Raw genomic sequence first — 144,179 nt, forward strand, 5'->3', positions numbered from 1 at the left:
GATCTGCTGTAGCTGTTATGGGCTTCAGGGAACCCATAAACCCAGGGAACTTTCAAAAAAAGTTCCTTTTTTTGACCTTGTTGATTTCAATATTCTCTATCTTTGGAATCCCCTGCCTTTCATCTTACTTTCCTCAAGGATTGATTATTCAGTGGTGTTTGTTTTTCCCTTGGAACTTCAGGAGTATTTGAAATATTTATTTTAAAATGTCATAGGTGTTCTTATGGGGAATACATTAAGTCTGTGCAATTCTTTGAATAATATTGCCATTTGACAATGTTGATTTTGCTGATCCATCCATGAGCAATGAATATTTCCATTTCCTCCCCGTCCTCTTTTTTTCTCTGAATAGTGTTTTGTTATTTTGTTGGCATATGTCTTTTCTTTTTTAAAAGCTGATTCCTAGGTACTTGATTTTCTGAGGAGCAATTGTGGTTTTTTAGTGTTTTTTTTTTCTTTTTGCAATGGGGGCACACAGTCGTGCTCAGGGCTTTCTCCTGGCTCTGAACTTAGGGATCACTTCTTATGGGGGGGACTATATGGGGTGCCAGACATTAAGTCCTCCTTGGCATGTGCAATGCAATCATCTTCCCCTCTGTATTTTTGCTCTGGCCCCGTGAGGCACAATTGTGAACTGCTGGGAATTAGATAGATAAAGAAAATGGACAGGAAGGACAGTTTATGGGACTGTTGATCCAGAATGCTGGGTCTGGAGGTGGCATGCTGCCCTGGTATGCTGCCCAGGCGGGGGACTTATTTATGTTCTCTGTCTTCTTCCTTGGAAGAATTTATGAAAATTCTTTACAAAGACAGTGTTACCATAACTTATAGCCCTCAGATATGTAAAAATCTAGGTAGGCATTTGAGCAAAGAATGTTGTTTCTTACGTTTTTGTGGTTACAAGCTCTAAGCAAGAAATACTGTACTTAGAAAACAGGCTCTCGGTCCACAAGATTGTTAGATTCCCTGAGCCCATGCTTTTTTCTCTTATTTCTAACTCTTTTCTTAGTTCACATGGTTTCTCTGCTTCAGGTCTGTTCACCTAGGGCTAAGCCATAGCAGTGAATGGGGATTAAAAAAATCTCTTCTAATTAATTATTTACATATAGAAAAACCATGGAACTTTGCATGTTGATTTTGTAGTCTACATCTTTACTATATAAATCTATTATTTCTTTATTTTATTTTATTTTTTTGCTTTTTGGGTCACACCCGGCAATGCACAGGGTTTATTCCTGGCTCTTCACTCAGAAATTACTCCTGGTGGTGCTCAGGGGACCATATGGGATGCTGGGAATCGAACCCGGGTCGGCCATGTGCAAGACAAACACCTTACCCTCTGTGCTATCACTCCAGCCCCAAATCTATTATCTGAAAGATTCTTTGTAGACTGTCTAGTTTTCAAATGTAGTAACGCGTCATCCACAGAGCGCTTGATTTCCTTTCCTATCCTTTCCCTTAATATGTCTTTATTGTCGAATGTTATGAAAGGGGACTTCTAATGTTATATTGAATAGTAGTGGTGAGGTGGGAAGGTTTTTCCAGTACTTGATCTTAGAGGAAATGCTTTCACCTTTTCACCATTATGTATTAATGTTTTTTGGGGGGTTTGTGATAAATGACTTTAACTATGTTGAGGAAAGATCCCTCAACTCCCATTTTATTGAGAGTTTTTACCATTTTGTCAAATTGATGCCTGTGGGCCCCAGGTGACTTATGTGAAGCAGAGAGGAAAGTGCAGGTCACTTTCTCCAGATTCACCTCTGCCTGGATCCAGCTTGGAAATCTAGGACTGATAAAGTCTGCAATGCCACCCTGCATGACATGAACCTCACGTTCTGCCAGTTCCATTGGGCAGTCATCAAGTAACACCTGATGCCCACTTGTTCTGCACGGCACAAGAGATAATCCCCACCACCCAATTTCTTCGGGAGTCAGGGACTCAAACTGGAGTGAGAGATTTCCTTTCTCTGCAGGAAAGTCAGTCCTAGTCCTTACCCTGATCTTTTGGATTCTTTGCCTTTCAACAGAAAAGATCTTCAGGAGGAGACAGGCAGTGAAGTAAAAGCAGATTTTATTTGGAATTTTTTGAGGAGGGAGAGAGAGAAAGAGACAGAGAGGGAGAAAGATAAAGAGAGAAAGCGGCCCTTTCCAAAGGCAGGGGGAGCCCCTGCACACACCCCAGCATTAGATATTAAAGTACACATTTCAAGAGGGGGAAATGTGGGAACATGTGTTTGGGAACCACATGTGCTTGGCCACAACACATGGACACATGTAGCACATGGGCTTGAGTAGCATAATGTGTGTTTCCTTTGTTCAGTTGGCTTTTATAGGGTTTCTCCTAAACTGTCCCATGTGGGGCTTTTTACCTAGAGTCCATTGCTAAGGTGATTGCCTTGACCTGGAATGAGAGTTGATCAGCTACTGTCATAAAAGGAAGGAATTTGAACCTTTCAGAGAATTTCCTTCAGGTCCTTATCTCAGTCTGTCTCTGCTGGTTTGTCCTCTCTGTAAAGAGGGGTCCAGCCTCCTCAGGGTCTGCTGCTGGTGCCAGGTGAGGGTCTTATCAGGCCTTAATTCTTGTGCTTACAAGGTGGGCTTTTTGCAGTCTTGGGTTATTGGTTTTATTACTTCCAAGAATTCCATTGTCATGGAATTCCCTAACTACTGCCTGTCTCAAAATGCTTTTTTAAATAAAAATCCACTGACATAAAATAATTATATAATTTTAATTTTTCATATATGTTCTAGTATAGGAGTTCTGGGATTTTCAACACTGTGATTTGCTCCTTATTACTGAGTCGCAATGTTTTTTTTAATTATCTAGTAAAACTAACATATAGCATCTAATGTTATACTGGTTTCTGCATACAACATTATATATTTTATGAAATAAGCATCATGAATGTCTTGCATAGATCATACATCTAATTGCATAGTTCTTTTATATTCAAAATTTTTAACAACTTTCAAATATACAATATTTGTGTATTATTAGCTTTAGTTACTGTACAATACTAAAGCAAGCTCCCAGAAGAGAGCAATGCAGAGTCTCTTGCCCGCATGCCTGGTTGTCTTCTCCGGGGCTCCTCGGAGGGGATGGGCTCCAGCTTCCCTCCCTGCCCTGAGCAGAGCTCCTGGAGGCCGAAGACCACCGGAACCTAGCCACAGCCATGCTCAAGGCCCCTCTCCACATGTTCGGACAGGCCTCACGCATGAAGGTACCAGCAGAGGAACCCAGGTGTGTGTAATCCCATCAATGACCAACATCCAGAGACTTAAAAGCAAACTCCCAGAAGCGATATCTTATAACCTATTTTTCCCTCTGGGAGAAACTCACAAGCTACTGAGAGCTTCCTGCCCACATGGGACAGCCTCGCAAGCTTCCCATGGTGTATCCATATGCCAAAGCCAGTAACCAGCTGAATCTCATTACCCTGACCCTGAAGGAGCCTCCAATGCGGCAACGTTGGGATGGCCGAGAAGAGAGAGGCTGCTAAGATCTCAGGGATAGGACGAATGTAGAGGTTACTGAGACCGCTCGAGCCACTCGATGATCAATGGGATTTCGTGATCGTGATGTGATCGTGACTGTGCAGTACATTAAATTCATATAACTTGTCTTCTGACTAAAGTTAGTAACTTTTAATGCACTTTGGCCATTTTGCTCATCCTAACATTGCTCACCCTTTGCCTCTGGTAACGACAAATCTGACCTTGGTATTGATGAACTTCACTGTGTGTTTTAAATTCTGAAAATTATGAAATTACCTGTCATTTGTCTTTATCTGTTTGATTTATTTGACTTAGTCTAATACCCTCTTTATATCTCTACGGTGATCTATATACGAAGTCGGTGAGCCACACCCACCCCACGGAGGTATTATGTGAGGCATAGAGGAAAGAGATGGTCACTTTCTCCAAAAAAAGAAAGAGATAGTCACTATATCCAAGACCAGGGAAACAGGGGCTAGGTGGGCCGGAGGGTAGGTAAGATAGAGAAGGGAACATTGTGACAATATTAGCTGGAAATGATCACTTTGGACAAGAACTGAGGCTAAACGTAGGTGAAAGGATAGTCCGGAAAACCTTTCAATACCTTTATTGCAAACCACAATGGCCAAATCGTAAAAGAGATAGATAGATAGATAGATAGATAGATAGATAGATAGATAGATAGATAGATAGATAGAGAGAGAGAGAGAATGTACACTGGTGGACGAATGGGTGTTGGAATGCTGTATCACTGAAACCTACTAGTGAACAGCTTTGTAAGGGTCTATCTCACCGTGATAAAAAAAATTAGTAAAATTAAAAAGTGATTTTTTAATGAGGTCATGACGTTTGCATATAAGTGGATCTACATGGAAAGTATCATGCTAAGTGAAATGAGTCAGAAAGAGAGAGACAGACATAGAAAGATTGCACTCATCTGTGGAATATAGAATAATAGACTATAAGACGAACACCCAAGAATAGTAGAAATAAGTACCAGGAGGTTGTCACCATGGCTTGGAGGCTGTTCTCTCATCCTGGGCAACTCAGAGAAGGGAACAGCAAGTAAAATGTGGTTGTTGGTCATGTGGGGGAAAGATGATGCGGGCCAAATATAGACTAGAGACTGAACGCAATGGCCACTCAACACCTTTATTGCAAACCACAACACCTAATCAGAGAGAAAGAACAAAAGGGAATACCCTGCCATAGTGGCAGTGTGGGGTGGGGGGAGACGGGACTGGGAAGGGGGGGTGGGATGTTGGGTTTACTGGTGGTGGAGAATGGGCACTGGTGAAGGGATGGGTTATCAAACTTTGTAAGGGAGAAACATGAGCACAAAAATGTATAAATCTGTAACTGTACCCTCACGTTGACTCACTAATTAAAAATAAACTATAATAAAAAAAAAAAAAAAAGTGATTTTTTCAGTAACTTTTTTAAAATTGATACTCTATTTTATTTGTGAATCACCATGAGGGTCTAGTTACAGATTTACATATTTTCGTGCTCGTGTTTCAGTCTTACAATGCTCAAGTACCCATCCCTCCACCAGTGCCCATATTCTACCACTGATGATCCCAGTATCCCTCCCACCCCCCCATTTCATCCCTCTTACCCCACCCCGCTTCTGTGGTAGGGAATTCCCTTCTGTTCTCTGTCCTTTTGAGTGTTGTGGTTTGCATTAGAGGTATTGAGTGGCCATTGTGTTCAATCTATAGTCTATTCTCAGCACACAAGAACAGGAATAGTTATTTTTCAAATAAAAATGAGGTAAATGCAAGTTTATCATTGTGAACAGTCTTTAAAAAAGCCTTCCTTGGGGCTGGAGCAATAACATGGCGGGTAGGGCGTTTGCCTTGCAGGAGGCCGACCTGGGTTCGATTCCCAGCATCCCATATGGTCCCTTGAGCACCGCCAGGGATAATTCCTGAGTGCAGAGCCAAGAGTAACCCCTGAGCATCACTGGGTGTGACCAAAAAAGCAAAAATAAATAAATAAATAAATAAATACTTCCTTTGTTGAACAAATGGAATGTTTATAAAAAACCTAGAGCCGCAAAATTCTATTTTCTGAATTCTCTAAACAAAGAATTGACAGTCTCTGTTTCAAAATACTGTTTTCTGTTTCAACTTACGCTCAGAGTTCCAAGGAAGTGTTGATAATGATGTACTCATTTAACAATTCACATTGGTGAAAGTGAAACTCTTTCAGAAAGTCAAAATTTTTTTCTGTCTCCTTTGGGGCGACAACTGGCAGTGCTTAAGGCGTTTCCCTGGCTCTGTGCTCAGGGATATTATTGGTGGTGCTTCTGGGATAATATATCATGCCAGGGATCAAACTTGGGCCATCTGTGTGCAAGACTTAACTGGTGTGCTATCTCTCTGACCAAAATAATCACATATTCTTAAGGAAAAATAGGCTCTAAAATTAAAAACAGCATATCAGTGGGATTAATTTATAAATACAAAGGTGCCAAAAATTATAAAACAAATAGCAAGGACTAGATTTTCTCTCTAAATATTATAAAAGACAACTTTATGTAGGTCAATTGTGAGCATGTACAGCAGATATGTCTCAAAAATGTCGCGTTTGAAAAATGCCTGTTACAGAAAACTAATTAGAAACTAAAATACTGCAAGTAACATCCTCAGCATTTAATAAATCTCTACAGATAATACTGATCACTATTTATTCAATGTTTTTCAGAATCTGTTACACAGCTATTTGTATTCTATGAAGTTAGTTTTGTCAATTTTGAACAAAATAGTTCACTACTTTATTCAGAAAAAAACAGCAAAATTCAGAGCCTGAAAGGAAACTTCAAAATTAGAATTAAGTAGTTTTCATTGTTATTGCTTTCTTTTTAATTCTTTACCACATCCTAAAAAAATGCATTACTCATCAAAACTTATTATTTTATAATTCAGAAACTTCAGGAACACAAGAATTATGCTTCTACAAGTAATGAGTTTATTTTAAGCATCCATCAAGTTTCATTCTCATTAAAGTCATGTCTTCATTTTATGTTGATTTTGGCAAATAGAATAAGCTTGATTATATCTAATGATACAAGGAAAGCACAGCAAAATTGTTTAAAAAATATGTGGCTGACCTGGATTTGAGATCTGCTTTTAGTACTAGAGTAGAAAAAGCATAATTTTGTGCATCTTATGGATAAGCAATTTAAGTCACAATGCTTCTTGGCTTCTTGAAAGTCTTCGGCAATACATTTTTTAAAAAAAGTGTTCCTTTTATCTGAAACTTGTGATATTCATGGGGAAAAACATTCTTCTTTTTAAAATGGTCTCACAAAATACATGCCTAAACTGAAACAAAAATATAAAATATCTGAGATAGTACCTGACATGATTGAAAGTTGTTTTAAAAGAAGCAAGGCACTAAACTTTTGTTTTATTTGTTTTTTAGTGACACCCGACAGTGTTCAAGGATTATTCCTGGCACTGCACTAAGGGATCATTTTTGGAGGGGTTCAAGTGACCACATGGGGTGCAGTCTCAAATTCAGGTCAGCCACATGAAAAGCAAGCACCCTACTTACTGTAATATGTTTCCAGCCCAAAAGTTTTGGTGGGTTTGTGTGTGTGTGTTTTAGACAAAAAGAGAAGATAAATCAGTCTTTGTAAATGAGTGACATGCTCTGAAATTAAATAAAAGACTGAGCTTTTTATAAAATGAGGACATTAAAAATTTTCATTCCACTTCCAAAACATAAAAATACATATTTCCATGCAGAAACCAACTTAGAAACATGATTACAGCAAAGCTGGTGGTTATTCAAGTAAACTACTACTATATGTCTATATTTGTATGTGTTAAGAAGCTCTTATCACTGAAGTGTGCAATGAAAGGCTATATTAAGAAGCCTAGGCAAACTGTGGCATGGTAAATTAAAATTTTAACTAAAAAAGTATGGAAATGTTATAATGAACTCAAAAATTACTCTCTCTTAAATATAAGCATAACTTTGGCTTCTTTTTAAGTTCTATAACACCACATCCAAAAGGTATATACATGCTTGTTTACTAAAATTATTGTGTCAATATTGGGACAAGAGATATTCATTTTCTCTCATAATGTAAAACTACAAATAAACATAAGCTTTAGTGATAATACCTAAAAAGAGGACAGGCATTTGACTTTATTTTGCTGTTTTTGAGACACACCCAGCAGTGGTCAGGCTTGATCCAGACCCTACATCATTCCTAGCATTGCTTTGGGGACCATAGGTGGTGAGTACTGAACACAGGTTGGCTGCATGCAAGGCAAGAGCACACACCTGTTGTACTATCAAGCTCTGGTGTTTGCTATTGAAAATCACTGAAATATATAAATGAATTGGCTTTCCAAAACACAATAGTGTCCCATGACATCTACTTAACTTTTCTGCTTATCTCACATTGTCCTCACCATAATATTCAAATTTTATTTATGCATTTATTTGGAATGGAAAAACAACCATCTAATCAATTATTGCAACATTAAACTTATTTCCTTTACATTAAACCTATTTTCTTTGATGCTAATATAATATTTTTTATTTTATAAAAACAATGGGTACTTCTTTTTCAGGATGCTCAAGATGAAATGATTAAGGCTCATGCTTGCTGCTTTGCCTGGGTTTCTGCTTCCTGGAATAAAAAAACAAACAAAAATGATAGTTTAAATACCACAAATCATCCATGTACGGTTTGGTTAAACTATACTTCCTCAAATTATTAAGATTATTCAAAAGCATAAATGGATACCAGAGAAAAAACTGCTTAGGTAAACAATCTACAACATATAGGTACATGATTAGAAATAGATATAATAAAGAAATGCCTATTAATAATTACATAATAGTATGTGATTTATTATTATATTTGTAAAAAAGTAAATCAGCTCATTTATCTTAAATGAGCCCATTTATTGTAAATGGTAGTTGATAAACAGAGAATTAGCTCATTTATTTTAATAAATTTTAAAATAAATTTACTTTAAATTTATTTTTAAATGAGCTCATTTCCTGTTGCTCTATAATTGAAATCTTCAGTCATCTACAGATACTTTTCTTGTTTCTATAATTTTAGTTATTATTGGCAACACTGCAGTAAACAGGGTAGATATATTTCTGAGTTCACATCTTTTGTTACTAATTCTTGTTTTGGGGTTCAGAGACCACACTTGGCATTCTTCTGAAACTATTCCTTACTTTGTACTATCTACACGTGGGAATAATAATGGGCCAGGGATAGAATTAGGGTTTGTTGAATGGAGCACAAGGACCTTAATCTACAGACAATCTCTCCAGCTCTTGTTTTCATATTATTTGGACACTCAAAAGTGGGATTGCTGAATAGCATACTAGCTTTTTTTACAGTTTCTTAAGGAAGCGACATAGCATTTTGCAGAATTGGACACGCGAAAGTGGGGTTTCTGAATAGCATACTAGCTCTGTTTACAGTTTCTTAAGGAAGCGACATAGCATTTTGCAGAACTGGACACTCAAAAGTGGGATTGCTTGCTCCACTTCACATTTATTGCTCCCTTATCAAAGATTAGATGATCATATATTTGGGGTGGTGTGTCAGAATATTCAACCCTGTTCCATTGGTCTGCAGCTCTGCCTTTGTTCCAGTACCATGCTGTTTTAATTTCTACCGCTTTGTAGTAGAGTTTGAAGTTGGGGAGGTTGATTCCTCCCATTTTCTTTTTCCCAAGCATTGATTTAGCTATTCGTGGGGGCTTATTGTTCCATATGAATTTCAGGAGTGCTTGCTCCATTTCTTTGAAGAATGTCAAGGGTATCCATATAGGGATCACATTGAATTTGTACAATGCTTTGGGAAGTATTGCCATTCTGATAATATTGATTCTTCCAATCCATGAGCAGGGGATATGTTTCCATTTCCTCGTGTCCTCTTTTATTTCCTGAAGTAGCGTTTTGTAGGAAAGCATGTTTAACAAATTGTGCTAGAAAAAGTGGACAGCTATATGCAAAAAATGGACTCAGATCTCAACCTATCACCATGTACAAAAGTCAGATCAAAATGGATTAAAGAACTCAACATCAGACCACAATCCATAAGGTACATTGAAGACAAGGTCGGCAATACCCTCCACAACATTGTAGCCAATGGTATTTTCAAAGCTGACATGCCACTGGCCAAGCAAGTGAAGACAGAGATAAATAAACGGGACTACCTTAAACTAAAAAGCTTCTGCACCTCAAAAGATACAATGACCAAAGTACAAAGACAGCATACAGAATGGGAAAGGATATTTACCCAATACCCATCCGATAAGGGGTTGATATCAAGGATACACAAGGCACTGATTGAACTCCACAAGAAGAAAACTGCCGACCTGATCAAAAAATAGGGTGATGAAATGAACAGAAACCTCCCCAGAGAAGAAATCCGAATAGCTGAGAGGCACATGAGAAAATGCTTGACATCACTAATCATCAGGGAGATGCAGATCAAAACAACAATGAGATATCATCTCACACCACAGAGACTGGCCCACATCCAAAAAAATAAAAGCAACCGGTGTTGGCGCGGGTGTGGGGAGAAAGGGACTCTTCTTCACTGCTGGTGGGAATGCCGACTTGTTCAGCCCTTTTGGAAAACAATATGGATGATTCTCAAAAAATTAGAAATTGAGCTCCCATTTGACCCAGCAATACCACTCCTGGGAATATATCCCGGAGCGGCAAAAAGGTATAGTAGAAATGACATTTGCATTTCTATGTTCATTGCAGCACTGTTTACAATAGGCACAATCTGGAAAAATATGGAGTGCCCAAAAACAGATGACTGGTTAAAGAAACTTTGGTAGATCTACACAATGGAATACTATGCAGCTGTTAGAAAAGATGAAGTCATGAAATTTGCATATAAGTGGATCAACAGGGAAAGTATCATATTAAGTGAAATGAGTCAGAAAGAAAGAGACATACATAGAAAGATTGCACTCATATGTGGAATATAAAGTAGCAGAGAGGTACAAGCCAGCAATGCTGCAACTTCTGGCAGAAATTCCTCTGGACTTAAGTTACTGAAATACTAAAATACTGAAATCCAAAACATCGCGGCCACTATTGTGGCCACACGACCTCATATCTCTTCATACTCAGCAATGGAAAACAAATTATCAAATGCTTCCTTTCCAGCTGGTCCGACTTTTTTTGGGGGGGAAACTCCAAACAATAATAGTGAGTTTTTTGTTGAAGTATTGAATGTAATCAAAGTAAAGAGAAAGTAAAGTGAAATTTATCAGCTACACAGGCAGAGTACGGGGCTGGGGGTGGGGGCGAGGTTTACTCTGGTTCTTGGTGGTGGAATATGTGCACTGGTGAAAGGATGGGTGTTCGAGCATTGTGTAACTGAGCCTTAAGCCTGAAAGCTTTGTAACTTTCCACATGGTGATTCAATAAAAAAAGAAAAAAAATAGAAAAAAAAGTGAGATTGCTGAATAACATACTACCTTTGTTTACAGTTTCTTAAGGAAGCGACATAGCATTTTGCAGAATTGTTGAATCAGTTTTATGGCAATCAATAGTGTCTAAGAGTTCCTTTTTGTATATATCCTCAAATCACTGAATTTTCTAATGTAAGCTATTACCATAGGCATGGGACTCCATTTCCGTATGACTTCTTAGAATGTAATAACTTTTTAAAAGTTATGCAAATATATATTTAAACATATATAAACAACTGCATATGTGTATATATATAAGCACTGAAACTATAAGAATAGATGAAGTCTTACAGTTCACAGTAATGTGGATAAATTGGAGGGTATCATGTTATGTGAAGAAGAAAACAATGATTTCAAACATCTGTGTTATACAAAGCAACAAACCAAGGGAGTAGACAGTACTGAATGGTGACAAACACTTAGCCTTGAAATATAATATCCTACCCAAGCAAGGAATGGTAGTGGGGAGCCTTCTACATGGACTAGAACATAAGGTCAGTGATAGAGGGTCATGGGCACTTTGGTGGTGTTGAGGTGCAGTAACTGTCTATATCAAAACCATAACCATTAAAACCATTGTAAACGTGTTCAAACTTTTAAAAAATAGAATATACTTGTTTTTTCTTATCTTTTTATAAGCCTACCTAAAGTTTTATCAATTTTATTTGTTCATATTTTGGGGGGGCATGGGGAGATTTTCTAATTTCAGTGATATTTTGTACATTTTTTTGTTATTTTATTGTTGTTTGGGGGCCATACCCAGCAGTGCTCAAGGCTTACTACTGGGCCTACACTCAGGTATCACTTCTGGGAACCACATAGGTGCTTGGTATCAAACAAGGTTGTCTGCACGCAAAACCAGTACGCTACCCTCTGCAGTATCTCTCCAGCCCCATTCTGGTTTTGTTTATTTCAGTTCTAACCTTTAGTATTTTCTCCTCTCTACTACTGTTTGTATTTGTTATGATTTTCCCTGTTTCTTTTATTATAAGGTAAATTGTTTATCCATGGCTTTCTTGTTTATTATGATTTGTATTAACTTTGCTCTCATTATTTACTTTTCTGGTCCCCAAAAGCAATTATAATACACATTTTCACTGACGTCTGTACCCAGGTTTTATTCTGTTAATATTTTTTATTAAAAATTAAGTTAGTGCTACTATAAAAGACTGTGTATGTTTTAAGAGTACAATTTCATACCTCTTAAAAATATATGTTACCACACTGGAATCACTACCATCATTCCTTTACCACAATCCATTTGACACCATCCCTCTTAATAACCATCCTCTCTCCTTTTCTGTTAACTTCTTAAGTCAGAGTACAAAGATCTGTCTTAGCTTGTTTTTTACCCTTTTCTGCTTTGTTTTCTCTATATGCCACTTACTGATGAAATCTGGGTTTTCTTTCTCCTGACTTACTATTTTTTTGTTTTTTGGGTCACACCCAGCGATGCTCAGGGGTTACTCCTGGCTTTGCACTCAGGAATTACTCCTGGCAGTGCTTGGGGGACCATATGGGATGCCGGGGATCAAACCCGGGTCAGCCACGTGCAAGGCAAATGCCCTACTCGCTGTGCTATCGCTCCGACCCCTCTCCTAACTTACTTTTTTTTAAAAAACCATGACCAACTCGAGTCCCATATACAACATTTTTTTATTTACTCATCTGTCACTGGCAATTTACATTATTTCCCTTACTATTTATTGTACATACTGCACCAATAAAATAGTTGTTGCACATATTTGTGATTTCTAATTCCTGTTTTTTATTAGTGTTATTGAATTCTATAGTATAAAAGTAGGAGTGGCATTGATGGATCATATGGTGAATCACTTTTAATAATTTGTATAAACCCTATACTGTTTTCCACTACAAGTTGTTCACTCAAGTCATCCTGAATAGAATAGGCTGAACACTAGATGAAAGACAGCCATGCGAGCAAGCCAGGTTCTGAAAAGTATTCAGCACAATCGACCATATCCACACAGTGGCCAAGCTCATTGAAGTTTCATGACAGTTCAAGATGCTGCTCTGTCTAACGTTCATCAATTTAAAGAAGGCCTTTGATTCTGTTAAGACTGAAGCGGTCATTGAAATCCTAGCCAAACAGGACATTCAAACTCAGTACATCAAGAAACTCTGCAAGCTGTATTACGGATTCACCACAAGGATCTCACCATTCTACAAGCTAGTGATCATTGACTTAAAGAGAGGGGTTCGGCATTTCAGCGAAAATCTTCAGTGCCACCATCGAGAACGTCATGCAATGATTGGAATGGGAAGGAATGGGAGTGAAGGTAGACGGTCAGCAACTACACCACCTCCGCTTCGCTGATGACATCGTTCTAATAACACCAAACTTTAGCCAAGCGGCACAAATGCTGACCAACTTCGACCATGAGTGTGGAAACGTCGGACTGCAGCTGAATCTCACCAAGACAATGTTCATGAAAAATGAACTAGTGCCTGATGTTCCATTTGTTCTCAATGGAACGAACATCTCCGAATGCAGCAGCTTTGTGTACCTGGGTTGAGAACTCAACATGAGGAATAACTTGGCACCAGAATTGCGCAGGAGGAAGAGAGCAGCATGGAACACCTCCAAGAGCATCGAAGAAGTGGTTAAGAGGACAAAGAACCTCCGGCTCTGGGCACATCTTTTCTACTCCACTGTTCTTCCTGTACTAACATATGCCTCAGAGACCTTAGCCCTACGAAAACAGGATGAGAACAGTATTCGGGCATCCCAAAGATGAATGGAAAGAGCTATGCTTGGAGTATCACATTTCACTCAAGTGAGAGAAGGAATCCAGAGTTCTGACCTCCATCGATGGTCAAGAATCAGAGATGCTCTCTCATTTGCAAGGCATCAAAAATCAGATGGGCCAGACATGTAATGCAATTCAGAGACGACCTCTGGACTACAGCTGTACTGACTGGATTCCACAGGACGTCAAAAGACCACGTGGCCGATCACCAACGAGATAGTCAGACTTCTTCGTCAAAACCCTGAATGAACGGTTTGAGGCTCTTCCTGTTGCTGGAGCGGGCAGATATCATTGTGCTACACTAGCATGCAACAGGGACGAATGGAGATGTTACTGGCACATGCTCGAGCAATTGAAAATCAACGGGATGACAAGTGATACAAGTGATACTGTTTTCCACAGAGGCTGAACCAGATAGCATCTTTAGCAACAGTGTAAGAAAATTCATTTCTCTACATACACATCCAGCACTTGTTGTTTCTGAACTTTTTGATACAGGCAAACATATGAAGTGATATCTCTTTGTTATTTTGATTTTTATTTTGTTGTAATAGGTAATAATGAGTACCTTAAAATGTAGCTAGACCTGTATATACTTTCAGCATACATCTCCCATTCTGAGAGATCCCTCCAACCATCATTGATGGCCTCTCACTATCTACATTGCAAACCATAATACCCATAATTAGAGAGAGAGTAAGAGGGAAATTGTCTGCCATAGTGCCAGGGGGAGGGATAATGGGGATATTGGTGGTGGAAAAAGTGCATTGGTGGAGGGATGGATGTTTGATCATTGTATGACTGAAACTCAAATATGAAAGTTTTGTAACTGTAGCTCATGGTGATTCAATAAAAATTAATTTTAAAAACACAGATAAGATGCTGCTAGACATTTGTATGTCATGAGGTGTTTGTTTAGATGTACTCCCTATTGTTGATGGTGTTATTAGCTTATTTGTTGAGTTTTGAGCATTCTCTATGTATCCAAATATTAGCTCTTTGTCAGATATGCTTCATGAATATTTTCTCCCATTTAATGGGATATCTTTTTGGTTTAATGATATTGCCCTGGTTGTGAAGCACTTTAGTTTTATATTTTTGCTTATATTTTTCCCTTCAGTCTAATACTCTCCCAACTGAGCTATTTCGGCTACACTTTTATTTCCTTGGACTGGAGCGATAGCACAGCGGGTAGGGCGTTTGCCTTGCATGCAGCCAACCCGGGTTCGGTTCCTCTGTCCCTCTCGGAGAGCCCAGCAAGCTACTGAGAGTATCCCGCCTGCATGGTAGAGCCTGGCAAGCTACCCATGGTGTATTTGTTAAGCAAAATCAGTAACAAGAAGTCTCACAATGGAGAGGTTACTGGTGCCCACTCAAGCAAATTGATGAACAACAGGACAATCGTGCTACAGTGCTAGTATCTTAAAATAATATTTCGGGGCCGGAGCGATAGCACAGCTGGTAGGGCGTTTGCCTTGCACGCGGCCGACCCGGGTTCGATCCCCGGCATCCCATATGGTCCCCCAAGCACCGCCAGGAGTAGTTCCTGAGTGCAAAGCCAGGAGCAACCCCTGAGCATCGCTGGGTGTGACCCAAAAAGCAAAAAATAAATAAATAAATAAAACTAAAATAAAATAATATTTCACTTGTAGCCTATTTTTATCTAAGTATGGCTTCCCCTTTCTTCATTTTTTTGCAAACCCTGTGGTGATCGTAGTGATTCCAGGTGGTGCTTGGGTGCCATGTGGTGCTAGAGCTCAAACCTGGTTTCCTGTACACAAAGCATGAGCTCCAGCCCTTTGAACCATCTCCGTGCATTTGCCACTGCCTTGTTATAAGGGTGGAATTTACCTTATGATTTTTCTCAACACTTTCTTTTGAGCCTATTTTTATTACTGAGCTCAAATAAATAAATCTCTTGTAGGTAGCACAGGTGAGGTTGGTTTCAATTTTCTGTTCCACCCTTTCACTCTGGGACATTAGACTGGTAACTTCAGGCTATGTAAATTTTGCCTGTTTACTTGTGGGGCTTTTTACGGGACAAGGTGACACACCTGCTAGTGACAATTCCAAGGATCAAACCCTGGGCTTCTATATACAAAGCATGTGCTCCAGTCCTTTTTCCCCTCTTCATGGCCCAGACTACTATTGTTCAATAAAATTACTGAAAATAAAGAATTTACTGGGGATGGAGCAATAGCAGTGTGTAGGGCGTTTGCCTTGCACGTGGCCGACCTGCATTCGATTCCCAGACATCCCATATGATCCCCTGAGCACTGCCAGGGGTAATTCCTGAGTGCAAAGCCAGGAGTAACCCCTGTGCATTGCCAGGCATGACCTATAAAAAGCAAAAAAAAAAGAATTTACTGCAATTTTGTCTATGTGGATTCTGGGTGCTATTGTAGCATGTCTTTGTTGTGTGTCTTCCTTTCTACTTTGGTATTTGTCTATTATGTAGTGATCAGGCTCCATTTAGCTTCTCTGGTTTGTTTTCTTCTAAGTATTTTTGTTTTGAGATTATCATGTGGTTTATGTATCTGTTTTAAGGTTATAGCCCATGTGATTTAAGGTTATAGCCCATTTTAAATTGATGAATTTTAAGATCATTTTAAGTGTCTCCATTATTGTTCTTCTTTTCTTCCACATTTTGTACTAGTGGCGATTGTTGTTATTTGATATCTTACTACACAATTCCATGTGGTTTATTTTTGTTGGTTTGGGGCCACACTGGACTATGAAAAGCACTTCTTTCAAACTCTGTGCTTAAGGATCACTCCTAGTGGTGCTTTGGGCACCCTATGCGGCGATGGTAATTGAATCTGGGATGACAGCATGTTAAGGCAGGTTGCTTAACCTCTATAGTACCTCATGTGGAGTTTCTTTTACAGAAGTGACTTAAGTTTCATGGAAAGCTACTTAAGTGACAATAAATTCCTTTCAGTTTTGTTTGCCTAGAAAGCTTTCTATTCAACCATTAAATCTGAATAATAACCCCACTAAGTATTAATGACTGGAGGTTTATTCTATTCAGTACATTTTTTACATCATGTTTCTTCCTTTTGGTTCAGTTCTACAACAATACTTTTCAGAAATCTATGATAATCTTATGGGTTTCCCCTTATATGCACCTTTTTCTCTTGCTGCTTTTTTAAATGTAGGAGTACTGCTGTTTATTCAGCCATTGATTATGCTGTTTGAATTGGGCATGGACTTCACATCACTTTTTTTTTTTAATTGAATAACCGTGAGATACAGTTACAAAGCTTTCATGCTCGAGATTCAGCCTTACAATGATTGAACACCCATCCATCAACCAGTGCACACTTTGCACCACTACGTCCCCAGAATATCCCATACCCCCCATTTTAGTCCTCACCTTGCCTCCATGGCAGGCAATTTCCCCAGTACACTCTCTCTCTCTCTACTTTTGGGCATTATATTTTGCTCGAATTTTCCCAGCACCATTCAAACCTGCCTGCCAGGGGCAGATATTAGATCATTTATTGTCCATTGATCATACTGAATATCTTGGGTGACACAGCCACGTGCTTCTGGAATTCTAGATTGTAAATGGTTGGGTTCCAGAGACATTTCTGTAGGGCACTAATCCATTTTGGGATTCAATTGGGTGTCCCTGGACAAGGGCAATTGGTGCACTAAGATGGCACCCGAAGGCACACTGTGAGGGTGACAACCAGGCCGAAGAGTGGGCAGGGATCTGGGGAGGGACAGCCCTGCACCTCTGCCACCATGCGGCATGGAGATTTAGTCCTGGAACCCGCATACCTGGACCTTGTTTGTGGAAGCTCCTGGTTGGTGCGATTCCACCTGGTGTAGCTGGGGACACTGCACCTGCTCCATTTGGGTTGCCCCGGTGAAATTGGCTTGGTATGGGGCCCAGAGAGATCTCCGGATCTCTAGGGTTCTCTAGTGTCTTCCAGGACTCGCTGCTGTGTCTCTAGCTTTTGATCTCTTTCGAGATTTATTTATAGGTCTCTAAAGCAAGGCTAGTAATAGAGTTTACAGGGTGGTGCTGGCGTTGGTTTGTGGGGGTGACTGCAGTGCTTCTATGTGTATTGGGAAGTGGAGGGAGGTAGCCCATACCAACTCCGTGAAAGCCTGGAGATTTCAGTCACAAAACCCACATACCTGATTTTTCAGCAGATTATATCTTGATGAGATCTGTCCTGAGATGGGGGAGACAGGCTAGGGGTATGGCGGCAATTTTGGATTCTGAAAGCAAGCGGCTGCTGGGGGCTTTGCTTGGGCAGGCACTGGCTGACCTGCCCCCCTCCAATTTACCCCAGTCTGTTCATCCATGCGTAGGTCTGAGATTAACTGTGGCTTTTGGTCTCTTTCAAGATTTATCTATGGGTATCTGAGATAAGGCCAATAAATGAGCTTATATAGCTGAGTTGGAGGTGGTTTGTGGGCATGGCTTCCACATACCTAACTTTTGCCCATTTAATTTCTTGGCAAACTTGGTCCCAAGTTGTTGGGGTCTGGCCAAAGGCATAACACCAATTTGGGAGTGTAAGGAAGCCTGAAGTCACCATCAGGCTGCTGATTCACTCGCCCCACAGGTATAGGTTGATCTGTTGGCAGCATCCATACCCTCTTCTTGCTGCTTTTAGAATTCTCCTTAGATCTTATTTTTCCGTTTCAATTATAATATGTCTCAGCATGTGTCTGGATTAACTTTCTGTGTAACTTTTTTGTGTATCCTGGATTTGAATGTCTAAACTTTTCTCATGCTGGGAGATTTTTCAGCTATTATACCATCAAATAAGAAAGTTGCCCTTTTCTCTCTCTTTACTTTCTGCAGCCCCTATATATGTGAATATTGTTCGTGTAAATATGGTTCATGTAATTTAATATGTACATTTATTTTCTTTCTTTTCTTTATATGACATCCTTTAGAAATAATGTAACTTAAAATTGTATCATTTGTAGGAGTAGTATACCAGATTGGATGAGATACAATGTAGAAAGCAATCAGTTTCGATTAACAAAATATAACACAGACGGCTTAATCTATCACAACATTTTAGTAATCTCTCATACAAGGCCTTAAAGGCTCCATGGTGCTATACAGCAATATTCACTAACTTTCTTCTAAGGAAACATTTTTTATCATCTTTTTAGCAATATATTTATAACAAGCAATGTAAAATAAATTATTGAGGGCCTGCTATGGCAGCAGGCTAAGTGGGTGATTGGGAAATTTGGCAACAATAGTGTGGGAAAGTGCAATGGTGGTAGGATTGGTGATGGAATATTGAATATCTATAACTAAACAAATGACTTAAAAAGTTATTTAAAAAATAAATAAAAATAAAAATGTATGGTTGGAAAGTGTAAAGCCCCAATTTTAAGCCGAAATTTAGTGACAAGTTTTAAAACTCAAATGAACTTTAGTAGATAGCTCTGGCATTTGCTTTTGCGAAAAAACAAAAACAATAGTTGGTGTCAAGAAGACTATCAAGAATAAGATTTTTTCTGTCATTTTAGAACAATAAATGAATGCTGGAAAAGTGTAGTTATTAAAATTGCTAATATGTCATTTTAATTCATCAATGATAAATTGCTTCCTTTATCATTTTGACTAGGAATGCACATCATCTACCATATACTCACATATTTTATATATTTGATCATGCACATGAACATACATATTACTGTGTCTTACTAAGATTAAGAACACAAAAAACTGATGAATTTCCTTTTATCTATGTTGCCCTACCTCTGCTTGAGAACTTAATAAAGATAGAAATTTTATCATTTTTAAAAGGAAGTAATAAAATATCATATAAGGGAGGAAAATTTTAATCATACCTTTGAACCAGGTGGGGCTGTAAGCCCTAAAAAGGCATACACTGCATTATTTTCTCTGGCTTCAAAGAAGGCATCATAGTCCTTTGTGAAAAGAAGGCAAGAAGAATTAACAATATGTATTCAACAAAAGAAAGAAAAGAGAGAATTTATTCAGAATTATATAACTGATTAAACTAATTTAGAGAAAACATGCCAATTCCTATAATGCTAGAATTCTAAAAAGACTAATAGGCTTGCTAGGCTCTGACGTGCGGGATACCAATGGTAAAACCATTACTAATAGTTCTATAAAACTGTCATGTGTTTTCACAAAATTTCATAGAATCATAAACTTCTGAAAGCTTTAACAGTATAAAAATCCATGAGCAAAGTATATTTGCATACTCGCAAGTAAAACAATAAATTCGAATCTTTATCTTACACCATATACAAAAATTACTTGAAAATGGACTAAAGACTTAAATATAAGGCCAGAAACTCTAAAACTCCTTGGAAGAAATCATAAGATAAAACAGGCGGGGTGAGGGGCTGGGGAGGTTGGGGGTGGTATACTATGATTCTTGGTGGTGGAATATGTGCACTGGTGAAGGGATGGGTGTTCGAGCATTGTATGATTGAGACTTAAACTGAAAGCTTTGTAACTTTCCACATGGTGATTCAATAAAAGAATAAATTAATTAAAATTAACAATAGTAAATAATAAAATAAAATTAACTTTCTGAATTAAAAAAGACTAATAGGTAAGACTTATTGAATCCAATTTAATATCATTAGAAAATATGCTTTATTGTGGGTCAGAGATGGCAAATCGGCTTCTTCTGTATCATCTTCCTTAGGGCAAGCACCTTTGTCCACAGCTCAAAGTAGCCTGCTCTTTGCCACTAAGAGGTGTATTAGTTTTAATAATGAAGTAGAAGTTACCGCTATTTTTAACCCATTATTTATGAAAGTGGAGGTTTCCATAGATCCATTAGTAGAACAGCTATATAACTTAATATGTATGAAAATAAGACTAGTGAATGTTTACAAAGCAGTTTCAATACAGGGATTCAAGATAGGCCTCACCTGACTAAATTTGGCTGCTATCCTCTATGTTACCAAGCAGTCTACAAGATAAATATTAATATCTAAATTCGACGATGAAATATAACCAATATGAACGTTCTTAGAAGGTACACTCGGACCCTCTGTGCCTAAAGACTTTGATTTCAGAGGCCTAACCATTTTGGCATACAGAGCAGCTTCTTACAGCAATGCACTGGGACTGCGAGCTGGGCTACAACTCTGCGCTGCCCAGGGATGGATCTTTCCTCTCCACACTGTTTTTCTGCATGGAAAATGGCGGCGGCAGCAATGTCCACATGGCAGGAGCCACCTTCTAAGACTCCTAACCCAGAGGTATACGGTTTTTACACTTTGGGGATCCTAGGCAATCATGGGAAGTGGGTGTTACTGGCACACCCTCGGCCCAGATAAATCCGGAGCTGCTGAGAGCAAAACGAACCCTCTGCGCCTAAAGACTTTGATTCCAGAGGCCTAACCCATTTTGGCATCCAGAGCAGCTTCTTACAGCAATGCACTGGGACTGTGAGCTGGGCTCTGCAATTTCTGGCAGAAATTTCCCTGGACTTTATACAGAAATCCAAACCCTTAACATCTCTTACTTGTCAGCAATATGAAATGGTTCCTTTTTAGCAGGTCTGACTTTGGGGGGAAACTCCAAACAATAACAGTGAGTTTTTTGTTGAAATATTGAAGGTAATCAAAGTAGCAGCCATTTCTCTGGACTGTGAACTAAGCAATAGCCCCACGCCGGCCGAGAAGAGGAAATATCCCTCTTTCCCGGTTGTTTCCCATTTTACGGGAGAAACACGGTGTGGCGTCCACCATACTCCGAGGCGCGGGAAGGGGGATGAGGGAAAAAAAAGGAAAAGGGAAAAGAAAAAAAAAGAGTTATGTACTTGGAGCAGTGGGGCTACATATCTCTTCATTCTAAGCAATGGAAAACTAATTATAAAATGCTTCCTTGGTAGTAGGGCTGTCTTTCTTGGGGGGAAACTCCAACAACAATAGTGAGTTTTGTGTTGAAATATGGAATGTAATCAAGGTAAAGAGAAAATGACATGAAAATCATCAGTTATGCAGTTGGGGCGGGGGGGCAGGGGCGGGAGTTATACTGGGGTTTTTGGTGGTGGAATATGGGCACTGGTGAAGGGATGAGTGTTTGAATATTGTATAACTGAGACATAAGCCTGAGAACTTTGTAACTTTCCACATGGTGATTCAATAATAAATAAATAAATAAATAATTTAAAATTTTTTAAAAAAGAAGGTACACTTATTGTTTAAACTAGTCTTAGTCTGGTTCACTTAAAACACATGGATGCCAACATTTATATGGTATTTAAATAAATGTAATTTAAAAATATTTTTGAAAAAACACTTATAGATAAATTTGTTCAACTGATTTGTTCAAAGTTAAGATAAGTCATAATTTCAGAATTATTTTGATGTTATTGCACCAACAGATCACTAATTGCATGTTGTTATTGCTGTTTTAATTTAGCACCTATAATCCCTGGTATTTGGAATATATGAAAATATAAAATTTATAAAATTATATAAATTTATGGACCTAGAAGTTTGGAACTTTTCCCCTAAAGATACACCAGCATGTATTTCTTATTTAAAGATTCTTTCAACATCAAATTGTTATGAGCTACCATTATCTCTTCAGGATTCATTTAAATAATATTTTAGTTAATCATATTCACAAATGAACACCAATATTAAGCATATATGCAGTTCTATACAGAGATATAGAACTAATAAACTACTCAAGGTAAACAAACATAAATAACATTTTTTTTTTAAATTGGGGGACAAAACTGACAATGCTCAGGCTTACTTCTAGCTCTGCAGTCAGGGATCATTCCGGGTGAGGCTTGCCAGATCAGATGGAGTGCCGGGAATGAAATCAAGGTCAGCCGAGTGCAAGGCAATGCCCTACCCTCTGTCCTATCACTTCAGCCCCTAAATATCTTAAAATATCAGTTAGAAAATCTAAGAATTATTGAAAAGGTAATACTAAAATGAAATAAACAAATATATCTTATATAATTCCATAAATTATCATGAAAGAAAGTAAATCTTCAAATATATTGAAATCTGATAGTGTACTTTAACTGTTTTACACGTGTAAGCCAGCACCTGTCCTGCATATTGATTGAGAGACCAGCACTTATTACAAAAGTGGTATACAAATGATTTTTACTCTTTCTAGACCTTCAGACAGGCACCAGTCTGTGGACTGGTGGTTGAAGACCACTGATACAGAGGATTCTAGTTTTTTTTTATTGAATCACTGTGAGATAGTTACAAGCTTTCATGTTTGTGTTACAATCACACAATGATAAAACACCCATCCCTCCACCAGTGCACATTCCCCACCACCAATATCCCCAATATATGCCCCCCTTTCCCACCCTCCCCCTGCTTTCATGGCAGACAATATTCCCTATACTGTCTCTACTTTTGGGCATTATGGCTTGCAACACAGACACTGAGAGGTCATCATGTCTGTTCCACTATCTACTTTTGGCACGCATCTCCCATCCCAACTGATTCGAGAGATGAAGTCATAAAATTTGCTTATCAGTGGATAGACATGAAGAGTATCATGCTAAGTGAAATGAGTCAGAAAGAGAGGGACAGACATAGAAGGACTGTACTCATTTGTGGAGTATAGAATAACATCACATGTGGCTGACACCCAAGGACAGTAGACACAAGGTCTAGTTGTTTTCCTTCAATTGCTTTGGGATAAAATTCTGTTATGGTTTGTTGACTCTGAAGTCAACCAAATGCAAGTAGCTGTCCATTTCAGTTGAAAAAATCATCAGAGGTGGTTTCTGAATGTCTACGAAAGTGGGTGCCTTCTCCACACAAACTACTCTGAGGAAAGAAACTTTCCTACTGCAGACAGCGAGTAGAAATCCTCCCTACGCAAAGGCCCTGTGGGAAAGAATTTTGCTGCAAGCAAGCCAGAGGCAGAATTCAGTCACAGAGTGCCAAAGCCTGAACATGGCTAATTCATGGCTCCTAACACAGGTAAGACTAGCAGTGAGCGTGATTTTCTCAAGCAGCTACTAGTTGGAGCTCTTTCTCCACACTAAGGACCCTGTGGAAGAAACTTCTTACTGCAACCATAAGCTGATCCCCCCTCAATATTTCATAAGATACACATCTAGACCTCTTTTACCAAACTTTCATCAGGACAGCCTGGCTATATCAAGCATATTAGCCCAATAGTCCATTAACTTCTATTCCAATCAACATTACCTCAAGACCCACAAAATTAGTGGAGAGCCCAAGAAACAATAATACAATGCTAATCAAAAAGTAACAGTAAGTTTAGACCAAAGAAAGCATTCCTGTAATCAGTACAAGTGGTTCCACACAATTATAAAGTAGCACCAAATTGGAAGGGAATGTCCTTGATGAGGAAAGCAGTGACCACCACTGGCCAAGTTCCCCAGTGATCCTCCCTGGGAGTGAGGAGGGTATACTGAGAGTCTACAGGAAAGAATAACTTTCAGACTACCACAGGCACCATGAAAACAACACAGAATCCCACCATGAGCAGTTGATGAAGATAAGCGCTCTAAAGCCCCAACCCGGAATACCCACCAACATAAATTCTTTGATAAAAAGTTCAGATTTAAAATGATGCAAATATTTAGTGAAGTTCAAAGAAACAGTGGAGCAGACATTGAATAAAATACAGTAGGGTAAGAGAGCAGATATAATAAAACAACAAGCAGAAAAGTCAAAAAAATTGGTAAGTGAAATGAAAAACTCAATGAATTCCCACAACTGCAGAGCAAAATCAACTGAGCAAAGAATCAGTGAGCTTGAAGATGAGATGCAGAAAACTACCAGGCAATAGCAGAAGATGAAAAAAGACTTAAAAGTAATCCAATGACAGACAAGAAAACTGAGATGAATTCAAGAGTAACAGCATAAAAATCACCGGAGTCACAGAGCGACAGGAAGGAAACCCCCAAAGAGGAAGTAGCAGTCAAAACCATCATTGGTGAAAAGTTCCCAGAGCTGGAAAATGCAGGTACTGAGATCCAGGAAGCCCAAGCGGTACCAGCTAAAAGAGACCCAAATAAAAATACTTGAAGACTTAATCAGATGAGGAAAACTATAGATAGGTATACAATACTGAAGGTAGCAAGATAAAAGAAGGAAATTACACACCAAGGAGAATCCCTTAGATTTACATCAGACCTATTGAATGAGATGCTTTGGGCCCTAGGTCAATGTTGGGATTTAGTTAAAAATTACTTAATGAAATGAAGGCTCACCAAGAAAACTTTACCCAGCCTGATTCTCGTTCAGATTTCAAGGAATGTTACACAACTTCATTGATAGAAAAACAGCTCAGAAACATAGTTGACTCAAAACCAATTCTGAAAGAATAGAAGGGTCTACTTTAAGACAAGACAAACCCCCAAAACAAAACAAACTTCTAAAGAAGGATAGCCCAAAACCCCATGACAATACTATCTCTCAACATCATTGATCTAAATGATCCAATTAAGAGATACAGTAGCAAAATGGTTTGAAAAGGTGAATTGAACTTTCTGCTGCCTGCAAGAAGCACATTGAATAGGTAGAGCAAACATAGACTCAAAGTCAAGAGCTGGGAAAAAATTCTTCAAGCAAAAAACTTCAAAACGCAAGAGTGACTATACTAGTATACTGTCACTGTTACTGCCATCCGGTTGCTCATTCATTTGCTCGAGTGGGTACCAGTAACGTCTCCATTGTGAGAGTTGTTATTACTGTTTTTGGCATATCAAATACGCCACGGGTAGCTTGCCAGGCTCTGCCATGCGGGTGAAATACTCTCGGTAGCTTGCCGGGCTCTCCAAAGGGGTGGAGGAATCGAGCCCGGGTCGGCTGCATGCAAGGCAAATGCCTTACCTGCTAGGCTCCAGCCAAAGCGAAAAGAGTTAGAAGAGACAGCAAGAGTCATTACTTAATAATCAGAGAATATGTACATGAGGAATAAATTACACTTCTAAATACATATGCATCCAATGACGAACCAGAAAATACATAACAAAAGTGTGAACAGACTTCAAGGAGAACACTGAAAGCAAAAAATGCTAATCGGTAACTTCAATACCACTTTGCCACCTCTTTATCACTTTATCAAACAGACTAAAACTGATCAAGGAAATACTGACATGGAAGGAAGAAATGGAAGAGAGGAGGTTAGTAGAAATATACTGGGCTTTTCATTCCCAAAAATCAAATACAAATTCTTCTCCAGTGCACATGGGAGATTGTCAAAGACAGACTATATGCTGGGCCAAAAAACTTTGCTCCATGAAATCAAGAAGAGAGAAATTCTATTAGCTTTCTTTTCGGACCTTATATACAGAAAATAGAAGTTAATAACACAAAGAATGAATAATCAAATCAAATCACCTGGAAAATAAACAGTACACTACTGCACAACTAGTGAGTCAGAAAGGAATTCAAAAGTTTTCTGGAAACAAATGAGAATGCGGATACGAACTCCCAGAACTTGTATAACACAGCAAAAGCAGGGTTAAGAGGAAAGTTTATAGCTCTGCAAGCATACATCAGGAAGGAAGAAAGGAGCTGCATGAATAACTTAACTTCACAGCTCAAGATCTTGAAAAATGACCAACAAGAGGAACTAAAACAGGCAGGAGGAAGGAATTTTTTTAAAATAGAACAGAAGTTAAACAGGTAGAGTCCCCCACCAAAAATATTCAGAAGATCAATGAAACCAAGAAGTGGTGCTTTGAAAAACAAACAAGATTAATGAACAACTAGTAAGACTCACAGAGGAAGAGAGACCATAATAAATGTGCCACAAGTGAGGTTTGGAAAGGAGAGCAATTATGACGGAGAAGGAATAACTATGACGATGATGGCTGGAAATGATCACTCTGGACTAGAACTGAGTTCTGAAAGGAGGTATAAGACAACCTTTCGGTACCTATAGTCGAAATTCTAATGGCCAAACGCAGGGAGAGGGAGAAAGTGACAGACAGACAGATAGACACACATACAGACAGACAGACAGAGACAGAGACAGAGAGACAGATAGAGGGAAAGAGTGCAAAAAAAAGTGTCTGCCACAGAAGCATAGAGCGAAGTCTAGGATATCTGGCGGGAAGGAAACTGGACATTGGTGGTCAGAAATGTACACTCATGAGTGAATGAGTATTGGACCACCATATCACTGAAAACCAATTTTGAACAACTTTGTAACTATGTATCTCATGGTAGTTCAATAAAAATGAAAGAAATAGAATTTCTTTTTTTAATTTTTAAAATTTTATTGAATGACCATGAGATAGATACAAGCTTTCATGTTTGGGTTACAATATCACAATAATCAAACACACATCCCTCCACCAGTGCACATTCCCCACCACCAATATCCCGGGTATAACTCCCCCTTTCCCACCCTCCCCCTGCCTCCATGGCAGACAATATTCCCCATACTCTCTCTCTACTTTTGGACACTATAGCTTGCAACACAGACACTGAGAGGTCATCATGTTTGGTCCATTATTTATTTTTGGCATGCATCTCCCATCCCAACTGGTTCCTCCAGCCATCATAAGAAGTGGAATTTTTAAAAAATCATCAGTGCTAAATTAAAATAGAATAGCTATTTTATTTTTCTATTATGTATTGAGCAACTAATCTGTACAGAACTCTGATTTCAGTGCTAATGATGAAAGAGTAAAGAGAAACAATAGAAAGTTTCAGTTTGCTTATTCTCTAAGAATGAGCTATAATTCTCTGAAGATCTTCCAGGAATGCTTAAATGTAGCCCTTAAAGACACAAGGTAGTATATAAGTACAACTAGAAGCAGAGAAATTTCACTCGGCCATGGTATCACAGACCTATCAAATACTTAAAGCATCACAGTGTGGGTCTGCTCAGGTCCCACTCAGGTCTGCTCGCTGATCAACTGCAGTCATGTGCTATCAAACATAAATTTCCCCCTTAACTGCAAAGATCAACTCACTGTACAGCCAACATTATATTATATTCATAAAGCCATACTTTCTCAGTTACTTTTTAGTCAAACTGGGCTTTAACTCATTATCTGTTGCCAGACACCAGCAACTACGAACCCTAGGCCAGAGCATAAGCTAGTTTTACCTCAGGCTGCTACAGGGCACTTATATTCATAAATTCTTGCATCCATCCAAGCGTAAACAAATGCAGTCACAGGAACCAGCTCAATTTTAAAACCTAAGTATCTAATAATTACACAGCGCACCTTTTCCATGAAACTCCACTGTTCATGTCGTACCAAAGATAATTACAAATGTAAGTATTCAGCCACAATGATGGATTAAGAGAAAGTGAAAGTGTATAGTCATATTAAAGCTTTCAAAGTGCCTTAGGAATATTTCAAATCAGTAAGCTGATGTTTAGTGAAATGAAGAAATCAGTTTAAAAGACCATTAATAAGCTCGAACAATTATTTTAGACAAAAAATTTCTAACATAAACGAAGGAGTTACAGAGTATATTGGTTAAATAAAAATTAATAAGAACAGGTCTCAGCAACAGAAAAGAAGCCAAAGTATGAAATGGTGACCTAGGGCAGTGTTTCTCAAACTTTCTGTCTGTTGTCCACTTCTAACCTTTTTGTAATCACCATCCTCCTAGTAGGTACCCATATTTCACACCGTGGTCAACCACTAATGCAATTTTCACCTGTAAGACTTTATTTTCTGGGCCATACCTGATGGTGCTCATGGCTTATTAATGGCTCTGAACTCAAAGATCACTCCTGCCAGTGCTCAAGGGGCTATATAGAGTGCTGGACACTGAACCCAGGTAAGCTTCATGCAAGGCAAGAGCTCTATCTGCTACACTGTTGCTCCAGTCACACCTGTAGCCCTTTAGGAATATCTTTGGGGGTCCATAGGTGAAAGTATGGCCACTGGTTGAGCAACACTGACCTAGAAGATAAAGTACATAAAATCATCAAGAAAGATGAAGAAAGAGGTTTGAGTAATAATAATACATGCTGGCACCACATATGGCTCCCCCAAGCACCACCAGGAATCGTCCCAGAGCACAGAGCTGGAAGTAAGCCTTGGACACTGCCAAGCATGCCCCCAATAAAACTATAAAATGGACTTCTATAAAACGCAACGGACACTCAAAATAAAAAACTTATGTAAAAAACAAAATGGAAGAAATGCAGTAATAAATATCACTAGACTGAACTCCAGACAAATTTACATTAAACTTAAAAGAGTATGAAATAAACATAAAATTCCATGTGTATACTACACAGTAACATTATGTCAAGAATATGTAGAACTAAGAAAAGGCAAATTGAAGCATACTATACATTTAAAAAAAAAAAAAAACAGTATCGAAATCTCCAAGCTCACTGGGAGCAGGAATGAGCCTCCTCCCCCATCTCCCAAATTCACCAGTAGCATGGCAGTCAAACTCACAAACTGACTCTGGCACCATATAATCTTATCAATGGCCATGATCTATTGATTCAGAGACTCAGAAGTAAAGTCCCCAGGAGAGCGACAAAGGCCTCACCCATGAGTGAATCTGTTGTATAATCATATTCTAAATTTTAGAACTCCTGGATCTCTCATATTCTGTACCACTGATGTACGAAGGACTGGAGCGATAGCACAGCAGGTAGGGCGTTTGCCTTGCATGCGGCTGACCCAGGTTTGATTCCTCCGTCCCTTTTGGAGAGCCCAGCAAGCTACCGAGAGTATCCCACCCGCACTGAAGAGCCTGGCAAACTACCCGTGGCATATTTAATATGCCAAAAACAGTAACAACAAGTCTCAGAATTGAGACATTACTGGTACCCACTCAAGCAAATTGATGAACAACGGAACGACAGTGCTATAGTGCTACAGATGTACCAAGATTAGTACACAACATTTGATTGGGTTTAACAAACATGTGTGTAATCTCTTATATAAGGGCTTAATGGCTCCCAGATGAAATACAAAAACCTTCACACATTTTTGTCTGAGGAAGCTTTATTGGATCATTTTTAGCATATTATTCATTACAAGTACTACAAAATTAATTGTTTTGGATATGCTTTGGGGGGGCCGGCTTTGGGACTTGGGGCGGAAACATTTGATATATGGTGGTGAGAAGGTGCAATAGTTGTGAGATTGGTGTTTGAATATTAAATGTAATGAATTATTGTGAACAAAGTCATAAAAATAAAATAAAAATTTAAAAATAAATAAACAAATAATAAAAATAAAAACAGAATTAAAATATAAACAAAGGAAACAAAGAAAAGTCAAAGAAACAAAATCAAACAATAAAAACATTGGAAATCTTCATTGAAAAATGTCAACGCTTTCTTTGTGTCAACAATTTATCTAAATGTCAGTGGATTTAAGTCCATTTAAAATAAGCAGACTGGATGATTAGATTAGAAAAACCTACTATGTATAATAAGCAAGTTTGAACTTTCACCATTAACATATGTTTAGAGTAAAAGGTATAATAATACAGCAAATGATATACTGAGAATTCATGGAGGGTCATATTGTATCAGACCAAGTAGCTCTCACACTGAAAATGGTAACACGAGATAGGTATGGGTATTATATATTATCAACAGGGCTAAAGTTCAGTGCAAGGGCTGGAAGATGTGATGTCTTTCAGTCCCTACAGTGTTAGGGATACCCAGGCCGCCTCAGCAGTGCTAGGGACTGCCTTCCAGGACTTGGGGGACTATTGGGCATAGGAAATAGAAACCAGGTTTGGTGTACTTTAGGTTTGAATGCTGTTTTACTATCTCACAACCTACCTTAATTTTATTTTAAGTTTTTTTTAACAACTACTAACAAATCTGGGAAGAATAGTCAATAGCAACAATGTAGTAGTAGACTTTCACACTCCATTCTCATCATTGGACATTCCAGAAAAATTGGTGAGTAAATAATGAGAATGAGAAATTAGGTAACTGGGATTAACAGACAAATATAAGGCTCTTCATACCTCAAGAGTGTATACTCAAGAAGTTTTATATTTAAAAAGTTCAATATACACTGTTCTCCAGTAAACATGGAATATTCTTCAGGATAAACATGCCAGGGAATAATTCAACTGCATATATAACGTCATGAAAACAGATATCACTTAAGGTCTTTTATTAAGACTATCATGGCTATGAATTTAAAATTTTACATAAAAAAGAAAGTCAGAAAGGTGCCAGAGCAATAGTACAGAAAGTAGAGTGCTTGTCTTGCAAGTGGCCAAGCTGGGTTCAATATGTTGAACACTAGGGAGTGATCCTGAGTGAAAAGCCAGGAGTAAGTGCTGAGCACTGCCAGGTTGCCCCAACAAAAAATATAACACACACAATCAATTAAACTAAATTAAACAAAAATAAACAGAAACAAACAAAAACAAAAAGTCATGAAAAACTTGGAAGATAAACACACTGCTGCATATTGGAATAAGATTATCTATCCAAGATGGAGTCTGTGTCAAATCTATGCAGGATAGAGTCGTCTGAGTTAAATCTATACATTCTGCCACAAGGACACAGGAAAACGATTCTTACAATTTAAGTATAAACAAAAAACTCTCTTTGTGAAGGGACTCTTACAGTTCAATTTTAAACAAAAATCTCTCTTTGTGATAGTAAATCAAAAGACTCTCCAGTTCAGATAACACAATGTGCTGCTTCAGAATGGCCTTATAAATTAGCAACTTATTCTGGATAAAAAAGCTTTGCCAGTAGTGTCTAAGTTTATTTTCCTTTGCATAAGCTCACGTGCTTCTTTGTCTAAAGACCATCATTTTTACATATTTAATATACCCTTTTTCCTATTCATAGGTTCAGAGTTTTCTAAGATCTTCTGCCTTCTTCTCCTCAAAGAGGAAATTTTTATGTCATCATTCTAACTCTCCATGCCATTGTATTACTTAACTGCCATGGCCTCACTTCTGACCTATCATTTTCATGGTGCTAAAAATCTAAAATAATAGAATCCACCCAATATCTTACCAGCATTACTTCATAGCTTCTTTCCTAATCTGTGGAAGTTGACAGGGTTGGGAATTCATTTCACAGTTTTAATCAAGTTCCAGGTCCCCAAACTTTTTTTAACTGTATGGATGATAGAAGCATCTAATTTATCTGCTCAGTCCTGGGATTAATTATTTCGGGGAAAGCATCATACTTAACCGGGCTCAGAGCTTACTCCTGGCTCTGTGCTCAGAGATCACTCCCTGTGGGTTTCAGGGAACCATATGTGGAGCTAGGGTTATAATCCAGGCCAGATTTATACAAGATAAATGTCCTACCCATTATACTAACTTCCACATCCCATCCCTGGATTATTTATAAAATTAGATATATTTGTAGGAATGCCCCTTAGGTATTTCAAGCCTGATGGCTATTAGGACAGACCTGCAGGGATGCCCCATACATATTTCTAGCCTTCTGCTTTATCAGCCAACTCTGTAGACATTTTGTTAATTTTGTAGTCGTTTTAATGTGTATTAACTGAACTCACTGCTATAATCTTAGATTTTCCCTGGAAGAAATTTAAATCAGGTCACGTCTGCCCTTTTGTGGCTCTCTCAACTATAATACTCTCCCCAAATTCTTATTATTTTGTAAACAAAAGGGTAATCAAAGTTTTTTATGCTCGAGACCTCTTTGATATGAAACCTATTGCAGTCCTATCTCATATCCAGAATATCCTTTTCTATAACCTCCCTTCCTTCTGTGACTCACCCTCATCATTGTTTTCTCTTAAGCTCAGAAGACCCTATTTCCTCTCCAGTTCCTCACCAAGACCCCACCACCTCTCTCTCTCTCTCTCACACACACACACACACCAGCAATATTCTAACCTCTTCACAGGTTATTCTCTTGTGAGAAGGGGCTAGTCCATTTCCCCAAGCCTGGGCTCATAAGGGAACTCTGAACAAGTAACTGCCATCTCCTATAACTGTGGATTACAGATCTTACCACTAGTCAACTGACTAGTTGGTTTGCTAGCCAAACTAGCCTGGTTTGCTCAGGCTCCACTGATTGACTTCTCATATGCTAAACAGAGGGTAACTCAGATAACAAACAGACACGTTTTATTTATTTGATATATCGGGTGACCTAGTCAGCTTAACCTAAAATGAGGGACCTCTTTTTTACTTCCTCATCCTCTGTTATTTGTGTTCAGAACACTAGTACAGATCCATTACAACCCCTTCCCTTATACTGCATTCTCTTTCTGTATTCACTCACCCATTCGTTTTTAATTATTCCACCATCCTGAGATTTCTTTTGAAAGAAATTTCATGCTTAAACTCAAGTTTACTTTTGCTCTTTCCCCATCTACCCTCCAGGCCAATCTCAGTGGAACCAATAGAAGGATGTTCCTTTAGCTTCAATCCTCCATTTCCTCGGTCATCTCTTTACTTGATCATAATCAAGGCGTCTTTCACTAATATTCCCCTCACAATCTAAGATCAGATTTCTCCTCAGGTATAGGACACTTTTACTTCCAGAAATTTCTTCTCATAATTCCTCAATCAAAATTCTGTCACTGTCACTGTCACCCCGTTGCTCATCGATTTGTTTGAGCAGGCACCAGTAACGTCTCTCACTGTGAGACTTATTTGTTACTGTTTTGGGCATATCTAATATGCCACGGGTAGCTTGCCAGGCTCTGTCATGCGGGCGAGATACTCTCGGTAGCTTGCCAGGCTCTCTGAGAGGCGTGGAGGAATCGAACACGGGTCGGTCGTGTGAAAGACGAATGCCCTACCACTGTATTATCGCTCCAGCCCCAAAATTATTCTCCAAAATCCACCCCAATATGCCAAATAAATCTCAATGTCTTATTCATGCTAATTCCAGCTGGGACTCAAGCCCCTAATTACTAAATTTCTCGTAACCAGTCTGTTCTACACCCCATTTCCTCCCTATTTCAACTGACTTGTCTGCCTGTTAAAAACCCCAATGTGTCTTTTCAGCTTGACCAGAACTTTTATCTATTAATGAAACCATTATCACTTAGTCCTTATTCCTAGTAGTCTCCAACTTTTGTATCTCCCCCTGCTGCACACTATCACTCTATTACCGACCTCAAAGATGTTTTCTTCACTATCCTCCATGGACCTAGCCTTACAATCTAACTGTCTTCAACTGGACCAACCCTAATATCCACATTACTCAACATCCTACCTGCATAGTCCCAGTTACCCCAACTCACCCCCAGCCAAGGATTTTTAAATAGCCTCCATCGTTTTGGTTAAACACATATGTCTGGTTTTTCTCAACTAACTTTCAAAGAGTCATCTATTCTGATATGTAACTGACATTCTATTATGCTCATTTTCTCTATCCCTATCACAGTACGAGTATTGTTTTCTCTTTTGTCATTTTATTACTCCTATAACTATACTGCTGTAAATGGTTCAATAGTTTGAACTGAGAAACAGGCTCATCCCTTATCAAATTCAAATGCTATACCTCGTATACTTTCTCTTCTCAATCCCCCAAATTCAAATCCTTACTCTTATTTCTCACCCAAAGCTATTTATTTCTATTATCTTATTCTTAAAAGCAAGTATGTTAAAACCAAACATATTTGTGCTGCTTTAGGCACATCAGTGGGCTAGACTATAACATACTTAATATACTTGCTTGTATTCTCTGATATACATTCTACATCCCTCTCGGAGAGCCCAGAAAGCTACTGAGAGTATCCCGCCTGCACGGAAGAGCCTGGCAAGCTCCTCATGGCATACTCGATATGCCAAATACAGTAAAAATAATTTGACCTTGACCCTGAAAGAGCCTCCAATCATTGGGAAAGATGAATAAGGAGATGCTGCTAAAATATCAGGACTGGGATGAAAGGAGACGTTACTGGTGTCTGCTCGAGCAAATAATAAAAAATGGGATAACACTGATACAGAGATACAATGATCTTATTGTCCCTTGTATCACTTGTCATTCCGTTGATTTTCTATTTGCTCGAGCGGACACCAGTAATGTCTCCAATTCTTCCCTGTTGCGTGCTAGTATAGCCCAATGGAATCTACTCACTCCAGGAACACAAAGAGCCTCAAACCATTCATTCAGGTTTTGATGAAGACGTCTGACAATCTCATAGGTAAGCAGCCATGCGGTCTTTTGACTTCCCACGAAATCCAGTCGGTAACAGTTTTAGTCCAGCAGTCATCTCTAAATCGCATTTTGTGTCCAGCCCATCTGATTTTTGATGCCTTGGCAAACGAGAAAGCAACCCTGATTCTTGATTGTTGACAGAAGTCGCAACTCTGGATTCAATCTCTCACGAGTGAAATGTGCTATTCCAAGCATAGCTCTTTCGATTCCTCTTTGGGATACCCGAATAGCGTTCTCGTCCTGTTTCCATAGGGCCCATGTCTCTGAGGCTTATGTTAGTGCAGGAAAAACGGTGGAGTCGAAAGATGTGCCCAGAGCCAGAGGTTCTTTGTCCTTTTAACAACTTCTTTCACGCTCTTGAAGGTGGTGATTCACGCTGCTCTCTTCCTCCTGCACAGTTCTGGCGCCAAGTTGTTCCTCATGTTGAGTTCTCCTAGGACACATAGCTGCTTCATTCGGAGATATTCGTTCCGTTGAGAGCAAATGGAATGTCAGGGACTAGTTCATTTTTCATGAACATTGTCTTGGTGAGTTTTAGCTGCAGTCCGACCTTTCCACGCTCGAGGTCGAAGTCGGCCAGCATTTGTGCTGCTTGGCTAATATTTAGTGTTATTAGAATGATGTCATCAGCGAAGCAGAGGTCGTGTAGTTGCTGACCATCTATCTTCACTCCCATTCCTTCTCATTCCAGTCACTGCAGGACGTTCTCGAGGATGGCATTGAAGAGTTTAGGTGAAATGGTATCACCACGCCAAACCTCTCTCTACATCAATGATCACTAGCTTGTAGAATGGTGAGATCCTTGTGGTGAATCCATAATACATACAGCTTGTGGAGGATCTTGACATAGTGAGTTTGAATGCCCTGTTTGCCTAGGGTTTTGATGACTGCTTCAGTCTCAACAGAATCAAAGGCCTTCTTTAAATCAATGAATGTTAGACAGAGCGGCATCTTGAACTCTCGTGAAACTTTATTTTTTTTAAATAAAAATTTTATTTTATTAAATCACCATGTGGAATATTACAATGCTTTCAGGCTTAGGTCTCAGTTATACAATGCTGAAACAACCATCCCTTCATCAGCACCCATATACCACCACCAAAAAAAAAAAAAAACCACACACACACCTCCCATCCCGCCCCCCCACTCCCCGCCTTGTAACTGATAAGTTTCATTTTACTTTCTGTTTATTTTGGTTAAATTCAATATTTCAACACAAACCTCACTATTGTTGTTAGGAGTACCCCACTAGATTCAGACCTACTGTGAAGACAAATGAGGTCTAACGGCCGCGCGGTTTTGAATTTCCGTACTTTAACAACTAAGTCCAGGGAGATTTCTTCCAGATATTGGATCATTGCAGGCTTGAAAATCCAATCTGTGGTCATCATAATATGGCGGACACCGCGCCCTTCATCCCCGGAGAGAAAGAGAAATACCTTTCACCTCCTGGGCGGGCAGGGGGCCGAGGCTTAGTTCTCAGGCTGGAGACATTCTGCGAGGAGTTGCCCATGCCGAAAGAGGTTTTGCTGGGTCTGGATTCACACTCGTGCAGCTGCGGAGAGGCCGCACATGCGTGCGGCCCTCGGGATCACATCTCGGCGGTGGTCTCTCGTGAAACTTTAATGAGCTTGGTCACTGCGTGGATGTGGTCAATCGTGCTGAATACTTTTCGGAACCTGGCAAACTCACATGGTTGTCCTTCATCTAGTGTTCTGCCTATTCTATTCAGGATGACTCGAGTGAAGAACTTATAGACGATGGACAACAGGCAGATTGGGCGATAGATATCGATGAGTACTGGCGGCAGATTATTCAGGTATTTGTGTCTGACCTTGTCTGGACTGGGTGCTGTTATGCATTTTTACTGACGAAATGGTGTGTCGGATTTCAGAAGGGAGGACGTTGGAAACAACATATCCATCCTTCGAAATTTGGTATGTGGGCAGGTGGACGTGACTGTCAAAGAGATTCGAGTAGAAGTCGTGAATAATATTCTCCATTGCCCTTCTGGAAGATGTGATAGATCCATCAGAAGGTTGAGCGTTGCGGATACTTTACCCAGCTTCTGACGCATGGGCCAATAGTGCTACTCTTCTCTCTGAGATCTTTATCACTTCTCTGCACAGCTTTGTGAGCTTGCATATTAGCTTGTGATTGCCTGAGGCTCATGCCAAACCACAAGATTTTTTATAAACTCTTTTCATTGCTCCCTCACCTTTAACTATACAAAATCAATGGATTTATCTATTCCACAGAAAGATAATAAATCTCCAAATCCTTTCCAGCTTAGATTATATAAACCTAAAACCATCACTATTTCATGGAATATGACATCACAAGCTACTTCTGTTATTCTCTCTGACAAAGTTAACTCCTTTCTGCTTAAAACCCGTCAACTGCTCATATACTGGTCACAACCTTTGTTTTCAATCCGATAACACACAAGCTTACGGATACTGAAATGTCTCCAGTAATCCCCTAATCAATGAGTTGGCCCTTTCATATCTCTCTTACTTAATTGACTCTTAAAATAATATCTATAGTCATTTTGGGAGGTGCACGCCTGGCCATGCTCAGAGCTTATTCCTGCCTCTTTTCTGAGAATTCTCTTCTGTTGGGGCCTCAGGGACCAGATGGAATGCCAGGAATTGAACCTGGGTTGACTGTGTGCAAGGCAAGCACCCTACCTACTGTACTGTTGTTCTGGTTTCTTATCCATAGTCTAAGACAGCCTGTCTGACATCTGTTGCAACAATCTTGATATCCATCTTGCTGGAAGGATATTGGCAACTTATTAATATCTCTTTGTATACAACCTAACACAGGACTCTAAAATCGGTGTGGTACTCAACCTTTCCAATGTCTTAGCTGACAAAGAACCTACACCACTATTTACTTGGTTACTGGCTGGTCTTTCCAAATTCTCCAGTTCCAATTCTGGAATTAAATTTGTAAGGTGGGAATCTGTCTTTGGCCCTGCTCATAGTCAAACAAAAAGTGCTAAGCCAGTCTCCATCCTTCGTTTAAATGAAATGCTGCTGCCAAGAATAGGAGCCAGAACAACCAGTACAACATGCCCATCCAGGCCGATGATTAGCCTTAACATTTTCAGGGGAAATAAAAGTCTTAAGAATTTTCATGAAAATCATGCAAATACAGCTAACCTCATTAATGCCTGCAGTATTGCAGAACAGAAGGGCTTAGAGTGCCTCATAGCCAACAAAGGAAGAATTTGTGCATATTTGGTGAATAGTTTCATTATAATGCTAATGAACTGGTAATGGTCCTCAATACCCTGGGACAAATTAAAAATAGAATCCACCTCTTAATTAATTCACACCAACAGTGGAGTTCCAAATGGTTCAATGGGAACTTGACATCTGGTCTTGGTTCAAAGGACTGAAACCTTTCCTCATACCCTTAATCACTGTCCTACTTACTGCTAAAATATTAGCCATTGGATCCCTATATGCTAGGACATTGTGTTTCTTTTTATCTGAAAGGCCCACATCATGTAGCTCAACCACAGATAATTTTGAAATTCCATACTGGATATTCCCCATCTCCCTACCTCCAATTTAGAGACATCTTATTTATTTTTGTTCCTGATGGGGAGCCATACTCAGCAGTTCTCTGGGGTTACTCCTGGATCTGTGCTCAGGGATTACTGCTGGCAGGGCTCAAAGGACAATACATAGGGACCAGGAATTGAAGTTGGGTTGGTTGCATGCAAGGCAATTGCCTTACCCAATGTACTATATCTATGGTCCTTAATTTAGGGGCAACTTTATGATCCTTATTCCCTCACCAAGAAGCAGTTGCAGAAGACAGCATACCACCCAAAATAAATTATAAGCTTATTTACAAAAATAAAGAGTAGAGAGTGAGAGGATCCATTCAGAATGGATACATTAAAACACATAGGTCTTGTGGGGTAAATTCATAAATTATTTTTGAGGCCTAAAAGAGCAAGAAGACCCCTCCAAAAAAAGAACAAGAAGACTCTCACAGTAAAATTTAAAACAAAATATTATCTGAGAAAGTAAAGGCTCCATGTACTTATAAACATATCATGCTCCTTCACAACTGAAAATTGTATCTGAAAATTGTTCCTGAGATGGTATATAACCACCTCAAGTAAAAAATCAAACAAATAGGAAGTAAATAATAAAAGTTAGAGTACATGTAAATGATAAATTAATCAAGAAAACATTATAAAGGATAAATGAAACCAGAAGCATTTTTAAGAATAAAGAATATTGATAATACCTTAGGTAGACTTTTAAGAAAATAAATAATACTCTATCAGATGAAAAATGCAAGTGGAAAAGTCACAGCAGATACATCATAAATATAAAGATCCTAACAGGTTACTATTAATGACTTTATGCCACTATGCTGAAGAATCAAGAGTAAATGAACAAATTCTGAGAATCATGCAATCTCCCAAGACTGAATCTTGAGGAAATAAAAAACCTAAATTGACAAATTAATAGTAAGGAAATTGAAGCAGTATCAAAAGCCACCCCAAAAATATAAAGTCATGTCCAGATGTGTTTACTAGTCAATTCTAATAAATCTTCAAAGAAGCCTAATTTTCTCAAGTTCTTCCAGAAAATAAAAGAAACAAGAAAACTTCCTAAAAGTTTATATATGCCATACTATATACACTAATATATAGGATGGAGAGATTGCTACAAAAAGAACAAAACACACCAATATCCTGATAATACAAAGAAATTCAGAAAAGAAAAATGGGAGATCCCATGGCTGCTTCTCCCAGAAGGGAGCATAAAATGAGGCCCCCATAACTATGCCACCGGACTCCATGCCAGTCTGTCTTCACTCCAGGTGCCTCAGAGGGGGGCGGGTGAGAGCCCTCCCTGACCAAAGGGACCAAAACCCAGCAACCGAAATCCACAACCCAACCGTCTCCACGCTTCAGGCCACTCCCCACTCGCTTGGGCTGAGCCTCACGCATGAGAGAAGGCCCAGGAACCCAGGTAATGTGGAACTTTGTGACCTTAGACTCTGCACTCAACAGGACCTGTAAGCAGAGATCTTCTGCCCATTTCCCCCAGTGTCCGGCGACCCAGGGGTCACTCCCATAAGCCTCACATATGAGTGAACATATTCGTGGCCATGCAACACATCATAATACACTCCCTACCCATTCTCCATAATTGCCACATCATATTTGATGGGGTTTAGAAGTAGGCAACAAATCATAGAGGGAAATATATATGCATATATACATATTTTCAGATATATATACTAAAGCTCACACCACCCAAACTTTAACAACATGTTTCTATTATCCTATAGAATGTCTTAATGGCTCCTGCCAAAATAGAACAATCTTCACAATGTTTCCTATATGAACACTTTTCTGTAAGCATGCTCAGCAGTTCTTCATAACAGGCAATACCAAATATATTCCTTCGGTTGTGTTTTGGGACAGGGATTGTGGTTTGGGATGGAAACATCCTGAATTTGATGGTGGGAAGGTGTAATGGTGATGGGATTGGTGTTTGAATATTTAATGTGATCAAATATTGTGAACTAACTTATAAAATTTAAAAAATATTAAAAAACATCATCATCATCGTCATCATCATCATCATCATCATCATCATCATCATCGTCATCATCATCATCCCGTTAATTGTTGAATTTCTCAAGCAGTCTCAGCAACATCTCCATTCGTCTTAGCCCTGAGATTTTAGAAGCCTCTCTTTATTCGTCCTTCCCAACAATGCTGCATTGGAGGCTCTTTCAGGGTCAGAGGAATGAGACCCATCATTGTTACTGGTTTTGGCATAAAAATACACCATGGGGAGTTTGCCAGGCTCTCCTATGTGGGCAGGAAACTCTCGGTAGCTTGCCAGATTCTCTCAGAGAGAGAACTAGACTAAAAGATGCTTCTGGGGGCTTGGTTTTAAGTCTCTGGATGTTGGCCGTTGGTGGGATTACACGGCGCCAGGGGCAGTCCTTGGGTGTGACCGCCTAGCTACTGGAAAATGGGAAGTCTGGGCGGAAGAGGACCAGTCCCGATCTGAGCAGGCTTGGAGGTCTCAGCCCTGGGTCCCACACACCTGGGTTCCACTGCCGGTTCCTTCATGTGTGAGGCTCGTCCGAATGTGTGGAGAGGGGCCTTGAGCATGGCTCAATAAAAAAAGATAAGAAAAATGGGAGGCATTTTATTTCCTGAGTTTAAACATTTAGTTCCTAGATTTAAACTATATTAAGCGGAGGTATGGGTCCAGGATGGCTGAAAGGAACAGTGAGTGCTCCTACAAAATCAAGACAAAGATTGCATAAAAATAGAACTGGGAGGTCCTGGCAGCATCCATACCTGACCTTTGCCATATTAACAGTCTAAGTGCTACAATTCCTGATCCTTTGCTTGCTCTACATCCTTCCAAATGAGACTATTTTCCAACATGACATCTCTGGGCACTTGTTAGTACCAAAAGCAGATTTTCCTCCCTTCTGACTAAGTCCCGGCAGTTTCAAAACCAATCATTACTATATCAACAAGATAAACAATGGACATAGCTCCACAGGACCGCCAAATAGCTCTATTCATTAAATTGCAAACTGCTCACACTTATCCATCCTATCACTTGGTGAAGATGAACAGGGAAGAAAAAGAGTTTAGGGTCTTCCAGGGTGACAAAATGTCACCCTTAGCTCAGCAAGAATATTGAAAATCCAATAGGATGCATAGAAACTCAGCAAGTTCAGTGACTGAAAAAAACAGGGAAAGTCAACAAACACCAACCAGCTCTGTAAATCCTCAGAGAACGACTTTAGCGACACTATGTTGAGGGTATTTAACAAACTCAAATACATTATGGCACAGGTAGTCATGGGGAAAAAAGAACTATGAGATCCAAATGAGAATACAACAATCAGAAATGAGAGAAAACAAAAGCATAATAGCTGATGTTAAAATTAAATTTCATTAGGTTTGAGCAAGAGAATAATAGCAATTGAGGAAAATATAATGGAGATCCAAAGATGAGAAGGAATAAATCTCTAACAAAGCAACAGAAGAGAGAAAATAGCCACACCAAAGAACTATGATATGAGCTCCAAGAAGAAACACATAAGAATCTTCAGCATCCCTGAGGACCAGAAAGATGAATCCAATGAAGAACCAATAGCTAGAGAAATCATAGGTAACAATTTAACATAAAACAAAGATGGAGACAGAATATTTAAAGCAGTATGATAAAAAAGAATATAAAGTAACAGAATAGGAGACTAACACCCAAGAATAGTAGAGATAAGGACCAGGAAGTTGAATGTATGACTTGGAAGCTGGCCTCAAATGTTAGGGGAAAAGGCAGCTCAGATAGAGAAGGGAACACCAAGTAAAGGGTATTTGTAGGACCAGCTCGGTTTGGGAGATGCGAACTGAATGTAGACTATAGATCAAACACAATGGCCACTCAATGCCACTAGTACAAACTACAACACCCTAAAGGAAAGAAAGAACAAAAGGAATGCCCTGCCACGGGGGGGGGGGGCTGCTGGGAGGGATAGTGGGATAATTGGTGGTGGAGAATGGGCACTGGTGGAGGGATGGGTACTTGATCATTGCATGACTGAAATACAAGCACGAAAATTTGTAAATCTGTAACTGTACCCCACGGTGATTCACTAATAAAAAAATTAAAAATAAAATAAAATAAAATCAAGGATGAACCTAAGCTGGCATATTATAACAAAAAAGGGGCTTACACACAAAGGAAAGCCCTCGGATTCACAGCAGTTCTATCAAGTAAGAACTGATAGTTCTATGTGCCAGAAGAGAATAGAGATGTAGCACCAAAACCCAAGAGTACCTCACTTTATACATTATCATTATACATTATATACATTATACATATTATACATTGTATATATACATTATCATTCAGATTTGAGTAATATGGAGATTCTTGAAGGGGGTAAAGTAGTACAGCGGGAAGGGCATGTACCTTGAATGTGGCTGACCTGGGTTCGATCCCCAGCATCCCATATGGTCCCTCTAGTACCACAAGGTGGAATTCCTCAGGGCAGAGCCTGGAGTAAGCACTGAGCACCTCCAGGTATGGCCCCCAAGTCTAAATATTTTTGAAAGAGTTTTATAAACAGACACCAAATTAGAGACTTCATAGCCTAGAAATCAATTATACAAGAAGTGCTAAATTAGGAGCTTGTGTAAAAGTCAGAAAAATCGCCCAATACTTAGCATTAAATATGGCATTCATTCATGGTACTTACACTTGCCTCCTGCTAGGTTAAGAAGGTTATGATTACTCATAGTTTGCTAATAGTGAGGATATTCTCATTCATAGATTTTACACCTTTTTAATAATGAATTAATGCTTCATTTATACTGAATGTTCTATTCTGATCAGTTTTATTACATTCATAGAAATTTTTATTATTATTTTTACAACTTGTTCAGATATTTAAGCAGTATCTATAATTTATTTTCTAATATAAAGCCAATATTCCATTTCTTAGGATAAAAACAAAGTTTTATGCTTTAAAGGCCTATTTATATTTTCCGTTAAATTTTTCTAAATTCTCCTCACCCTTAGTTAATTTTCATTTGTCGGGTTTAACTGTAGCACTGTAGCACTGTCTTCCCGTTGTTCATCGATTTGCTCAAGAGGGCACCAGTAATGTCTTCATTGTGAGACTTGTTGTTACTGTTTTTGGCATACCGAATACGAGACGGGTAGCTTGCCAGGCTCTGCCGTGGGGGCGGGATACTCTCCATAGCTTGCTGGGCTCTCCGAGAAAGATGAAGGAATTGAACCCGGATTGGCCACGTGCAAGACAAACACCCTACCTGCTGTGCTATAACTCCAGTGCAAAATAAATAAGGGACGGTAGCACCATAGCACTGTAGCACTGTAGTCCCATTGCACATTGATTTGCTGGAGTGGGCACCAGTAATGTCTCCGTTGTGAGACTTATTGTTATTCTTTATGGTATATTGAATGCGCCATCGGTAGCTTGCCAGGCTCTGCTGAGGGGGCAAGATACTCTCGGTAGCTTGCGAGGTTCTCTGAGAGGAATGGAGGATTCGAATCCGGGTTGGCCGCATGCAAGGCAAATGCCCTACCCGCTGTGCTCTCGCTCAAGTCCAGGGTTAGGGTTTAACTACTTCATCTAAATTTAAAAGTCCATTAGCACAGGATTAATCATATTATGTTTAAAATTTATATACCTCAAAAAGCTAAATATACACACTTTAAAAAAATTACTTTATCAACTTATGATTGATTTACAGTTTTGAGGAATTTCAGATTAACTTTATTAATCTCTATATGTATATGTGTCCAGAAAGCGGTGGCTGGGTAGTAGAGGTAGTAGAGGTCTGCCGGTGAGGTCTTTATCTGGCTCCAGCAGGATGGGGAATCTGGGTTTGATTCCTGGAGTGCAGGAGATTAGAGGAGGTAGACAGAGGATCTTGTTTCCCAGTCTCGTTGAGCCTGGAGTCCAAGGTCACAAAGTTCTACTTTACCTTCTTCTGTGGGGCTTCACTCATGTGTGAGGTTCGGCTCAAGTGTCCAGAAAGTGGCCTGGAGCGTGGCGGTGGCTGGGTAGTGGATGTAGTGGAGGTCTGCCGGTAAGGTCTTTATCTGTATCTGGTAGGGTGGGGCGTCTGGGTTTGATCCCTGGAGCACCAGAGATTGTAGGAGGCAGACAGAGGGTCAGAGGGTCTTGTTTCCGGGTCCGAGAACCTCGGGCCTAACCTCATGCATGAGTGAAGCCCCACAGAACCAGGTAATGCAGAACTTTGCGACCTTTGACTCCAGGCTCAATGAGACCTGGAAACAAGATTCTCTGCCTTCCTCCTCCAATCTCCTGTGCTCCAGGGATCAAACCCCAACACCCCACCCTTTTTCCGTCCCAAAGGAAAACCAGCAGGACCATTCTGTTGTACAAGAAGGGAGACATCCACGACATCAGCAATTATCGCGCAATCTGCCTGTTATCTGTCATCTATAAGTTGTTCACTGGAGTCATCCTGAATAGAATAGGCAGACCACCAGACGAAGGACAACCATGTGAGCTTGCCGGATTTTGAAAAGGATTCAGCACAATTGATTATATTCACACAGTGACCAAGCTCATTGAAGTTTCTCGAGAGTTCAAAATACCGCTCTGTCTAAGGTTCATTGATTTAAAGAAGGCCTTTGATTCTGTTGAGACTGAAGCGGTCATCGAAGCCCTAGGCAAACAAGGCATTCAAACTCAGTACATAAAGATCCTCCGTGAGTTCTATTAAAGATTCACCAGGATCTCACCATCCTACAAGAAAGTGATCATTGATGTAAAGAGAGAGAGGTTCAGCAGGGTGATACCATTTCACCAAAACTCTTCAGTGCCACACTTGAGAACATTATGCGACAACTGGAATGGGAAAGAATGAGACTGAAGATAGACGGTTAGCAACTATACCACCTCTGCTTCACTGTTGACATTGTTCTAATTACACCAAACATTAGCCAAGCAGCACAAATGCTGGCAGACTTCAACTGCGAATGTAGAAAGGTCAGACTACAGCTGAATCTCACCAAAACAATATTTATGAAAAATGAACTAGTCCCTGACGTTCCATTTGCTCTCAACAGAGCAAGCATATGTGAATGCAGCAGCTATGTGTACCTGGGTCAAGAACTCAACATGAGGAATGACTTGGTGCAAGAACTGCGCAGGAGGAAGAGAGCAGCGTGAAACACCTTCAGGAGCATTGAAGAAGTGGTTAGAGGACAAAGAACCTCAGGCTCCGTGCACATCTTTTCAACTCCACCGTTCTTCCTGCACCAACATATGCCTCAGAGACCTGGGCCCTATAAAAACATGATGAGAACACTATTCGGGTATCCCAAAGAGGAATCAAAAGAGCTATGCTTGGAGTATCACGTTTCTCTCAAGTGAGAGAAGGAATCCGGAGTTCCATCCTCTGTTGATGATCAAGAATCAGGGACGCTGTCTCATTTGCCAAGGTGTCAAAAATCAGATGGGCCAGACACGTAATGCGATTCAGAGACAAGCGCTGGACTAGAGCTGTTACCGACTGGATTCCACGGGACGGCAAAAGATCGCGTGACCGCCCACCTACGAGATGGTCAGACTTCTTCATCAAAACCCTGTATGAAAGGCTTGAGGTTCCTCCTGTTCCTGGAGCGAGCAGATACTATTGGACTACACTAGCATGCAACAAGGACGAATGGAGACATGACTGGTGCCTGCTCAAGCAAATTGAAGATCAACGGGATGACAAGTGACAAGTGATATGTATAGGTGTTACCACCTCCACAACAAAGTTAAGATATCTCTCATATGTGGGATAAAAAAGTAAACACGTTTTGGGGACAACAAATGGTCAAAGATATCAAAACCGTAGATTTTGTCAAAAGAATATGAGTTTACATTGTGCGGGTGGGAGGCATGTTGGGAGGAGTCTTTAAGACACCGGTAGAGGAAAGATGGATCTCTGTTGATGGGCTTGGTATTGGAATTACATATGCATGAAAAGTATAATTAATAGTATTATAAATTCCAGTACACTAATACAATTTTTAATAAAAAAAACTGATCACAGCATTCTGTGAGTAGCCTTAGTGAGAAAATTCACTGAGGAATACAACAATCATATTACTTGAGATCTGACACTATAGAACAAAGATCTGCCTATAAGTTCATACTTAAGGGATTTTTCCCTTGGTTTGTCAGAGAGGAAATGGAGAACCAGCAAACTGGTACCAAACAATTAAATGCCTACCTAAGATGAGAGCGCTCAATGCAAAGTTTTTATTTTATTTTTATTTTTATTTTGCTTTTGGGGTTACACCTGGCGATGCACAGGGGTTACTCCTGGCTCTGCACTCAGGAATTACTCCTGGCGGTGCTCAGGGTACCATATGGGATGCTGGGAATCGAACACGGGTCAGCCGTGTGCAAGGCAAATGCCCTACCCGCTGTGCTATCACTCCAGCCCCAAAATGCAAAGCTTTTAAAGAACTTCAGCTGTATATTAACACTGGTTGCCTTGAAAGCAGATTTTGTACTTGAGTGCAACATTCCTGCTGCAAGCTGGGAATAGCTATTTGTGAGGTGAATCACAAGTAACAGAAGGTTCCAGTCTTGGCTTCATCCCAACAAATTCATTAACTGACAAGTTAGTCCCAGGGTGTTGAGTACAAAGGCTTTTTAAAAAATAGAACTCAGCCCTGTGCTTGAACTCAGAAACAAACATTTTTGAGATGTGTTAAACCTAAAAACTATGAAGCCACACCTGACTCAGACTCAGGACAGCCAATACTTGAGTTAAGGCTGCAGTCTCAATTCCATCCAACCTAATAAAATTAGTCCCTTAAAAGGGGAGAAATTGCAAAAAATACTGTGAAAAACAAAAGGTTATAAGTGGTTACATGAACATCTTTATGCCACAAACCTGAAGAGCCTAGAAAAGGATGAACATTTTTTTTTTTGCTTTTTGGGTCAGACCTGGCAATGCACAAGAGTTACTCCTAGCTCTGCATTCAGGAATCACCCCTAGCAGTGCTCAGAGGACCATATGGGATGCTGGCAATCGAATCCGGGTCGGCTGTGTGCAAGGCACACACCCTACCTGCTGTACTATTGCTCCAGCCCCAAGGATGAACAATATTTAAGGTCCTACAAGCTCCTCGACGGAATCAGTAAGAAGTATAAAGCATGAGAAGACTAATCACAAGTATGGAGATTAAAACAGTATTTTTTTTAATTTAGAAAGAACAAAATCCACATCCAGATGGGTTCACAGTGAGTACTCATAAACTTATACAATAGCCAAAATCTGGAAAAAAACAGAGTGCTCAAAACAGATGATTGGTTAAAGAAACTTTGGTACATCTACACAATGGAATACTATGCAGCTGTTAGAAAAGATGAAGTAATGAAATTTGCATATAAGTAGATCAACATGGAAAGTATCATGTTACGTTAAATGAGTCAGAAAGAGAGAGACAGACATAGAAAGATTGCAACAATCTGTGGAATATAAAATAACAGTGTGGGAGACTAACACCCAAGAGTTGTAGAGATAAGAACCAGGAGGTCTGCCCCACAGCTTGGAAACTGGCCTCACATGCTGGGGGAAAATGCAGCTCTAATAGAGAAGGGAACACCAAATAGAGGATGTTGGGAGGACCCATTCGGGTTGGAAGATGCGAACTTAAAGCAGACTATAAACCGAACATGAAGGCCACTCAATACCTCTATTGCAAACTACAACACCCAAAGGAGGGAGAACAAAATGAGGCAGGGCGAGGTGGTGGGGAATGGGGTGGGGGTGGTGAGAGGGATACCGGGATCATTGGTGGAGGTGAATGGGCACTGGTGTAGGGATGGGTAAACGATCACTGTATGAATGAAATGCAAACACAAAAGTTCATAGGTTTGTAACTGTACATCACAGTGAATCTCGAATAAAAAACTTTTTTAAATCTTTTAAAGCACACTTATTACATATAAGGCTCAAGGCTCTCCAAAATATAAAAAGAAACCATAATTCTTCCTACCAATTTTTTTGAACCAAGCATTATTCTAACACAAAGAAATCTCACTAAAAAGAAAATTAAAGACCAATATTCATGATGAAAACTGATGTAAAGATCATAAACGAATGAAATACAATTTATCAAAAGTATTATATACCATGAAATGTTGCCTTCATTGCAAAAATATATGATGGCTCAATACTGCAAAATAAGTTAATGTAACATTCTATAACAATTAAAAGAGAAATCTGTGATTATTTTAGTGGGTGCAGAAAAATATTTTTTTTGTTTGGGGCCACACCTGGCTATGATCAGGGGTTACTCTAAGCTCTGTATTCAGAGATCACTCATAGCACTGCTCAGGGGAACATGTGGGATCCCAGAGATCATAAATCTGGGTCATCCATATGTAACGCAGGCTTCCTGACTGCTGGTCTCTCTCTGGCCCTAGAAAAAAAAATCTGCAAGATTAAATAATGATCCATGTTTTTTTTAAAAAAGTCAAAGAAACAGTGATAGAATGTAGCTCAAGATATTAATGATTATATACATCAAAATCACAGCCATTGTCATAATCAAAGTCATTATCTATAAGTCTTCTTTCTGAGGTCTATCACAAGGCAAGGATTTCCATATTCTCTACTATTATTCAATATATTTTGGAAGTATTCATCACTGTAGTCAGGTAATGGAAAAAATCAAACATATTCAAATTGAAAACTTAAAAAAATGTTAGACTACCACTTTTTACAGAGGACATGATAATACATGATAATATGTATAAAACCCCTAGAAACTCGAATTATACACTATTTAAAGAAACAGGACTCAAGGAATTGAAATATATATTTCATGTTCATAAACAAAAGGTCTGAACATTGTCAAAAAAAGCATCCCACTGAAGCACTGAATAGATTCAATTCAATGGATACCAAAATGTTAACATTATTCAAAAACATAGAATAAACTCTACTAAAAATTTCATGGAATCATAAAACTTCTTGAAAAACCAAAGCAGTTCTGAAAAAAAATGATCAGCCATACTATATTTCCTTACTTTACATTACACGACAAATCTATTGCACTCAAACTGTGTGGTATTTGAATAAATGAAGGTTATCAAATCAATGATACAGAACAGAGATTCAACACCCTGATGTCAATAGTTAATCACTGACAGAGACGCTGGGCACATGAAATTGAGAAGGAAAATAATGGTGTTGGCAAACTGAGTAATCACATCTTAAAAAATAAAACTGATCACTGTCTTACACCACATCAAAATTAAATCAAAGTAGATTAAAGGCCTAAAACTGAGACTTGCATCCATAAATCATGGTGAAGAAAATATAGGCAGAAATCTCTAGGGTAGTGGGTATGATGCTACCAACAGGTCAACCTGTACCAGCGTTGCAAGTGAATCAGCAGCCTGATGGTGTATTCAGGCTTCCTGACACCCCCAAATTGGCGCTGTGCCTTTGGCCGGACCTCAACAACTTGGGACCAAGTTTGCCAAGAAATTAAATAGCCAAAAGTTAGGTATGTGGGAGCCATGCCCACAAACCACTTCCAGCTGAGCTATACAAGCTCATTTACTGGCCTTATTTCAGAGACCCATAGGTAAATCTCGAAAGAGACTAAAAGCCACAGTTAATCTCAGACCCGTGCGTGGATGAACAAACTGGGGTAAATCAGAGGGGGACAGGTTGGCCTGTGCCTTCCCAAGCAGAGATCCAGCAGCCACTTGCTTCCACAATCCAAAATCACCACCATACCCAGGGCCTGCTATTCACTAGAGTCATCCTGAATAGGATTGGCAGAACACTAGACAAAGTACAACCATGTGAGCAAGCCAGATTCCGAAAAGGATTCAGCACGATCGACTATATCCACATGATGACCAAGCTCATTAAGGTTTTGCAAGAGTCCAAGATGCCACTATGTCTAACCTTCATTGATTTAAAGGCTTTTGATTCTGTTAAGACTGAAGCAGGCATCGAAACCCTAACCAAACAGGGCATTCAAACTCAGTACATCAGGATCCTTAATGAGCTGTACTACGGATTCACCACCAGGATCTCACCATTCTACAAGGAAGTGATCATTGAGGTTCTACAAGGAAGTGATCAAGAGAGGGGTTCGACAGGACAATACCATTTCACTGAAACTCTTGAGTGCCACACTCGAGAACATCATGCAACGACTGGAATGGGAAGGAATAGGAGTGAAGATAGACGGTTGGCAACTACACCACCTCCACTTCACTGATGACATCGTTCTAATAACACCAAATATCAGCCAAGCTGCACGAATGCTGGCTGACTTTGACCACGAATGTGGAAAGGTTGGACTGCAGCTGAATCGCAAGAAGACAATGTTCATGAGAAACAAACTCTGATTTTCCATTTGCCCTCAACGGAATGATCATCTCCGAATGCAGCAGTTATGTGTACCTAGGTCAAGAACTCAAAATGACAACGGACCTGGCACCTGAACTGAGCAGGAGGAAGAGAGTAGTGTGGAATGCCTTCAATAGCGTCGAAGAAGTTAAGAGGACGAATAACCTCCAGCTCTGTACATATCTTTTCGACTCCACCATTCTCCCTGCACTAACAAATGCCTCAGAGACCTGGGCCCTACGAAAACAGGATGAGAAGGCTATTTGGATATCCCAAGGAGGAATCAAGAGAGCTATGCTTGGAATATAACGTTTCACTCAAGTGAGAGAAGGAATACTGAGTTCTGACCTCCATCGACGATCAAGAATCAGGGACGTTGTCTCATTTGCCAAGGCGTCGAAAATCAGATGGGCCGGACACATAATGTGATTTAAAGACAACTGCTGGACTAGAGCTGTTACTGACTGGATTCCACGGGACGTCAAAAGAACGCATGGCTGCCCACCTATGAGATGGTCAGACTTCTTCGTCAAAACCCTGAATGAATGGTTTGACGCTCTTCGTGTTCCTGGAGCAAGCAGACACCATTAGGCTACAGTAGCACGTGAAAAGGACGAATGGAGATGTTACTGGCACCCGCTCAAGCAAATCGATGAACAACGGGGTGATAAGTGATACAAGTGATACCCATGGCCTGTCTCCAGTGTCTCAGGACAGACCTCACCAAGATGAAATCTGTTGAAAATTCAGGTATGCGAGTTTTGTAACTGAAATCTCCAGGCTTTCACGGATTTGGGGTGGGCTACCTTCCCCACTTCCCAATACGCATAGAAGCACTGACAGTCACTCCTACAAAACAACTCCAGTGCCACCCTGTAAACTTTATTACTAGCCTTGCTTCAGAGACCTACAAGAGCCAGAGGCACAGCAGCAAGTCCCAGAAGAAAGATACCAGAAAACCCGAGATCTCTCTGGGCCCCATACCGAGTCAATTTTACCGGGGCACCCCAGATGGAGCAGGTGCAGTCTCCCTGCCTACTCCAGGTGGAATCCCGGAGACTAAGAGCTTCCATAAGCAAGGCTGAGGTATGCGGGTTCCAGGATTAAATCTCCATGATGCATGGCAGCAGAGGCGCTCGGCTGTCCGTTCCTGGCTCCTTGCCCACTTGTTGGCCTAGCTGTCAGTCCACAATGTGCCTCCAGGCAGGACTTTAGTGTACCAACAACCCTGGTCCAGAGACACAGCAACGAGTCCCGCAAGACACCACAAAGCCAGAGATCGCCCTGGGCCACATACCAAGCCAATTTCACCTGGGCACCCCACATGGAGAAGGTGCAGTCTCCCCACCTACTCCTGATGGAATCCCAGTGACCAAGAGTTTCCACAAGCAAGGTCCAGATATGTGGGTTCCAGGATTAAATCTCCATGCCAAAATGCAGCAGAAGCACCGGGCTGTCCCTTCCCGGCTCCCCATTCCTCCTGGGTCCCTCCCAGGGTTATCCCTGAGTGCAGAGTCAGGAGTAAGTTGTGAGCACTGCCAATTGTGACCCCAAAACAAAAAAACAATTAAAAGGAAAAGCCCGAGGCTGGAGTGATAACATAGCGGGTAGGACGTTTGCCTTGCATGCGGCTGACCCTTGTTTGATTCTAAGCATCCCATATGGTCCCCTGAGCACCTCTAGGAGTAATTTCTGAGTGCATGAACCAGGAGTAGTAACCCCTGTGCATTCCCAGTGTGAACCAAAAAGCAAATAAATAGATAAATAAATAAATAAATAAATGGAAAACACCTCAAAAGTGCCTTAAATGTTTTGGCTCTTATCAAATACAGCAAAACAAAAATAAACTAGGGAGACTAAACGTTTCTACATTGCAAAGGAAGAAATGATGTTTAAATTTTAAAGTTTAAAAAGACACCCTAATGAACGGGAGAAAATATGTGTGTACCGTATATCTAATATACAAGATATATCAAGCACTCACAGAGCTCAACAACCAAACAACACACAATGCTATAAAAATGAGCAGAAATGAACAAACACTTCCTCAAAAGAAGACATGCAGATAGTCATATAAAAAGGATGTTCTAACTAACACCCAAGAATAGTAGAGATAAGTAACAGAAAGATCACTCCACAGCTTAGAAGCCAGCCTCCATGCTGGGGGAAAAGGCAGCTCAAATAGAGAAGGGACCACCAAGTAAAGGGTGCTAGGAGGACCCGCTCGGAATGGAGATGCGGGCTGAAAGTAGACCACAGATCAAACATGATGGCCACTTAATAGCTCTATTGCAAACCACAACACCCAAAAAGAGAGAGAGAGGAAAAGGCAATGCCCTGCCACAGAGGCGGGATGGAGTGGAGGGGATGGGGTGGGAGTGATGGGAGGGATGCGGGGATCATTAGTGGTGTAGAATGAGCACTGGTGGAGGGAAAATTGTATGACTGAAAGGCAAGCACGAAAGTTTGTAAGCCTGTAACTGTACCTCACGATGATTCACTAATAAAAAAGACACATGTGCACTGGTGAAGGGATGGGTGTTCGAGCATTGTATAATTGAGACTTAAACCTGAAAGTTTGTAACTTTCCACATGGTGATTCAATAAAAGAATAAATTTTAAAAAATAGAATAAATTAAAAAAAGGCAGCAGCATGAAGGGCAATTTCTCAATCAGCCAGAAAATTTCAACCAACATAGGGAGAAAAAATATTCTGCAATTATCTTTTACAGAAAAGTAATAAAATTAAGAAAAATAAATTATATAATCAAGTGATATTAAATTTAATGACACAAATATAAGAGGAAAGAGAGAACGCTAAGAATCTTTGAACTACATATTAAGTTTAACCACCCTTTTATCATTAGCAGTATCCGAAATAAATGTTAAGCTTAAATATATAAATGACTCTAAATTTAGGGTCACAATATTAAATCTCCATATGTTTCAGTACATTTATAATGCTAATCAACACATGTCCTACAATAATCTGTAAATTATTATCACTCATAAAAATTATACATCCAATCAATAACACTATTATGTAAAAAAAACCACACACACATTCGCTTAATTTAAAAAAAAGAATGTTCTATATAAAAAAAGATGGGGAAATAGCCAACGATGGCAGTTTCAATGAAAAAGGGGCCCTCATTCCTTGTTGGTTGGAGTATTATCTGGTTCATCTATAAATAAAAAAACTTGAGACTTATAATCATATTAAAAATAATCAATTAAATATTAAATATTACTATAATGTATCATGAATATAACATAATATTAATATCAAATATTAAAATATTACCTAGAAATTAAATTCCATGGCATTTATCCCAAGAACCTTAGGTCATTATCATGAAAAGGTATAGACATGCCCATGTTCGCTACAGTGTTATTCACAGTAGCTCACATCTGGAACCACCCAAATGCTATTCCATATGAATGAAAAAAGTACCTGTAGTTTATATACACAAAGGAATACTACTCCGCTATAAAAAAAGATGAAAAATTGCTTTTTTCGTTGCAACAGGGTTGTAAATAGGGATGTCATGTTAAACAAAATAATTCAGAGAATAAAGGATTACTTCTGGGTGATCTCATTCATATGTACTGTACTAAGGCTCAAATCAAGGGAATAAATAGTATTCAATAAAACCAAATTCTTGTACTTTTATTAAATAACTGAGGTTTCCAACTTAGGGAAAAAGTTGAGAGAGGAAAGAGGATGATTAGAAGTGACAGAGGAATAATGAGGAGTCTTTGGCATTTGGCAGTTGTGAATGCAGGCATCATTATAGGTTGAAAGCACAAACAATAATATTGTTACAATATTATCCTCCAAATAATAAGAATACAATTCTCTTTCAGAAAAGCAAAGATAATCTTGTTTACATGTCTGGTTCTAAAATGATATACATAAAATTCACAATGTATATTTAAAATTTATTTCATGGAAATGTACTTTAGGTCTTCATATACATTGGATGAAATATTCTGGGGACAAAGATTACCTAATACATTTTGTTTCTACTAAAGACCTCACCTAGGTAAATAAGGTAATTGATTCACATTCCAGACTTGAAATAACTCTAAATCATATATCATGGATTCTCACCATGACGTAATTTCCTCTCCAGGACCATCTGGGAAAGTCTGGGTACATATTATGTTTTTACAACTGGAGAGTATTATTTAGATCTTATAAATAGGAACCATTGATAATGTGAAATTTACCGCACAATTCAAGGCTGTGTGCTGCAAAGAAGAATTTTCCAATTTAAGGTGGCAATACTGTCAAGTATGTCAAGTACAAGGAGTGCTAATATAGTTTAATTAAGTAATTTAATATGATGAACACTTATTCAGGTGTAAAAAGCTGCAAAGCAAACAGAAGATGTTAACACAAAGAGCAGCAACACTGGGGACCTGTTATCATAGCTAAGATTATTGGAACAGTAAGGAAGGCGATATTATAAAGAAAGGCAACCATTGTTATGGAAAAATAAGAGGAGAATACCTTATATTTTCTTCTCCTTCTGTCCCCCAATCATCCAAACAGTTTCTTCTACTATTGACCAAAACTTATAAGGAGGCAATTGGCAACAAATTTTGGAAAATATAATTTTCTGGGATTTTTACCCCACATACACAACATAGGAAATTCAAGGAAAGAATGAATAATGATATTTGACTAAAGAGAACAATGAACAACGCAGTCAGCGATTTAATAGAAGAATAAGAGTGAAGGTTATATCCAAGTTGAAAATCTTATTATTTGTGTGACTTGGGAAATAATTTAGCCACGTTTAGATCTTGATTTCTTCCTCTATAAAAAAGAAATTTCAAGACCTACCTAACTGGGATAAGTGTAAGAACTGACTGATATGTTCACTTCCCTGACTCTGTGAGAAAGGCAAATCTAAATTCTTATTGTTACTTAACTATTCAGTGTCTAGCAAAAAGGATATTCTCAAAAGAAGTTGGATTCCTTTCAATTAACAAATATATGCTTGTTTCCTTGAGTCTTACTATTTTTCCATATATCAGTGATAGATTCCTTATACCTGTAACATATTCTATTCTCTCACACTGTGACTCTTGAGGAGATTTGAAGTAGTTTCTGAAACATATCGGAATAGCACAATACATATTTTTGCAAGTCAAGAAAACTGACATTTCTGTTTTAAAAAGGAGAGAACAGGGCAATGCATGTTAATTTAAATTTATTTTCCTCTATGTGAGGTAATTCTGGATTAATACTCAAACCGTGGCCACCAATAAAGTGCCAATGTACTCCATTAAATTATGTTGGAACTGATCCATTCTTCATGCCCTCCCTCTATAGCAATCTAATCTGGGAATTCAGAATCCAAGAGCTTGGTTTGGATTGGCTTTGAACATTACATTGTTTTGATGATTTAGATATCATATATATGATAGATGTGTGAAATTATCAATTATTTCTGACTTTTCTTCTTTATTTTACTTAGCATGTCCCCTCCTATTCCATCTGTATCATCACAAGTACAAGATAGTGTCTTTTCCCCGAGCGGCCGCACAAGTGCGACCCCCTCCGTTGCTGAACGCCCATGATCCCGGAGGCCCACTACTTTCGGCACCAGCAGCTTCTTTCAGAAGTGTCTATAGATTGTGAACTAAGCTACAGCATCATGCTGCCACGGGAGGGAAAAGGTTTTTCTCTCTTGGCTTTTTCTTTCCCTGGTGGCAGCGTGGCGACTGCCAGCTTATAAGGACCACTAAACAATGGTACGAGCTTGCAATGATGCCATTTCTGGCAGAAATTTCTCAGGACTTTGTTACTAAAATACCAGAAATCCAAAACCGCGCAGCCGCAGTGGTCGCACGACGTCATATGCTCTTCATTCTCAGCAACAGAAAACTAATTATCAAATGCTGCCTTTTTGGCAGGTCTGATTGTTGGGGGGAAATTCCAAATAATGAGTTTCCTGTTGAAATATTGAATGTAATCAAAGTAAAGAGAAAGTAAAGAGAAAATCATCAGCCACACAGGCAGGGGTGTGGCGGGGGGGCGGTGGGATGGGAGGTATACTGGGATTCTAGGTGGTGGAACATGTGCACTGGTGAAAGGGATGGGTGTTCGATCACTGTATGACTGAGACTTAGGCCTGAAAGTTTTGTAACTTTTCACATGGTGATTCAATAAAAAAAATTTTTTTAATTAAAAAAATAAGAGAGTGTCTTTTCTTAAATATGGATGGTATTTCGTTGTGGATATACAGTACAGCTTCATTATCCACTGATCTGTACTTCATCTTGGACACTTTGATTGTTTCCTTATCTCAGCTATTATAAATAGCACGTCAATAAATATAGGAATGCATGCCTTTCAAACTAAATTTCTTCTCTTCTTGGATAGATGCAAAAGAAAAATAGCAAAATTATATGTATTTCTACTTTTGGTATTTAGAGAAATCTCTACACTGTTTTCACAGAGGCTGTTTAGTTTGTATTCTCATCAACAGCACATGAGCATTCTTATTTCTAATGTTAAGATATTTACCTGCATTTGCTGTTTCTGATATTTACTATATCGGCTTTTCCCTAATTCACTGAGTGCAAGAAATTTTCTAGAAAATTCAATATCATAAATTTATAGACATGTACTCTATCCTCAAGAATGCTCCATGTGAATACGAGAAGAGTATATCTATATGCATTCACAATTATTTGAGGAGGGTTGGTAATGGCCTGTAAAACTCTTAAATTCGTATTGTCTGATTCCTTAATCTTTTGTTCTCTAATTTTAACCCTATTTACAAAGCAATTGTTTCGATACAGATTGCAATTCTGCTGTAACTGTGGAGAAGAGACAACTCTAGGTTCCTACTATTCTACTATCTTTCCCTGCCCCCAATCATGCATGCTGTTTTAGTTAAGCTGAGGTATCTTCCAAATCCTGAGATTCAATAATAAGCAAAAATATATAATATAGAGACATTGCTACTTAACTATATAAATGAATATTCTGAATAATTGTTAGTATTTATAAAGTAGGCTTTTACACATCAACCCTGCTTACAACGAAAGATGAAATATTTACGCTTGTCAGAACTGAGAAATACAATTCAAGGAAAAAACTATTTTGTGAAAATGAACTAATCTCCTTTTTAAAAAACCTTTTTATTGAATCACTGTGAGATAGACCCTAACGAAGCTGTTCATGATTGGATTTTAGTCATACAGTGTTTCAACACCCATCCCTCCACCAGTGTACATTTCCCAGTACCAGGCTGCCGCTATGGCAGGCACTTTTCTTTCTTTTTTTCTTTCTTTCTTTCTTTCTTTCTTTCTTTCTTTCTTTCTTTCTTTCTTTCTTTCTTTCTTTCTTTCTTTCTTTCTTTCTTTCTTTCTTTCTTTCTTTCTTTCTTCCTTCCTTCCTCCCTCCCTCCCTCCCTCCCTTCCTCCCTCCCTCCCTCCCTCCCTCCCTTCCTCCCTCCCTCCCTCCCTCCCTCCCTCCCTCCTTCCTTCCTTCCTTCCTTCCTTCCTTCCTTCCTCCCTCCCTCCCTCCTTCCTCCTTTCTTTCTTTCTTTCTTTCTTTCTTTCTTTCTTTCTTTCTTTCTTTCTTTCTTTCTTTCTTTCTTTCTTTCTCTCTTTCTTTCTTTTATCTTTCTTTCTTTCTCTCTCTTCTTTTGGGCATTGTGGTTTACAATATTGATATGGAAAAATTATCAAGAATATCCATTTACCTACTTTTAACCCTCAGATATTGTCCAGCATGATGATTCCCAGCTATTATTATTATTGTCATACTGGTCTCTTCTCTATTTTACCTACCCTAAGCCACACACACACTTGTGGTTAGTTCAACTACTGACTAACCCTCCTCCTAACCCCTGTTTTCCCTAGCCATGGATATTAGTCTTCACACATATATATATATATGTATATTGAATTGATACTTGAAAGGATTCCCACAAAATGTCATTTCACTTCCATATATACCTAGATACTAGATTATTGATCCTAAAATATATTTTTTATTCATGTCAATACTGAAGACATAGAAATATAAACAGATCTTGATTGTAAATTCCTATAACCCTTATAATTGTATACTGTCTCTTCATCTGGCTGTCACATTATAACCAATCTCTAAATTTCAGGTGTATGTGACTCATTCTACATACCCATATGTACTTTACTGTATTTTCTATGTTTGAATGGCCATAGGTTAGAGATGTGACTTAATATACAGTGAATAAAGAATGAGTGATACTGGTCCATGGTTTAAATGAAGATTAAGCAAGGGATTATATTTGAAAACAAAAACAAAAGTTATTTTTCTTCTTTGTTATACAAATTAATAAAATATGTTAATTTTTTGTTGTTTGGGGGTTACAATAAGAAATTCTCTGGGCTTACTCCTTGTTCTGTGTTCAGGGATCACTCTTGGCAGTGCTCAAAGGACCATATGGTGCTAGGGACCAAACCTAGGTTGGCCACTTGCAAGGCAAATATCTTGCCTGCTGTGGTATCTCCCTGGGCCCAGCTATCCTAAATTATATGTGAACTCACTAATAATATCAAAATAAAGGATTACATGCTTCAAGAAGAAAATAAAATTCTCCTTTTAAAAAATTAATTTTAATTTGAAGTAATTGGTTGAGTTCTTATAAGAGTCTTTGTAAGAGTAATACGAGAAACAATACAATTAATTGCTGCCTAGAATTGAAGTGATAAATATGAAGTCAGTTATATTCTCAAGTTATTCATATTCAGATATATTTACAGTATATTCAGATATTTTTACAGGTAAATATTTGGTGGATGACTCATTCACCTGCTTTGAAGTAGAAGACAAAATACTCCGGCTAGAGTAAATGCAGAAAATAAATAGAAGAAAATAAAAGCATACAGATTTGGGGTGAAGTGCAAGGGACATGGATTTGAGACCATTTATTTCAAAAATAAGAAACTAGGGCAGGAAAGAGTACAGAAGCAGGAGAGGTAGTTTAACGAGTACAGGGTGTGCCTTGTAAGCGGCTGACTTGGACTTAATCCAAAGCACCGCATACAGTTTTCTGAACACAGCCAGGAATGATTCTTGAGCAGAAGCAGGAGTAAGTGCTGAACACTGCAGGCATCACCCAAAAACAAAAACAAACAAGGAGAGATAGTACAGGAGATATAGCACTTGTCTTGAATGCTGCTAAACCTTGTTCGAATTCCTAATATTGCAAATAGTTTCCTATGTACGTCCAGAGATTACTTGAAAAGAGTAAGAAATAGTCCCTGATCATTGCCAGTTGTAGCCCAAACACCAAAAACACTTGAAAATAAGAATATAATAATATAAATTGATTACTTACTCCACGGTACTGATTTTCATTGAAAATCTGGGGTGGCAGGGGGTAGCCTGTGGCAGGTCGGCTATTTTCTGGTACATTTTCTCTCATCCACTTCCGATTCTCTTCATTTACTACAATATCTTTTTCTTCAAATCCAATTTTGTTAGCTTCTAAGAAACCAAGAATATCTTGCTGCTTCTTCTTAATCTAGTAGAGAAAGCACAAAAATCATATTTTTAACCAAACAGCTTTTGTTTTAATCTTTCAAATGTAGTGAAAATTGTGTACAACCAAAATGAATTAAGAAATAAATTAATATTTGTTGTTTTATAAAAGATAGCAGATTTACTTCTCAAAATGTGTCACTAAAAAACAAGATTTTCAAAATACCAATATTTTTTGTCAACTTGACTTGTACTTTTTTCATTTGAAAATATCCACATCTAATGATGCAGAAACATAGGTGGTGGATTTTTAAAGTTCAGCAGACCAAAAACAAATATAGTAGAAAGCTGCATTTTCAGATTCACTATAAGCCTTGCTTCATTTTATCCACTATTGAAAGTCTCTCAAACAAGACTATTTCCCTCTTAACAAACATCATAGAGTGGAAATTAATCTGTCCTTGAAAATACTAAAAGCTCAGGGGGATGGAGTGATAGCACAACAGGTAGGGTGTTTGCCTTGCACGCGGCCAACACAGGTTTGAATCCCAGAATCCCATACGGTTCCCTGAGCACCGCCAGGGGTGGTTCCTGAGTGCACAGCCAGGAGTAACCCCTGTGCGTCTCCAGGTGCTACTCAAAAAGCATATATATATATATATATATATATATATATATATATATATATACTAAAATCTCAGAATACTATACATTTAAACTTCCACTGTTAAGTATAAAAACTGAATAACTGAATAAGATATAAGTACTAAGTCTTCTATATACAATGTTTGGAGTATACCTTCACCATCTATTAGACTTTAAAACAAATGCTGCTAAGTTATGCTACTTCTTCAATAATTTTATATTGAAGGACAGAAAGTGCACTTATTTCTCCCCCAATTACATTTTTTTAAATTCTTTTATTGATTCACCATGTGGAAAGTTACAAAGCTTTCAGGTTAAAGTCTCAGTTATACAATGCTCAAACACCCATCCCTTCACCAGTGCACACATTCCACCACCAAGAATCACGATATACCTCCTTCCTTCCCCCCACCTCCCCAGCCACCCACCCCGCATGTGTAACTGGTAAATTTCATTTTACTTTCACTTTACTTTGATTACATTCAATATTTAAACAAAAAAATTCACTATTATTGATTTGGAGTTTCTCCCCCCTAAAGTCGATCTGCTGAAAAGAACGCATTTGGTAATTTGTTTTCCATTGCTGAAAATGAAGAGATATGAGGTCAGGAGGCCGCACCACCAGCAGCATAGTTTTGGATTTCTGTATTTTAGTATTTTAGTAACTAAGTCCAGAAAAATGTCTGCCAGGAATAGCAACATTGTAAGCTTGTACCTCTCAGCTGCTTTATATTCCACATATGAGTGCGATCTTTCTATGTCTGTCTCTTTCTTTCTGACTCATTTCACTCAGCATGATACTTTCCATGTTGATCCACTTATATGCAAATTTCATAACTTCATGTTTTCTGACAGCTACGTAGTATTCCATTGTGTAAATATACCAGAGTTTCTTTAGCCAATCATCTGTTCTCGGGCACTCTGTTTTTTTCGATATTGTGGCTATTGTAAACGGAGCGGCAATGAACATGGAAATGCAGATGTCATCTCTATTATACCTTTTTGCCTCTCCGGGATATATTCCCAGGAGTGGTTTTGCTGGGTCAAATGGGAGCTCAATTTCTAACTTTTTGAGAATCGTCCATATTGTTTTCCAAAAGGGCTGAACGAGTCGGCATTCCCACCAGCAGTGAAGGAGAGTCCCTTTCTTCCCACATCCACGCCAACACCGGTTGCTTTTGTTTTTTGGGATGTGGGCCAGTCTCTGTGGTGTGAGATGATATCTCATTGTTCTTTTGATCTGCATCTCCCTGATAATTAGTGATGTTGAACATTTTTTCATGTGCCTCTCAGCCATTCGGATTTCTTCTTTGGAAAAGTTTCTGTTCATTTCATCACCCCATTTTTTGATTGGGTTGGCAGTTTTCTTCTTGTGGAGTTCAACCAGTGCATTGTATATCCTTGTTATCAACCCTTTATCGGATGGGTACTGCATAAATATCCTTTCCCATTCTGTAGATTGTCTTTGTATTTTGGTCACTGTTTCTTTTGAGTTGCAGAAGCTTCTTAGTTTGAGATATTCCCATTTATTTATTTTTATTTTCACTTGCTTGGCCAGTGGCGTGTTCAAAGAGGACCTTTTGCCAGTCCTTCTCAAGCTTTTCCAGGAAATTGAAGAAACAGAAACCCTCCCAAACAGTTTCTATGAGGCTCATATCTCCCTAATACCAAAAGCAAACAAAGACACCACACAAACAAAAATACAGGCCAATATCCCTGATGAACACAGATGCGAAGATCCTCAACAAAATATTAGCAAATAGAATTCAACAACTCATCAAAAAGATCATACACCACGACCAAGTGGGATTCATCCCGGGGATGCAAGGATGGTTTAACATCCGGAAATCAATCAACATAATCCATCATATCAACAAAAGGAAACATAAAAATCATATAATCATATCAATAGATGCAGAGAAAGCATTTGACAAGATCCAGCATCCGCTTATAATAAAAACACTCGCCAAAATGGGTATAAAAGGGACCTTCCTCAATATAGTCAAAGCCATTTATCACAAGCCTATGGCAAGCATTGTCCTCAATGGGGAAAAACTAAGAGCCTTCCCTCTGAGAACAGGGATGAGACAAGGATGCCCACTCTCTCCACTTCTGTTCAATATAGTACTGTAAGTACTTACAATAGCGATTAGGCAAGAAAAAGATATTAAGGGCATTCAGGTAGGAAAGGAAGAAATCAAGCTCTCACTATTCACAGATGATATGATACTATACCTAGAGAACCCTAAAACCTCTACCAAGAAACTCCTAGAAACAATAGTCTCGTATAGTAAAGTTGCAGGCTATAGAATCAATACCCAAAAGTCCATGGCTTTCCTATATGCAAATAATGAGAAAGAAGAAAGTGACCTGAGAAAAGCAATCCCGTTCACAATTGCGCCTGAAAAAATCAAGTACCTCGGAATCAGCTTAACAAAGGAGGTAAAGGACTTGTATAATGAAAACTATAAAACACTACTTCAGGAAATAAAAGAGGACACGAGGAAATGGAAAGACATCCCCTGCTCATGGATTGGAAGAATTAATATTGTCAAAACGGCAATTCTCCCCAAAGCATTGTACAAATTCAATGCGATCCCTATAGGGATACCCTTGACATTCTTCAAAGAAATGGAGGAAGCGCTCCTGAAATTCATATGGAACAATAAGCCCCCACGAATAGCTAAAACAATCCTTGGGAAAAAGAAAATGGGAGGAATCAACCTCCCCAACTTCCAACTCTACTACAAAGTGGTAGTCATTAAAACAACATGGTATTGGAACAAAGGCAGAGCTGCAGACCAATGGAATAGGGTTGAATACTCTGACATACACCCCCAAATATATGATCATCTAATCTTTGATAAGGGAGCAAGAAATCTGAAGTGGAGCAAGGAAAGCATGTTTCACAAATTGTGCTGGCAAAACTGGATGGCTACATGCAAAAAAATGGGCTTAGACCTCCATCTATCACCATGTACAAAAATCAGATCAAAATGGATTAAAGACCTCAACATCAGACCAGAATCCATAAGGTACATTGAAGATAAGGTCGGCAAAACCCTCCACGACATGAAGCCAAAGGTATCTTCCCCCAATTACACTTAGGAGAGGGCTTTAAAATAGTAAAAGTGAACACTCTCCCACCGGCTCGCAGGCGATGGGGGCTCCCCTGGAACCCACCAATCCCCTGCACTGCATGGACATGCCTCTCTGCTTGTCCTTAACACCGAAACTCTCAATCAGGTACTCACTCGGACCATCCTGACACCGCCTACCCACGCCCAGTGTCCCAAGAGATTACTGGGGGCGTGGCCTGTATATCAGGGGGTGTGGCCTCAGAAGGGGCGTGGCCTCCTGCGGGGGACCACAGTTGTAATTTTTCTTACATGATACTCTGTAAAACCTATTTCTTTGAAAAACACCCTGGCCCTCACAATCACTCTATGCCAAAAAGTCCTTTAGCTTATTCTAACTTCACAAGAACTGTCAGTGAAAAATAGAAGCTGCACAAACTCCTCATAAAAGAGAGTATAGCCTTAAGTCATCAGTAGAGGCCCCACATAAACGAGGAGGAGTGCCTGAGAGTAAGGAAGTATTCTAGAATAAGAACAAGGCTACCAGTATCAACTTAGCACAGAATCCCCCCTGCAGCAAGAGGGAAGAAGGATAGATAACTAGAAGGTTCCAACTTTATACTTCCATGACAATATGAAGAAACAGCGAAAATCCCCTCCACCAAAAGAGGATAAAGAAAAGATTCCAGAAATCTCCACAGGGGTTAGCCACATCCAAGACCGCTCAGAAAGAATTCAGAGAGGAAATCTTGAAGAAGGTCGATGTATTCAAAGCAACCATGTAACAGACATCCAATAAATTAAGAGAGGATATGAATGAAGCATTGGAATGGTCAACCAAGAAAATGCAGGAAGAAATGAGAGCAGAAATTTCAAAGCTATGAACAGATGTCACAAAGCTACGAACAGAAGTCACACAAATAAAGGAATTGGTAGATGAATTAAAAATCTCAGTAGGTGCCCTCAACAGTAGAATGACTACAGCCGAAGACAGAATCAGTGGCTTGAAGATGAGCTGCAGAAAGCTTACAGGCAACAACAAATAATGGCAAAAGATCTCAAAATGGCTCTAGAGCGAATCAGAGTTCTAGGAGATGACATCAAGAGAAACAACATAAGAATCATTGGAGTACCAGAAGCACAGGAAAGTAACCCCAATGGGAAAAAAACAGTTAAAGATATCAGTGCTAAGAAATTCCCAGAGCAGGAGAAGGCAGGCTTCCAGAATCAAGGAGCCCAAAGAGTACAAGCAAAAAGAGACTCAAATAAAAAGACTCCAAAACATCATAGTCAGAATGACGGATGCTGTGGATAGAGAAGCAATACTGCAAGCAGCAAGGTCAAAGAAGGAAATCACATACAAAGGAGTACCCCTTAGATTTACAACAGACCTATTAGAGGAAACCCTCCAAGCCCGAAGACAATGGTGGGACAGAGTGAAAAAACTCAACGAAATGAATGCCTCACCAAGAACACTCTATCCGGCTGAACACTCACTCAAAATCGAAGGAACCATAAACAACAGCTCAGGAACTTCATAGACTCAAAAATCAAACTTAAAAGAAGGACTAAAGGGGCTATTGTAAGTCAAGGAAGAACCCCAAAAGAAAAACAAACCCCACAGAAAGATGACACAAAACCTCATGACAATAATGTCTCTCAATGTCAATGGCCTAAATGCACCAATTAAGAAACACATAGTGGCAAAATGGATCCAGAAACTAAACCCAACATTCTGCTGCCTGCAAGAAACACACCTCAACAGTCAGAGGAAACACAGACTCAAAGTTGAAGGGTGGAAAACAATCCTGCAAGCAAACAGCTCCCTCAAAAATGCTGGGGTGGCCATACTAGTATCCGGCAACATAGATTTCAGGTTGAAAAAAATTAGAAGGGACAGCGAACGTCACTTTCTATTTATCAAGGGATATGTGCAACAGGAAGAAATCACACTCATAAATGTATATGCACCCAAGGAGAGACCAGCTAAATACTTAAAACAACTGCAAACAGATTTTAAGGAGGGCATCGCTAACAGCACAATCTGCCTTATCACCTCTGGATAGATAGACCAAGAACAAAACTCAGCAAGGAAACAGTGACTCTGAAGGAAGAAAAAGAAGAGAGAGACCTAATAGACGTATACAGGGCTTTACACACTAAAAAGAAATAATATTCATTTTTTTCTAATAAACATTGAACATTTTCCAAAATAGACCCTGTTCTTGGCCACAAAACATGTGTCAATACAATCAGAAAAATAAAAATTGTGTCAACTATCTTCTCAGACCACGATATGCTGAAGATAGAAGCTAATCACACACAGACGCAGAGAATCAAAGCAAACACCTGGAAATTAAACAGCTCAGTGTTGAACAATGAGTGGGTCAGGTAGGAAATCAAGGAAGAAATCAAGAGATACCTCGAAACAAATGAGAAAGAAGACACAAGCTACCAAAGCATATGGGACGCAGCTAAAGCTGTGTTAAGGGGGGAAATTATAGCTCTCCAAGCATTCCTCAGGAAGGAAGAAAGGGCCCACAAAGATAGCTTGACTTCACGGCTCAAGACCTTAGAAAAGGACCAGGAAAAGGAACCCAAACCAGACCGAAGGAAAGAAATAATAAAAATTAGAGCAGAAATTAACGACATGGAAACCCAGAAAACAATCCGAAAGGTCAGTGAAACCAAGAGCTGGTTCTTTAAGAAAATAAACAAGATTGATAAACTGCTAACAAGACTCACAAAGAAAGAGAGAGAGAGAAAACCCTAACAAACCAAATCAGTAATGAAAAGGGGGACATCACAACAGAAACCAATGAAATTCAAAAGATCGTCAGAGACTACTTTGAAAGTCTGTATGCCACGAAACAAGAAAACATAGAAGAAATGGATGAATTCCTTGACTCCTACAATCTCCCAAGACTGAACCAAGAAGACTTGGAATACCTGAATATACCTATTAATATCAAGGAAATTGAAACTGTAATCAAAAGTCTCCCCAAAAACAAAAGCCTACGTCCAGGTGGATTCATTGGCGAATTCTTACAAACATTTAAAGAAGACATGTTGCCAGTTCTCCTCAAGCTTTTCCAGGAAATTGAAAAAACAGGAAATCTCCCCAAACAGTTTCTACGAGGCACATATCTTCCCTAATACCAAAAGCAAACAAAGACATCACTAACAAAACAATTATAGACCAATATTCCTGATAAACACTGATGCGAAGATCCTCAACAAAATATTAGCAAATAGGATCCAACAACTCATCAAAAAGATCATACACCATGACCAAGTGGGATTCATCCCGGGGATGCAAGGTTGGTTTAACATTCGTAAATCAATCAGCATAATCCATCATTTCAAAAAAAGTAAAGATAAAAACCATGTGATCATATAAATAGATGCAGAGAAAGCATATTTCAAGATCCAATATCAGTTTATGATGAAAACCCTCACCAAAATGTGTTTGGGAGGAACTTTCCTCAAGATAGTCAAACCCATCTACCATAAGTCTATGGCAAGCATTATCTTCAATGGGGAAAAACTAAGGGCCTTTCCTCTAAGATAAGGGACAAGACAAGGATGCCCACAATGACCACTTCTGTTCAATATAGTACTGGAAGTACTTGTGATTAGCTGTTAGGCAAGAAAAAGAAATTAAAGGCATTCAGATAGGAAAGGAAGAAATCAAACTATCACTATTCACAGATATATGATACTATATCTAGAGAAGCCTAAAGCCCCTAAGAAACCCTTAGAAACAATAGACTTGTACAGTAAAGGTGCAGACTATAATATCAATAGGCAAAAATCCATGGCCTTCCTATATGCAAACAATGAGACAGAGGAAAGGGAAATGAAAAAAGCAATCCAGTTCACAATCGTGCCCCAGAAAATCAAGTACTTCAGAATCAGCTTAACCAAGGAAGTAAAAGGTCTCTACAAAGAAAACTATATAACCCTACTCCATGAAATAAAAGAGAACATGAGGAAATGGAAACAAATCCTCTGCTCATGGATAGGGAGAATCAACATTGTCAAAATGGCAATACTCCCCATAGCATTATACAGATTCAACGCGATCCCTATAAGGATACCCATGACATTCTTCAAAGAAATGGATCAAACAATCCTGAAATTCATACGGAACAACTAACGCACACAGATAGCTAAAACAAGTTTTGGAAAAAAGAGAATGGGAGGCATCACCCTCCCCAACCTTAAACTATACTACAAAGCAGTAACAATTAAAACAGCATGGTACTGGAACAAAGGCAGAGCTGCAGACCAATGGAATAGGGTGGAAAATCCCTACACACAACTCCAAATGTATGATCATCTAATCTTTGATAATGGAGCAGCAAACGTGAAGTGGAGCAAGGAAAGCCTCTTTAATAAGTGGTGCTGGCACAACTCAACTGGACAACCACATGCAAAAGAATGGGCTTAGACCTCAACCTGACATCATGCACAAAAGTCAGATCAAAATGGATTAAAGACCTCAACATCAGACCACAAATCATAAGGTATATTGAAGGCAAGGTCGGCAAAACCCTCCACGATATTGAAGCGAAAGGTATCTTCAAAGATGACACACAACTGATGAACCAAGTGGAAACAGAGATAAACAAATGGGACTACATAAAACTAAGAAGCTTCTGCACCGCAAAAGATACAGTGACCAGAATACAAAGACTATCTGCAGAATTGGAAAGGATATTTACACAATACCCATCAGATAAGGGGTTGATATCAAGGGTATATAAGGCACTAGTTGAACTCTACAAGAAGAAAACATCGAACCCCATCGGAAAACGGGGCAAAGAAATGAAGAGAAACTTTCTCAAGGAAGAGATACGAATGGCCAAAAAGCACATGAAAAAGTGCTCTACATCACAATCATCAAAGCAACCATAAGATACCACCTCACACCACAGAGACTAGCACATATCCAAAAGAACCAAAGCAACTGCTGTTAGAGAGGATGTGGGGAGAAAGGGACCCTTCTACATTGCTGGTGGGAATGCCAATTGGTTCAGCCCTTTTGTAAAACAATATGGATGCTTCTCAAAAAATTAGAAATTGAGTTCCCATTTGACCCAGCAGTACCACTGCTTGGAATATATGCCGGAGAAGTAAAAATGTATAGTCGAAATGATATCTGCACTTACATGTTCATCACAGCACTGTTTACAATAGCCAGAATCTGGAAAAAACCTGAGTGCCCGAGAACAGATGACTGGTTGAAGAAACTTTGGTACATCTATACAATGGAATACTATGCAGCTGTTAGAAAATATGAAGTCATGAACTTTGCATATAAGTGGATCAACATGAAAAGTATCATGCTAAGTGAAATGAGTCAGAAAAAGAGAGACAGACATAGAAAAATTTCAGTCATCTGTGGAATATAAAATCACAGTTTGGGAGACTACCACTCAAGAGTTGTAGAAATAAGAACCACGAGGTCTCCCCACAGCTGGGAAACTGGCCTCACATACTGGGGGAAAATGCAGCTCAGATAGAGAAGGGAACACCAAATAGAGGATGTCGGGAGGGCCCCCTGTCAGGTTGGAAAATGCGATCTGATAGTAGACTATAGACTGAACATGATGGCCACTCAATACCCCTATTGCAAACTACAATACCCAAAAGGAGAGAGAACAAAAGGGAATGGTCTGCCACAGAGGCATGGTGGAGTGGTGGGGAATTGGGTGGGCGTGGTGAGAGGGATACTGGGATCATTGGTGGAGGTGAATGGGCACTGGTGGAGGGATGGGTAAATGATCACTGTATGAATAAAATGTAAACACAAAAGTTCATAAGTTTGTAACTGTACATCACAGTTATTCTCTAATAAAATTTTTTTTAATTATAAAAAATAAATAAAAAGGTATATGCTAAAAAAAAGAAAAGAAAGAGAGGGACAGACATAGAAAGATTGCACTCATCTGTGGAATATAAAATAACAGAGAAGGAGACTAACACTCAAGAATAGTAGAAATAAGTACCAGGAGGTTGGCTCCATGGCTTGGAAGCTGGCCTCACATGCTGGGGAAAAGACAGCTCAGATAGAGAAGGGAACACCAAGCAAAATGTGGTTGGAGACCACGCACAGGAAGGGAGATGCATGCTGAAAGTAGACTAGAGACTGAATACAATGGCCACTCAATACCCCTATAGCGAACCACAACACCAAATTGAAGAGAGAGAACAAATGGGAATGCCCTGCCACAGAGGTGGGGTGGGGTGGGGGGGATGCTACTGGGGGGTGGGAGGGATACTGGGTTCATTAGTGGTGGAGAATTGGCACTGGTGGAGGGATGGGTTCTCGAACATTGTATGAGGGAAACACAAGCACGAAAATGTGTAAATCTGTAACTGTACCCTCACGGTGATTCACTAATTAAAAAAATAAATTAATTAAAAATTTAAAAATAGTAAAATTAATGCTTCTTAGGTTTCTTCTATGATATATATTATTTTAGATTCTTTAACACACCTGTGGTAATTTATCAGAATTTAAAACCATCATCATTCCTAAGCTATAGAGCACAATCAATAAATGTTTATTCATAGAGTCATACTAAAGACACAGAGGAGAATAATAAGTTTCGATCCAGGAAGCCAAGATAACTGAATAGTATCTCTCTGCTCAGCCAATAGAAAAATGAATAGAGAGATCCCGTGTTGACTTCCTCTGCATCAACAGCAAAATCTATTCTAAAACGTAGCTGAAGAAATGTATTTGAAATTGTAAGTATGCAGTGAAGAAGGAGAACTCCTGAGTGGAATCCAGAGAGCACTCCCTAGCCACAGTAGAAGTCTGAAACTGGGAGCAGATTGTAGGCATTGTGAACCATATGAAATTAGGAAAGCATGGCTGGCCTCATATGCAACCAGAGGGTTCACTCAAAGTGGGAGGTCCTGCAGGATTCACAAGGGTGAATGTGCCTACCATTCTGGGAAACAAAAAGAAGAGGGAGTAACCCAGTGGGAATTCAGAGACAGCTAGGAATGTTATTCCCAGGAAAGAGGATCCAGGACACAAAATGATAGGCAGCAAACAGGAGAGGAAGTTACAATCCCAACTGCATATAGCACTGTCGTCCCGTTGCTCATCGATTTGCTTGAGCGGGCACCATTAATGTCTCCATTGTGAGACTTGTTGTTACTGTTTATGGCATATCGATAGCAGTATGCCACGGGTAGCTTGCCAGGCTCTGGAGTGCAGGAGGGATACTCTCGGTAGCTTGCCAGGCTCTCAGAGAGGGATGGTGGAATTGAACCTGGATCAGCCACATGCAAGGCAAAAGCCCTACCCGCTGTGCTATCGCTCCAGTCCCCCAACTATGTAAAGATTGAACAAATTCAATCCAGGGAATCCCACAGTGATTTTCACAAGGTTAAGTGTAGCCGAAACCCCCAGGAGCAATGGTCTCACTGAATTGGAAAAAGAAATACACCATTGCCCCAATGCTGAATTCCAGAACACAAATCTGAGGAGGGAAAACAAGACCAAGGCAATACAGTAGGGCTGTAGCTTCAGACGTAGTGGCCAGTACCTAGATAAATGCATGGAGTCTTACAGCAATTAGTACCAGAGTAAGCACAACTGAAAACCTTAAGGGTAAAGGGGTGGAAAGAGATCTCCTTAGTGAATTAGAGAGAGGGATGCCTTCATCAAGAGAAAAAAAACACCAATTGCATATCATCAAGCTGCAATCAGGAACACATCTATAACCCACCTTAACATCAGACACAATAAAGAGAGAAGACATAAGAAGAGGAATAGATTTGGGATGAATGAAGACTGCCTGGGAAGGAATTCAAATTCATCAGAAATTTCCTAATTCCCTGAAGACTTCAAAATCAACAATTCTACACCAAAATCATAAATGTCAATGCCATTATAAAATTCCTGACTATAATAAATGTTATTATAATAGTAAATATTTTAACTACATTTATTTATAATCACAGTAAACCCAACCCTAAGAACCCACACTTAAATGAATATATCAGTAAAGAACATCAACAAGACAAAGGAAGTATGAGAAAAAAATACAAAAGTAAATCAGTGACTAATGAATAGAGTGGTTCAATTAGACAGTAAAATAAGGGGCTCATCTGTATAATGATAGAACCTTAAGGTTAAATCTCTGACACTACAATAAGGTAAAGAAAATCCACTTTGAAAAAGACAAACAGGCAACTAATCTCCAAAAGAACACAACCTACAATAAAATATGTAATTAAATGAGTTATTTCTCATGTTTTATAATCAATCTTTGTCATATTTTCTCAGCTTAAGCTTTGATAACCATTAGCAGAGGATCAAACTGTGATATACTGAAATCTAAAACGACTGTCCAAAACTGTATTTGATAGTTAATCAACAATATTTTGGGTGTATTAGAATTTTATTGGTTTTCTAAAATCCCCTCAAAAAAGACAGCAGAAAATGCTACTCATGGTTACAATAAAGAAGGAAAAATTAAGCGCATATTTTTTAAAGTCTAATTTCAACACATTAATATGTGAAACCAAGATAAAAAATAAGCAGATTAGGTGAGAGGGTTCAAGAGAACAAAGATAATGAGTGCAGAGTAGTTAAAAAGCAAACACTTCTTGCTACTGATGCCATTTAGACTAAGCTTAATAATTATAGTAAAAATACTATCTATATGTATTCATGCAACGCATAGTTTTAGCAAAAGTATATTCAAAATTTAATCATGCTGATCAACTGTGAAAACTGAGCTTGCAAATGTTTTATTGCACAAAATCAGAGTTACTGCATTACAGATTAAACTTGGGAACTTTCCTAATAGATTTTTACAATTCTACTAACTTCTTACACATTATTGGAAAATGAATAAAAACTGAATAAAGACTGAGCCTGTGTGTATTTTATCATCTTTAAAAACAGGCTATAAGTTGTGAGCCAATCAACTTATGCGAGATAAAGTTCATATTTATATAGACTCCATCTAAGTGGTTCTGTTTCTTACAAATGTTGCCTTAAGCAGCGCCACAAAAAAAACGTGTGTGTATCCGTGCGCGCGTACACACACACACACACACACACACTGCCTTTACTAAGCTTATATATAAGGATTTAGCTATGGTATGAAAAGGAGTAAACAAAGCATGTAGTGCTACCTTTTTCAGTTTTTTATTTTACTAATCTTCACACAAGGGATGTATTAATAGCACAGCAGGTAGGGCATTTGCCTTGCACACGGCCGACCAACCGGGGTTCAGTTGCTCCTTCCTTCTCAGGGAGACTGGCAATCTAACAAGATTATCCCGCCCACACAGCAGAGCCTGGCAAGCTACCCATGGCATGTTCGATATGCCAAAAACAGTAACAAAAAGTCTCAAAATAGAGACGTTACTGGTGCCCACTCGAACAAATCGATGAACAACGGGACGACAGTGCTTCAGTGTGAATCTTTACACAAAAATTTACCTAGTGCTAGAGTAGAAGACAGTTGGGATAGAGAAGGGACAACTATGACAAAGATGTTGGAAATTATAACTCAGATAAGAACTGTGTGCTAGAAATAGGTAAAGGAACAAACATGATAACCTCTCAGTATCTATATTGAAAAACTAAAACGGAGAGAGAGAGAGGGGCGAGAGAATGGGAGATAGGAACAGAGAGAGGGGGAGAAAGAGAAAGTACTTGCCATAGAGACAGGCTGGGGGTGGTGGGAGAGAGAGAAACTGAGGACATTGGTGGTAGTAAATGTACACTGGTGGAGGGATGGGTATTGGAACACTGTATGACTTAGACATGACCATGAACAGCTTTGTAACTGCGTATCTCACAGTAATTCAATAAAAAATAAATAAAAGAAATCACCTATATTTCCACATAGTTTGCTTGGCACTAGTCCAAGCAACATATGATTGTGTAGACCATTTGGTAATCAGCAATACCTGTCTTAACACTAATCTTAATTTTTTAACTTTTTTAAACACCATAATTCACAAAGTTGTGCATAATATAAATTTTCAGGCATTCAATGTTCCAGATCATTCTCACCACCAGTATGATCTTCCCTCCATCATTTTTTAAATGAGTATTGTCATGAAACTTTTAGTCACTGGCTTCCTATTTATTTCTCAGTCTTTCAATATAATCTCAGCCAAAGACATTTGTATTCAAGTGTATGCTTTGCAATATTTTCAAAAATGCTTTGATAACAATCAGTCATTTAAAGCTTGTAATTTCATAATTTTTTATCATCAAGTTGCAACAGGTCTGTATTCTAACTCCCCAAAATTTTCCATGTCCATCGCCTGCATGCCAAAGTTCTCCTGACAGATTTTCCAAGATACATTAGCATAAAAGCACATTCTAAAGTTTACTATTTTATTGCTGACAAAGGGGAAAATACACTGTTAATTTCTTCTTTAGTGTCACATCCACATTATGTTTAAATGGCTGGCAGTATGAATGTCAGTTCAAAAACAGTCATATTCAGAAAAAAAAGTCATATAAGTTCATTGATATATTGTATACGGAGAAAACAAATGAACTAAATAAATAAAAATAAACCTTAAGAATACAAGATAAGTTAGTGGTTACCAGAAAGCATGGTAAAGGAGAGTAAATAAGAAAGGAGGACAATTGCACGATGAATGACAGAATTAGTCTTTTGATTGTGAAATTTGCAGAGACATAAGATGCCCCCCTTAGTGGAGATTTGCTTTTTAAAAGTCAGTGAACATGGAGGCATGGAGAGACCTCAGCCTCTCCTGTCAATCATTAACAGAAATGCCACTGCACGGGACCATTAGCTGAAATGCCGCAGTGTCTCCAATCTTTCAAAAAAATTGTTAAAATTGACTCCCATATTCACAATAAAAGTAGTAGCACCAGCAAAACCGATAGCCTCAGTTTATCCTGTCACCAGGCCAGACTCTCCCCTAAACCACATTACCCTAAAAACCACCATGACAGTTTCAAGTTTTCCCCAAAAGGGTATAAAATGGGGGGAAGTCCAGTTCCCAATAGAAGGGTTAGATTAAGCTCTCCAGGGAAATACCATCTATAAACTTCATCACAGAAGTGAATAAGATTAGCACCCCATGGTCACTAGGGACAGTCTGCTCTCCAGACCGGGACAGGTGCTCATTTCCTACTCCTGAGAAGTAAAAATACTATCTTTTTCCTCTCTGATACTTCACTCAGTGTTTGGAGAGGTCTGAAATGTCTGAAAATTCCTTGTGATGCAGAGTCCGTTTCTGCCCTAGCCAAAAACATACATGTAATATGTTCTTTATTTATCCTTCCCTCTTGGAGAACCCACCAAGCAACCAAGAGTATCTTGCCCACAAGGCAGAGCCTGGCAAGCTTCCCATGGTGTATTTGATATGCCAAAACCACTAACAACGATGAGTCTAATTCCCCTGACCCTGAAAGAGCTTCCAATGTGGCACTGTTGGGAAGGACGAGTAAAGAGAGGCTGCTAAAATCTCAGAGCTATGACGAATGGAGATGTTACTGGCACCAGCTCGAGCAAATCTATGAACAATGAAATGACAGTGATACGGTGATACAGTGATATCCTTTATGTATTATAAATAATACACATTTACAGGTATATGCATATATGCATATATATACATATTATTCAATGATGCGTTGCTGAAACTTATGATGCAATTTTATTTAAATAAAACATAAAACAAAATATTGCTTTAAAATAAAGCTTAGTGTTTAAAAAAAGAAAAATAATGTAGATATTTAGGGTTGGAGAGAAAACAGGGATGACATTTATCTTCCATGTGACTGACTCGGGTTCAATCACCAGCACCCCATTTCATGCCCTAAACAGTGTCTGGAATGATCCCTAAGCTCAGAGACAGGAATAAGCCCTCAGTCCAAAAATCAAAATGAAAAAGAGAAAAGGAAAGTAGATATTTAAATGTAGTTTCTTGGGAAAATTTACTTTGTCCTAAGGTGGTCATAGCAAAGAATTTAAAGGCTTTAAAACCATTTTTCTGCTTTAAAAAGGTTTTCTTACCCAACTAAAATATAACCTCTGACTAATCCCATCTAGCCAAACTTTTCCTATATGGCTCCTTTATCTTTATTTATTTATTTATTTAGGTGAGGCAAGAAAGGTTTTATTGAAACTAATTTAGAAAAATGTGTCTAGGGAAAAAACCCATAGGCTTTTTCAGAATAGAAATAAGAAAAGAAACATATAGAGAGGCAAATGGGATAGTGCTCTAGAAAGAAAATGAAATGAACTTGAAGAGAATGCATGGCACAGTATTTTATTCGATTTTTTTAATTTTTTATTGAATCACTGTGAGATAGAAACAATGCTGTTCATGATTAGATTTTAGTCATACAATGTTCCAACACACATCAGTGTATATTTCCCAGCACCAGTGACCCCAGTTTCCCTCCCATCATCCCCACCCCCACTCCACCCCCCAGCCTGCCTCTATGGCAGGCACTTTCTCTTTCTCTTTCTCTGTATCTCTTTCTCTCTCTCTCTGTCTTTGCCTCTGTGTCTCTGTCTCTGATTCCATTTCTCTCTGTCTCTCTCTTTCTCTTCCCTACTCTGGGCATGTGGTTTGCAATAAAGATACTGAAGGGCTATCAGGAATATCCATTTATCTGACTACAGCATTCAGTTCTTGTCCAACGTGATAATTTCCAACTACGGTTATGCTGTTCCATTCTCTATCTTACCTACCCTCCATCCCACACACACATGTGGTTAATTCCAAACACTGATCAGTCTTTCTAGCCACTGTTTTCACAAATAAATATGGTCATTCTATATCTGTCCGTCTCCTTCTGACTAATTTCAATAAGCATGATATTTTCTATGTTCATCCATTTAAAGGCATATTTTATGACTTCATTTTTCCTAACAGCTGCATAGTATTCCATTTTGTAGATGAGCCATAGTTTCTTTATCCATTCATCTCTTCTCCAGCACTCAGGTTGTTTCCAGATTCTGGCTGTTGTGAATAGTGCTGCAACAAACATAGGAGTGCAGATGCTGTTTCTGCATTGGCACTATGTTCTAATAGAAAATACAAAGTACTTTTTTAAAAAACTGACTTTTTTCTGTAGGCAAGGAAGTAGTAGGGGGGCAGCTACTGTAGACAAGGGAGGAGTAGGGTGGAAGCCATCTACTGTAGATAAGGGAGGAGTACAGAGGAGGCCAGCTACTACAGACAAGGGAGGAGTAGGGAGGGGGACAGCTACTATAGATAAGTGAGGAGTAGGAAGGTCCACCAACCTCCATGGTTCACCGCCCCATCCTGGCAAGAGGGTGGCAACGGTGCCAAACTGTGAAGAGCAAACCAACACAGATTGCTACAACATGCCATCCACACGGCAGAGCCTGGCAAGCTACCCATGGCATAATCGATATGCCAGAAACAGCAACAAAAATGGGCTTCATGCCCCTGAACCTGCAAGAGCCCACAATATGGCAGTATTGAAAAGCATGAACAAAAAGAGGTTGCTAAAATCTCAGGGCCGAACTAGGCTGCCAAAATGAAGAAGGACTAAAATGACTATCTGCACTTTTAATGCACGTGTGCTGACATCGGAAGCACCCATTGAGGACCTGATGGTGCAAGTGCTGAAGACCAAGTACGACACCATTGGATTGACTGAGATGAGAAGGCATTGATCACATCACGCCATTTTCGACACTGGAGAAAAACTGTTCCTCAGAACATGCGAGAAAGTAGAGGCGTCGGTGGCATCGCTGTCCTCATCAACATGAACTTGAGTATGAGCATCGATTCGTTCGAATGCCTAACAACCCAAATCGGATGCTTACATTTGAATAGATGTGGCTCGTTGCAGGCAGTTTCTATCTTCGTCGTCTATGCACCAACATCCAACTACGACGAAGAAGAAATTGAGAAGTTCTACTGGAGCTGGAGAAGTTCTATAAAGAAGACCACACCTTCTACAAGGTCATTTTCGATGATTTTAATGCCAAGATCAGACCGAGATGGTCACCTGAAGAACTCCACATTGGGACCCATGGCCTAGAATGGAACAAACAGGGTGAGAGACTGTTTGAGTTCATCATGTCGACCAAGACTATTCACGGTACTCGCAGTTCCAGAAGGCCAAATCTAAACGTTGGACATGGGAGTCTCCCGGTGGACAGTTCCACAACTTAATTGATCACATTATATTCAATTGATGTTTCTGACTGATAGATGTCGCTGTTGTCCCAAAATTCCAAACGGAATCAGACCACCATCTTCTTTGTGAGAAATTCGACTTCAAAGGGAGAAAGGATTGCAAAGTTTAAGAAAAGAACTCCCAGAACGACCACCAACTGGGAGACCTTTGACACTATTGCAGCAATATGGGAAGATAGTATTGTTGACAACATCGATAAAGAATTAGATCGACTGGTTCAGCACCGCCATGACTGTGCGAGGAACACCGAGAGAAAGCCATAAGAAGACACCTGTCTTCGGAAACTCTTGAGCTCATTCACCAACGTGGTTTGGGCAGAGCCTTAGGCAATCTCAAGTAATGTCCAAGCTCACAAAGCTCTGCAGAGAAGTAATAAAGGAAGACTTCAAAAAGAGAAGAGCAGCAGTGTTGGCTGTTGGGGCAGAAGCCAAGAAAAGTGTTCACAAAGCTCGCCTGTCCTTCTCCAACTATAAGACTCAGATAACTGCCCTCCGACGTCCTAATGGAGCTATCACATCTTCCACAAGGGCAATGGAAGAGGTTATCCATGACTTCTACTTAGATCTTTTCGATAGCCAGGTCCACCTGCCCACATACCAAATTCCGCAGGATGGATATGTTGTTCCCAGCGTTCTTCATTCCAAAATCCGACATGCCAATCGTTGGTAAAAAAGGGTACAGCTCATGGTCCAGACAATGTCAGACCTGAACACCTGAAGAATCTGCTGCCAGTACTCATCAATACACTGGCTTGGCTCTTCACACACTACCTGTCTGAATGCAAGGTTCAGTTCCAATAGAAAAACAGCAGGACCATCCTGTTGTACAAAAAGGGGGACATTCACGACATAGATAACTATTACCCGATCTACCTGTTGTCTGTCATCTACAAGTTCTTCACTTGAGTCATCCTGAATAAGATTGGCAGAACACAAGATGATGGACAACCATGAGAGCAAGCCAGGTTCTAAAAGGATTCAACACGATTGAACATATCCACACAGTGACCAAGCTCATTGAGGTTTTGCAAGAGTCCAAGATGCTGCTATGTATAACGTTCATTGATTTAAAGAAGGCCTTTGATTCTGTTCAGACTGAAGTGGTCATCGAAGCCCTAGCCAAACAGGGATTCAAACTCAGTACATCAGGATCCTTCATGAACTGTATTACGAATTCACCAGCAGGATCACACCATTCTAAAAGGAAGTGATCATCAACATAAAGAGAGAGGTTCAACAGGGTGATACCATTTCACCGAAACTCTTCAGTGCCACCCTAGAGAACATCATGCGACGACTGGAATGGGAAGGAATGGGAGTGAAGATAGATGGTTGGCAACTACACCACCTCCGCTTCGCTGATGACATCATTCTAATAACACCAAATATCAGCCAAGCAGCATGAATGATGGCACGAATGCTGGCCGAATTCAACTGTGAGTGTGGAAAGGTCGAACTGCAGCTGAATCTCACGAATACAATGTTCATGAGAAACGGATTAGTTCCTGATGTTCCATTTTCCCTCAATGGAACGATCATCTCCAAATGCAGCAGTTATGTGTACCTAGGTTGAGAACTCAACAACAAACAACCTATTACCTGAACTGCATAGGAGGAAGAGAGCAGCATGGAACACCTTCAAGAGCGTCGAAGAAGTACCTGATTTTCTGGGGCACGATTGTGAATGTGATTTGTTTTTTCATGTCACTTTCTTCTGTCTCATTATTTGCGTATAGCAAGGCCATGCATTTTCCGGTATTGATTTTATAGCCTGAGACTTTACTGTACAAGTATATTGTTTCTAGGAGATTCTTGGTATAGGTTTTAAGATTCTCTAGATATAGTATCATATCATCTGCAAATAGTGAAAGCTTGATTTCTTCCTTAACTATCTGGATGCCCTTAACGCCTTTTTTCTTGCCTAACTGCTATTGCAAGTACTTCCGGTACTATATTGAACAGAAGCGGTAAGAGTGGGCATCCATGTCTTGTCCCTGATCTTACAGGAAAGGCTAAAAGAAAACCTAATTTTTGCCCATTGAAGATAATGCTTGCCATAGGTTTGTGGCAGATGGCTTTGACTATCTTGAGGAAAGTTCCTTCTAAACCCATTTTGGTGAGCAAAATACAAAGACAATCTACAGAATGGGAAAGAATATTCACCCAATACCTATCTCATAAGGGTTTGATATCAAGAATATACAGAGCACTGGTTGGAATCTGCAAGAAGATAACATCCAACCCCAACAAAAAATGGGCTGAAGAAATGAACAGAAACTTTCTCAAGGAGAAATACGAATGGCCAAAAGGCACATGAAAAAATGCTCTTCATCACTAATCATCAGAGAGACGCAGATAAAACAACTATGAGATACCACCTCACACCACAGAGACTGGTACACATCCTAAAGAACAACAGTAACCACTGTTCTTATGGATTTGGGGAGAAAAGTACTCTCCTACACTGCTGGTGGGAATTCCGACTAGTTCAGCCCTTCTGGAAAACAATATGGACGCTTCTCAAAAAATTAGAAATTGAGCTCCCATTTGACCCAGCAATACCACTCCTGGGAATATATCCTGGAGAGGCAAAAAAGTATAGTCGAAATTACATCTATGCTTGAATGTTCATTGCAGCACTGTTTACAATAGCCAGAATCTGGAAAAACCTGAGTGCCCGAGAACAGATGATGATGACTGGTTAAAGAAACCTTGGTACATCTGCACAATAGAATACTATGCAGCTGTTAGAAAATATGAAGTCATGACGTTTGCATATAAGTGGATCAACATCATCATGCTATGTGAAATGAGTCAAAAAGAGAGAGACAAACAGAAAGATTGCACTTATCTGTGGAATATAAAGTAACAAAGTCGGAGACTAGCACCCAAGAATAATAGAGATAAGTTCCAGGAGGTTGGCTCCATGGCTTGGAAGCTGGCCTCACACGCTGGAGGAAAGGCAGCTCAGATGGAGAAGGGAACACCAGGTGAAGTGTGGTTCAAAGACCCGCTGGGGATGGGAGATGCATGCTGAAAGTAGAGTATAGATTAAACACGATGGCCTCTCAATACCTCTATTACAAACCACAACACCCAAAAAGAGAGAGAGAACAAAAAGTAATGCCCTGCCACAGAGGTGGGGTGGGGTGGGAGGATGGGGTGGCGAGGTGGGAGGGATACTGGGACCATTGGTGGTGGAAAATGGGCACTGGTGGAGGGATGGGTACTCAAGCATTGTATGACTGAAACACAAGCACGAAAAGTTATGTGTGTAACTGTACCTCATGGTGATTCCCTAATAAAAAAAATTTAAAAAAGAACGTTGAAGAAGTGGTTAAGAGGACAAAGAAACTCCAGCTCTGCACACATATTTTCGACTCCACCATGCTCCCTGCACTAACATATGCCTCAGAGAACTGGACCGTATGAAAACAGGATGAGAATGCTATTCGGGTATCCCAAAGAGGAATCGAAAGTGCAATGTTTGGAATATCACGTTTCACTCAAGTGAGAGAAGGAATTCGGAGTTCTGACCTCAGTCGATTATCAAGAATCAGGGATGCTGTCTGGTTTGCCAAGGCATCAAAAATCAAATGGGCCAGACAAGTAATGTGATTTAGAGATTGTCACTGGACTAGAGTGGTTACCGACTGGATTCCACAGGACGTCAAAAGAACGCGTGGCCGCCCACCTATGAGATGGTCACACTTCTTTGTCAAGACCCTAGATTAACGGTTTGAGGCTCTTCGTGTTCCTGGAGCTAGCAGACGCCATTAGGCTACACTAGCACCCGACAGGGATGAATGGAGACATTACTGGCGCCCGCTCGAGCAAATCAATGAAAAACAGGATGACAGTGATACAGTGATACTAGATGTTAATACTGAGTTACACCTTGCAGATAATAAAGGTCTTTCAGGGGTAAAGGGGAGACTGTATTTATAGAGATCCCGTGAATTATTGAACTCTTTATGAGACTTTTTATATGTGTATGTATATGTATATATATGTGCGCACACACACATATATATTGCCTCAAATCCTCATAAAAATCTAAAATGCCTTAGAATGAAGGAATTTGAAGTTTAAATAGATTAAGGAAGTTTCACAAGAAGACAGAGCTATAAATGTTTGCACTAGAATGAAAATATAAATTTCTGACTAAAAATTCCTGTTCTTTTTAACTACATTCAGTTTTCATTAGAATCCCTAACCAAGCTGGGGATAAAAAATATACATATATGGAAGATTTCTTTGTAAACTCTGTGATATTATCAATATTAAAAATGTATTGTTTTCTCTTCCAAATAGCCCCAGTTAACTAATTTTTATTATGTCCTCTTTCTCTTTGACAAGTTTAAACTCATTAAAATTAATTCCTAAAGTGCCAATTTGTGTCAGATTCCACAAAGTCTGAATACAGAACTGAACGTAATATGCTTCTGGTTTTCTATTGAGTGCACTAAGAACAACATAACCCATAGTGAGTAGAGTTCATGTGAAGGAGTATTTTTTTAAATGTACAAAAAATTAGACTGGCTCTAGGTGTCTATTGTCTGTTATAATTTATAAAATATAAAAATGGTTACAAAACCAGATCCAAGAAAGATCACTGGAGCCAGGAAGATTGCTCCATGGTTGAAGCCTGCCTCTTGCGCTGAGGGAGAAGGCATCTGGGAAGAAGAAGGGACTACAAAGTCAAGGATGGTTGGAGGGAGCTTGGAATGGGAGTTGTGTGATGAAAGTAGATAAAGGACCAAGCATGATGGCCTCTCAGTATTTGTGTTGCAAACCATAATGCCCAAAAGTAGATAGAATAAAATTGTTTGCCATAGAGGCAGGGGGAGGGTGGGTGGAAAGGACACTGGACATTGGTGGTGGAAAATGTACACTGGTGGAGGGATGGGTGTTAAATCATTTTATGAAACTAAATCATGAAAGCTTTGTAACTATCTCATTATGATTCTATAAACAGAAAAAAGATCCTTGGAATTTATATAGAATCCTTAGAAGAAGGGAAATACATACATATTAATCTCAAAAACTGTGCAGAGCAGTGTTGTTTTTCTGACAACTTTTCAACTTTTCTAAACCAACAACCAATTCTCTACATAAACTAGGTGTCCACAATATATTTATATCATGAACTATAATTAGAATTAGATTTCTAATTATATTGTGACCCATGTTTTTTACTAGACAGCTAAAAAAATCAAAGAATATCAACTTCACCAGGATTGCTATTTAATTTTCTAGTTTCCAATTTTAATTGGTACCAAATATCCTGAGGAGGATAAAAAGAGGAATGTCAAGTCCTGTAGCTTCTCCTCTTGTTCCTCCTCAATGATTGTGCCCCTCTTCTCTTTTGCCAGGATGTCTCCCAAACTTAAATCTTCTGTGATTTCCAATGCCCCTAAAGGAACATGCATTCCACATTTGTTGAATATGGCACTGGAAAAATTCATGTCACTACAAATAAAGAACCCACCCAGCCCGTACCCACTATGCAGAAAAGATCACTGAAAGCAAGGTTTCCACTGAGGAAGAGGATTCAGGGCAATATTGCAGCATTTAATGAAGTCTAATCTAAGAGAGACTATCTCTGCCCTGGGATTCTTGCATATCCCAGAATAGGCATCAGCAACTTGGAAGGAAAACCTGAGATAACACTGGAGGTGGCAGATGCAGTATCAGCAACAATTAATTTCCTGCTCCAATCCTCATCCTCCAATACCTGTAAAAGTATGGTAGCAAAAAGCAGTCCTGTGTCACTGGTGGAGGAATGGATACTCGACCATTGTATGACTTAAATGCAAGCATGGAAGTTTATAAATCTGTATCTGTACCTCACGGTGATTTACTAATTTAAAAAATTCCTAAACTGAAAAAAGCAGTTCCTGTGTGTCACTCATCTCTGATGACTGTAGAATGGCCATATTTTAAGTGACATTCTCAAGCATTAAGCGACATCTATCTATTTGACAGTGGTGGAAATAGGAGGACAATTCAGTCTGCTCAGATGGTGTTCTAAAAATGAGCCTTGAAGGGAAAATCTCTGTGCATTCAGTGATAAAACCTTAATTGCTTAGCAATTTGGGGTCACCGGAAGCTACAGATGTAACAAAGAGTCCCTAGGTAGAATGACTGGAGGACCACAGTGTAGTGCAGTGAGCTGGACTGGAGCTGACAAAAGTTCTCAAATGCCACAGTTTTGCCACTGTCTCTTGGTACAAGTATATGTGCAGATCTCTGCTTCCCACTACCCTTAGCTTAGTACAGAGCTTAGTGCAGCTTAGCTTGGGTTTTGGATGTGATTTTGTGTTTATGTACTAGTACTAGTACACTGAAAATTGGTCCACACATCTTACTAGACAATACTCTCTCAGGGTTTCATACAAAGATTTCTTGCCACTTGTTTGACCAAGCCCAGAGTAGGAACTTTGAGAATCTTACTTTCCTTAATCAGAGGGACAAATCCTCAATCATCTGGTCTTCAGATGATAGAAAATCTCACGTCACAAGACCCAACTTAACAACAGACTAAATACCTAGGGTAATTCTAACCCCAAGAACCATAGAGATTACCAAGAAGCAGCTCTGAACTATTATTTGGGGTCTGACAGAGTACTGCAGCTTGTGGATCCTGGGTATAGGATAAAAGAGAAAAATTCCTATGTGAAAGTCTTAAGGAATTAGAACAAGAAGCTTGCTTTCTGGTCTTAAGCAGGCTTTAACCTAAGACCCGGACTTAGTATTACCACAACCTATAAAACTTTTCTGAAAGGTTGGGAGTCAAAATTCATTATTAGGTCCAGAAAAGTAACCAGTAGAATACTTGTGCAAGAAATCAGATCTGTGGGTTTAGAGAGATAATACATCTGAAGAGCCTCTTATCTTGCACGTGGCCAGGTCAGGTTCAACCCCCTCGACCTATATGGTACCTCTGATATCTGTTAGAAGTTATCTCAAAGTGCAAAACAAGGAGTAGGCTCTCAGCACTGACTGTGTGAGCAAATAAATATTTAAGAGAGAAATTAAATCTAGTGCCAACAGGATGGTTCAGCATTTGTGGGCAGTGGCACCAACCGTCCTGTTAAACACCGCAGGCCCTCAAACTGATCAAAGATCAGGGGAAACCTGTAATATATGAATAAGGGTACTTTGAAATGTAGTACTTGATTATCTCATGTGCTCTCATGACATGAGGAAATCAAGATACTCTGAAGGACTGTGGTAGAGAGAGTAGATATCGTAAGGTGTTTCTACAAGGATCAATAACAAAATTTGCAGTACACATCCCCATACTTTGTCCTCTTGTTAAAGTAGTTAGAAGCATATTCAAGCATTTAAGCATGAACTCTTAGACACATGAGCAGAAACACTGTGATTCTCAAGTAGATAAACCCATGGCTCTGGTTATGTTAGGCAGTGGCAGCTCAGGATAGGCTGTCTTTTCCTGGGTCAGTTATTTCAGTTATTTCCTTCTCTACCTCTGCTGGTTCTCCAACTGTTGAGGTTGGCAGTCATTCTAGCTAGGTGGGCCCTAACAATTTATTTAACACTCCACACTGAAATCACTTAAATTACTTAACCCATAAGATATAAGTTAAAGATAACCATGACTTTGTCAAATTCAGTCTTTTTCTCTCCAATATGTTTCCCATATTTTTATTATGTTTATCATTAATCAAGTTTTTTCTCCTAGAATATAAAAACGGCAGAGGATTCTACAATACCAATGGCAACTAATCACTATCTTTTTTTAATCAACCTGACTTCTATTAAGGACTGTATGACCATCCCAGATTCTGGCTCATCCTTCACAGTCAAATCCCAACAAAGAACAAAGAGGGAAATCCTTGATGGAATACACTGCCTGACACCATCAGGAAGCAGCTTTGAAAGGCAGACATTTCCTGTTTATCACTAAATGCTTCTAGATTAGACACTCCTTGAGGCAAGAATTTTAGGCAGCAGTTAGAAATAAGCAGGTAGTAGCGGAAATATAGGTAGAGGCTCTCATCTATACCCAGAAGGAAATAGGAGAGGACTAATGAACCAATCTACAGGGAAAACTGGTTTTAGTTTCTAACAGCATTGATGTACAGAGGTCTATTTTCAATCTATAATATGCCTCAAGTTAATAATAAGACTGAGTAGGTAGAAGGGCCAAACCAGTGGTAGCGCACAAAAGGTGCTTACCCACAGCCAACCCAGGTTTGATCCGGGAAACCAAATATAGTCCTTCAAGCCCCACCAGGAGTGATCACTGAATAAAGAGTCAGGAATATGCCCTAAGCATAGTTCAGATATAGCCTCCAAACAAAACAAAACAAGACTAAGGAGGTACAGACGTGATCTGTATTTTCCCAGGAACTCTCCACCCAGTTATGTAAAGGGTAAAGGTAGAGAGAGGGTGGGTCCAAGTAATGAGGAAGCTCAGATCACATAAAAAGGAGACAGGGTATAATTGGTGGTGCTCCTCTCTCCCTCTCGAAGCCCAGAAAGTGTCTATTAATCTCACCTTCCCAATACTTTCACTTTCTCCTTTTATTTTCCCTACTAAGGCTTTATTTTTACTTTCCAAATACTATTCTAAATTCTTCCTATATATACAATTAAAAAAGTGGCTCAGGCTGTAACAATGCTGGGCTTAGCTGCTGGGTTTTTCTGTTTATTGTTCTAGACCACACCCAGCAGTCCAATCAGTGCTCAAGGACTACTCCTAACTATGTTCCTGGGGGTGACCCCACTTGTTCCTGGCGGTACTTGGGGGACCATGCAATGTCAGGAACTGAACTCATGCCTCTTGCATTCAAAGCATGCAACTGAGCAATTCATTGAACTATTTCTCCAAGATAGAGCTACTGTTTTTTTCTGTTTTTTTAATAAATTTTCTTATTTTATTAGTTTAGGTAACATGTTTACAGCAGAATTTTATGCACATGTTTACCACACCTCACAATGACACAGAGTCACTTGACTCAAAATATGCAAATAGAATTTCACTTGCAAGTTTATTTTTTATGTTATGTCTCATGAAATATGTAATTCTTTTTACAAATTTAAAGTAAAAGTTCAGTTAAATTTAATTTAAAGTTTATTTAATAAAAGAAAGTCATCAAAATATTCTTCTGAAATATTTTATTATAAATAAAAACAGGAAAATCAACATCCCCTCAGTACAGTGTATAATAAAATCTGGGCAGAGGTGAACTCTAACAAGGCCAAAAGCTCTTTCTTTGAATATGAAAAGTGTTTAGATTACCACCCTCTATCTACATCCCTGTCTCCTGCCAGAGTCTTTATGACAAATATGTCATAAACAACTGGCTAGATCCTTTTAACATATTTTATGAAAGATGAATTCTGATCTCTTGAAAGCAATTCAAGCAACTCTAGGTATAAATACCAAGAGCATTTCTTACCTCAGACTTCCAAAATCATTGTGCAAATTTTTTATTTAATATGCTGAGAATTTCCATAGACCGATTAAAAGACAAATGCTTTGTCTCTTTCCAACTATCAACTCAAATATAAATTTATCTTCTGCTAAAATCTGTATTGGAGCATGAATGGAAATTGATAAACTAAACTCTTCTTCCCCAGGTAGTATTGAACTTTAAAACTCTGACAAAATGAACGTCTCTTTTAATCCATTCAGAAAAAGATAATTTTGTTGTTGTTGTCCAGAGTGGGCATGGATTCTGGGAGTTAAGATCTCTGCTATCAGACAATTAGTCGTCAAATTATTCTCTAGTCAGCAAGATATTTGTAGTCTGGATCATCCTCATCATCCTCTATACCCAAGTCATCCATTTCCTTGAGTACTCTTCTACCTGCTCACTGCCTCCAGCAACTTCCAAAAATTGGAGGGGCTGGAGTGATAGCACAGCGGGTAGGGCGCTTGCCTTGCACGCGGCCGACCCGGGTTCGATTCCCAGCACCCCATATGGTCCCCTGAGTACCGCCAGGGGTAATTCCTGAGTGCAGAGCCAGGAGTGACCCCTGTGCATCACCGGGTGTGACCCAAAAAGCAAAAAAAAAATTGGAGATAAGATGGGTTGAGTTTATGTTATTTTAAACAGATGCTTCACACTTAATGCATTGTTTTTATTGCTTGTTCTTAATTTGTTTCTAATTCCAAGCACTCTGCACCAAATTTAGTTTTCTAAGTAAAAATCATGTACACATGAAAACCATCATTAACAGCACAGTAAATCACAGTGACAGCAAGAATGGAGGGGTGGAGGGGGGGAGTGCCAAATGAATTTTGTTAGTATCACCCATCAAAAAGTTTTCCAATCAAAATACATAATAGACTGGTTAGGATTCAGATATTATGAGTACTTAATATATTAATTCTCTCATGAGTATATTTACATACTAAATGAAGGTACTTAAAGCATATGTGGTTAATCTGAAGACACCGACCCTTGGACGAAACAAAGAACATGGAAAACTTTCCTATCTATGTCATATGTAGCCGCAAACCCCACTTCTTTTGAGTTGCCTGGTTAGTATTTGATGAAAAGGGTTTTGTGAGTTTAAGTAGAATTTAATACATCAAAGTCCAAATTAGTATTGCACAATGGAGACATAATGCAAACTGCATGTGTAATTTTAAAGTTCTAATAGTTACACAAAAAAGGAAAAAGAAAAAAAGCTTAATTAATCTTAACAGTATTACTTAACCCAATGGTTATTGCAAGAGTGTCATTTCAATGTGTCATCAATAAATTTTTAATGATGCATCCAAAGATAAAAACATAAGATGCCAACCAGTCTCTCTATCCCTCCTTCTCCCACTCTGTCCCCTTCCTCTCTATCCTCTCTCTTTCCTCTCTTTCCCTTGATCTCTTTCCCTCTTTCTCTTCCCATCTTTCTCCCCACTTTGCTCTCTTCTCCCTCCCCTTCTCCCCTCAGAGGGGACTCTCTCTGATTGACAGAATCATAATTAGGCAAGGCTCAAATGCATAGAAAGTGACAGGGCTTAAACACCAGAAAAGTACTGAGAAAAGGCATCTCACTCACATGCATTATGTGGCCATGGCCATGACAAAAGGCTAGGGCAAATTGACACATCATGCAACCTTTGGGACATCATGGAACCTCTGAGAGAGGCCCAGTAGCAAGTACAGAGCACAGTAATCTTGCCACACACACATGTGGTTGTGGCAGATACTAAGAAAAACAGTTGTCAGGCAACTATTGGAGTACAATCTGGAAGATGCTCAGCAACAAATTTTCAGGCTAGAAAAGCATACCATGGATGTGGATAGAGCATGTCATAGGGACAAGACCAAGACCAGGCTAATACACTCTGGATGCTAGAAGCCATACACAGGACCAGGTATCACGGGACAGGGTGAATGACGTAACACATGGGCAAAGGAGAGGCCTGGACATCATGAAAACAACAGACCCATCTAATTAAACTGTACAATAAATTCTAACTTCTTAACCATCGGAGTTTTGTATACAAACCTTCTATATAATTCTCAAGAACTCATCAGTGCAAGGAAAATACACTCTTGCAATAACAACAGTACTCCACTCAATAAAGAAAAATGTTTTTATTTTGTGTTTTGGGTCATATCAGTTGTGCTCAGGGCTTACTCCATGCTCTGAGCTCATGGATCATTCCTGCCAGGCTCAGGAGATTAAATGGGGTACAGGAATCTAACACAGGTTTACCTCTTGCAAGCAAGTGGCTTAAATGCTATCTATCTGTCTGGCCACAAACTATTTTTTCTAATAAACAAAAGAATACATGATGTGCACACAATATAACTTAGTCTCCAAAATTTGCATCCATTTTCTTCCTCCTCTTTTCTGTATTAGGGAAAAAACTAAAGAATGTCTTTTCCTTTTTAATTCCTGAGGACCTGGGTCCAGGTCTTGCCAAAGCTCTGGCAATAAATATTTTGATTGAATTAACACATGAATTTTGAGGCCTAAGGAAGAGAATGTCCAACACAACATACACATGCAGAATTGATAGGATTTTTGTGCAATTTATTCGAGTTGTATACCTCCTGTAATGCTCTTCACTTGACTATACAATTCCATGTAATTGTATAGTTACATATATACTATGTATGCTGTTGGGTTCAATATAGAAGTACTGAGCATAAAATGCATAAACCCTCAGCTCTAGAACTTAATCATTTAATTTATGTGAAGTACAAAATTAATTCCATTTCTCTAATTTAAATTACATTGACCAGATCCCAAGTCATCCCTAATTTTTTAATTTTATGCAATATGTTTACAATAGTGTTAATGATAGGGTTTTATAATAACACAACCATCACACCCTCACCCAGAGTGTCCAGTTTCTTCCTTCATTGTCCCAGTGTTCCCTGTCATAATAATTCCCCCAACCCACCCTTGTCATAAACTTCCTCTTGACAACCCAGAAATCTTAATACCATTATCTGCTCCATAAGTACTGCTAAAAACTAGATTAGTACTGTGACAATATACCAAATAGTAAATTACTCTTTTTCTAAAAATCACATGCAAGGAATGATGAAATCAGGCAATTTGCTGCAACATGGTTGGAATTGGAAGATATCATGTTAAATGAATTAAGCCAGGAGAAGAAAGACAACACAGAATGATCACACCTGTGGTACCTAAAATACTACGAGTAAATGTATTGTAGTAAAAGGGGGATGCCCATATCACTCGACCCCAGTATTTAAAGAGAAGGACAAAGAAGGAAAGAAACCGAAGTGGAGGGATGGGAAGTAATGTATTAACAGGTATTAGGACTTCAGTTTTATTGGTGATATGAGTGAGTGGTACAGCCATATACTCAAAACACAGACTTAACAGCATTGAAAGTATGATATCTAGGCTGCAACTACTGAAACGTTGTAATGTGCCTGTCAAGTTGGAAAACCGGGATGGGATGGGGTTTGGTGTAGGTAAGGAATATGGGTACACTGGTGGATGGAAGTTGACACTGGTGGTGGAATTGTGTTGAAGTAATCACTGTATCACTGTCATCCCATTGCTCATCAATTTGCTCAAGCGAGTACCAGTAACGTCTCCATCAAATATGCCACAGGTAGCTTGCCAGGCTCTGCCGTGCAAGATTCTGCATTGCTCTCTTCCAGAAGCTTTGTTTTATAGTCTCTGGATCTTGGCCATTGATGAGATTACATGGTGGTGGGGGCGGGGCGGGCAGGGGGGCAGTTTGTAGGTGTGACTGCCAAGCTACTGGACAACTGGGGATCTGGGTCCAGGAGACCCAGTCCTGATCCGAACAGGCTTGGAGATCTCAGCCATGGGTCACGCATACCTGGGTTCCTCTGCTGTCCCTTCATGCGTGAGGCTCGTCTGAACATGTGGGGAGTGGCCTTGAGTATGGCTGTGGCTGGGTTCTGGAAGATTTCGGCTTCCGGGGCTCTACTTGGGGCAGGGAGGGAAACTTAACCTGCCTCCCTCCGAGGGGGGCCCGGTAAAGACAGCCTGGCATGGGGACAGGAGATTTTGCCACTGGCACAGGCAACAAAATTAAGAGTAAATGTGACTATATAAAATTAAAGAGCTTTTGTATGTCAAAAGAAACATGGGCTAAAACTAAAAGACTGGGGAAAATATTCGAATTAAATACATCAGATAATGGTTTGGTATCCAGGATCTATAAAGTACTCACAAAGATCAAAAAAATCAAAATACCTCTCAAATATGGAAAAAGGAAATGAATTGACACTTCTCAAGATAAAAGGCTGATGGCCAGTAGGCACACGAAAAAAAATACTCAGCATCACTTATCATCACACGAATCCAAATCAAAAGGACAATAAGGTACTATATCACACCAGTGAGAATAGCATATATCAAAAATAGTAGGAACAATCTGTGTTGGTGGGAAATGTGGCAAAAAGGAACTCTCATCCACTGCTGGTGTCACCCTTGTGGACAACAGTATGAGTAAACTTCCGTTACTTTAACTTTCTGGAAGAGTTTGGGGACATTAATAGCTCTACTTTGAATGCTTGATAGGACATACTAGTGAATCTGTCTGGTCCTGGCTATGTGTTTTGGGGCAGAATATTTGAATTAATTAAAAATTAATATATAATATATTTAATATGGTCCTGGCTTGTGTTTGAGGGAGAATATTAAAATTAATTTTAAATTAAATATAACATATATTTAGTATCTTAAATCGAATAAACTTCACTATCACTATCATCACATTGATCATCAATTTGCTCGAGCAGGCGCCAGTAACATCTCAATTCATCCTAGCCCTGAGATTTTAGCAGCCTCTCTTTACTTGTTCTTCTAAGTGGTATCACATTGGAGGCTCTTTCAGGGTAAGGGGAATGAGACCCATCATTGTTACTACATTTGGCATATCAAATACGCCATAGAGAGCTTGCCAGGCTCTGCTGTGTGGGCATAATGCTCTTGGTACTTTGCCAGGTTATCTGAGAGTGAGAACTAGGCTATAAGAATGTGGCCGCACACTTCCGAGCGTTGTTTTATAGTCTCTGGGTCCTGGCCATTGATAGGATTACACGGCGCTGGGGGCAGTTTGTGGTTGTGGCTGCCAAGCTACTTGAAAATGGGGGGTCTGAGTGGAGGAGGCCCAGTTCCAATCCGAGCAGGCTTGGAGATCTCAGCCTCGGGTCCCACACACCTGGGTTCTTCTGCCAGTTCCTTAATACTTAGGCTCGTCCGAACATGTGGAGAAGGGCCTTGAGCATGGTTGTGGCTGGGTTCCGGAGCTCTGCAGCTGCCTGGGCTCTGCTCAGGGCAGCAAGGGAAACTCAACCTCCGAGGGGTCCCAGTGAAGACAGCCAGGCGTGGGGGCAAGAATAAACTTACTTTAATTAAGTAAATTAAAATTGAAAAGGTAACTTAAAATTAAACTGTCATATGACCCAGCAATTCTACTTTGAGGCATCTACCCCAGAACATAAAATCACTTTCTCAAAAAGCAAATACACACAATTATTCATTGCTGCACCCAGTACAACAGCAAAGATATGAAATCAGCCTAGGTGTGAAACAGCAGATGAATGGATTATGAAGATTTGGCAAATTACACAATGGAATACTATGCAGCTTCAAGGATCAATAAAATCATGCAGTTTGCTATAACATGATTAGAACTGTAAGATGCCATGTTGGATGAAGTAAGCCAGAAGAAGAAAGATAAACACAAGATAATGTCATTTATCTGTCTTATTTAGAATACTGGATGAGGAAGTATATTGTAGCAAAGGAGGATGCCTAGATCACCCTTAATCCCAATGCATAAAGACAAGGACAGAGATGGAAGGAAATCAAGGGGGAAGAAGAAACTGGGAAGTGATGAGTACAGAGGCATCACGGCTTCAGTTATACTAGTGCTATGGATGAGTGGTATAGACATATATTCCAAAAACAGACTCAACAAAACTGAAAACATGAGATATAAGTTGCAATGACTAAAATTTTAATGTAACTGTCAAGCTGACAGGCAGGGATGGAGCAGGGAGGGGTGGGAAGGGAATATGGAAACACTGGTGAAGCTAATTTGACTCTCGCGGTGAGATTGGTGTGGAAATATTATATGCCTAAAACTCAATTTTGTAAATCATAGTCTTTAATATTTTTTTTTCAGTTAAAAAACAATGGTCTGGGTTATGGTGCCGCCAGCAGGTCAACCTGTACCTGCGGGACAAGTACATCAGCAGCCTGATGGTCCCTTCAGACTTTCAGATACCCCCAAATTGCTGCTGTGCCTTTGGCCAGACCCCAACAACTTGGGGCCAAGTTTACCAGGAAATTAAAAGCCAAAAGTTAGGTATGTGGGAGACATACCCACAAACCACCTCCAGCTCAGCGATATAAGCTCATTTATTGGCCTTATTGTACACCCATAAATCTCGAAAGAGATCAAAAGTCACAGTTAGGGCCTGTAGCATGGAGATATGTGAGAACCCGTGACTAAGATCTCCAGGCCCACTTGGATCAGGACTGGGCCTCCTCCCCCCAGGACCCCAATTTTCCAGTAGCTTGACAGTCACACCCACAAACTGCCCCCCCCCACCATGTAATCTCATCAACAGCCAAGACCCAGGGACTATAAAATAAAGCTCCCGGAAGAGAGTGCAGCAGAATGTCCTGACCTTGTGCCAAGGTGTCTTCACCAGGGCACCTCAGAGGGGGATGGGTTGAGTTTCCCTCCCCGCCCCAAATAGATCCCCGGCACCTGAATACTTACAGAACCCAACTGCCACCATGCTCAAGGCCACTCTCCACATGCTCGGATGAACATCACCCAAGAGGGGATAAACCTCACCAGAGAACAGACCGGCAGGAAAACCCAGATATGCGGCAACCTGTGACTGAGATCTCCAAGCCTGGTTGGATCGGGACTGGGCCTCCTCTCCCCAGGTTCCCAGTTTTCCAGTAGCTTGGCAGTCACAACCACAAACTACCCCTGGCACCATGTAATCTCATCAACAGCCAAAACCCATAAACCAAAGCTCCCAGAAGAGAACAATACAAAATTTCCTGGACATTATATTCTATCCATAACAAGCAATACAAAACAAATTGTCTAGCATTGCTTTTTCCACAGGTTTGAGTAGTGGTGGGACTGGTGTCGAAATATCAAATGTAACCAAAGTAGACAGAGAGTATGGGGGAAATTGTCTGCCACACAGGCAGGGGAAGGGTTGGAATGAGAGTGGGGGGAATACTGGGGATTTTGGTGGTGGAAAATGTGCACTGGTGAAGGGATGGGTGTTTGATGATTATATGACTGAAGCTCAAACATGAAAGCTTTGTAACAGTATCTCATGGTGAATCAAAAAAGAAGTGGGGAGTAATAAAATAATAATATAAAATTAACATTTTGAATAAAAAATGTTGTGTGGAGTTCATGCCCAATTCAATCAGCTTAGTCAATGGCTGAATAAATAGTGCTCCTACATTACAAAAATAAAATAAAAAGCAATGGTCTGACAAATCTAGGTTAAGAAAACTATTAACTGATATTTTTCAAGAAAAAAATCTAAGTTCACAAGAGTTTTGTTACGTTTGAGTAAGTCTAGAATAGTTTATGTAAATTCTTTTCAACAATAATACTTCTTTCCTTTCACCAAATTATACAAATATCACTTATACATTATATTTTTATGCTTCCCAGTCACTGTAGCCACCATTCCACTTGTTATTTCCTTCACTTGTATCACTTATCATCACTTGTCATCCCGTTGATCTTCGATTTGCTCAAGCGGGCGCCAGTAACATCTCCATTTCCCCCTCTCGCGTGCTAGTGTAGCCCAATGATATCTGCTCGGCTCCAGGAACAGAAAGAGCCTCAAACCATTCATTCAGGATTTTGACGAAGAAGTCTGACCATCTTGTTGGTGGGCGGCCATGCAGTCATTTGATGTCCTGTGGAATTCAGTCAGTAACAGCTCTAGTCCAGCGGTCGTCTCTGAATTGCATTACGTGTCCAGCCCATCTGATTTTCGTTGCCTTGGCAAATGAGACAGCGAGACAGCATCCCTGATTCTTGACCATGGATGGAGGTTGGAACTCCGAATTCCTTCTCTCACTTGAGTGAAACATGATACTCCAAGCACAGCTCTTTCCATTCCTCAAAGAAAGACAGCCTGGCGCAAGTTTGATACCGTTATTTCCTAGGTAATAATTATTCTATTGTTTATATTAAATTAATAATAAGATACTGGACTTGATTTTAGCTAAAATGCCAAGGAGTGATAATTTTCTTTTGTAGATTAATGGTCTTTTAATCCTTTTAATGATTTTTATTTTTGCTTGGGGGGTCACACCTGGCTGTGCTTAGAATTTACTACAGGGTCTTTGCACAGGATAACTCTTGGTGATGCTCAGGAAACCAAACTGGGGTCGGCTACCTGTATGGGAAGTTCATAGACCCCAGTATTATTTCTACAGTCCTCTAATTTTGTATAGCAATAGCAAAGATGAGCATGTTCCTTGTAAATTCTTTCCCTTAGTTTCAGAAAAATAGTATATAGGGTAAGGTGTTTGCCTTACATGTGGCTGACTCCAGTCTGATCCCTAGCACCGTACATGATCTTATGATTCCCCAAGCACCAATAGGAGTGATTTGTGAGTACACAGGCAGAAGTAAAACCCTGAGCACAGCTGGATGTGGCTCAACCCTCCAATTTAAAAATTCTCCCAAAACCACATGTCCAGGTCCAGACTGCTCTACTAATATGTTCAATCAAACCTTCAAAGAACTTTTAACACCCCCAAACTCTTCCAGAAACTTAAAGTTAGTGGAATCCATCTAAACAGTTTCTATGAGGCTAACATTATTCTGCCACCAAAAACATAGATATCATGAAAAATATTACAGATTGATATATCTAATGAACATAGATGCAAATATCTTCAATAAACTTTAGGGAACAAAGTTTAATATTAAAAATATCACACAACATGATCAAGTGAGATTTAATCCAGAGGTGCAGGATTGTAAAATATACGCAGGTCAATTAACTGAAAAAGTATAAAAGGGCAGAGAGTTAGTAGACCCCAGTTTGATACCTAGCACCACCTATGATTTCCCAAGCACCAATAGGAGTGATCAATCTCTGAACACAAAATCAGGAGCTAGCACTAAGTTCAGCTGGTGTGGCTCAAACCACATAAATCAAATAACTGATTTAATTCATTAATATTTTATCATATCAATGAATTTAGTTTTTGTATTTACTATATAATTTTGGATTTAGTATTTAGTATTCAAATACCCACTTATGATTAAAAATTTACAACAAAATGGGAATGGAGCTTCCCAAAATATAGAAAATGCTGTATGCAACAAAGATAGAGCTAAGATCTTAGTCAATGGAAGAAACTGAGAATTTTCTCTCTAACTGAAAGCTGTCCACACTCATATCTATTTTTTAATATAGTGTTGCAAGTTTTAATCACAGCAACTAAGCAAGAAAATGAAATTAAAAAGATTCAAGTTGCAAAAAAAAGGTCTATCTCTATTTGAAGATGACATGATATTACATGTAGAAAATCCTATACTCTACCAGGAAAAATCCTTCTAGAAACAATAAACCTATTCAGTAACGTGGCAGGCTATAAAATAAATACACAATAATCTGTTGCATTTTGTACACAAACAATGACAAAAGAAAAATTAAGAAATAATATAATTTATGATTTTTGTGAATGGATGGATATCTGAAGAACAAATTAATAAAGAAATATCAAAAACTATATAGCAATATTAAAACAGACACCAGAGATGGAAAAATATTCCGTGTTTATGTACTGGATGTGCTAACAGTGATAAAAAAGTAATCACCATATACAAAGCATTATGATATTATGCAATCCTATCAAATTCCAATAGCATTCTTCAAGGACACAGAGTAAATATCACTAAAATTTATATGAAATTATTAAAACTCCCCCAAATAGTGAAGTCAATACCGACAAAAATAAGATGGAAGGGCTTACATTTCCTGACTTTATACTCTACAGCTATAGTAATAACGAAAAAAAAGTGTATTGTATGAATAAAAACAGATTCAGATCAATAAAATAATACCGAAAATACAGAAGGAAATACTAAGGTGAACTGATAGCTAATTTACAAGAAAATAGCCAAGTGTATAAAATGGAGAAAGGAAAGTCTCTTCAACAATGTTGGGATTGTTTTCGTTGCTGTTGCTGTTTTGTTATTCTGTTATTTTGAGCCACACTCAAAATAATTCTCTTTTTCTTTCTCTAGAATCCCTTAGCATGAGCTGTTGTACAATATGGTATCTAACTCTTGCACCAACAGCCCATCCTTTAATGCATTCTCTGTATCTCCAAATCAAGACATTTCTGCTGTTTTCCAAGTTTTAAAATTAACCTAAAAATGAACTTTTAAAACTTCCCTATCCAATAAAACTTCTCTGTTTATGTTATTCCATAAAGTAATCAATTTCACTTCTGAAATGAGTGATATTCTGAAAGAAATGAGAAATCATTTTATAGTACATCAACTAGTACAATGGTATATAAGTTATTTAGATAAGACTTGTTAGACGATGGGTGTCTTACAACATTATATGGAATATTACTTTATTATGCCTAGAATGGTTAACTTCGTTTTTTGTGGTTTGGGGGACACACGCAGCAGTGATCAAGTTTATTCCTGGTCCTGCAGTCAGGAATTACTCCTGGTGGTGCTGGGGGACCATATATTATTCCAAGAATTGAACCCTGGTAGGTGGCATGCAAAGCAAGCTCCCTACCAGCTGTACTATTGTTCCGGTCCTGGGAATAATTAACTTTTAAAAAAAATTATTAGTGAATCTCCGTGAGGTACAGTTACAAACTTATGAACTTTTGTGTTTGGATTTAAGTCATACAGTGATTGTTTACATCCCTCCACCAGTGCCCATTTTCCTCCACCAATGCTCCCAGTATCACTCCCACCAAGCCCACCCTACACCCCATACCACACCCTGCCTCTGCGGCAAGGCATTCCCTTTTGTTCTCTCTCCTTTTTGGTGTTGTAGTTTGCAATAGAGGAATTGAGTGTCCATCATGTTCAGTTTATACTCTACTTTCGGCACACATCTTTCAACCCGATTGGGTCCTCCCAACATCCTCTACTTGGTGTTCCCTTCTCTATCTCAACTGACTTTCCTCCCAGCATGTAAGGCCAGTTTCCAAGCTGTGGGGCAGACCTCCTGGTTCTTATCGCTACTACTCTTGGATGTTTATCTCCAATTCTGTTACTTTACATTCCACAGATGCATGCGGTCTTTTTATGCCTGTCTCTCTCTTTCTGACTCATTTCACTTAACATGATACTTTCCATGTTGATCCACTTATATGCAAATTTCATGACTTCAACTTTTCTAACAGCTGCATAGTATTCCATTGTGTAGATGTACCAAAGTTTCTTTAACCAGTCATCTGTTTTGGGGCACTCGGTTTTTTTCCAGATTTTGGCTATTGCAAACAGTGCTGCAATGAACATACAAATACAGATGTCACTTCTAGTATACCTTTTTGCCTCTCTGGGATATATTCCAGGAGTGGTATTGCTGGGTAAAATGGGAGCTCAATTTCTAATGTTTTGAGAATCATCCATATTGTTTTCCAAAAGGGCTGAACCAGTCCGCATTCCCACCAGCAGTGAAGGAGAGTCCCTTTCTCCCCACATCCACGCCAACATCGGTTGCTTTTGTTCTTTTGGATGTGAGCCACTCTCTGTTGTGTGAGATGATATCTCATTTTTGTTTTGATCTACATCTCCCTGATAATTAGTGATATAGAGCATTTTCTCATGTGCCTTTTAGCCATTTGGATTTCTTCTTTGAGAAAGTTTCTGTTCATTTCATCACCCCATTTTTTGATGGCATTGGATGTTTTCTTGTGAAGTTCAACCAGTGTCCTGTATATCTTTGATATCAACCCCTTATCAGATGGGTATTGGGTGAATATCCTTTCCCATTCTCTAGACTCTCTTTGTATTTTGGTCACTGCTTCTTTTGAGATGCAGAGGCTTCTTAGTTTAAGATAGTCCCATTTGTTTATCTCTGTTTTCACTTGCTTGGCCAGTGGCATGTCATCTTCGATGATACCGGTAGCTTCAACGTCGAGAAGGGTTTTGCCGACCTTGTCTTCAATGTATCTTATGGATTCTGGTCTGATGTTGAGGTCTTTAATCCATTTTGATCTGACTTTTGTACATAGTGATAGGTGGAGATCTGAGCCCATTTTTTTTTTGCATGTAGCTGTCCAGTTTTGCCAGCACCATTTGTTACACATGCTTTCCTTGCTCCACTGTGCATTTCTTGCTCCCTTATCAAAGATTAGATGATCATATATTGGGGGGTCAGAATATTCAACCCTGTAACATTGGTCTACGACTCTGCCTTGTTTCCACTACCATGCTGTTTTAATTATTACCGCTGTGTAGTAGAGTTTTAGGTTGGGGAGGTTGATTCCTTCCATTTTCTTTTTTCCAAGAATAATTAACTTTTTTCCCGTTAATCTTTTAATTGAATCACAATGATATATACATTTACAACATAGTTCATGATTGGATTTCAGTCATATAATTTTCCAACATCTGTCCCTTCACCAGTGTACTTTTCCCACCACCAGTAGTCCCAGTATCCCTCCCACCCCTCACCCTATCTCACTACCTTCCACTCTGGCAGACACTTTTCATCTCTCTCTCTCTCTCTCTCCTTTTAGGCCTTATGGTTTGAAATACAGATAATGAAAAGTTATTAGGTATATCTCTTTGCCCTTCATCCCACACACACTCATGTGGCAAGTGTTCAACCTGTCCTTTTGGCCCATATATAAATATATATAAATAAATGCATATATGCATGTATATATCACTCAACATGATATTCTCAATTTATAAGCAAATGTATAAATTTTATAAGTATAAAAAGTCAATCCATTTATGAGCAAATTTCATGACTTCACTATTTTTAATACAGCTGCAGAGTATTCCATTGTGTAGCATTGTGTAGATGTACCATACTTTCTTTATCCAGTCATCTGTTCTTAGGCACTCGTGTTGTTTCCAGAATCTGGCTATTTTGAATAGTGCTGCAATGAACATTGATGTACAAATGACATTTCTGCTGTGTGTTTATGGGCCTCCAGGGTATATTCCCAGAACTTGTATTGCTGGGTCAAATCTGAACCCAATTTTGAGATTTTTGAGGGATGTTCATATTGTTTTCCAAATAACAGCATTCCCACCAACAATGAAAGAGAGTTACTTTCTCCCCACATCCACACCAGCACTGGTTGCTCTTGTTCTTTTGGATGCATGCCTGTCTTTGAATAAGAGACCAAGAAGTATGAAGTGGATCAAGGAATGCTTCTTCAACAAGTGGTGCTGGGAAAACTGGTCAGCTACATTTTAAAAAAAATGAACTCAGACCTTTTACTAGGGCCATGCACAAAAGTCAGATCAAAATGGGTTAAATATCTTAATATCAGACCAGAATTCATAAGATACATGGCAGAAAATGTAGGCAAAACCCTCTATGATACTAATGCTCAAAGGCATTTTCAACAATGAAACATCACCGACCAAGTAAGTGGAAGCAAAGATAAACAAACGGGACTATATGAAACTAAAAAACTTCTGCACCTCAGAAGAAAATGTTTCTAAGATACAAAGACAACCCAAGGAATAGGAAAAATTATTTACTCAATACCCATCTGATAAAAGATTAATATCAAATTTATATAGGGCATCGGTAGAACTTTACATAAAAAAAAATTCAACCTTGGGGCTTGGAGTGATAGCACAGCGGGTAGGGCATTTGCCTTGCACTCGGTCAACCGGGGTTCAATTCCCAGCATCCCATGTGGTCCCCCAAGCACTGCCAGAAGGATTTCTTGAGTGGATGCACCAGGAATAACCCTTGTGCATTTCTGGGTGTGACTCAAAAAGAAAAACAATTCAACTTCATCAAAAAATGGTGAGAGGAATTGAACAATAACTTCTTAAAGAAGAAATTCAAAAGGCTAAAAGCACATGAAAAAACTTTCTACATCACTAATCATCGGACAGATGCAACTCAAACCAACAATGACATATCACCTTACACCACTGAGAGCAATTAACTTTTAAAAGAAAAATATGCTGTGTAACTATTAGCTTTCTATAAGGGATTTAAGAGAGGTGTGTCCACACACTCACACACACACATTTATCTCATGTGGCATTTAGTCAGACTCTACCAAAGGGTTCATGTTGAAAACTACAACTAAATATAACTCTTATACTAGCCAAATATCCTACCAGTTATTCAGTGACTACAAACATATACCAAACAAAGATTATTGTTAAATTTGAACCCCAAAATATAATTTTAAATCATAATACAAAACTACAATAAATAAATTTATAGTCATATATTCCTCATAATAATTTGGTACTTACCTTTTGAAACCTCCTTTTTAAAATCACACAAAGCTAAATTCTGGTTAAATGGGTATTCTGGTTATCTTTTTATTTTCTACTTGCCTTCCTTTAAAACTCACCAAGTATATGTCTTGTTTTTTTGCCACACTCTATATCATGACCTTTACCCTTCATTTTCACCACAATATTGCTCATAGTATTTAAATTTAACACCTTTATTTTTAATTATCATTAGTTAGAACACGACTGTGAAAGCTCCATGCCATTCACTGCTTCTTTTGAGAAATTTAAAACACTTAATTGATAATTACATAGTACATTTAAGTATCTGAAACATATTAGATCATCTGCTGTTATTTTCAATTATTAACACAAATACAGTACACATAAAAGAGTATTCTACCATACTCTTCATTTTAGTTATTCATATTCCTTTTGCAATAGTGATGAGACATTATAAAAAGGCCAGAGACCTACTCAAATAGCCTACAGAATTGCCAATAAAGCATACCTAACCCTAAAGCTGTATCCTCTAACTAAAAGCTTAAAATCCCTTCCAAAAATACAAATTTACCTTATCTTCTTTTAGTTAGATTTCTTCACACAATGTAATTTTATCATAATGGGGTAAAATTCATGCTCCGTATTAGTGTAAATTTGTATCTAATGAGCTATTTTGATTTTTATTTTCTGCTCTGAAGAATTTTGTTCTCAAATGGTGTAACACATCACTAGAATTATACTTCATACTGTTCTAGACCGGTTAATTACATTTAACGATTTTTCTGAATTCATAAACAAGTTTTCAATGATTTTTAAATTAGTTTGAACTTAATTTACAGTGAATAATTAATAAATATCAATCTGTATATAGAATAGTATAGAAATTATGATTCTGTGCTCCAGAATCAGACATATATGAGAGGTGCATTGCTAGCTCTCTGATCTAACAGTTTGATTTCTGGGCTTGTTTCATCTTAGTAAAACATGTGCATAATAAAAGAACTACTTTTTGGAGTTTCCTCAAGATATTAAGATATTATATATGAAATAATTTATGCTGTGTATGGAATATTTCAAATATTCAATGTATAGTATCTCTTATAATCAAGTAAAATCAACAAATTTTATGAAAATTAAATGATGCATCCTATTTTAACATGCTAAGGAAATGTCAATGCTCATTTTCTAAAACAGCTTTGAAATAACAGTTTTAATGTATTGAGATTGAAATATCATCTTTGAAATCTAGAACAATTTCTGTTATGTACCTACTCTTAAGGTATATTCATAGTTATAACTGCAACATTGAGAAATCTGCCAAATGTATGATTAAGCATTGATTTTGGTAATGAAACAGAAAAAAGTTCCTTATAAAGTAACGGTTAGCTGAGATGAATATTTTATGGTAGTTAGAAGGGAAGTTCTACTTGACTTGACTCACTGTTGGAAACCACCTAAGCAGAAGTGTTTGGTTCCATTCTAACTTCATAATAGGATCTGATTTTCAGTCAAACAAACAGGATTCAAAAAGGGAACACAGAATAAAAGTTAACAAATCATAGCAGTGATGCCTTCCAGATCAATTAATAAGATATACATAATCATACAAAGTAACCTTCCATTTATGTAAGTCAAGAATGATAATTGAGGGGGCTGGAGAGATAGCACAGCGGGTAGGGCTTTTGCCTTGCATGCAGCCGACCCGGGTTCAAATCCCAGCATCCCATATGGTCCCCTGAGCACCGCCAGGGGTAATTCCTGAGTGCAGAGCCAGGAGTAACCCCTGTGCATCGCCAGGTGTGACCCAAAAAGCAAAAAAAAAAAGAATGATAATTGATAATGATAATAACCCCAAGAAGGATAATTCTCAGGGGAAAGCAACAAAATCATATCTGGCACAGGTCACCATAAGAATAAACAGAGGTTTCAATTTTTTTCAATTTTAAAGTAAATGAATAGGGGCCAGAGATGGGTCTAAGTGGGTCAGACACTTACCTTGCACACATCCAAACTGGGTGTAATATTTGACACCCCACATGGTTTCCTGAGCCCACCAGGAGTGATACATGAGTGCAGGGGCAGGAGTAAGCCCTAAGCACAGCCAGTGTAGCACCAAAACCAGATTTTTTAAAAAGAATAATAAAAATAAAAAACACTTAAGTAATAAAAAATGACAAATATTATTTTTAAATGTAATTTGGCATACGAAAAAGTGCTCATCATCCTAATGATTAGAAAAATACAAATCAAAATAACAATGAAATATCATCTCATGCCAGTTATAATGGCAAATGTCAAAAAGTCTAGAAATAGCCAGTGTTGGTAGGGTTGTAGTGAGAAAGAATCCCTCATCCACTGTTGGTGGGAATATTGTCTAATTTAGCTCACGAAAACAATATGGATATCTCTTAAAAATAGGAATAAAACTAACATATGACCCAGAAATACCACTTCCTGGTGTCTGTCCCAAAAACACTAAAACATTTATTCACAAGAACATATGTGCTAACCTGTGCTAATCTCCGTACTTGATATAATAGCTAAGATATGAAAATAACCTAAATACCCAAGTATGGACAAAAAAATTCAAGAAGTTGTGGTCTATGTACACAATGGAATACCACACCACTCTGCGAAAGAAAAATATTATGCAATTTTCTATGACATGGGTGAAACTAGAAAATGTCGTGCAAGGTCGAGTCAGTCAAAATGAAAGGGATAGATGAAGAATGATCTGTCTCATTTGGGAGACTTATACACAGCAAGGTAGGAACATAGGTCCAAAGGTAACATAATAGAAGAACTGATCCACACAACTGAGTTGGTGGGTTTCAAAGGGAGGGTCGTTGGGATCCTTGGGAGAGGGTGGTGGGTACACTGATGATGGGTGTGGTGTTGTAATTATGTGCATGAGAAATCATAGAATTGTAAACCAAAGAATCTCAATGAAATATTTTTAAAGAAAGAGAGGCATAAATACAGAATGATCTCTTTCATATTCGAGGCTTAAAAATACATAGCAATAAAAGATCAAAGGTAACACAAGGAATGAGTTGAGTCACAAAGGGAGGACTTCAATATTATTTTTAGGCAAACACAGGTGGAGAATTAACCTTAATGTTTATTAAACAAAACCTTTCCTCAACAGAGTAACTATTCTTTGAGCAAGAGAAGTCATTTTATCTTTCTCTCCTACCAGATTATTATTTTATTAAACTGCCTCAATACATTATTCCTTACAACAATTCCTTTTTTAGGTATGTAATTTAAATGCCTAAGACTTATCATCAGCACTAGCATATTTCCAAACCTCTTTAAATTTCACCAAATTATCCCAGTGGTTTTGCTGTAAAATTTAGGAAATCATGGCCAGAGAGAAAGTACATTGGAAAAGATGTTTGCCTTGCATGCAGCAAGCCTGGGGTCAATAACCCATCCCCCAAGCTTCGCCGAGAGTTAAGCCTGCGCACAGAGCCAGCGGTACACCCCCCTGAACACCACCGGAGTGCACCCCTTGAAAAAAGAAATTTAGGTCTTTAGTTCCTGAATTTGCTATATAATATCTTTATGTTGGTGAGGAAAATAGGCCCCTGTTCCCTCTAGTGATGAGGGAAATAGGCCCCTGTTTCCCCTGACTGAATCATGAACGCAGCTAGAAATAGAGTTGTCAAAGATAAACTGTTGCATTTAGACTACAAGATAGCTCAGGATGTCCTTGAGATAATGCTCGTTGGGCTGGAGCAATAGCATAGCGGGTAGGGCGTTTGCCTTGCACGCAGCCGACCCGGGTTCAAATACCAGCATCCCATATGGTCCCCCGAGCACCGCCAGGAGTGATTCCTGAGTGCATGAGCCAGTAATAACCCCTGTGCATCACCGGGTGTGACCCCAAAAACCAAAAAAAAGAGATAATGCTCGTTGCTCTCTGACCAGAAAATGTAATTTGTGCTTTTGTACTCTTCCACCAGCTGCCTGAAAATGTCCCACCATCTACCAGATATTCTGTAAAACGGAATTCTTGCCTTTGTTCAGGGGCCCGGTCTTTGGAGCACAAGCTCATCTGGGTCTTGGCAGTGTAATAAAATACAGTTCTCTCACCTCTCAGAACATGCTGCTTGGTTTCTCACTGGCTGTTGGTGAGAATTTCTGTAACAATATGGCATTCAAGCAAACTTTGTGAGCTATGGCCAAGACCATCAGATCAATGTTCAGTGTATAAATACAGCGATAGAACAGCAATTTACTCTAACGATTACCAAAATGCAAGCACTTGACACTCACATGGATGAAATGCAACTTGTTGCTTTATCCCATATTATTCCAATGACAAAAATACTGTGATTAGTAACCCATGATTTGACAATCACAAATATTCATTTTATACACTTCATTTTGGTGCATCGAAAAATGTCATAACGGAAAATTATATAGAGTAATATTATATATACAGTGCCTTATCCACTGACTAAAATCCCAGATAGTACCTAGCCCTTACATCACCATGCAATTTCTTACACACGCCATTCCTATTTAATTTACATAATTTATTAAAAAGACAGTAAAAAGTAGCAATAAATGAAAAAATAAAATGATAATAAAACTTCTAAAGATAAAAATGAGGCCTGTCTCTTTCAAAATATTATTTAAAACTACATTTTGGATTCAACTGAAACCGTTGAAAATGAAACTGTGAATGCAGTAGGAGAGACTACTGTATTTCATTTAATATATGGACAATCCATACTACAACTAATTTGCTGCATCATTCATAAAAAGGTTGTTTTAGAAAATATTTCCCATTAATTAAGCCCTCAGAAACCATTTATCAACATAGTCTTAGAATCTAGTACACTTAGAATGCAGAGAGACCATAAAATGGAGATTATTATGGACCTAAGAGAAAGACATATAGAAACAACACTCCCAAACCAGTTAGAAGTCTCCAACATATCATCACTCAGTAATTCTGATTAAAGAACAATACTTTATTTTATTAAAGTTAATCAAATGTAGTAAGTTATGTAGGCTCTGCTTCCTCTTCCTTTCACATTAAATGCAAATGCATAAAATATTAGCGTTCAAAGAAAAATATGGCATATAAAATTGTGTTACAGGGGACTAAGACATGCATGAACCATTCTGAAGAGGTAAAAATTACTTCCCTTAAAGATAACAAGAAACAAGGAGTTACCAGGCATCAGGGCTTCAGTTATATCAGTTATATGAGTGAAGGGTATAGCCATGTACCCCAAACACAGATTCATAAGAACTGAAAACATGCGATCTAAACAGCAACCACTGAAACTTTGTAATGTGCCTCTCAAGTTGGCAGGCAAGGCTGGAGTGGGGATTGGAATGGGGAGGGAATCTGGGAAAACTGGTGTAGGGAAGTTGACAGTGGTGGAGGGATTGGTGTTGAATTATTGAATGTCTAAAATGCAACTATTAGTAACTTTGTAAATCATGGCTCTTTAATAATTTTTTTTAATCCACTACGAGGGATGGTGCAAATGCTCACCATTGAGGATATTCTAAGGTATATTCCATAGGCTTGGAAGGACATATCTTCTTTTTTTCCCCCGCCTCAAGGAGGGACATATCTTCTAAGCAATAAAGTTCAGCTACACATCTTAAACTCTAAAGCAAAACATTTCCCTTAGACAGGCAACTTGAGAGCTGCATTCCTACAAAACTGTTTTCATGAAAAGAAACAGGGCCAGGAAGTAAACAAGGGGTTAGAGTTAGTGCCTAAAGCCCCAAGTTGAGTCCCTGACACTTTATTCCGAATACCAGGATAGCCCTGAAAATCACCAAGTGATCCCTAAGAACCAACAGAGTATCTCGTTTGCCTCCCCCATCTCCGACGTGAGCACTGTAAGGCCAGAGAGCTATCACATAACCTCTAGCCATTGAACCATCTGCATATGTTGTCTAGTGATCGCAAAAACCATCCCTGGGCCTTCTGAGCATTACTTGGGAACCCTCCAAAACTGTATTAAAAAGTAATAGGACCTGATATTTCATAACTTGACTGATAAAATATCAATTCCAATTTTCTATACCCCTGACTTGAATGCAAACTGCCCAACTTTCTGACAATCATCTTTAAATGTATTATCTCTCTTCTAAGCCAGTTCCTTAATTTTCTGTTATCTTATATGTAAATGTACAAGCTATTCTTCTGTTTATAGAAGTTAATCTATTTACAATAATCACCACTCAGTTCATGTTCATATTTATTTCTTCATGACCCCTATCAGGAAAGACTTTGTGGTTATTAAAAATATATTATTTCTATTTAATCACCCTGTGCTGTATTCAAGTCGATGACCTGCTAGTTGTGTGACCTTAAAAAGTTATTTCAATTCCCTAAACCTGTATTTCCTTATCTTAAAAATAGACATTATGAAGTACTTGAGTGGACAAAATGGTTAAACAAATGAGATAATACTTGACACACTTAAGTGTTACCATTACATGGCTATTGTCAGTATATGGCTACTCTCAATAAATCAACTGCAAAAACCAACACACTCACTTTGATATCTAAGATGTTTAGATGCAAATGCTACTCCATTTGATGGCAGATTTGAGAATAAGTGAATTTTTTTTAAAAATCAGGTTATGAGAGAAAAGGAGCTTTGAGATAAGGACAAAATAAGTTAACACTAACTTTCAATTATATAGACCCTCCCTTGTCTGATAAAATATCTAATATTGGGGTAAAGAGATAGCATAAGGATTAAGCCACTTAACGTTGTATGAGGCTGACCCTAGTTCAAATCCCTGGTACCACATAGGGTCCCCCTGAATGACCACCAGTAGTGATCCCAGAGTGCAAAAGCAGCAATGAGTGTTTCTCCAGAAACAACAACAACAAAAAAAACTCTAACAATGATTTGGGTGGACCCACATTTAGCAATGTTCAGAGGCTATTCTCAGCTCAGTGCTGGGAATAGTTAGGGAACCATGTGGTGTTGGGAATTGAACCCAGAACCACTGCAGGCAAAGCATCTACTCCAGCTTGTTGAGCTATTGTTCCAGCCCATAAGAGTGATTACTGTAACAAACATTAGCAGGAGTAAAACAACAGTCAGAAATTACCAGTAGCAAACCAAAAGTTTTCTTTAATTATACCTTAAAGAGCAACAATTACAGTAGTATCTCACTTTGACAATTATAGAATTTCAATATTTGTTCCAAAATTTCTAAATTGTGTTCTGAAAATATGATAGCAATATTAAAAAACCATAGTGATGCACACTGAAGAGTTCCAATTTATGTTATAGAAGAGCTTTTTGTGAAATGTACTCACTTTATACTGCTTTAGTATTAATTGAAAGCAATTTGTAAAACAACAATCAAACAAGTATTAATGTTGGTAGTATGAAGAATTTTGACAATAGGTTTATTTGATCTGTAATTACTGTATCAACAGACAAATCTCTTCTCATAATATTTTGAAACAAAACACCAGTAGGAAAAACATTTCCTATTTACTTAGTACTCAACAATATGTCTAATAATTGACATAACAGAAAACTAGGCTGCCATTTTTTATGTTTTTAGAAACTGAAGTCTTAACGTGGAGTGCCAAATACCTCTTAACTCCCACTTGAGCAGAAATTATGAGAGGTATTTCTTCTTAATGAAAACAAGCAAACAAAGAATAAATAACTATATGGAAACTGCATAACACTTAAAATAAATATAGCTTCCTGATCTGTTAAATCTGACGAGGGGTTTCACTAAAGGTATTAAAGTGATCTTTAACATTTTACCATTGTTTTATTGGTCTTGGGACTCTGAGCAACTCTAATATTAGTCTTAAACACAAAAAATATTAGATATGGATAATAAAGGAAGTATCTCATGAAGTGAGCTCAAAGAAAATAAAGACGTTTTCTACGTACACACAAAAAAATTGAGGTAGATGTTCTGTTTCTAAACAGTCAAAACATACCCACCCATGGTGGCCAGAGAAGACAAAGTTCAAGGTTCTTGTGATTTCACATTATCTTCAGTTCTATTCCAAACACTCTTAAGAGGTAAATAAATAAAACAAAAACACTATAACAACAAATAATGAACTAGCTTCTGCTCTAAAGTTCAGAACAGGGTGTTCCTACATTCTAAACCCACACATCTGCTCTTGTCAGATGTTGGTTTTCCTCTTGAGGTGTGAAAAATAGTCACTTGATTTATCCTAGATATCCCGTCAGCTTTCATTCCACTTTATTATAATGCTTCCCACAGCTGCTGAAAACATTCTTATTCTAAATTTTTTAAAATATGAATACAGGAAACAAAACATCTTATCATTTGGAGAAGCAGCAACTAGTCTGCTACTACTAACACAAGAAGCCACTTGTTAGTTTCTTTTCCAGTCTCAATATATTCGAAGCAATACAAGAATTGTTGGAAGCAAAATATTTTGAAAGAAAAAAAGAGGCAAAAGGGGAAAACACAGGTCCTTTGTTTCATTGAGCTCGTACACACACAGTCTTTTGTCTCACTGAGGACACACACACACACACACATCTTAGCATCATATTCCCCACTTTTCCTCCTATTCTATCTAGTTCTAAGAGACTTGTAAGCTAAAATTTAACACCTTCCAAGACACTCTCAAAATAATGGCAGGATAACACGGATCTCACTCTCGAAATAATCAAAGTGCCTCGGTTTATCTTCACTAAATCATCTTTGCTTAGACGTTTCTCAACCAGGACCATATCTAAGGCCCCCATGTGGTCCCCTTGGATAGTCCAACGCCCACAGATGAAAACAGCAAAAACGGGGTGAGACTCGGGTGTCAGTCAGTAGGACAAAGGACCCACAGAAAGAAACAAGGTTAGAAGTGTGTCCAAAAAAAAAGGTCGAGGAACATTTTTCAGAGCATGTTAGTACCCTCGCCCTTCAAGAATGTGCACTCCTGCCTTTTGCTTCAGTACCTAAAACACATATGTCAAATGCCTGCCTGTGGAAACACCCGTGTGATTTTAACTAGACGTCATGAAGCCCTATGAAACCTACATTACCATCTCTCATCTACCCACACTCATTCGCTTTCTTTCTTTCTTTCTTTCTTTATTTTTGTCAAAGAAGGAATGTGTTTCTAACATAACAAGGAAAAGCTAAACTTCAGGGGAAATTCAATCTCCATTCCACAAAGAAAAGAAGGAGGTGGGGTGGAAGATGCAAGTACCTCCCGAAGGAGAAGCTGCCAGACGAAATTGCTGCCACGTAAAGTTTCTGGACCAGCGGGAGACTGGTGTGTAAGAAATCAGTAAAGGTGGCTTCACCACCCTCCTTACCGCCGTAGAACCAGAGGAAGATGCAATATACACATAGATCACCATCCTGAGAACAGCGACTGTGGTGGTGTAGCTCCTGCAAATGGCTGGGAAGCTGCAGCGGGAACGGCTGAATACAGCTAGGGCCAAACGGAGATTGCAAGAGAAAGGTGGGGGAAGGTGGAAGGGGAAGTCGCCCGGAGCCCCGCCTCCTCCCTTGGCGGCTTTCACTGGGCTCAGAGCACAGCACTCCCAAACTCAAACCCGGAAGACACGAGTTCTTTTGCATCATTTCTAAATTGTGTTGTTTTGTTTTGTTTTAAATGGTGAATCTCGAACAGCACCGCGAGATCTGTTGAAACGTTTGTTTTTTAACAGTTCCTCTGCCCGGAAGAGTGAGAAGAGAATAAAAAAAATGAAAAAAAAGGAGGGAGGTATTGAACTAAATTAGATGAAATAAAGGATACTCTCCCAAGTTAGACGAAAACTTCTGCGTTTAACTTTCTGAAATGTATGAAAATAAAGAAGGTGGGTCTTCCTTGAAAGAGAGAGTTTTATGTTGAAGTCAGAGACTGGTAATAAAATGCATGCTCACAAAGTCTTGGGCACTTTGAGATACCTATTGTGTTGTGATTGTTCTTACATTCACTAGGGGCAGGTATTGGGCACTGAAACGCTTAGTAATGCCACAAAGCTTAAGAAAAGTTTCACATTTCCCTAAATTCAGCAATGGCATGATTAGTTTCCTTTTTGACCTTTTTTTGCTTTTCACCAAACTCAAGAATCCTAAGTCTGTGAGAATTACAGGCTTGATTGACTAACAAACAGAGGAAAAAATGGAAATACCTAAACAAAATAATAATAATTCTCTGTGAGTAGTTCGTGTTTGGTTTGCTTTCTTTAAATATCTTTGGAAAACAAGTTTGGGACATGTGTTGGATAATTTGAGTTAGTGAACAGGGTGAGTAAGCATTTTTCTGTAGCTCTGGGAAAGGAGTAACCCTTTGATAAAGTAAAGAGAGTGATCATTTATTGCAGATTATAATCTGAAATTCCCAGCTTATGTCAATTGAACAGAAATAAAAACTTGCAAGATGAGTTCACATCCTTATCTACTTCTTTACTTCTCTTTCTTTATCTTGCCCTTCCTGTGTATTCTAATGTTTTATTATCTTTGTGTAGGTTTGTTGTTTATGTTTCCTAACTTTTCCCTGTTTTCCTTTGTTCAATCTATCCTAAGTATCAATTATACATTTTTCTCTTTTCACGTGACAACAACCGTAAGAGGTAGGCATTATTTAATTAATCTTACAAATGAAGAAATTGAGTTAGTGACAATATTTTATATTATCGTCCTCCTAATTGTCGGGAAATAGCCATAAAATTGGATATGTCAATAATTGTGAAAATGAGACAAATAGAGCATTGTTCTCAAGGAAAGACATATATGCTTAACCTGAGGTCTAGATAAGCATCTTTGTTTTAACGTTACCATTTTTAGCTGTCAGTAACTAATGAAGTGGACATACATAAATCAAAAGACATGTCTTTACCATTACACTATTTCTGCAGCCCCTTGTCAAGGTATTCTTTTATCTGTTCATACACAGTGAGGATGAAGCTATGGTTCAGTCATCCCGTTGCTCATCCATTTGCTCGAGCGGGCACCAGTAACGTTTCCATTCTGAGACTTGTTCTTACTGTTTTTGGCATATTGAATATGCCACAGGTATCTTGCCAGGCTCTGCCGTATGGGCAAGATACTCTCAGTGGCTTGCCGGGCTCTCCAAGAGAAACGGAGGAATCGAACCCGGGTTGGCCACATGCAAGACAAACGCCCTACCCGCTATGCTATCGCTCCAGCCCTAGTCAATTTTTTTTTATTTTGTTTCTTTTAGGGTCATACATAGTGATGCTCAGGGCTTAATGGGTCTGAGCTCAGAGATCACTCAAAGAGAGCCTTGGGGTATGATGCTGGGGTTTGAATCCAGATTAGATGCTTACAAGGCATATACCCTACCCATTATTCTTTATCTCTTGACCCTCAACAAATTTTAAAGTTTGGGATGGAGAGACAGTATAAAGGATAAGGTGCTTGCATTACACATGGCTGGTCCTCAGCATCCTCTATGGTCTCTCATCCCAAACAATGCCAGGAGGAACTCCTGAGAGCTCTGCCAGGAGTAACCCCTGACAACTGCTGGGTCTGCCCAAAAAACAAAAACAAAAAAACTTAAAGCTTATCCAGGAATTGGGATAAGAGTATAGGCGGAACCTTTGTTGGAAGGATACTGGTACTAGGGGTGGGTGTGGAATTAACATATGGTTTAACTGGAAATTCTATTATTAACAATGTTGTAAATCATGATGCCTGAATAAAAAGTAATTTTAAAAAAGAAATATTGTGGTCAGTTTGTGACAGTTTTTTTTTTAAATGTGTTTCCCAACTAAAAAGAAGAGATAACTGGAGGAAAGAAGGTATGTAAGAGGGAGAAAGGAGAGAAAGTAGGAGGAGGAGGAAGATGAGAAGGAAGGAAGGAAGGAAGGAAGGAAGGAAGGAAGGAAGGAAGGAAGGAAGGAAGGAAGGAAGGAAGGAAGGAAGGAAGGAAGGAAGGAAGGAAGGAAGGAAGGAAGGAAGGAAGGAGAAATTGAGATACTCAGGAAAATAAGTAAAGCTCTTAAGCTCTGGAATCAGGAGTAAACTTCAAATCCAACAAGTGCAAAGGTCCTCTATTACATAATCACTGTAACATACTACCTGGAAAACATTGCTTTTTTGTGTGTCATTAAGGACAGTGTAGGCTGAAGTAATTGATGTAGCACTACACTGATTATAGTATCAAATTTAAACTGTTTCTTTAATTTCCACCAGCCTTATATATTGCCACCCTTACATATATATGTATATGTATATATATATGTAAGGGAATGTATATAACCTAAAATATTGCTATCTCTTACATAATCATTACTGACACTACACTTCATTACCATGCCTTCCCTGCCCATTTTTTTCTATTGCCCTCCAACATGCACATGCCCTTTTTTCTAATTTTATTGAATCACCGTGAGATAGTTATAAGCTTTCATGTTTTGGTTACAATCACACAATGATTAAACACCCATCCCTCAAACAGAGCACATTCCCCACCACCAATATCAAGGGTATATCCCCCCTTTCCCACCCTCCCCTGCCTCCATGACAGACAGTATTCCCCATACTCTCTCTCTACTTTTGGGCATTATGGCTTGCAACACAGACACTGAGAGGTCATCATGTTTGGTCCATTATCTACTTTCGGCACACATCTCCCATCCCGACTGATTCCTCCAGCCATCATTTTCTTAGATGCACATACTCTTTTAGCCTTCTCTATCTGTCCAACTCTTACCTCTTCTAAACAGAACTCAATTTTTATATAAATTATCAGCAAGATTATGTCAGGGTAATCTAGCTGCTTTATAATTTTCACCATCAGGATAACCATTATTGTGCTTTCTACAAGAGAAGAAAACCTTCCATCAACCTTTGATTTAGCAAGATCAACATTATTTGCCATGTACTAATATGGTCCAACCTCCTCCCTTAAGTGGTCAGCATGTATTCTATTGAGAGATATATTCTCCTTTTAATAATGAAAAAAAGAAAAAAATCTATGTATTATACACACCTTGATGAAAAATTAATATCTCCACAGAATCAAATGGCAAGATTTTCAAAGTCTGGTAACCATTGTCTGAAATTTTGAGAAATGTAAAGATATTTTATATTAGGCTTCTTTTTTGGGGGAGTCACACCTGGCGATGCACAGGAGTTACTCCTGGCTTTGTACTCAGGAATTACTCCTGGCGGTGCTCAGGGGATCATATGGGATGCTGGGAATCGAAACCAGGTCGGCCGCGTGCAAGGCAAACGCCCTACCTGCTGTGCTATCACTCCAGCCCCTAGACTTCTTTTAAATACAGCTGTATTAATCCAGGTGAAGAAATTCTCCAATAAGTTGATACATAAACACTTATTAATCAGTATTTTCATCTTAGGTATTAAAATCATATATATACATATATATATATATATATATATATTTCACTTGGTCCCTACTGCATTCAACCATTCGTTTGATGTACATTCTAGAATGGTCAGTTCGCTTCATATTACGCCTTCATAAAGCTGTCCTTTGAATCATTTATTGATAAAATTTGGTAGAACAGGCTGAAGTCTGTTTAAAACAACATAGATAAGAGTTTTCAAAAAGTGTTTTGTTGCTTGACCTCATATCTCTTCATTCTCAGCAATGGAAAACAAATTATCAAATGCTTCTTTTTCAGCAGGTCCGACTTTAGGGGGGAGAAACTCCAAACAATAATAGTGAGTTTTTTGCTGAAATATTGAATGTAATCAAAGTAAAGTGAAAGTAAAGTGAAATTTATCAGTTACACAGGTGCGGTGGGGGCCTGGGGAGGTGGGGGGAGGGGGGAGGTATACTGTGATTCTTGGTGGTTGAATATGTGCACTGGTGAAGGGATGGGTGTTCGAGCATTGTATAACTGAGACTTAAACTGAAAGCTTTGTAACTTTCCACATGGTGATTCAATAAAATAATAAATTAAAAAAGTGTTTTGTAACCTGTTGCCATAGGAAAGGTATTTTTCTTCATTTTTTTAATTTATGTACCATGATTTACAATACTGGTATTAGAGTTTCAGGAATACAATGTTTCAACACCACAACCACAACAAAAGTCGAAGACCCTTCACCAATGTCCCAAGGTCCCCTTCCACCCATCCCCTTGGAAGTCTCAGTTTTATAGGCCAACGCTCAGGGTCTGTTGTCATTAACCATTTGTTGAACTCTTACTATGTTTCTTTATATACCACATATGAGAGAGATCATTCTAGATATATCACTCACCCTCTGACTATGTCTTTCCCTGACCAACATCACCCATAACGATACACTCTGGCTCCATTCATATTTTTAAAAATGCAAGATTTCATGTTTCCTTATAGCTGAGTAGTAGAGTACATTGCATGTACATACCACAATTTCTGGGAACATACAGTTTCATGGACATACTAAAGTGTCCACGAGCCTCTTTCACTGACCTTACATTGCCTCTTGTTTTATCTTCATTCTTCCCTCTACACTGATCAGTGTTTTTTACTCTTTCTTTTTTTGCTTTTTGGGTCACACCTGGAGCTGCACAGGGGTTACTCCTGGCTCTGCACTCAGGAATTACCCCTGGAAGTGCTCAGGGGACCATATTGGATGCTGGGAATCAAACCCCAGTTGGCCGCGTGCAAAGCAAACACCGTACCCGCTGTGTTATTTCTCCAGCCCCAGTGTTTTTTAAGTTTTGTAGTGCAAGGCCAAGTGTTTTTTTTTTCATTGTTTGATACTGTCTATTCTTTTGTTTGCCTCTCAATATGCCATAGATGAATGATATTATCCAGTATCTTTTCTCCCTCTCATTTATTTCACTTAACATTAGGAGTTCTAGGTCTTCCATTCACCTACTACATGGTGATGTGCATCAGCAGGAAGCTTATGGTCCTGGGGCCATAAGGTGTCTTGGAAATATTTGGACTAGTGTTCTAATGTCACGCAAGACATTGTGTGCATAACTGTAGCAGCTAGAGGGCACTACACATCCATGGAAAATAAAAGTTCTGCATTTGGAAAAGCAAAACTTAGAGGTTTTTCTTTTCATCTGTATAGAATCTTATCAAAAATCTTGAATGCCATTTCACGTATTGTCCAAGAAAAGGACTCAGGAAACAATGGGATTGTAGGCAAGAGCAGCAAGGTCAACATCAATTTCTAAAACAGTCTGTTTCTTGCAATAATGACTACTGAATCACTTTTATTTCATTAGGCATCAGTGATTCTGAAGGAGCAGTTGGCATATTGTGAAAATAGTTTGGTTACCTTTAGAAAGAGATATAATATGACTATGGGGGTAGGTGGTTTCCCAGGTATTAGTTACTTCAAAAAAAAAAGAAGCCTAAGTTCAGATTTCTTACACACACACACACACACACACACACACACCTTGGCATATAATTATGATGAACCTATAAGATCTATCTAATAATCTTAGAGGTAAATCTAACCTTTTAACTTTCTACACACCCTCACAATAATATTAATAATTAGTATAAATTGGTCCTATGTCATTGCTTGTTTATCATATGAATAAAGTTAAGGAAAGCTCCAGAATTTTAAGATTGAACAAAATATTATTAAATAATAACTGGTTCTAAAAATAAAAGGCACACAGAATGGATGGGTCAAAACAACTCCAATCTTCTGTTTCTTAATAAAGACACACTTGAACTTTCACAACAAGCTTAGGCTCATAATGAGAAGTTTAAAATAGACGAAAATTAGCAGTTACAACCATGCAATTCAAAGATCCACAGTCATGAATAGATAAGCGATAGCCAAGCACCTTTTTGGACCACAATATCATGAAGGTAGAAATTTATCATATGAATAAAGTTAAGGAAAGCTCCAGAATTTTAAGATTGAACAAAATATTATTAAATAATGACTGGTTCTAAAAATAAAACAAGAACAATATTTCCTTGAAGTGAATGGGAAAAATTTAAATTATCGACTTTACCTCAGCACTCCAGAAATTAAAAAAATCAAAGTAAGAATAACAAAGAAAAATAATATAATCAGAGAGATTATAACATAGGAACAATTAAAACATCAAATGATTGATAAAACTGGGAGCTGTTTTTTAAAATAAGTAAATAAGATGGACAAGCAGCTATATTCACAAAGAAAAAAAAAGAGAAGAAACCCAAATAAATTGGATGAGAAGTGAAACGGAAAGATTGCAACACAGAGGTCAGAATGAAACTATAGTGAGTAGGGCACAGTCAACAGGGTTTGATTCCCAGCACACTATATATGGTACCTCAAGCACTGTCAAGAGTTATTCCTGAGTGTACAACTAGGAGCAAGCTGTGCACAGAGCCAGGTGTGTCTCCCCACCAAAAAATAAAATAAAATAAAAAAGAAAGGATTTAAGACACACACAGAGCTCACAAATACAGAATAGAGTAAGAGGTTACTATTAACAAATCTCTGCCCCTACACTGGAGAACTTAAAACATAAAACTTTCCAAGTTTAAATCAGAAGGAAGTAGAAAATCTAAACAGACCAATCACAAGTAAGAAAGTTGAATGTGTAACTTAGAAAAATCTCTCCAAGAACAAAAAGCCCTGGTTCAGATTGGTTTACTAGTGATGTCTAAAAATGTTAAAGAAACTTCAAAAAAACTAAGTTCCCAAACCCCTCAAGCTCTTCCAAACTATTAAAGAATAAATAATCAAACAGCTTCTATGAAGCCATCAGTAACATAATTTCAAAATCAGACAGATATATTACTAAAGAAGAAAATTGAAGACTGACATCACTAATGAGCATTGATACAAAGATCCTCAATAAAATTTTAGAGAACCAAACCTCAAAATATATTAAAAGGCTCATATACCATGAACGAGTGAGATTGATTCACTTCAGGGATGCAAGGATGGTTCACTACATGCAAGTCATTTGATGCACAACACTATATGAGCGAAAGGAAACAAAAGACCCAAAAGCCTATATTAATAGATACATAAAAATGTTTTACAAGAGTCACCATTCATTTACGTGAAAACTCTCAGTTAAATAGTGACAGAAAGAGCAAATAAAAGATAGTAAACACCATCTGCACCAAATTTACAGCTAGCATCACATTAAGTGATTGAAAAATGAAAACCTTCTTTTTGAGACCAGGCATAGGGCAAGGTAGGGCAAGGATGTCCACTTTTTCCACTTCTGTTCAATATAGTTTTTCAAGTTCTCAGCATAAAAATAATGCAAGTAAAAAATCAATGACAGGGATCCAAACTGAAAAGATGTTATACTATTGTTGTTTTAAGATGACATGGTATTATACATAGAGAACCCTAAAGACATTACAAAAAAAACCTTAGATAAAATAAATATATATAACAAAGTAGGAGGCTACAACATTAACATACAAAAATCTGTGGTGTTTCTGTATGCAAGTAATAAACTAAAAATGAAGTAATTAAAGAAGTAAACCTCATTTTAAAAGTTTCTAAAATTATTCAAAATCTCAGAATCAACTTAAGCAATGTGATATATCTACACATTGGAAACCATTATCTTATATTGAAACATATAAAAGAGGACAACAGGACATTGAAAATTTGAAAATTATTCCATGTTCATGAAATAGAGTAATCAACATTTTCAAAATAGCAACCTTACACAAAGCACTGTATGGATTCAATGCACTTCCCATTAGACTGATTTTTTAAATTTTTGTTTAATTAAAGAATCATGATTTGCAAAGTTACTAATAGTTGAGTTTTAGGCACAGTTAATGCACTTTCCATTGGAATTCTGATGTCATCCTACAAGGACTTAGAAAAACATATACAAAAATTTTATGGAATCATTAAAATCTTCAAATTGTCAAAGCAACCCTGAGAAAAATGAATGGGAGTTATTACATTTATTGACATTAAGAAGTGCTATAGAGTAATCAAAACTCTGTAGTAGCAGAATAAAGATAAATTTGCAGACCAATTGAACTGAATTGAAGGCCCAGTGGTAAACTTTCAGATTTATGGAGCGATAATCTATGACAAAGATCTGAGACATGATTTAGAACAAGGATAGTCTCTTCAACAAACACTGTTGGGAAAACTGGCCACAGGTAGAAAATGAAATTGGAACTATATCATATGTGCTGTATCAGAGCTAATTAAAAATATATAAAAATCTTGATATTGGGCTAGAATCCATAAAAACATTGATGAAATTTAAAAATGTCTTCCTGTTTTCCACTTTAATCCAGTTGTTTAGCAGTAATCTGTTAAACTACCAAGTGTAGTTTACCCTATCTTTTTCTTGTGGGTAATCCATTGGGGTCTGAGAGGATGTATGAGTTCTATATTTGTAAATGCATTTATGTTTGAGCTATATTCTAGTGTATGATATATCCCGGATAATGTCCCACGCAACAGTAACCATGCAAGAAAAACACTCCAAATGGCTCCAAATTGGAAAAATCGAATTAACACTATTTGCAGATGACATGACAATATGCATAGAAGACCCCAAAGAGTCCACTGAAAAGCTCCTATAAACAATAACACAGTGCAGAAAAGTAGTGAGCTACAAAGATAACACACAAAAATTTGTCCCATTATCACGCACAAACAATGAATCAGAGGACAAAGTGATCAAAGAGTCTGTCCCATTCAAAAGAGTGTCAAAAACCTTCAAGTATCTAGTAATCAGCTTAAGAAAACATATGGGTGTTTTCTTAACATACCACCAAACTTCAGATCACTTAAGAGATAGATAAAGACCTTAGGAAATGAAAAAATAGTCCATGTTCATGGATTGGAAGAATGAAATTGTTAAAAAATGAGTATTCTGGGCAGGGGGAAATGAGTATTCTACATAAACTATTATGTAAATTGGGTACTATCCATATCCAAATTCATACAACATTCAAGGACTTAGAAAAACCAATAACCAAATTTGTATAGAATCATAAGAGAACACAAAAACCCAAAGTGATACTGAATAATAAGAAACAGGGGGCATCTTATTAACTAATTTGGAACTTTCCTATAAATGTATAGTGAAAAAAACAGCACATTGCTTAAATAAATACAGATTATCTGAACAATGGGTCAGAGTAGAATACCCAGTGACAAATTCCCTTATCTATGTACAGCTAATTTTTGGAAATAAAAAGGAAATAAAAGATGAAATGGGGTATAGCTTCTTCAACAATGGTTCTGGGAAACTGGATAACCATGAGTAAAAACTTAAAGCTGGATCCATGTCTCACACATTTTACACAGAAGCCAATTCAAAGTGGATCAATCACCTTGAGATTGGACCAGAAATAATAAAATACATCAAGGAAAATGTAAGCAAAATCATCCAGGAGTTGGACCTCAAAGAAGTATTTAGTGATATGATGTTCTTTTTAAAATTTTTTAATGAAACACCGTGAGATACGATTTTAGACTAACACATTTTTGTGATTACATTTCAGTCATACAATGGTTGAGCGATTGTCGAGTACCCATCCCTCCACCAGTGCTCATTCTCTGCCACCAATGTTCCCAGTATCCCTCTCGTCACATCTGCCCCATTCTCCCCCAGCTCTGTGGCAGGCACATTTCTTTTTAATCTTTCTCTCCTTTTGGGTATTATGGTTTGCAATAGATGTAGTAAGTGGCCATCATGTTCGGTCCATAATCTACGTTCAGCATTCATCTCCCATCCCGAGCGATCCCTCCAAGCATCCTTTGCTTGGTGGTCCCTTCTCTATCTCAGCTGCCTTTTCCCCCAGCATGTGAGTCTACCTTCCAAGCCATGGAGGAATCCTCTTGGTCCTTATCTCTACTATCCTTGGGTGTTAGTCTCCCACTATGTTGCATTATGTTCCACAAATGAGTGCAGTCCTTCTATGTATGTCCCTCTCTTTCTGACTCTTCACTTAATATGATACTCTCCATGTTTATCCACTTATATGCAAATTTCATGACTTCATCTTTTCTAACATCTGCATAGTATTCCATTGTGTAGATATGTCAGAGTTTCTTTAACCCGTCATCTGTTGTCAGGCACTTGGGTTTTTTTCAGATTTTGGCTATTGTAAACAGTGCAGCAATAAACATACATGTGCAGATATAAATTCTACTGTAATTTTTTGCATCTCTGAGATATATTCCCAGAAGTGGTTTTGCTTGGTCAAATGAGAGCTCAATTTCTAATTTTTTTAAAGAAACATCCATGTTGTTTTCGAAAAGGGCTTAACCAGTCAGCATTCCTACCAGCAGTGAAGGAGAGTCCCCTTCTCCCAACATCCATGCCAACACCAGTTGCTTTTGTTCTTTTGGATGTGGGCCAGTCTCTATGGTCTGAGATGATATCTCATTGTTGTTTTGATCTGCATGTTCCTGATGATTAGTGATGATGAGCATTTTTTCATATGCCTTTTGGCAATTCATATTTCTTCTTTGAGAAAGTTTCTGTTCATTTCATCGCCCCATTTTCTGATAGGAATGGATATTTTCTTCTTGCAGAGTTCAGCCAGTTCCTTGTATATCTTTGATATTAACTCCTTATCAGATTGGTATTGGGTGAATATCCTTTTTTATTCTGTAGACTGTCTTTGTATTCTGGTCACTGTTTCTGTTGAGGTACAGAAGTTCTTAGTTTAAGATAGTTCCATTTGCTTATCTGTTTCCACTTGCTTGGTCAGTGGTGATTCATCTTTGAAGATAACTTAAGCTTCAATGTCGTGGAGGGTTTTGCCAACCTTTTCTTCAATGTACCTTACAGAATCTGGTCAGATGATGAGGTCTTAATTCATTTTAATCTGACATTTTGCATGGTGTTAGGTAGAGGTCTGAGCCGATTTTTTGCATGTAGCTCTCCAGTTTTTCCAGCATCATTTGTTAAAAAGGCTTTACTTGCTCAACTTCACATTTTTGTTCCCATATCAAAAATTAGATAATCATATATATGAGGGTGTGTGTAAGGATATTCAACCTTGTTCTATTGGTATGTGGCTCTGCCTTTGTTCCAATACCATGCTGTTTTAATTATTACCGCTTTGTAATAGAGTTTGAGCTTGGGGAAAGTGATGCCTCCCATCTTATTTTTCCCAAAAATTGCTTTAGTTATTCGTGGGGTTTGTTGTTCCATATGAATTTCAGGAGTGTTTGAACAATATCTTTGAAGAATTTCATGGGTATCCTTATAAGGATCCCATTGAATCTGTATAATGCTTTGTGGAGTATTGCCATTTTGACAGTGTTAATTCTCCCATTCCATGAGTACAGGATGTGTTTCCTTTTCCTTGTGTCCTCTTTTATTTCTTGAAGTAGCGTTTTGTAGGTTTCTTTGTATAGGTCCTTTACCTCCTTAGTTAAGCTGATTCTGAGGTATTTGATTTTCTGAGGCATAATTGTGAACGGGATTGCTTTTTTCATATCACTTTCTTCTCGCGCAGTATTTGCGCATAGAAAATCCATGGACTTTTGGGTATTGATTTTATAGCTTGTGAATTTACTATACAAGTCTATTGTTTCTAGAAGCTTCATGGTAGAAACTTTAGGGTTCTCTAAATATAGTATCATATCATCTTCAAATAGTGAGAACTTGATCTCTTCTTTTCCTAACTGGATGCCCTTATTATCTTTTTCTTGCCTAACCTGTGTTGCAAATACTTCCAGTATAATACTGAATAGAAGTGGTGAGAGACAACAAATGTAATCAAAGTAAAGAGAAAGTAAAGTGAAATTTATCCACTACACAGGCAGGGTGGGGGACTGGGGAAGTCGGGGGGGAGGGTTGGGGGAGTTTTACTATGGTTCTTGGTGGTGGAATATGTGCACTGGTGAAGGGATGGGTGTTTGAGCATTGTGTAACTGAGACTTCAGCCTAAAATCTTTGTAACTTTCCACATGGTGATTCAATAAAATTTTTTTTAAAAAATCGAAAAAATTGAAAACTTTTTAAATGAACTAAAAAAAGTGGTGAGAGTGAGCATCCTTCTTTTGTCCCTGATTTCAAGGTAAGGCTCTTTGTTTTTACTCATTGTGGAAAATGCTTGCCATCGGTTTTTGGTAGATGGCTTTCACTATATTAAGGAAAGTTTTTTCAATACCCGTTTTGGTGAGAGTTTTCATTATAAACGGGTGCTAAATATTGAAGAATGCTTTCTCTGCATCTATTAATATGATCTTGTGGTTTTTTATCTTTTATTGATGTGATAGGTTATGTTGATTGACTTGCAATGTTAAATCATACTTTCATCCCCAGGATGAATTCCACTTGGTTGTGGTCTACTATATTTTTGATGAATTGTTGGATTCTATTTACTAATATTTTGTTGAGGATCTTCGCGTCCATGGTCATGAGTGATATTGGCTTGTAATTTTTATTTTTTGTGCTGTCTCTGTTTGCTTTTGGTATTAGGGAGATATGTGCCTCATAGCAAAAGAGTATAGTCAAAATGACATGGGCTGGAGCGATAGCACACCAGGTAGGCCATTTGCCTTGTATGTGGCCGACTCGGGTTCAATTCCTCCGTCGGTCTCGGAGAGCCTGGCAACCTATCAAGAGTATCCCACCCGCACAGCAAAGCCTGGCAAGCTACCTGTGGAGTATTTGATGTGCCAAAAACAGTAACAACGGGTCTAACAATGGACTTGTTACTGGTGCCTGCACAAGCAAATCGATGAGCAATGGGATGACAGTGATACAGTGATACAAATTGACATCTGCACTTATATGTTCATCGCAGCACTGTTTACAATAGCCAGAATCTGGAAAAAACCCAAGTGCCCAAGAACAAATGACTGGTTAAAGAAAATTTGGTACATCTACACATTGGAATACTATGCAGCTGTTAGAAAAAGATGAAGTCATCAACTCTGCATATAAGTGGATCAACATGGAAAGTATCATGCTAAGTGAAATGACTCAGAAAGAGAGAGACAGACAGAAATATTGCACTCATCTGTGGAATATAAAATAACAGAATAGGAGACTGACACCCAAGAATGGTAGAAATAAGGAGCAGGAGGTTTGTCCATGGCTTGGAAACCGGACTCACATGCCGTGGAAAAGTCAGTTGAGATAGAGAAGGGAACACCAAGTAAACGGTGTTTGGAGGACCCGCTTGGTATGGTAAATGTGTGATGAAAGTAGACTATATATTGAACATGATGGCAACTCAATACCTCTATTTCAAACCACAACACCCAAAAGGAAATAGAGAACAAAATGGAATGTCCTGCCACAGAGACGGGATGGGGTGGGGGGTATGGGAATGGGGGTTGGAGGGATACGGGGATCATCAGTGATGGAGAATGGGCACTGGTGGAGCGATGGGTTCTCTAGCATTGTATGACTGAAACACAAGCACAAAAATATGTAAATCTGTAACTGTACCCTCATGGTGATTCACTAATACATTTTTTTAAAATAATATACATTAAAAAAAGAAAAAAAGAAACTGGGAGTGTTTCTGTTTCTGCCATTTCCTGGAAAAGCTTGAAAAGAACTAGCAATAGGTCCGCTTTAAATGTTTGGAAGAATTCCCTAGTGAATCCATCTGGACCAGGGCTTCCGTTTTGGGGAAGACTTTTGATCATTGTTTCAATTTCCTTGATAGTAATCGGTATACTCAGGTTTTCCAGATCTTCTTGGTTCAGCCTTGGAAGGTTATAAGAATCCAGGAATGTATCCATTTTTTCTAGGTTCTATTCTTTCATAGCATACAGACTTTTAAAGTAGTATCTGATGATCTTTTGAATTTCTTTGGTTTCTGTTGTCATAACCCCCCTTTCATTTCTGATTTGGTTCATTAGGATTCTCTCTCCCTCTTTCTTTGTGAGTCTTGTTTATCAGTCTTGTTTATTTTCTCAAAGAACCAACTCTTGGTTTAATTGATCTTTTGGTTTGTGTTTTGGCTTCCCATGACATTAATTTCTGCTGTAAGTTTTATTATTTATTTCCTTCTGCCTCATTTGGCCTCCTTTTGTTGGTCCTTTTCTAAGATCTCGAGCTGTGAAGTCAAGTTATTTATGTGGGCCCTTTCTTCCTTCCTGATAAATGCTTGCAAAGCTATAAATTTCCCCCTTAACACTGCTTTAGCTGTGTCCCATAGATTTTGGTAGCTCCAGTATTCATTCTCATTTGTTTCCAGGTATCTTTTGATTGCTTCCTTGATTTACTACTCCCTGACCCATTCCTTCAACATCGAGTTGTTTAATTTTCAGGTGCTGCTTTGATTTTCCGAGTCTGTCTTTGATTAATTTCTATCTTCAGTGCATCGTGGTCTGAAAAGATAGTTGATACAATTCTATCTTACTGATTCTATTGTGATATTTTTTGTGACCCAGCAAGTGGTCTATCTTGGAAAATGTTCAGTTTGCACTGGATAAGGATGTGTATTTGTTTTGGGGGGACAGAAGGCCCTGTATACATCGATTCGTCCTCTCTCCAATTTCTTCCTCCAAAGCCAGTAGTTCTTTGTTAAGTTTTAATCTTGCTGATCTATCCAGAGGTGACAAGCCAGTGTTGAAGTCTCCAACTGCTATTGTGTTTCAACTAATGTGCTCCTTAAAATCTACTAGCTGTTGTTTTAAGAATTTAGCTGGTTCCTCATTGGGTGCATATATATTTAGGAGTGTGATTTCTTTCTGCTGTACATATACCTTGATTATTAAAAATATGGCCTTCTCTGCTCTTCTAATCTTTTTCAGCCTGAAATCTATGTTGTCGGATACTAATATGGATACCCCGCTTTTCTTTTTTTTTCCTCATATTTTTTAAATAAATTTTTATTATATCACCATGTGGAAAGATACAGTTTTCAGGTTTATGTCTCAGTTATACAATATTCAAACACCATCCCTTCACCAGTGCCCATATTCCACCACCAGAATCCCCTGTATACCCCCCGCCCCCCACCCCCCACTGCATAACTGATGAATTTCACTTCATTTTCTCTTTACCTTGATTACATTCCATATTGCAAAACAAAACTCACTATTGTTGTTGGAGTTTCCCCCCAAGAAAGACAGCCTTACTAAGGAAGCATTTGATAATTGGTTTTCCATTAAAAGATTGTATGTTTTCAGTTTTTAGAAAAGGCTGCGCGGTTCGGATGTGTTCCAGTCTCGCAACCCGGAGCCATGTTAGTTGCTGCTCAGTGTCGCCAGGGCTCCATTTGGAGAAGGTGTCTCAGCTGTACCTCCTCCGTCTGGATCCCTGGTGTTGTTGGCCCGGGTTCCGGTCCGGAGCATTTCTCCGGCCGCGTTGCTCACCAGACAGCCTGGCCTCTTCTCTCACCCCGCTTTTCTGAGAGAGTTGTTCTCTTGAAGGATTGTTTTCCATCTTTTGAATTTAACTCTATGTTTGCTCTGACTGTGCAGGTGTGTTTCTTGTAGGCAGCAGGATGTTTTAATCCATTTTTCCATTCTGTGTCTCTTAATTGGTGCATTCAGACCACTGATATTGAGAGAGATTATTTTCATGGGGTTTTGTGCCATCATTCTGTAGAAGTTTGTTCTGCTTGTAGGGTTTTTTTTTTGTCTTACAGTAGCCCCTTTGGTCCTTCTTTAAGGTTGTTTTTGAGTCTATGAAGTTCCTGAGCTGGTATTTATCCACGAAATAGTGTATCATTCCTTTGAGTTTGAGTGAGAGTTTATACAGATAAAATATTCTTGGTGAGGCATTCATTTCATTAAGTTTTTTCACTATATCCCACCATTGTCTTCAGGATTGGGAGGCTTCCTCTGATAAGTCTGCTGTAAATCTAAGGGGTGCTCCTTTGTATGTGATTTTTTTTCTTTGACCTTACTGTTTGCAGTACTGTGTTTCTATCCGTGGTATCTGTCATTCTGATTATGATATGTCTTGGAATATTTATATTAGGGTCTCTTCTAGCTGGTACCCTTCGGGCTTCGTGGGTTTGCATGCCTGAGTTCTCCAGATTTGGGAATGTCTCAGCAATGACATCTTTAACTGTTGCTTTTTCATTGGGGTTGCTTCCCATATCCTTCTGGTACTCTGATGATTCTTATGTTTTTCCTGCTGAGAACTTCCCCTAGGTCTCTGACTCGCCCTAGAGCTATTTTGAGGTCTTTTCCCATTGTATGTTGTTGCCTGTACGAGGTCTTTAGCTCATCTTCAAGCTCACTGATACTGTCTTTGGCTGTAGTCATTCTACTGCTGAGGGTACCCACTGAGTTTTTTATTTCACCTACCCAATCCTTTATTAGTGACACTTCTGTTTGTAGCTTTCTTATGTCTGCTCTCTTTTCTGCCTATATTTTCTTGGCTCTCTGTTACACTGTTTCTTTCCTGTCCTCCTTTAATTTACTGGATGTCTGTTCCACCGTTTCTTTGAGTTCATTGATTACCCTCAGCATTTCATCTCTGAATTCTTTATTGGAGAGATTGTGTTTGTGGGTCATCCCTGTTGAGGCTTCGGGACTTTTTTCTTCCTCCACTCCTTGTTGTGGGGATTTGAGCTCTTTCTTCATTATATTGTGGTAGTATGGAGGTGGGACTCTCCAGTTCACTCAGTATAACCCTCTCGCTTTGAGAAAGGATTAACTCGGTCTGTTGATGGTGGTCACCTTTTTCCCTTTCTAGAATACTACCTCTCTTTGGTGTTCTTCCGTGACTTATGTGAGGCTTCTACTAAAGATTCAGAAGGTGTTTTCTTTTATATTAGTCTTGTCAGTTTCTTGTGTTCACTGTTCTTTTGGTGAGATTGGAATAGGCTACTGGGCTCTTGCCTAATGTGATTGGGATAGCCAGGATGTTCTCCTCAGAATTAGGTAATGGGGATTGAGATGTGAATCCAGACTGCTAGGAAGGGGGGAAATAACTGGGCCACCACCTGGAAGGCCATGCCTTATGCCTCCACGTTGTGCCTAGGAGGGAGGGAGTTAGCTGAGTTGGTGCCCAAGCCAAATTAAGGTCCCACTTCTGATGCAGTCCTAACACTTGCCAGGGGAATCCTTCTGACCCAGGTTCTGGGGGAAACCTTGGCCAAGGGGGGGGGGATGTTTTTGCAGTTCCTTGCATCTGTTTTCTGGGCACACCACCCCAGAGGCCACCGATATGATGCTCTTGGAAACAGCAACAGAATAAAAGATAAACAAATGGAACTACATGAGATTAAAGAAATATTGCATAATAAAGAAAAGTAGACTAAAATATTGCGTAATAAAGAAAAGTAGACTAAAATTAAGACAGTAAATTGAATGGGAAAAATATTTGCACTCAACTCACCAGGTAAAATATTGATATCTAGGATTTATAAAACATTCACAAAAATTAGCCAAAAATCCAAAACCCATATCAAAAATGGGAAGAAAAGATGAAAGGCACTCACACTCATGGCCGGGCGACATCTCATATTTACACTACTAGTATATCAAGGTACCACACCACATTTAATGGAGTTTAAGGTAGAAGCAACCAATCTTGGGGGAAAGTACATTTATATAGTATATATGTAAGCATACAATGTTAAACTTTTAACAACATGTTACTAATCTCTTATAAAAAGGTTTAATGGCTCCTGGGTGAAATACAATAATCTTCACACACTTTCCTCTACGAAACCTTTTTTGGATCATTTTTAGCAGATTATTTATAGCAATCAATACAAAATAAATTATTTCAATTCTGCTTTGGGGGCAGGATTTTTGGTTCAGTATTGAAACATTTGAACAAGGTGGAATGGTGGTGGAATTGGTGTTTGAATACTAAATGCAATCAAATATTGAGAACAACTTTATAAAAAATAAAAGAAAATATTATCAGTAAAAAAATGAAAGGCACTTCTTGGAGACAGACCAATAAATGGCCAACAAGCACCTAAATTTTAAAATGCAGAGTAAATTATAGGTGGATCTCACCAGGATATGATCCTCAGTGGGTTCTTTAATTATTTAACAACAAAGTTAAAGATAACAAAAACAAATATAAATAAATAGGACATTAACTTAAAACGTTTTTAAATAGGACATCAATGTAAAACGTTTTTACATGGCAAGAAAAATCAGGTCAAAATTAAAAAGTACCATACTGAATGAGATAAAATATTTTCATACAGCACATTAGACAACGGAGTGAAGCGATAGCACAGTAGGTAGGTGTTTGCCTTGCACGCAGCCCACTCAGGTTCGATTCCTCCATCCCTCTTGGAGAGCCCGGCAAGCTATCAAGAGTATCCCACCCACGTGGCAGAGCCTGGCAAGCTACTTGTGGCATATTCAGTATGCCAAAAACAGTAACAAGTCTCACAATGGAGACATTACTGTTGCCTGCTCGAGCAAATTGATGAACAATGGGATGACAGTGCTACAGTGCTTCATTAGACAAAGGGCTAATGTCATATATATATATATGTATATATATATAAGCGCTCACAAAGCTCAAAATAAAAATTTTAATAACCACATTAAAAAAGAGGAGCAAAAATGGACACTTTTTCATAGGAATGACTAATAAGCATATGGAAAGGTGCTCATAATCACTTATTATTACAAAAATGCAAATCAAAACAATAGTGAGCTATTAGTTTACACCAATGAGAAAGGCATATATATATAAAGGTTCAGAAATAACCAGACTGGTGGGGATGCGGTGAAAAAGGATCACTCATTCACTGCTAATGGGAATATTATATAGTTCATGGAAGGCAGTATATTGACTTCTAAGAAAAGTAAGATTAGAACTATAATATTAGTTCTAAGATTAGAACTCTGATTCTACTTGTCACTGTATCACTGTGATCCCATTGCTCATTGATTTGCTTGAGCGGGAACCAGTAACGTCTCCATTCGTCCAAGTCCTGAGAAATTTGCAGCCTCTCCTTACTCGTCTTTCCCAATGATTGGAAGCTCTTTCAGGGTCAAGGGATTGAGACCTACAATTGTTACTGTATTTGCCATATCGAATATGCCACGGGGAGCTTGCCAGACTCTCCCATGTGGGCAGGATACTCTAGATAGCTTGCGGCCACGCACTTCCAGGAGCTTTGTTTTATAGTCTCTGGATCTTGGCCACTGATGGGATTACACAGGCAGCCGGGGGGGGGGGCAGTTTGTGGGTGTGACTGCCTAGCTACTGGAAAAGAGGAATCTGAGTGGAGGAGGGCCAGTCCCTATCTGAGCAGGCTTGGAGATCTCAGCCCCCGGTCCTGCACACCTGGGTTCCTCTGCCGGTTCCTTCATGTTTGAGGCTTGTCTGAGTGTGTGAAGAGTGTCCATGAGCATGGCTGTGACTGGATTCCAGAGGTCTTCGGCTGCTGGGGCTGTGTTCGGGGTGGAGACAGAAACAGCCTGCCCTGCTCCGAGGGGCCCCAGTGAAGACAGCCAGGCGCGGGGACAGGAGACTCTTCCACTTATCATTTACCCCCAAACACAAGAACATGAATTCTAAAATACATATGAATCCCTATGTTCATTGTAGACCTGCTCCAATATCCCAGATGTGGAAACAACCCAAATATCCAAAACAAATAAACTGATAAATTGTAATGTTATACACAACGAAATGCTATCTAGCTCTAGGGTGTGATAAAATCTGAAGATTGCAGAAGCATGGTTAGAACTTGAAGTTATTATGTTAAGTGAACTAAATCAGAAGATCCCATTTCGTGATTTTACTCATCTGTGAAAAATAGAGATAAAAATCAATGGAATAGGCAGCATCGAACACCTATGAACCCTTAGCCTTGGGTTTAAAATATTACCAACAAATGTGGGTGGGGAGGTGGTTTGAAGAAAAAAAGTTTTCATTAGAGGTGACATAGGGAAACTGGTGGAAGATCATAGACACACTGTTGGTGGTGGCAGTAATTTTGTATGTAGATACCATCAATTTTAACATTATTGTATTTACCTAAAACATAATAAATAAAAAGACCAACACTATTAAAACAGGCAAATTAGCAGTTGGAAGATATTTACACATCAGCTATCTTTTTTAAAAAATGCTGATACAGAGCTATTGGCAGACAGAAAAAAAAACAGCAAGATCCATACTTCTTTCGAATTAAATAGTCTTCAAACTAAAGAAGATATTATAGGGAAGAAAATCACATATTGCTTAAAGAATCAATAGCTTTTGAGGAATTAAGTCACATCAACATATATGCACCAAATGAAGGGACAGAAAAGTTTATAACACAATTGTTAAGAGACAAATGAAGATAAAACATTTAATACTTAATATTTGTTTAACATTTAATACTTTGAAGGCAGCACAATAGTGATAGGTAACTCCAATACACTACTCTCATAATTGGACAGATCAACCAGGAAGAACTTTAATCAAGAAGTAAGAAACTGGAAGAACTGGGTCTAATAGACATATTCAGGACTCTTCAACCACAAAATATTGAGTACACATTCTTCTCCCCTGTACATGGAACATTCTTCAAGATTAAGCACATAATATAACACAACTCAAATATCCACAACATCACAAAAATAGAAATTATTCTTCTTAGAGAAAAGCCAAATAAGTATAAATCAATCATTATAAAGAACCTGGCAAAAAGATTAAGAACCTGGGGCTGGAGCGATAGCACAGTGGGTAGGGCGTTTGCCTTGCACGCGGCCGACCCGGGTTCAAATCCCAGCATCCCATATGGTCCCCTGAGCACGGCCAGGGGTAATTCCTGAGTGCAGAGCCAGGAGTAACCCCTGTGCATCGCCAGGTGTGACCCAAAAAGCAAAAAAAAAAAAAAAAAGATTAAGAACCTGGAAACTAAACAACATACTGCTAAAAATATTAGATAAAATGGAAACATAAAGAGAAAAATAAAAATATTGCTTGAAAAAGAAATGAAAAGGAAATTGTCAATTGAATCAAGTCTTCCCTAGCCAATCAAGTTGGTCCCTAGGGGGACCAAGCCAATACTAATATTAAACCCGGGTCAACCAGCAGAACAAGTGCCCTAACATCTGTATATCTCTCTGGCACCAAAAATATGTTTTTTAAGTAGTTGATTCTATTGATACTTTCTTCTTTGGCTTCTGAATTTTGACTCATAGTTTAAAATGTCTTTCATAATCTCTAGCTCATTATTTTTTTTAAAAAAATCACCTGTTTTCTTCATATGTTTTGAATAATTTTTTAACATTTGAAATTTAATCTGGGTGTTTAATGTTTATTGTTCTCTTTTTTTTTTTTTTCTTTTTGGGTCACACCTGGCGATGCACAAGGGTCACTCCTGGCTCTGCACTCAGGAATTACCCCTGGCGGTGCTCAGGGGACCATATGGGATGCTGGGAATCGAACCCGGGTCGGCTGCGTGCAAGGCAAACGCCCTACCCGCTGTGCTATCACTCCAGCCCCCTATTGTTCTCTTTTTATCCATTCCTTTTTGTTTGGGGACTAGACCCAGCAGTGGTTAGGGGAAACTCTGACTCTTTGCTCAGGGTCACACCCAGTAATGCCTGGGGACCATGCAGTGTCAATGATTAAATCTAGGCCTTCTGTATTTAAAGTCTATGCTGCAGTCCATTCAGTTTTCTCTCCAGCCCAATATCTATTTCTTCCTTTAATTTTTGCTGGAACATTTTAATGCTACTTCTTTACATTCTTCATGTTTACTATAAAATCTTAAGTATGAATATATAACTAGTAGCTCTTATTTTCCATATAAATGTTATGCCATTATTTTATGCCATTATTACCCATTATTACACTTAACAAAATTAACAGTAATTTCTTAATAATACCTAATACTATGGTTACATTAAAGTTCTATTCATTAGTTCAAAGAAATTTTCCTTAACAGTTTATTTTTCCCTTTTATCCATATCCAAATAAAGTTGACATCACTTTTTTATTCTATAACTGCTTCATTTCCCCTAATCCAGTGAGAAGACAGAGGAAAACAGAATAGTATAGAGTTTCTCTTTAAAATTGGCTTAGACGTTTCTTGAATTATTTGGGGAAAGTAATTTTTAAATGATATAATTTAATTTTCCCATAAAATTTAACTTTATTATGACACAATTGATAAAATAAAATTTATTTTTGATAAATTTAAACTTCATTTCAGTATCCTAGATTTTTTCAAATAAGTCTTTTCATCATACTTATCATTTTCAGTTTATATACTGTTTGAAATGTTTTCTAATGGAAGAACAAGATGATTTTAGTAACATATCCTTATTTGTGTACAGTATATACAATAATAACCTTGAAGCAGTATAATGAGAGTATACAAGGATTCCAGTACCTTGACACGAAGTGTAAAGAGCATTCCATTATGAGAAAGCTATATTATGAAAGCATTTCAAAGGCCATAAGTATTTCATTTTTAATTCTGAGAACAGTGTGAAGTCATTGCAATATTTTAATTTTTCAGTTCTATAGTTCAAATACAGAATACCTGAATACTTTTATGTTGATTTGATCATTTGAAAATATACTAGGAAATGTATGCTATTTGATTCTCATTTATTGACATGTGAGCCAAAACTGAGTAAATTATGCTGTCACACATGGAAACACGTCATTACACTTTTGTTCATATTTGCACAAAATCCAAAAGTTTATGTAGAATGACAATCGACTTGCTCTCTGAAATAAAAGAATTCAAGACCTTAACATTTGCACTTAACAAAGAAAATACATTATAATCAAGGAAAAGGAAAATTCATGCAGACATAATCTTTTCAGAAATTATTTCAGTGCAACTTATTTTCCTTTCCACTTACCTAAGACACAGTTTTTAAAAATTACAGCTGCCATTTCATCTTTATTGTTTGGCCTATTTGTAACAATTCATTTTCTTACAAGCAGACAACAAAAATGCATTTTAGCAGTAGTATAATATGCATCAAGTGATTTTTAAGACACCCACTATACAAAAATATGTTAAAATAAAAACAGATTCCCTTGAATCATAGTAAAAGTGTGTTATTCTTTTGAAAATGATATTCATTTATTTTTAATTTCAACCCCTCTTCACCCAGCCTTCTTGGAAGGCAACATTTTTTTACTACAGGGAACATTAGATTTGAAGTTAATTTGAACAAGATTGCTATTCCAGTTCCGCCACACATTTGTAGTGGGCCAAGTCATAACCTTAATTTCAATTTTTTGTCTATTTAATGAAAACTCTAATATCCAATATGCACGATTGTTGTGAGGATGGAACAAGATAGTTTATATAAAGCAACTGTCACATAGTAGACATTAAATCATAAATACGTTTTATGCAATAGTTTAATATAGTATTGATAATTGGTTTAGAGAATTTTGTTTAATATTTTTATGGAGCGATAACACAGTGGGTAGGGCATTTGTCTTGCATGTACCTGACCTAGGTTCTATTCGCCCGTCCCTCTCAGAGAACCTGGCAAGCTCCTAGAGTATCCTGCCCATATGGCAGATCCTGGAAAGCTACCCATGGCATATTCAATATGCCAAAAACAGTAACAACAAGTCTCACAATGGAGACGTTAATGGTGCCCACTCGAGCAAATTGATGAACAATGGACTAATAGTGCTACAGTGCTACATATATATTTATACACATTACCAGTTAGCTCATGTGTTCTCATTGAAAATGAATATATTTTAATCATTGATGTATCTCTAGAACTGGAGCGACAGCACAGTGGGTAGGGCGTTTGCCTTGCATGTGGACAACCCGGATTCAATTTCTCCGTCCCTCTCGGAGAGCCCGGCAAGCTACCAAGAGTATCCCGCCCGCACGGCAGATCCTGGCAAGCTACCCATGGCGTATTCGATATGCCAAAAACAGTAACAACAAATTTCACAGTGGAGACGTTACTGGTGCCCACTCAAGCAAATCAATGAGCAATGGGATGACAGTGCTACAGTGATATATCTCTAATAACCACTAACTGATGATGTTGAAGTATTAATGATTTTACTCATGCCCATTGGTTATAAATATAAACATAACGGGATTTCATTTTGAGATCACATTTTTACATCCATATATTATGTGTATAAAATGTATGTATATGTATATAGTGTAATCACTATAGAAAACCATCATCATTATCATCCCGTTGATCATCGATTTTCTTGAGCGTTCTCAGTAATGTCTCCATTCGTCCTAGCCCTGAGATTTTAGAAGACTCTCCTTATTCGTCCTTCCCAACGGTGCCACATTAGAGGCTCTTTCAGGGTCAGGGGAATGAGACCCATCCTTGTTACTGGTTTTAACATATGAATGAATACGCAATGGGGAGTTTGCAAGGCTCTCCCGTTTGGGCAGGAAACTCTCTCGGTAGCTTGCCAGGTTCTGAGAGGGAGAACTAGGCTATAGATGTTGTGCAGCCGCTTCTCAGGAGCTTGGTTTTACAGTCTCTGGATGTTGGCCATTGATGGGATTCCACGGCACCAGGGGCAGTTTCTGGGTGTGACTGCCTAGCTACTGGAAAAATGAGGGATCTGGGCAGAAGAGGCCCAGTCCCGATTTGAGCAGGCTTGGAGATCCAACAAAGTTGGAGTAAGTGGCGTCTACATTATTTCTAGTCTTTAATTTTAGAGGATTCTCTATATGGTTTTCTATCCAAAATATACATATATATGGAAAATTCTCTAAAATTAAAGAAACCATAACTCTGTTTTTTCCCTAAAGAATACAAAAACACTAGTTATAGAACTTATATGCCCCCTATGTTCATTGTGGCATATTTTCAATAATCAAGATATTGATGATAAATTAATAAAGATGTGGTATGTACATGGAATATTACCAACTACAAAAATATGAAATTTTGTCATTTATATATGAATGAACCTTGGAGGAATTAAGCTAAATTAAATAATGAAGAAAGATAAGTATTATTTCATGCATACATGAAGTATAAAGAAATAAAGTCAGTTAACAAACAAAACAGAGATTGAGAGATGCTACAGGTGCTTGCTTTGCATGTAGCTGACCTTTGTTCCATAGGTGGCTCCATTTATGGTTCACTGAGCACCGCCAGGAGTGGCCCTGAGCACAGAGCCAGCAGTAAGGTTTGAGCACCACTGAGTGTTATCTAAAACCTCCAAAACAAAACAAAATTAGAAACAAAATATAAACAAACTATAGATTAAGAAGTCAGATTGTGGTAAATAAAAGGGAAAGGGGCTCTGGAGTGGTGGATAGAAAACTAAACTTTAAATAATGATCATGATGTAGTGTATACAAATGTCAGATCATAGACCTGAATACCTGAAACATGTAATATTACAAAACAATATTACGTCTTCGGAATTGTGTTATTTTTGTTTTTATTATATTTGCTCTTGGAATCAGGTCATTGAAACCACTTTTAGGTCCAGACACCAAAGAGTTCTGCCTATATTTTCCTCAATTTATTTTATAATTTCTAGTATAATCCTTAGGTCTTTTATATACTTTATTTTAATTTTTGTGTATGGTGTGAGATATGAATACAGTTCAGTTTTCCAAAAGTGATTATGTATCTTATCTTTCTTACCTTAGAGAAATAGTTCTCTATGGGACTAGAGCGATATTACAATGGGTAGAGCATTTGCCTTGCATGCTGCTGACCTAGGTTCAATCCCCTGTACCCTATATGGACCCACGAGCCCACCAGGAGTGATCTCTGAGAGAAAACCCAGGAGTAATCCCTGAGCACTGCCTGGTGTGTCCCCAAAACCGAAAAAAACAAAATAGGCCTCTAAATTCTTTATGTCAAAAGCACTGTCTAATAGAAAATTTGTAGATATCGATAGGCAAAATCTCTAGTTTATAATTGCAAGCATTTCAGTCTCATGTTCTGACTCATTCTGCATCCCAGCTCCATTTATTTGTTTGTTTTTGGCCTACACCTATTTGTTCTCTGTGCTTCTTCCTGGCTCTGTGCTCAAGGATCACTCCTAGTGGAACTCAGAGGAACATAATGGGGTACTGGGGATCGATCCGGAGTTGGTGGCATGTAAGGCAAACACCTTAACTGCTGTACTATCTCTCTGGCCATATATCTTACAACACACAGGTATAGTATTTTTGAACTTTTACTAAGCAGAGGAAAAGTGCTGTGTATGTCTGCCTTATTTGCCAAGCAGTGGGCTCACAAACATAGGAAAAATATCTTACTCAAATTCATAGAAAAATATATCATATTTGAAGAGTACTCCCCTTATAAGATACATTCTATTTCTGAAATAGTCCTTTACATAGACAGTTAACTCAAACTTTAACCTTAATAGATTGGATATTATTATTCAGTTATTATTCATGATATACTGGACAGCAGCTTGAAAGACTGCAACATGTTAGGAGTCCCTAACCTATACTTGACTTCTAATAACAGTGCTATGGGCAAAAATGTTTTTTCACTTGGGAATGTCCTATTTATTTATTTTTTATTTATTTATGCATATGTTAGGTCAAAATAACTGAATTTACATTATCAATGCTTACTCTATGTTAGGTACTTGCATATAGTCAAAATTCCCATTTAATATTAAAATATATAAGATTAAGACTGCTGTTTTCATATACTTGACAACTAAGCACTAAGAATGTCACCTTCTGACTAATTACTTTTGTTGTAACTCAACCATGCAATTGTTAGCAATTTCAGCAAAGTTCAGTAATATGTTTTAAGCTATGAATTTCCTAAGGATCATTATGTAGTCTGGAGTTTTGTGTGTCTATAACCTGAAACATTTTGCACAATAGCCTAGATAGAAAGTAACATTTCTTTGTTAAAATTTAAGAAACTGTAATTAAGAACCTTTAATTTAGGACATGAAGGGTGAAATGATTGGTTTCCATGGTACTGTTCCTATGATCTCTGCTCTCTGGTTTTAAAGATTGGACAGAATTGCTCAATAGCACTATGATATTATCAGTATGGATAATTCCTAGGTAGGTTTCTAAATTTTAACATAGTTTTCAGGATTCAGAACTTCTACAGTAGATTTAATGTCTTGAATGAGCCTTGGGGGTAAAGCAAAATAAAAATCCACATTCAAATTAGTCCTAGGATAATGTTTCTCTTAATCATCATTGTCATTGTTAATGATCTCACAATTATATGCAGAGAAAAATAAAATGTGTTAGAAAGTTTTTTGTACATTTAACAATGAAGTACTTCGTAGGTGCATATTATTCTCAGTATCTATCTCCTAATACAGAAGATGAAACAGCAATATCTTATGGGAGACACCATAAATAATGATTACTTGCCATAACTTTTGGAGACAGGAGCAAGTTTTCAGACATATTTGAGAAAACAGACGATTAGATATTCAAAATTCCTAATAGAACTGATTTCCTCCTTGGAGTTTTCGTTTCCTTCCTATGAGTAGTTGATACAGTAGATCTTTGTTTCTGATCTTTATTCTAAAGGACAGATTTAAATGCTTTAAATTGCATGAGTACCATTACCCATTAACGTCCAATATCATCCAATCTAAAGGTGCTATCCAATCCCCTCTTACGTCCAGTAACATCTAATCAAAAACCTATTTAATCTCCCCCCAACACAAACAAGAAATTGAATATAGAAAAACACAAGGCAAGATATTATATCCTGGGAGTCGTGCCAACAAGATAAAGAAATGGCTATTTGGAATCATATTGCTCATGTAACTGAGGCCAAGAACTTCTGGACCTTTATCTGTATTTCTCTAAAGTCCTTCACATGAATATCCCTTGCATAACATCCCCACTGAACTATTACTTTTCTAGGAATTTTTTGAAATTAGCTATACTCAAGGGCCTTGGGATTTTAAAGAATCATTTTCTGCGTTTTTTTTATGTACCCAGACAGAACTAATGCTGTGATTATGATCTACTAGTACTTCCAGCTAGCTCGTGTAATTCATTACCATTTCATTATGTGTTGAGAGGTGACAGATACTTCTGTTTTAATCAGATTAGTCTTTGAATGTAAGATATTTCCCTCTTAACTCCATTAACTATTTAAATGTTATGATTCATGTTTCACAAATATAATAGAGCTATTTGCCAGCTTCCTTATAAGTCATGCTTTATATTATATCTGGTCATAGGTAACAATAACTGTTAAAATTCATGTCCTTATTTTTACTTTTCATCACTATCACAATAAGTAAGATATAAAACAAAGAATTTAGTTGTAATTGCATTATGTGATAGTTACTTAGTATGATTTCCTAAATCATTAATCTCTAAACAATCCTCCTTTATCAATGGAGCTATCAATTGGGGGAAATTTTGCCATGTAGGAAACAATTAGCATTTTTCGGAGACATTTTTCATTGCTAAAATTGTAGAGGATAGTGTTGCTAGTATCTAATGAATAGAGGCCAGCTATGCTACAAAACATCATACAATGTACGGGTTAATTATTCATTTCCCCACTCCCAGAGAATTATTTAGTAGAAACACATCAATAGTGCCAATTATGATGTTGAACAATCTTGTCCTTGGCTAAATAAATAACAGTACTCGTACACTAAAAAAATCTTATCCTGACCTTGGCATTTGACATTAGAATTACGCTCTCCTAAGCTATTCAAAATTATAATTATTTGCCTAAACACTTTACAAATACCTTAATTTACATAAAAGCTATTTTGTGGCCTTTTTCCTTCTCAACATCTTATAAACTAAATAGACAAAAAACTCAAAATTATGTCAACTCATTTTAATCTTTTATTTTTCTAGGATGAAGGAGAAAAGTTTAGGAAATGTTTTTACAATTATTTCCCCAATTATGATTAACTAATGTGCATAGGATAAATAATAGGAATTTTATTAAACATTTATGTTGCCTGTAATCAATACTTTGGGATTTCAAGAACCTAAAATTAGCCTGAACGATTGCAATACACAACACAGCAAAGTTGATTCAACTTATACCAATTCACTTCATCAATAGGGGGTAAATACAATGAGTTCAATTTTAAGTATAATAAATATGAGTTGCTTATGCATTATTCAAGTATGATTATTAAGTTGGTGATTGGTATATGGAATTGAAGATAGAGATAGATATGTGGGCATCATCACCTATATATTTTTATGTAACCATTAAAGAAAAATAACAGGTAATGAAAAATATAATTTTAAGAGGAAATAAACTATAACTAAATTCATATAATTATAGCATTTGGTTTATAAATTCCAAGCTAAGGATTATTCTACTGTATCAGTCTCTCAAACAGAAGAGAAACTACATTTAATAATTCAATAAAATTTACACTAAATAATAGTTATGTATCAGGAATTATTATAGGTAACTTAGAACAAAATATTTTTAAAAATTTCTAGACTATAGAGTAATTTCTTGTCAGATAAATGTTTTTTGATGAAGAAAGTCTTCATTGCAGAGAGTCTCTTGCCCCCGCGCCTGGCTGTCTTCCCTGAGACCCTTCGGAAGGGGTGGGCTTCAGTTTCCCTCCCCGCCCCAAGTAGAGATCTGAAGACCTCTGAAGCCTAGCCACGGCCATACTCAAGGCCCCTCTCCACATGTTCGGACAACCCTCATGCATGAAGGAACTGGCAGAGGCACCCAGGTGTGTGGGACCTGGGGATAAGACCTCCAAGCCTGCTCGGATAGGGTCTGGGCCTCTTCCGCCCAGATTCCCCATTTTCCAGTAGCTAGGCGGTCACGACCAGGGACTGCCCCCGGTGCAATGTAATCCCACTAACAGCCAACATCCAGAGACTATAAAACTAAGCTCCCGGAAGCATCTTTTAGGCTAGTTCTCCCTCTGGAAGAACCTGGCAAGCTACGGAGAGTTTCCTGCACAAACGGGAGAGCCTTGCAAACTCCCCATTGCGTATTCATTCATATGTTAAAACCAGTAACAAGGATGGGTCCCATTCCCCTGACCCTGAAAGAGCCTCCAATACGGCAACGTTGGGAAGGATGAGTAAAGAGAGGCTCCTAATATCTCAGGGCTAGGACGAATGGAGACTTTACTGAGACCTCTCAAGAAAGTTGACGATCAATGGGATGATGATGATGATGATGATGATGAAAGGATTTCAGAGGTTTTCCTTGTAATAATCTGATTCTCTGACAGCCTCAATCTCAACATCTTCAATATCAGAAAAGCAAAAAAATCTAAAAAGATAAATAGACAAATAAAACTTAGTTCTTATATCCAGAAAACACATTGCCACACAGTATTAGAGGTAGTCAGAACAAAGCAGCCGGCAAGATCTGAAAATGTCAGCATGTATCAGGAAAGGAAGTATTAGAAGGAAGATTGGTGAAGTGACACAAACACTATTTTTCTTTTTTTTTTTTTTTGCTTTTTGGGTCACACCTGGCAATGCACAGGGGTTACTCCTGGCTCAGCACTCAGGAATTACCCCTGGCTGTGCTCAGGGGACCATATGGGATGTTGGGATTTGAACCCGGGTTGGCCGCGTGCAAGGCAAACGCCCTACCCGCTGTGCTATCTCTCCAGCCCCAACACTATTTTTCTTATCCTATGTCAATGCTCATGTTATCTCAGACTTATTTTTATTTTCAGTATGTCACAAGTATATGTGAGCCAGACCACAAAAATAACACATTGAGCTGAAATTTACTGATCAAACTTTAGATTTTTTGTACTTTTGAATTTGCTTTGCTATTTAGGGGAGAATAATCAAGTAACAAAGACAATTTTTCTACTTCTTTTTAAAATATATTTGTATTACAGTTTATGTGAAATTGTTACAATAATGACATCAGAATACTGGTACACAAATTTATCACATATCCCACCACCACCAGAGAGTCTCTTGCCCCCATGCCTGGCTGTCTTCCCGGGGCCCCTCGGAGAGGATGGGCTCCAGTTTCCCTCCCCACCCCGAGCAGAGCTCCCGGCGGCCAAAGACCACCGGAACCTAGCTACAGCCATGCTTGAGGTCCTTTTCCACAGGATCGGACAGGCCTCACGCATGAAGGTACCGGCAGAGGAACCCAGGTGTGTGTAATCCCATCAACGGCCAAAGACTTAAAAGCAAGCTCCCAGAAGCGATATCTTATAACATACTTCTCCCTCTGGGAGAAACTAGCAAGCTACTGAGAGTTTCCTGCCCACAAGGGACAGCCTTGCAAGCTTCCCATGGTGTATTCATATGCTAAAGCCAGTAACAAGGTGGATCTCATTCCCCTGACCCTGAAAGAGCCTCCAGTGTGACGTCTTTGGGAGGGCCGAGTGACATCTTTGGGAGGGAGGGAGAGACTTATAAGATCTCAGGGAAAGGGTGAATGGAGAGGTTACTGAGCCCACTCAAGAAATCAACAATAAATGGGATTTCGTGATTCGTGATTTGTGACCCCACCACCAAACCTCTATTTACTTTCTCCATACTTGAAATTTCATACAAACTGCAAGTCTACTTTTAAACAAATATGAAACTGCAGTGCATATGTGGTCACTGTCACTGTCACTGTCATCCCATTGCTCATCGATTTGTTTGAGAAGGTACCAATAACATCCCTCATTGTGAGAATTATTATTATTGTTTTTGACATATCAAATATGCCACGGGTAGCTTGCCATGCTCTGCCATGCTTGCGCGACACTCTCGGTAGCTTGTCGGGCTCTCTGAGAGGAGTGGAGGAATCGAACTCAGGATGACCGCGTGAAAGGCAAATGCCCTACCGCTGTGCTATCGCTCCAGCCCACATATGTGGTAACCCAAATAAACTTATACAAAATGGCTTCAGTGTATCCTGATATTCTTTATTCACTTTGATGCCCCAGGCTTCTAAGAAATGGGTGCCTGTGTTTTGTCTGTCCCAAGTCTCAGAGGGCTAGAGTGAACCAACCATCAAATCTTAAATGTAGGATTCATAAGTGTCTACTCACTTTCAAGTATTTTCAAAACTACATATTTCCTTTTCCAGCCCTCTACATGTTATAGCACATACCTCCTATTTTTATACCAAAAGATATTTGGTATAAATACTGTTACTAATAAGCATTTATTCCTTAAGTGTGCTAGGAAAATGTAAAGGTTCAAGGAGATTGACATTTTAACACTTTTAATAAATTTGTCAAAACAAATTAAATAAAAAATTCCTAGCCAAGCTAATAATGAATTTTCCAAAGCAGTTTATTTTCAAGCTACATTGTTTAAAAACACATCTTTAAAAATACGTCTTTGGAAGAGTTCCTTGG

At 38.5% G+C, this 144,179-nt stretch overlaps 1 protein-coding gene across 1 annotated transcript; it reads right to left on the bottom strand.

The window, feature by feature from the left end:
* Positions 1-6,448: 6,448 nt before the first annotated feature.
* SH3BGRL (SH3 domain binding glutamate rich protein like) lies at positions 6,449-111,698 on the bottom strand. Its single transcript, XM_055121376.1, has 4 exons — positions 111,469-111,698; positions 60,132-60,317; positions 19,589-19,669; positions 6,449-8,149 (listed from the first exon to the last, which is right to left on the bottom strand). The coding sequence occupies exons 1-4, from the start codon at positions 111,511-111,513 to the stop codon at positions 8,117-8,119; spliced, it is 345 nt and encodes a 114-aa protein (XP_054977351.1). The 5' UTR covers positions 111,514-111,698; the 3' UTR covers positions 6,449-8,116.
* Between the last annotated feature and the right edge of the window lie 32,481 nt (positions 111,699-144,179).

The sequence above is a fragment of the Sorex araneus genome, chromosome X (assembly GCF_027595985.1).
Source record: "Sorex araneus isolate mSorAra2 chromosome X, mSorAra2.pri, whole genome shotgun sequence".
In the NCBI taxonomy this organism is placed as follows: Eukaryota; Metazoa; Chordata; class Mammalia; order Eulipotyphla; family Soricidae; genus Sorex; species Sorex araneus.

What these genes read in the sequence shown, in the direction of transcription:
- SH3BGRL (XM_055121376.1), bottom strand. Translation starts at nt 111,513, where the DNA reads ATGGTGATCTATGTGTATATTGCATCTTCCTCTGGTTCTACGGCG. An exon ending in CTTCCTCTGGTTCTACGGCG is followed by an intron (nt 60,318 to 111,468) that starts GTAAGGAGGGTG and finishes TTTCTCTACTAG; the next exon opens with ATTAAGAAGAAGCAGCAAGA. An exon ending in CAGCCCCACCTGGTTCAAAG is followed by an intron (nt 8,150 to 19,588) that starts GTATGATTAAAA and finishes TTTTTATTCCAG; the next exon opens with GAAGCAGAAACCCAGGCAAA.